Source organism: Martes martes (assembly GCF_963455335.1).
Source record: "Martes martes genome assembly, chromosome: 1".
Lineage (NCBI taxonomy): Eukaryota > Metazoa > Chordata > Mammalia > Carnivora > Mustelidae > Martes > Martes martes.
The window spans coordinates 205,869,632-206,013,810 of NC_137888.1; the positions used below are offsets into that span (position 1 = coordinate 205,869,632).

General features: G+C 39.3%; 5 protein-coding genes across 5 annotated transcripts; 3 read left to right on the forward strand and 2 right to left on the reverse strand.

Annotated features, from left to right (window-relative positions):
* Positions 1–10,351: 10,351 nt before the first annotated feature.
* Positions 10,352–71,667, forward strand: LOC308339995 (olfactory receptor-like protein OLF4; the record flags this gene model as incomplete). Its single annotated transcript, XM_080799125.1, has 2 exons — positions 10,352–11,257; positions 71,596–71,667. 2 exons carry the CDS (start codon positions 10,352–10,354, stop codon positions 71,665–71,667), a joined length of 978 nt encoding a protein of 325 aa, XP_080655251.1.
* LOC308339974 (olfactory receptor-like protein OLF4) lies at positions 20,903–21,871 on the reverse strand (the record flags this gene model as incomplete). The annotated part of the gene is made up of 1 exon (XM_080799088.1): positions 20,903–21,871. The coding sequence occupies one exon, from the start codon at positions 21,869–21,871 to the stop codon at positions 20,903–20,905; it is 969 nt and encodes a 322-aa protein (XP_080655214.1).
* LOC308340078 (olfactory receptor 7A5-like) lies at positions 48,423–49,355 on the forward strand (the record flags this gene model as incomplete). The annotated part of the gene is made up of 1 exon (XM_080799240.1): positions 48,423–49,355. The coding sequence occupies one exon, from the start codon at positions 48,423–48,425 to the stop codon at positions 49,353–49,355; it is 933 nt and encodes a 310-aa protein (XP_080655366.1).
* An 8,150-nt stretch (positions 71,668–79,817) lies between the features above and the next one.
* On the reverse strand, positions 79,818–80,831 carry LOC308351497 (olfactory receptor-like protein OLF4; the record flags this gene model as incomplete). Its single annotated transcript, XM_080817186.1, is given in 2 exon segments — positions 79,818–80,513; positions 80,517–80,831. Coding segments are annotated over 2 exon segments (975 nt in total). The 5' UTR covers positions 80,796–80,831.
* A 37,520-nt stretch (positions 80,832–118,351) lies between these two features.
* On the forward strand, positions 118,352–119,284 carry LOC308340043 (olfactory receptor 7A17-like; the record flags this gene model as incomplete). Its single annotated transcript, XM_080799196.1, has 1 exon — positions 118,352–119,284. The coding sequence occupies one exon, from the start codon at positions 118,352–118,354 to the stop codon at positions 119,282–119,284; it is 933 nt and encodes a 310-aa protein (XP_080655322.1).
* Positions 119,285–144,179: the final 24,895 nt, after the last annotated feature.

Here is a 144,179-nt window from a genome sequence, read left to right on the forward strand (position 1 = left end):
GGAGCCTTTTGGGTTTTCCACATATAGTATCATATCATCTGCAAAGAGTGATAGTTTGACTTCTTCTTTGCCGATTTGGATGCCTTTAATTTCTTTTTGTTGTCTGATTGCTGAGGCTAGGACTTCTAGTACTATGTTGAACAGCAGTGGTGATAACGGACATCCCTGCCGTGTTCCTGACCTTAGCGGAAAAGCTTTCAGTTTTTCTCCATTGAGAATGATATTCGCGGTGGGTTTTTCATAGATGGCTTTGATAATATTGAGGTATGTGCCTTCTATCCCTACACTTTGAAGAGTTTTAATCAGGAAGGGATGCTGCACTTTGTCAAACGCTTTTTCAGCATCTATTGAGAGTATCATATGGTTCTTACTCTTTCTTTTATTAATGTATTGTATCACATTGATGGATTTGCGGATGTTGAACCAACCTTGCAGCCCTGGAATAAATCCCACTTGGTCATGGTGAATAATCCTTTTAATGTACTGTTGGATCCTATTGGCCAGTATTTTGGTGAGAATTTTCGCATCTGTGTTCATCAAGGATATTGGTCTGTAATTCTCTTTTTTGGTGGGATCCTTGTCTGGTTTTGGGATCAAGGTGATGCTGGCCTCATAGAATGAGTTTGGAAGTTTTCCTTCCATTTCTATTTTTTGGAACAGTTTCAGGAGAATAGGAATTAATTCTTCTTTAAATGTTTGGTAGAATTCCCCTGGGAAGCCGTCTGGTCCTGGACTTTTGTTTGTTTGGAGATTTTTGATGACTGTTTCAATCTCTTTACTGGTTATGGGTCTGTTCAGGTTATCTATTTCTTCCTGGTTCAGTTGTGGTAGTTTATACATCTCTAGAAATGTATCCATTTCTTCCAGGTTGTCAAATTTGTTGCCATAGAGTTGCTCGTAGTATGTTCTTATAATTGTTTGTATTTCTTTGGTGTTGGTTGTGATCTCTCCTCTTTCATTCATGATTTTATTTATTTGCGTCCTTTCTCTTTTCTTTTTGATAAGTCTGGCCAGGGGCTTATCAATCTTATTAATTCTTTCAAAGAACCAGCTCCTAGTTTTGTTGATTTGTTCTATTGTTTTTTTAGTTTCTATTTCATTGATTTCTGCTCTGATCTTTATGATTTCTCTTCTCCTGCTGGGTTTAGGCTTTCTTTGTTGTTCTCTCTCCAGCTCCTTTAGGTGTAGGGTTAGGTTGTGTATTTGAGACCTTTCTTGTTTCTTGAGAAAGGCTTGCACTGCTATATATTTTCCTCTCAGGACTGCCTTTGTTGTGTCCCACAGATTTTGAACTGTTGTGTTTTCATTATCATTTGTTTCCATGAATTTTTTCAATTCTTCTTTAATTTCCTGGTTGACCCATTCATTTTTTAGAAGGATGCTGTTTAGTCTCCATGTATTTGCGTTCTTTCCAAATTTCCTCTTGTGATTGAGTTCGAGCTTCAGAGCATTGTGGTCTGAAAATATGCAGGGAATGATCTCAATCTTTTGGTACCGATTGAGACCTGATTTATGACCCAGGATGTGGTCTATTCTGGAGAATGTTCCATGTGCACTAGAGAAGAATGTATATTCTGTTGCTTTGGGGTGGAATGTTCTGAATATATCTGTGATGTCCATCTGGTCCAGTGTGTCATTTAAGGCCTTTATTTCCTTGTTGATCTTTTGCTTAGATGATCTGTCCATTTCAGTGAGGGGAGTGTTAAAGTCCCCTGCTATTATTGTATTACTGTCGATGTATTTCTTTGATTTTGTTACTAATTGGTTTATATAGTTGGCTGCTCCCATGTTAGGGGCATAGATATTTAAGATTGTTAGGTCTTCTTGTTGGACAGACCCTTTGAGTATGATATAGTGTCCTTCCTCATCTCTTATTATAGTCTTTGGCTTAAAATCTAATTGATCTGATATAAGGATTGCCACCCCAGCTTTCTTCTGATGTCCATTAGCATGGTACATTGTTTTCCACCCCCTCACTTTAAATCTGGAGGTGTCTTCGGGTCTAAAATGAGTTTCTTGTAGGCAGCATATTGATGGGTTTTGTTTTTTTATCCATTCTGATACCCTGTGTCTTTTGATTGGGGCATTTAGCCCATTAACATTCAGGGTAACTATTGAGAGATATGAATTTAGTGCCATTGTATTGCCTGTAAGGTGATTGTTACTGTATATTGTTTCTGTTTCTTTCTGATCTACTACTTTTAGGGTCTCTCTTTGCTTAGAGGACCCCTTTCAATATTTCCTGTAGAGCTGGTTTGGTGTTTGCAAATTCTTTCAGCTTTTGTTTGTCCTGGAAGCTTTTTATCTCTCCTTCTATTTTCAATGATAGCCTAGCCGGATATAGTATTCTTGGCTGCATGTTTTTCTCGTTTAGTGCTCTGAATATATCATGCCAGTTCTTTCTGGCCTGCCAGGTCTCTGTGGATAGGTCCGCTGCCAATCTAATGTTTTTACCCTTGTATGTTACAGACTTCTTTTCCCGGGCTGCTTTCAGGATTTTCTCTTTGTCGCTAAGACTTGTAAATTTTACTATCAGGTGACGAGGTGTGGACCTATTTTTATTGATTTTGAGGGGCGTTCTTAGCATCTCCTGGATTTTGATGTTTGTTCCCTTTGCCATATTAGGGAAATTCTCTCCAATAATTGTCTCCAATATACCTTCTGCTCCCCTCTCTCTTTCTTCTTCTTCTGGAATCCCAATTATTCTAATGTTGTGTCGTCTTATGGTGTCACTTATCTCTCGAATCCTCTCCTCGTGTTCCAGTAGTTGTTTGTCTCTCTTTTGCTCAGCTTCTTTATTCTCTGTCATTTGGTCTTCTATGTCACTAATTCTTTCTTCTGCCTCATTTATCCTGGCAGTGAGAGCTTCCATTTTTGATTGCACCTCATGAATAGCTTTTTTGATTTCAACTTGGTTAGATTTTAGTTCTTTTATTTCTCCAGAAAGGGCTTTTATCTCTCCGGAGAGGGTTTCTCTAATATCTTCTATGCCTTTTTCGAGCCCGGCTAGAACCTTGAGAATTGTCATTCTGAACTCTAGATCTGTCATGCTACCTATGTCTGTATTGATTAGGTCTCCAGCCTTCGGTACGGCCTCTTGTTCTTTTTTTTGAGGTGAGTTTTTCCGCCTTGTCATTTTGTCCAGGTAGGATTTGCTTTCTCCTGCTGTGGAATTCCGCTGTTCTTGGTGACTGAAGTTGGTTTTGGATGGGTTTCTTGTTGATCTTCTGGGGGAGGGGCCTGTTGTAGTGATTCTCAAGTGTCCTTGCCGCAGGTGGAATTGCACCGCCCTTGCCAGGGGCCGGGCTAAGGAATCCGCTCGGGTTTGCTTTCGGGAGCTTTTGTTCCCTGAGCGCTTTCCGTAGAGTTCCGGTGGACGGGAATGAAGATGGCGGCCTCCCAATCTCTCGGCCCGGAGGAGCTGAGAGCTTGGGGTTCCGCTCCTCAGTGCGCTCTCAGAGCAAAGCGCCCAATAGCCCCTCCTCCCTGGCTTGTGGTCGCGCCTCGAGGAAAGCAGTCAATTGTTGGAGCTGGAGAAAAGCGCCGGGTCGCTTTTGTCTCCGTGGCCTCCGGCCGCGCTCCGAGCCCACCCAGCCTGCGACCGGCACAAGGTAACCCTGGGCTTAGAGCTCACTCCTCGGCTTTGTCGCTATAGCCGGCTTCCCCGCTCTAATACCTGCGAGCTCTGCGGCACTCAGACACCCCCAGTCCTTCTGTGACCCCGCGGGTCCTGGGGTTATGCTGACCCCGCCTGGGTTTCCCCCCAGTTTAGCCTCTGGAGCGATGTCTCCCAGTGGAGCCGACTTTTAAAAGTCCCGATTTTGTGCTCCGTCGCTCCGCTGCTTGCCGGGTGCCGGCCCCTCCCCCCGGGGTCTATCTTCCTGTCGCTTTGGATTCACTTCTCCGCAGGTCCTACCTTTCAGAAAGTGATCAATTTTCTGTTTCTGGGATGGTTGCTCTTCTTCTCTTCGATTTCCCGTTGGATTTGTAGGTGTTCACAATGCTTAGATAAGCTATCTAGCTGATCTCCTGCTACCTGATGTCGTCTCAGCCTGCTACTTCTCCGCCATCTTGACTCCTCCCCAAGATCTTGGTCGGGTCCTGTCCTTTTATCCAATCTGCAACCCTGTGTCATTTTATGGGTGCATTTAGGCCATTCACATTGAGAGTGATTATTGAGAGATACGTTTTTATTGACATCGTGTTACCTTTGAAGTCTTTCTTTCTGTAGATTGTCTCTATATTTCTGTTCAATGCTATTCTTAGGATATTTCCTCTTTCATAGAACCCTCCTTAATATTTCCTACAGTGTCAGCTTGGTGGTCGCATACTCTTTTAAGCCTTGTCTGTCTTGGAAACTCTTTATCTCTCCATCCATTTTGAATGTCAGTCTTGCTGGATAAAGTATTCTTGGCTGCATGTTCTTCTCATTGAGTGCCCTGAATATATCTTGCCATCCCTTTCTGGCTTGCCAGGTCTCTGTGGACAGGTCTGATGTTATTCTGATGGGTTTTCCTCTGTACGTAATGAGGTTCTTCATCCTAGCTGCCTTCAAGAGGGCCTGCCTACAATTATAATTCTTCATTCTTATTATTATGTGTCTCAAGGAATTTCAAGAATCTATCATCTTGGGGGTGACCATTCTGCCTCTAGTCCATGAACGCTGGTTCCATTCACGAGATTGGGAAAATTTTCATGGGGAAGTTGTTCCACTGTATCTTCTAGACTTCTTTCTTTCTCCTCCCCTTCAGGGATTCCAATAATTCTGACGTTGGAACGTTTCATGGCATCATTTATTTCCCTGATTCTGTTTTTGTCGCTTCTAAGCTATTTGTTCCAGGCTTCCTCCTGATCCTTTCTCTCTATCTGTTTGTCCTCCAGATCACTAATTCTATCTTCTGTCTCAGTTACCCTAGCTTTTAGAGAATTTAGATGAGATTGGAACTCATTGAGAGCATTGTGAACATCATCCCTGGTGGCTTTCAGTTCTGCCCTCACCAATTCCGTTTGGTCATCCATGGCTTTCTCCAACCTAGTTATTGCCTGGATAATTGTTAGCCTGAATTCCCTTTCCGACATATTGTGTATGTCAATAGCCATTAGCTCTGTTGCAGAAGACCCATCCTCTGTATTTTTCTTGTGTTGGGCATTCCTCCTCCTAGTCATTTTGGTGAGAGATGGCTGAATGAATGTAGCTGGATGTATCGACCGTGGTGTAGTCAAGGTGCACCCTGGAACACTTCTGAGCCATCAGGAGTCCCCCCCCCCCAAAACGAGAGAACAAAGAAAAGAAAACGAAAAAAGAGAGAGAGAGAGAGAGAGAGAGACAGTAAAAAAAGGAAAGATAAAAGAGAAGGCTCTGCCCAAATGGTCCCCAAGGTAAGATTTATGAAGTATACAAACAAAAACAGACAGACAAAAAGACTGATAAAAGTATATGACAAGAGAAAAAAAAATATATATGAAAGCAAAAAAAAAAAAAAAACCCAACAACCAAGAACCTCGTCAGAAAGAACCCCAAGTATAAGATTTATATTGTATCAGGACAAACACAAATGCACAGAAACACTGGCGGAAGAAAAAGTTGGGAGAGTGGTTATAGATTCTCAGTGTGAGTGAGGAAGGTTATTTTGATTCTTCCTGGATGTATCTTGATATCTTTGTTAAAGGACTCAACTTTCCTAAGATAAAGGGGAATTAAAAATTGGTTTACCTATAGGGGTAGCATTGATTGGGGGAAGGGGATTACCTTTAATTTTAACTGTATATGAATATTAAAAAATAAAAATGAAAAAAAAGAATAAACTAAACTAAACTAAATTAAAATTTAAAAAAATTATGAAATAGAAAAGCAAATGTAAAACACGGGTATATGTATCAAAAAGTTCAGGTGAACCATGAGAGACTACAGACTCTGAAAAACAACCTGAGGGTTTTGAAGGGGCGGGGTGGGAGGGTGGGGGAACCAAGTGGTGGGTATTAGGGAGGGCCCGGATTGCATGGAGCACTGGGTGTGGTGAAAAAACAATGAATACTGTTATGCTGAAAAAAAAAAGTTCAGGTTAAAAGGTTATTATGGCATTTGATGTACTGGACATCTCATTGTGATGGTAAATAGGTTAAAAAATTATCTATATAAAATAAAAAAAATGAACCAGAATAGTGGGAATAAATTAAAAATAAAAGTTGTATCTATGAAGTAGTGGTGATTGTTCTCCTATGGTGTTTTTTTTTTTTCTTTTCTTTCCTGGTTGGTTTTCTGGGGGAGGGGCCTGCCATGTGGGTTTTTAGGCAGTGTTCCCCAAGTTAAGTCCTCCCACCTCCCTCAAGGGGGTGGGCTCTGAGGAAACCAGTTTTTCAGGCTTTTGTTCTCTGGAGGTTTTTATGTTTGTTCGTTTGTTTTCTCTCACCTTGACAGCTTTTGATGGTTTTTGGAGGTTTAGAGGAAAGGAAACTGCACCCCGACCTCCCTCCCTCTCAGAGAGAAGCCTCATTCTGTTCCCCTCTGGGTGCTGCAGAGCACATAAGTTCCCCCTTGGCTGCTGGCAGAGCACATTCCCAGTCACAGTCCCTGGGGACACAGGAACCCCTGCTTGTACCCAAAGCCACAACAGCGGCAGCTGTCTGGACAGTCCAGACCTCCAGAGAGTTTCCAAGCAGTGATCGGACACTGAGATTTTTCTGCTGGCTTGGGCTGGGAGTGCCTGGTTTTTCTGGGTCTGAGAGCACAGGGCTGGCGCCTGTGCGCACCTCTCTCAGGGGAGGGTGTGGGGCGTGCGCGTCTCAGGCTCTGATAGCACAGCAGGGCGCGTGCATTGAGAGTGCAAGAAGGCTGTGCTTCTGCTGGCTGGCAAGACTCCCAGCCCCTCATGGGAGCCGGACCCCTTGTGTTCTCAGGCATGCTGGCAGCTCAGGGACCAAGACCTGGTTTCTCCACCACATTCTCTCTATGCCTAATCTATTCTTACTCTTACTGTTATTCTTTGTTCCATAAACTTTTAATTTCTTTTAAAACTTACATTTCTAGGGGTGTCGGGTGGCTCAGTTGATTGCACATGTGACCTCTTATTTTAGCTCAGGGCATGATGTTAGTGTCATGAGACGGAGACCTGAGTTTGGCTCTGGGCTGATTGTGGAGTCTGCTTGAGTTTGTCTCTCTGCCTGTCCTTCTATCCTGCTTCCACTTAGCTTCTGTGCTCTCTCCTTCTCTCCCCAAAATGTTATGTTTCTATATTATGCACACACAAATTTTCATATTCTTTTTTTTTTTTTTAAAGATTTTATTTATTTATTTGACAGAGATCACAAGTAGGCAAAGAGGCAGGCAGAGAGAGAGAGAGAGGAGGAAGCAGGCTCCCTGCTGAGCAGAGAGCCCGATGCGGGACTCGATCCCAGGACCCTGGAATCATGACCTGAGCCGAAGGCAGAGGCTTTAACCCACTGAGCCACCCAGGTGCCCCAAATTTTCATATTCTTAAGAAAAGATTTTATGTGTTTATTTGAGAGAGAGAGAAAGAGAATGTGTGAGAAGGCACAAGCAGAGTGGAGGGACAGAGGGAGAGGGAGATGCAGGCTCCTCACTGAGCAGGGAGCCAGACAGGGGGCTGGATCTCAGCACCCCAGGATCCTGATCTGAGCCCAAGATACACGCTTACCTGATCAAACTACCCATATGCTCCTATTCATACACTTTTATACAAATTAATGAGTAGAACTTATGCACATTATAAATTGTCTTTAGGCTTTAGTACAGTTTTTTTTTTTAACAGCTTGTCTCCCTCAATTGTACCTTACAGACATGCCTCCACCATCTTGTATAGTGATAATTCATTATTTTAGTGATTGCATAGTATTTCAAGGTGTGGCTTGGTCATTAACACTTTTGAAGATTTTTCATATTTTTTCTCATTAAATTGCTATTTTATCAATCATACAAAAATATTTTGAGACCGATTTAAAATGCTGGTTCTCCACTGGGGGCAATTTTGTCCTCCTGGGGACATTGAACAATGTTCAGTGACATTTTAGGCTGTCAGGTAGGGGTGGTATCACTAGACGTGGTAGTCTTCTAGACATCCTACATTGCCCAGGACAAACCCCCGCACAGAGACTAATCTGGGCCCGAATAACAATAGTGGTGAGATTGAGAAACCCTGAGGTAAATAATGCTTGTCTATATTTTTAATACTTACAGCTGTTTTCAGATTATTCCCCAAATGTTATAGGACTTCATATTTCTGTGATGAAAAATAAAGAACACCACTTTGCTACCTGTTTAAAAGTTCCAATTCCAGGGGCACCTGGGTGGCTCAGTGGGTTAAAGCCTCTGCCTTCGGCCCGGGTCATGATCCCAGGGTCCTGGGGTCGAGCCCCACATCAGGCCATCAGGCTCTCTGCTCAGCAGGGAGCCTGCTTCCTCCTCTATCTCTGCCTGTCTCTCTGCCTACCTGTGATCTCTGTCAAATGAATAAATAAAATCTTTTAAAAAAAAGTTCCAATTCCAATTGATGTGATAGCTTTTTAAGTTTTTTGATAGGCTGTTGGGTATGGAAGGAATTTCTTATTGTTTTCATGAGCAATTAGTGAGTTTGAGCAAAGTCATATATTTGAGCACCATTTTGATTTACCCATTATTATTATATGCCCATTTTCTACAGTTGCCAGCATTTCAAATGATTTTTACAGATTGTTTCTTTATTGAATTCTATAGAGATATTTGGGCCATAAAAATGTTTTAAATTTTTTGAGTTAATGTATAACTTTTTCTTTTTCAATTTCTCGCCTTAATTAAGATTGCCTGTAGATTTTAGTTGTTTCATTTTTCTTTTTTTTATTTTGGGGAATTTTTTTTAAAGGACTTTGGGTGGTTTTTTGTATTTTTTTAAATTTATTTTTAATTTCCATATAATTGACATGCAGTGTTATATTTGTTTTAGGTGTACAGTATAGTGATTCAACAATTGTATACATTACTCAGTGATCATCATGGTAAGTCTACTTTTCATCCCCTTCACCTATTTCACCCATTATCCCATCCACCTCCCATCTGGCAACCACCAATTTGTTCTCCACATTGAAAAGTCTGTTTTTTGTTTGGTCTTCTTTTTGTTGTTGCTATTCATTTGTTTTGTTTTTTAAATTCCATAAGAATAAAATCATATGGTGTTTGTCTTTCTATGACCGAGTTATTTCACTTATCACTATAACCTCTAGAGCCACCAATGTTGTTGCAATTGGCAAAACATCATTCTTTTTTATGGCTGCATAATATTCCATTGCATATATATCAATCATCTGTATCCATTCATCTATCAATGGACACTTGAGGTGCTTCCATACCTTTGTTATTGTAAATAATGTTGCAAAACATAGGGTTCATGTATATTTTTGTATTAGTGTTTTTGTCTTCTTTCGGTAAATACCCAATAGTAGGATTAGTTGATCTTGTGGTATTTCTATTTTTAAATTTTTAAGGAACCTCCATTCTGTTTCCACAGTAGCTGAACCAGTTGAATTCCCACCAACAGTGCATGAGTGTTCTCTCTTCACCACCTCTGCACTAACACTTGTTATTTCTTGTCTTTTTATATGAACCATTCGACTGGTGTAAGGTGATACTCTTTTGGATGTCACACAAATGGAATTATTTCATTCCCTTCTCAGACTCTTCACTGTTTGTATGTAGAAATACAATGATTTGTTGAAGGGTTGCTTTATATCCAGTACTTGGCTGAATTAATTTATTAGTTCTGTTAGTGTTCTGTGGGATCTTTATGATTTTCTATATATAAGATCAAACCACCTGCATACATAAATATATTTCTTCCTTTCCAGGTTGGATGTCTTTTATTTCTTTTTCTTTCTTTAATTTTTCTGGCTAGAACTTCCAGTGTTATGTTGAGCAGACATCAGGAAAGTGGGCATCCTTTCCTTGTTTCTGATCATAAAAAAAAAATGTTGACTGTATTCCCATTGAGTATCATCCTTGCTGTGGGTTTCCTTTAAATGGTTTTATGTTGAGATAGTTTTCTTCTATTCCTATTCCTAGTTCTTTTTTTAAAATTTCTTTTCAGTGTTCCAGAATTCATTGTTTATGCATCACACCCAGTGCTCCATGTAATACATACCCTCCATAATACCCACCACCAGGCTTAGCCAATCTCCCAACTCCCGCCCCTCCAAAACCCAGAGATTGTTTTTCACAGTTCTTAGTGTTTTTATCATGTTCTATACACACATATAAACATCAATTTCCCGAGTGCAGAATATAAACAATAATATATTTTCCAGGCTAGTAATGCATGATTGCATTGTGCTCTTTCTTTCTTATTTTTGTAGTCGCATCAATGACATGGAACTGGAGAACGATACACAAATTTTGGGATTTCTTCTTCTGGGATTTTCAGAGCGACCAGAATTGCAACCCTTCCTCTTTGGGCTCTTCCTGTCAATGTACCTGGTTACCATACTTGGGAATCTGCTCATCATCTTGGCTGTCAGCTCATATTCCCACCTCCATATGCCCATGTACTTCTTCCTTGCCAACCTGTCCTTTGTTGACATCTGTTTCACCTCCACAACCATTCCTAAGATGTTGGTGAATATAGAAACACAGAGAAAAGTCATACCTTATGGCAGCTGCATCACACAGATGTACTTTTTCATACTTTTTGCAACTTTGGACAACTTCCTCTTGACTGTGATGGCTTATGACCGCTTTGTGGCCATCTGCCACCCCCTACACTACATGGCAAAAATGAGCCCTCGGCACTGTGGACTGCTGGTTCTGGTATCCTGGATCATGAGTGTCCTGCATTCTTTGTTACAAACCTTAATGGTGTTGCGGCTATCCTTCTGTACAGAGGTGGAAATCCCCCACTTTTTCTGTGAACTCAATCAGATGATCCAACTTGCATGTTCTGATACCTTTCTCAATAACATGGTGATGTATTCTGCAGCTGTCCTGCTGGCTGGTGTTCCCCTAGCTGGTGTCCTTTACTCTTATTCTAAGATAGTTTCCTCCATATGCGGGATTTCATCATCTCAGGGCAAGCATAAAGCATTTTCCACATGTGCGTCACATCTCTCGGTTGTCTCCTTATTTTATTGTACTAGCCTAGGAGTGTACCTTAGCTCTGCTGCTACCCAGAGTTCCCACTCAAGTGCAGTAGCCTCAGTAATGTACACGATGGTCACACCTATGCTGAATCCTTTCATCTATAGTTTGAGGAACAAAGATATAAAGGAGGCTCTAAATGTATTTTTCAGAGCAGCCATAAAGGGGCCATTTTTCAACAAGTACCTGTGCTTGCAGGCTTAATGCCTAATAGCCAGAAATTGTGATTCTTTAATCAGATCATGAAAGAGGAACTTAATCTCTCTTTTATATCCTGGAGTTTCAATTTTTCTAAAGATCAACTGCTTTATGGGATTTAAATAAGTGTCTTTGTTAAACTTTCTACTGCTTCTGAGAACTAACAATTTTGTTTTGTTTCCTTAATTTCCAAAGTTCGTTCCAACCTTGAATCAGAAACTATTTGGAGATTCCCATTTGCCTCATATAGTGATGAATGGTCATAGTTTTATGAACTAAATGACATTGGCAACTGAGGCCATTTTTATAATTTTTTTGTAGAGGAAATTCTGAGATCACAATTTTTCACTCTGTCTGTCATTCCTTTTTAAGTTAATACCTTAAATGCCCTTCTTGGTAATACAAGCTTTAACCTACTATTTTGTTTCACAGGTAGTCATGGGACTTTATGATCCTCCTCAGGATCTTGTTCCTGATCCTATCAGCTCAGCATCCACAGTATCTCTGCCAGAGAATTGTAAGGCAGAAATTACTTATGAAAAACGCCCCCCAAGTGTAATCTACAGAAAGACAAATTTACACAAACCAATTTACTTAATATGGTCTTGGTGTCAGAGAATACCTGAAATACAATGTTAAATTTTCTACCACACCACATTTTTTTTTGTGGATAATGTGTTTTTGATCATGAACATCTATTCATTGAGGTGTAGGATATGCGGTGTCCATGTTTAAAGGGTTTTATTAATTGTACTGAAGAATTTAGTGGCAGAATATGGGCTATTTAATTGGATGATTTCCTGTTTCTACTTGAAAAATTCAAGCCCTGCCTACAAATATTACTCCTTCCATTGCCCTAAACTCTCCCCCTTTAAAAATGTTGTAATCAATATCATAGTGTGAGTGAGTGAACAATTGGTGCATTCATTCTGTCATTAATTTCTTTACCATTTTTTTGTTCTAAACTCTCTTTCATCCTATGATCAAAGGATCATAGTTCAATTCCAGACAAGAGCTGGAATTAGTGCCCAGTAATGCCCTGAGAATGGGAACTTGACTGAGGGTCCCACAAGTTATTCCTGTAAAAAGATAGAGGTATTTCCAAACTTTCCCAGTTACCTGAATGGGAGTCTCAATGGTGGTCAAATTTTAGTACAGTTATTTGAAATAAATGTGAATAACCAGGCCATTATGAATAGTGCTTTCATATATCAGAAAAATATCGAAACTAAGAAGCAGTAGATTATTCTTAATATTCTCAGTTCTGTTTACATTGGTTATTGAATCAGTCAGCAATTGCTGCATGACAAGCCATGCTAAATGTAAAAGATATAAGATAATGTTTCTTTTAAAATAGCATGGGGACCTATGATGGGGAAGTCTTTTGGTCTCCACTGGTCTCCTCTTGAGGCTGTGGTCAGCTGTGGCTCAGCTGGAAATGCTCCATTCGTCCTAGCTGTGTTCTCACATTTGGGGTCTCTTGCTGGTGGTAGGCTGGTCTAGGTTGACCATGGTTACAGTTGCTGAGCTCTGTTTTACGTGTTTTTACCTCTCACAGCAAGGTAGTCTGGACTTGTGTACATGGCAGAGGCAGGGTTACAAGGGAGCAGCAAAAACACACAATGACCCCGTGTGGCACATTGTCATTTTCAGCATATACTATTAGTCAAGGCAAAAATACCCCAATTAAGTTCAGTACAGATTCAAAGTTGGAGAAATAGACTCCACCTCTCAATGGAAGGAGCTTCACAGTCACATTGCCAAGTTCATGGATACAGAGATAAGTGTTAAATTGTGGGCATCTCAGCAAAAAGGTCTACCACAGGTACAATTTTCAATTTAATAAACTTTTATTGGTGTAGAACATAAAGCCAACATAGAGAACAATCTAGTAAGTATAATACAGTGATTTAATAATTCTACACATGACTTGGGCTCATGATTTTGAGTATTCTCTACATCAAAAACTAAAGATGAACTATACAGTGGCTAACTGAACATATTAAAAAATTAAAAAAATTAAAATGGGAATGGAATAAAAAATAAATTTTCTTTTTAAAAAAATGAACAAAATAAAAATAAAAAATGGTTGAGTCTACAGGATTTTATATACTTAGTTCCTATTATCCATAAATAAATAGGCAATTTTAATTCTTTCTTTTTTCTGATTTTGATGCTTTTTATTTCTTTGTCTCACCTGATTGCTAGCTAGGATTTTGTTGAATAAGAGTGGTGAGAGTGCTTTAATATTTATTTTGTTTGTTAATAATATAGCTATTCTTGCTTTCTTGTGATAAGTATTGTAGTTTTTTGTTAAGAGTTCAGACAGAAGTTAATGGTGACTTCAGGGTCTCAGCAATTTTCTCATAGTCATCCTAAACCATAAGAAAAGCAAAAAAAAATTTAAGAAGGCTTTTATTTATTTATTTGACACAGAGTGAGAGACAGTGAGAAAGAGAACACAAGCAATGGGTGTGGGAAAGGGAGAAGCAGGCTTTCCACTGAGCAGGGAACCTGAGGTGAGGTTCAGTTTTAGGACTCTGTGATCATGGTGTGATCCAAAGGCAGACACTTAAGGACTGAGCCACCTAGATGCCCTGAAAAGCAAAATAAATTCTTTGTTAATTGCTTGTGTCCAAACAACTTAGCACCTGTTGGGAACTGCATAACTTTTGTGGGAGCATAAATTTGCAATAAGTTTGGGCAAATACCTAGAAGCATGATTGTCCGATCATACAGTAAGGCTATACTTAACTTTGCAAGAAACTGCCAAACCATCATCATGTGACTGTAGTGTTTTGCCTTCCCACCAACAGTGAATCAGTTTCCATTGACTTACATCCTTGGCATCATTTATTTTTTCAGTGTTTTGGCTTTTAGCTATTCTCATAGTTGTGTAATGGTGTCTCATTGTTTATTTATTTATTTAGTACATCATTAGTTTTTGATGTAGTGATCAGTGATTTGTTAGTTGTGTATAACACCCAGTGCCCATCATAACACATGCCCTCCCTTAGTACCCATCACCCTGTAAAGCCCTCCCCTCACCCCCTCCCCTTTGAAACCCTCAGTCTGTTTCCCAGGGTCCATAGTGTCTCATGGTTCATCTTCAACTCTGATTTCTCCCCCTTCAGATTTCCCTCCCTTCCCCGATGATCCTCTGTGCTATTACTTATGTTCCACGTATGATTGAAACCACATGATAAATGTCTTTCTCTGCTTGACTTATTTCACTTAGCATAATCCCCTCCAGTTCCATCCTAGAGAGAAAGAGTACATTTTTACAGAGCCAAAGTTTCTGTTTATCATATATAAATAATAAGCACAAATTTGTATACATTTAATAACACAGTTTATAAATATAAAAACTAATCTGGCAAAACTCCCAGGAAAGACAGAGGAATCTCTAACCACAGTGGGAGAATTTAATAAACATCTCTTAACAGAATGGACAGAACTTCAATTAAAGAATTGAACAACACATTCAATCTAATAGATGTATACAAAAGAGATGATTGATTAAACACTCATAAATCTAAGGACAAAGTTTTGATGCTTGCTCTAATTAAAAATAAATCAACTATATTGAAAATTATCATACTTAAAAAAAGGGTGAAAATAGACACCCTTGTCTTGCTCCTGATCCCAAAGAAAATTGTTTCCTAACCTTTCAACATTGAGTATAATGTTATTGTGGGATCGTCATATATGGTCTTCTTTTGTGTTGAGGTATGTTCCTCCTATACCCAGTTTGTTGAAGGTTTTGTTTGTTGGTTTGTTTTCTTTTTTTCTGTTTTGTTTTAATCATGAAAGGATTTTGTATTTTGACAAAAACTTTTTTCTGCATGTATTGAGATGATCATAGGATTGTGATATTTCATTCTATTAATGGGGTGTACGACATTTATTGATTGGTGGGAGTGATTTAATTCCCACATATTTGTCAACATATTAGATATCTGTGCCCCTACATCCATTGTAACATTATTCACAATAGCTAAGACATGGAAACAGCCCAGTATCCATCAACAGAGGAATTAATAATGATGGCATATCAGTACAAGGGAATTCAACAAATAAAAAAAAAAAAAGGAAGACAGCCTTTCCTTAGCTAAAACATGGAAGGACCCAAGGGCATTACACTAAGTGAAATAATCAGTCAGAGAAAGACAATTACTGTGTGATCTTTCTTATAAATAAAATTCAAAAATCTTAACTCATAGGAACAGAGAGTAGGGGATGCCTGAGTGGGTCAGTTGGTTAAGTGTCTGCCTTGGGCTCAGGTCATGATTCTGGGGCCTGGGATTGAGTTTCCCATCAGGCTCCTTGTTCAGCAGAGAGCCTGTTTCTTCCTCTGCCTGATACTCCCCTGTTTGTGCTCACTCTCTATCTCTATAAATAAATAAGATCTTTAAAAAACAAAGAAATGAAGAGTAGGTTGATGTTTGCCTGGGGTTTGGAAAAATGAGAAGATGCTGGTGAAAGCCTACAAACATTCAGTTAGTTATAAGATGAATGAGTTCAGGGAACTTATGTACAACATGGTCAATATAGTTAATTCTATTATGTTGTATACTTGAATGTTGATAACAGCGTACATAGTAAATGTTCCTATAACAAAAATAAATGATAACTTTGTGAAGTGATGGATGTATTTACTAACTATATGTAGTGATCACCGAGTTGTATGCTTAAACTTTCACAATTTTTGTATGCTAATTGTATTTCAATAAAACTGGGTAAATGAGGAAAAATATTCTTATGTCTCTGTCTTCTATTTGCATTTCAAATGTCACCTCCTTCCAGTGGAGCACTCCCCATAAAAAATAAATAAAACACAGTACCAGGATGAAAACCATTACGAATAGGTCAATTGGAAGGTCAATCAATAGGAAAAAAGTATCCACATAAGGATGCCACGAAGATAGCATCAGTGATGCAACAGTTCTTAGCTCCATTAATCAGTGAGTTACATACAAGATCCCTGCTCTATGAGAAATCTGGAATGAAAAACTTTTATTTCTTTGACATTTTCTTAGAGTAGAAGTGGTGATCATTAGGCAAAGGGTAAATATTTCCCTTTGGAGGAAAGCATGACCCTGTGAAGGAAAATATCCATAACTGCCAAGTATACACATAATTCAGTCTCAGCGTCTTCTCTGAGATCATTCCACTGCTGAAAGTGAAAGTGGAAATGAAAACTTTCAGATTGAAATTCACACCAGGGGTAAACTGTTTGCAGAGATGGCCCTAGATCCTTGTCTTTCTCTATAGCCATGTCTTTGGCAATGTGACCAACATTTTCCCTCAGGTGGTGAAGACTTTTCCTCCACCTTATATTTGGGCCGGGTTAGAATTTTTTATTTGCTGTGGCTAGCAGAATATGGTAGGAGCGATAGTGGACCTTCGAGCCTTGGTGCATTTCTGCTGCTCTTTCTTGGAACTCTGTCTTGAAAAAGTGAATTAAGCTAGGTGGGCTGCCAGAGGAAGTGAGGACAGGTGGAGCAGAGCTAAGCTGTAAAGCCAAGGCCACCTTAGCTCAGCCACAACAAGCTAGCCAAACCCCAAGTATATTAGGATGCCCAGAAGAGATCGGCAGATCTCCCCCAGCTGACACACAGCTGGTTCAAGACTCTTGAGGAAAGCGATAGAGATTAGAACAATCCATCACCATACAATTCCACTTGATAGTATAGACATTATAGCAAGCCATTTGTTTTCAGGATGTTTTGCTATGTAGCAACATTTGTAATCATTCAGTTATTTAAGTTTATTTTGGATAATTGTTAAAAGGTGATTCTAAGGGCATCTGGGTGGCTCATTCAGTTGTGCTTTCAACTCTTGGTTTCAACTTAGATCATGATTTCCAGCTCCAGGTGTGAACCCCAACTTTGGGCTCCATGCTCAGCTAGGAGTCTGCTCGAGATTCTCTCTCAATCTCCTTTTGCCCCATTCTTTTTCTTGCTCTCTCTCTATCAGATAAATAAGTAAATCTTAAATGGTGTGTGTTGTGATGAACACTGGGTGTTATATGCAAGTAATGAATCATTGGACACTACATCAAAAACTAATGATGTTCTACACGCTGGCTAACTGAGCACACCCACAAAAGGGTGAACCTAATGAAGATCTTTTTCATGTACCATAAAGTGTTTGGAAGGATATTCATTTTTGTGGAGAATACATAGTGCCTCAGAATCACATAATGAGGAAGAAATTCCTGCTCTCTGTCCTGCTGAGACATCTTTATTTTAGCCCAAAGAGATTCATTTTTGGCATTGACCTCCAAGACTAGAAGAGTGTAAATTTGTTTCTATTAAACCCTCAGTGTGGTAATTGGTGATAGCAGCAATAAAAAGGGACAAAGACATTTCTCTAATAAAATTTTTTTGAAGAAGCTGAATTTAAGCCTCTCAAATGATTCACTTAGCTTCTTTGGGTAAGGGCATTTTGTGCTGAAACCCTACCTTAAGGACAAGAAAAATCTTTTTTTTTTCATTGCAGAGTTTACTGCAGTCAGATTAACAAAAAACTTATTTTGTTGGTCATCTGCCAGGATGTAGACATGGCTTTTTGATAGAGAATGAGTCCTTATAGTGAAATGTTATAATTATGAGATTTAAATCTAAAGTCACTTTGGAGATATTCAGCCCAATTAGCTGGTAAAGAGGAGTTCTTCTTGCATAATGTCAGTGTGGTTCTGTCTTTGAGGCCTCTGGGCACTTATGTAAGAAAAGAGATCCATTGTGAAAATTCAGGCCACCTGCTCTCTAAATTTTGGTATATAAATTTATATATTCCTAACAGTCCACGTGAAAGCAAGTGCTCATTCTTTTCATTTATTTACCATCCAAGTTTCTCTCAAGCTTTCTTTCAACACAATAGACAGGTATAATGAGTTATAATGAGGGTTATGAGCCTTGTGCATATACATCCATGCATGTGAGTGTGTTTTCTTGAAATAAATATGTACATGAAAATACATACATTTACATACACACAACCCTTAATCTTAAACTTCTTTGGACCAAACAAAGTATTTCACATTTCTTCTTGCCTTACAACATCTCTTGAAGTTATGTTTATGATTCAATACTGCCTTCAGAAGAAAGCGAAGGTGGAGGGATTACACCCTAACAGTTGCATAATGAAGTAGTTAGAACTTACTGTGCACCTTCTTGGGGTCTTTGGAAATGGAATGAGGCAGTATGTACCCATGATTTTTCAGTGAATCTTTCAATTCCCAAAGTTGTATACTTTAAATATGTAGTTTATCACATATAATAATGCTCCAGTAAATTAATGAGAATTTTAAAAATTCTAGTAGTGCTTATGACTCAGGGCAGAGCTGGAGCACCTGTCCAGGTGGGAGAGGTCTCTTCCAACTGTGGAAAAACAAAGGTTCACACCTGCATGTTAAAATAGTGGAATTAAATTAAGGCCATTCACATTTCATAAACTCATTTATTTTGTATCTAGAAGATTACCTACATATTTGAAAGGAGTAAAATGTCATAAATTGGTTCAAGATGGAAGAGCACTATAGCCACACGCCTCTAGATGACCATTAGAAACACAATGTAGAGAGTCAAAACTGACTTCAGACTCATGAGAAGCCCTGCACAGATCAGAACAACTGCCTACCCTATAGCCCCTTTGATGATAAAGACACTATATTAGCCATTTTTTTTAGATTTTATTTATTTACATGAGCGAGAAAGAGAGGGAGAGAAAGAGCACAACCTAGAGAGAGAGCATGGTGGCAGGGGGTAGGGACAGAAGGAGAGGGAGAAACAGACTCCCTGCTGAGAAAGAGCTCAATCCCAGGACCCCTGGATCATGATCTCAGCCAAAGGCATATGCTTAACCAACTGAGTTATCCAGGCACCCCATACTAAGCCATTTTGTTTTAGGGTGTTTTGTATGTAGCAATAGCTAAGTGATATAATAATCAAATCAGGGAGAACACATAGCATTTGTAATGATTTGATTCTTTTTATTCTAAGCATTTTTTCTGATACTTGAAATTAGCTTTCAAGAACTCTGTTCTTCAAGTTTATCTCATGTATTGTAAAAATGACTCCAGGATGCCTGTGTGGCTCAGTACCTTAAGTGGCTGCCTTTGGCTGAGGTCAGGATCCCGGAACCCTGGGATCCAGTCCTGCATCAGGCTCCCTACTCATCAGGGAGTCTGCTTCTCCCTCTCCCTGCCTCCCACTCCCCTTGCTTGTGCTCCATCTCTCTCTCTTTCTTGCTCTCAGATTAAAAAAAAAATCTTTAAAAAATAAATAAAAAATAAAAATGACTCCATTGAGGCCCCTTTGAGGTAACATGGAAAAGTTGGAAGGACATGTCTGTGTACACAAAACTTGTGACTCTGGGTCACATCATGGACAGGAATCCAAGCTTGCTGGTAAGTCATCCTGTGGTTATAAGGATTATATATAATGTATGATAATGATACTGTTTATTCACTGACACTTTAGAGGTTATGGCAAAATTTTGAATAGTGGGAAAAACTTCATTTAGAGAAATGGAAGGACCAGATTCCAGAAAATAATTTAATAAAACCCCAAACATGCCTACCGGTTTTTCATCTTAATGAACATTCTTTTAGAATGGATTCTGATATTCCATAATTCAATGAATAGATGAAGTGCCTATAACGAATGTATGCTTTAATATTTTGCTTTATCACACTTAAAGTCAAGGTTGATTCTAAGGCCCTATATTATCATTATATTTTATCCATATCTGTTTTCTGTATAGATTCCACTTGAAGAATGTATTTATTATTATTATTATTATTATTATTATTATTATTATTTTTGCTAAAGACTATGGTAGGCATGATGAACATAAGCTGTGTAACAACAGGATCCTAATGTGTAGAAAAATCTCCATGAACAGCTACAATCACCAGTATATCTAAGTATCTGTTCTCAGGCAGAACAGTAAAGATAACAATATACAAAGGAATGATGTTCATGAGAGGGAAGCACAGTGGTCTTAGATTTTCCTTTATTATAAATTTACATAAATAGCCCAGGTGGCCAAGAGTAGATTTTCCATGGGAGTAGTATTTAGTCAAACTAAAGAAACTATACTTACTGTGATGTAATTTATTTGAGAAGAATTTTTTTTCAAAGATTGTATTTATTTACTTGACAGAGATCACAAGTAAGCAGAGAGGCGTTGGGCGGAGTAGGCTCCCCACTGAGCAGAGAGTCCAATGTGAGGCTCAATCCCAGAACCCTGGGACTATGACCTGAGCTGAACCCCCTGAGCCACCCAGGTGGCCCGAGAAGAAATAATTCTTAACAGATTCATTGAGTCCTTTGAATAAGTGAGAATGTCCAAATATTTCACATTTGAGATTAGGAATGACATTGAGAGAGCAGGATAATGCAAGGGAAAATCTCTTGGATATCAGAGTTATCACAAAGCTTAATAAAATGAGTTATGTAAATTATGCAGAGAGGTTAAAAAAATAGAAATTCCCAGAAAAAAAAAATAGAAGAAGCATGTTGCACTTCCACAATTTGATCAATGTGTCTCAACATTTGGATCAGGCTTTGGACCCTGCAATCATGGGCACTTCTTCAGTGCCAGGACAATTATCCCTTTTAGAGCTGTCATCCTAGAGAATCTCATCAGAGCCTCCTTTATGTCTTTATTCCTCAGGCTGTAGATGAATGGGTTCAGCATGGGTGTAATCACCGTGTACATAACTGAAGGTACTGTATTTGAGTGGGAGCTCTTGGTAGCAGCAGAGCTAAGGTACACTCCTAGGCTCGTACAATAAAATAAGGAGACAACTGAGAGGTGAGATGTACAGGTGGAAAATGCTTTATACTTGCCCTGAGCTGATGAGATCCCACATATGGAGGAAACAATCTTAGAGTAAGAGTAAAGGATGCCAATGAAGGGACCAACAGCCAGCAACATGGCTGCAAAATACATCACCATATTATTGAGAAAGGTGTCAGAACATGCAAGTTGGATCATCTGGTTGAGTTCACAGAAAAAGTGGGGGATTTCCACCTCTGTGCAGAAGGACAACCGCAACACCATGGAAGTGTGTAGTAAAGAATGAAAGACACTCAGGATCCAACAAACCAGAACCAGCAGTCCACAAAGCCAGGGGTTCATGATGACTGTGTAGTGCAGCGGGTGACAGATGGCCACAAAGCGGTCATAAGCCATCACAGTCAGGAGGAACATGTCTACTCCTGTTAATAGTATGAAAAAATACATCTGTGTGATGCAGCCTGCATAGGTTATGACTTTGCTCTGAGTCTGGATGTTCCACAGCATCTTGGGGACAGTGGTGGAGGTGAAACAGATGTCTACAAAAGACAGGTTTGCGAGGAAGAAGTACATGGGGGTGTGGAGGTGGGAGTCAAAGCTGACAGCCAGGATGATGAGCAGGTTTCCAAACACAGTGATCAGATACATGGAGAGGAAAAGCCCAAATATGAGGGGCTGCAGTTCTTGTTTCTCTGAAAATCCCAGAAGCTGGAACTCTGAAATTCCTGTATTGTTTCCTGGGTCCATGTGTTGGAGGTGACTACCAGCACAGAGGGAAGTAACAGAATTAATTTTTACACAAATAGTTCTTGCTCACATTGTGGAAATGCAACAATTTATATTTTCCAGTCAATAAAGTAATCACAGTATTTTGTGAATGGATTTCGGCCCCTTGAGAGGATCCCTAGTTCTCTCTGATTAGGAATTTTCATAACAACTTCCAATGTTTCCCCCAAAGGTCAGGTATTTTACAGTTTCAGTAAGAAAATATATCATACATTTGAAAAATACATACAATGTTGACCATGTTTTGGAAATTCTAGTCATAAAGTAGTGGGTGTTGAAAAACAAAAGTCCCTACAATTCAATGATGGTGATAGGGTAGATGGATATGTAAAGATTAAATAATCATGAGGTGGGGAGAGATGATATGAACAGAACAAAAGCAGGTTAAGGGAGATAATGTGTCAGGTGTTATGTTGGGTGTTCAGTCAAGGTTGGCTAAGAAGGTGACCTTTGAAATGAGACCTCATGGAAGAGTGGGTGGAAGAGAGAGGTCTTCCTGATAGAGGAAACAGCTGGCACAAAGGCCCCGAGGAAGTGCTTCTGTCAGAAAATCAAGGCTCAAAAGGAAGCCTGTGTGTTGAGGAGAATGGACAATAGTGATGAGAGGTGGTGGCACTGAATTTTGTAGAATCATGTGGTCTCATAACTGCTTAACATTCAAGACACAGGGACTTCCTTGTCCACACTCTGTACCTCTTCCTTTTTATGATCTGGTTGCATCGGCCTCCTTAGTATCTTCTGTTATTGAATTTGGCCTAAGTATTATAATTGGCATCTTGCAATGGAGGAGCCTGTGTAACCCTGCTCTGAGGACTGCTCTCACTCATCAAGATGTCCACATGCACGTGCACACACACACACACACACACACACACACACACACACACACACATGGTGTCACTTACATACAACAGAGCACACCAGGTCCTCCTTGTGTGTGTTACTTCTAAGGACTTCTTATCTTTCCCCACCCACTCCAACACAGTGTTTAGGATATGAATGCATATGCATCAAATTACCTTTCCCATAAAGAATGTAGAAATAATACCCAGAAATTCCTATTCAGAGCTTCCCAGGGACAAATCATCTTGGGGCTCCATTTTGTAATGGCCACTTTCTGACCTGTGTGTAAAGAAACATAAAAAATTATTTTCAATATTTAATAAGGGTGTTTTCTGGTTCCATACACAGTTTAGATAATTTGTTCCAGCTCTGTGAAAAATATTGGTGGTATTTTGATAAGGATTAATCAGTGTGTATATTGCTTTGGGTAGCATAGACATTTTAATAATATTTGTTCTTCCAATCCATGAGTATGGAATGTTTTCCAATTCTTTGTGCCTTCCTCAATTTCTTTCACAAGTATTCTACAATTTTCAGACTACAGATATTTTACCTCTTTGGTTAGGTTTCTTCCTAGATAACTTATGGTTTTTGGTACAACTGTAAACAGCTAAGAGACACATGAAAAAATGTTTATATCACTCATCATCAGGCAAATACAAATCAAAACCACAGTGAGATACCACTTAACACTGTTCACAAAGGCTAAAATTAACAACTTGGTAGACAGCAGATATTAGCCCAGATGCAGAGAAAAAGGAGCCCCCTCACACTGTTTGTGGGAGTGCAGACTGGTGCAGACATTCTGGAAGGCAGTATGGAGGATTCTCAAAAAATTCAAAATAGAGCCACCATACCATGCAGCAAGTTCACTGCTTGGTATTTCTGCAATGGACACAAACATAGTGTTTTGAAAGGGCACATATGCCTAAATGTTTATAGAAGTCATGTCCGCAATAGGCAAAATATAGAAAGAGCCAAGAAGTACATCCACAGATGAGTGGATAAAGATGTAGTAGGGGCGCCTGGGTGGGCTCAGTGGGATAAAGGTATAGTATATATACACAATGTAATATTACTTGGCCATTAAAGAATCAAATCTTGCCATTTGCAAAGACCTTGAGGGACGTAGCATGTGTTATGCTAAACAAAATAAATCAGAGAAAGACAAATCCTATATGATTTCATTCATAAGTGGAATTTAAGAAACAAAATGGATAAACATAGGGGAAGGGAAGGAAAAAAAAGATAAAAACAGAGATAGAAGGAAATCATAAGAGCCTTTATAATAGGACAGAAACTGACGGTGGCGGGAGGGGAGGTCAGTGGGGGGCGATGGGGTAATTGGGTGATGGTCATTGAGGACACTTGATGGAATGAATACTGGGCATTATATGCAACTGACGAATCACTAAATTCTACCTCTGAAACTAATAATAAACTATATGTTAATTACACTGAATTTAAATAATTTTTTTAAAAAAGCAGCAGCAAAAAAATTGTGTACAATAAATAGAGAGATAGGGAGAGACAGACAGATGGAGGGAGAAATGAGATGGACATAAAGAGTAAAATGATATAATAAGCTCAGTTTTTCTGATAGACTACAAGGAAGGAAAGCTTCCTTGGTGCTAGCAGCATCCAGTCCTGCTTACATACCATTTTTAAAAATATATATATTTTTTTATTTTAAATAAAATTTTTATTATTATTAAATTAATTATTTATTATTATTTATATTATTTATATTATATATTAATTATACAATATATAATAAATATATAATATATTATATTATTTATATTATTATTAAATTATTATTTATTATTATTAAAATTATTTTTTAAATAAAAAATATTTATTTATGTGACACAGAGAGAGAGATCACAAGTAGGCAGAGAGGCAGGCAGAGAGAGGGAGGGGGAATCAGACACCCCACTGAGCAAAGAGCCCAATGTGGGGCTCGATCCCAGGACTCTGAGGTCATGACCTGAGCTGAAGGCAGAGGTTTAACCCACTGAGCCACCTAGGTGCCCCTACATACCATTTTTAATCAGCAAAAATAATAAGAGCAAAATAAGTTTTGTTCACAACACAAAGTAGTGACATATTTATGGTGTGAATCACATTATTGATTAAACATAACAAGAGAAAAATAAACCAACATTTCACAAATTTTTTTTTACCAGAGAGCAGGCTGAAGAAGACTTTTTCATTTTCTTCCATATTTATTTGACCCATGCTTTTTTGTTTTGTTCCATAGAGGATGAGATGAACCTTTTATCACTTTTCTTTTGTGATATCTTTTTGTTTTTATTTGTTATTCTTAGCCTTTGGGTACATTCGCTTTCTTGACAAGTCTGATGAATACAATGGCTCAATGTTCTTGTCCAGCATACAGGACTGTGAAATCCTACACACCCGGAGGCAATCTATCCTCTTACTCTGAATACTCTTTGTGTGACTTATCTGAGGACATTAAATCAGACTCACATTTATCTCACTGTGCTCTTGTCTGTCACTGTGAGGTAAGAACCAAAGGAGCAGGGACATCACCTGTGTTGTTCATGTTTTTCTTTATGGGTGTGGATGTATATGCACTTATATAGAAACAAATTGAAGAAAATGGGACATAATGAAATCCAGAGAATGACAGAGGAGGTAAAACCAGGTTAAAGAGAGCAGGAGAGCAGATCTATACAACTGTATTCAACAGCGTTGAAGGAATTTTTGAGAACTAACTGAAACAGGATCTACAGGAGCAGTAATTCTACAAAATCAACATGGATGAATATTAAAACTCCCCATGACATTGAAATAATTGTGTGTTACATGTAAGCTCTTAGAAATTTTTGGAACATAGCGTACGTTCTTTTAGTATATGTTGAATAAGCCAGGAATTAGTTCTCATTACATATGGACACTTAATACATGACAAAGTTGCATTTAGATTTAGTTGGAAAAGATTGGATTGTTGAATGGAAGTTGGCACAAACAGCTTTCTCCGTGGAAGGAATTTCAGTAGTTCCTTATCTCACACATCTTACAAAAACCAGAAAGAGTAAACCCTTGGTATAAGAATAACCATTCCATTTTTGATACACATCTAGAATGAAATGAAATCCACAGGTGGACAAATCATAATTTAGGCAAAAATTTCAGAGGTAAAAAGATAGTATATTTAACTAAATAAAATTTCAAACTATCTTATGGCCAACTATATCTAACTAAAAGTCAATAGAGAAACAGATTTACAATAATTATTTGAAATGCTGATAACTGTGAATAAGCATACAGTATGTGAACATATAATAATAGATAAATGAACATGGTGATCAAATATATGAATCTTTACTGGGGCTCAGTAATAGTTTAAAAAATCAACAGAAATCTCTTTCACATTCATCACCCTGAGAAAACACTGAAGGAGCTGTCACATTGATTGGGTTGGTATTTTTAATCAAGTAGCAAACGGGTATTCTCTAACTTTGCTGTCACAATTGTGAGTGTTAAAATGTTTTGGAGAAGCTCTGAAGACAGTTAGAAATATTAAAAACACAGACATTCTTTGGGGTGGCTGACTGGCTCATTCAGTAGAGCATGAAACTCTTGAACTTGGGGTTGTAAGTTTAAGCCCCATGTTGAGTGTAGAGATTACTTAAAAACTCATTGGAAGGGGAGATGAGCCATGAGAGACTATGGACTCTGAAAAACAATGTGAGCAATGGGAGGTTGGGGGAGCCAGGTGGTGGGTATTATGGAGGGCACATATGGCATGGAGCACTGGGTGTGGTGCATAAACAATGAATTCTGTTATGCCGAAAAGAAATTAATAAAAAAACTCAATTTTTTAAATTATTTTTTATTATGTTATGTTAGTCACCATACAGTACAGCATTAGTTTTTGATGTAGTGCTCCATGATTTATTGTTTGTGTATAACACCCAGTGCTCCATGCAATACATGCCCTCCTTAACACCCATCACTGGGCTAACCCATTCCCCCACCCTCCTCCCCTCTAAAACCTTCAATTTGTTTCCTGAGTCCATAGTCTCTCATGGTTCATCTCTCCCTCTGATTCCCCCACCCCTTCATTTTTCCCTTCCTTCTCCTAATGTCCTCCATGCTATTCCTTATGTTCCACAAATAAGGGAAATGAAATGATAATTGGCTTTCTCTGCTTGACTTATTTCACTTAGCATAATCTCTTCCAGTTCCAACAACATTGATGCAAAAGTTGGATATTCACCCTTTCTGATGGCTGAGTAATATTATTTTTTAAAAATATGGATATGATTTAACTCAGGATTTCTCAGTCTCTGCACTATGTGTATTCAGGGCTAGATCCTTCTCTGTGGTGTGCTGTGTCCTATGTATTACAAGGTGTTTAGGGGTACCCTGACCACTAAACACCCTTTCCCAGTGTGACAGTCTTTGAATGACTTTGAATATTGCTCAATGCCCCCAGGGCACAAAATCAACTTTGGTTAAGAAAGATAATTTTAACTACTTAAAAAGTATTTTGTGGCATACATATTCAATAATATTTCTTATTAAATAATAATTTAATGAAGAAAAATTAAAAAAAGATCATCAAAAGTGTAAATAACACAGTCACACCATGAAATGTCATGTGGGCATTGAAATAATGAGTCAGGTTTACACTGGTTGACTAGAGGGTTTTATATAAGATAGTCTTGAGTATGAAGGCCAGCGGAAAAAAGCTAGAAAAAAAGATTGTGCTACCAATGTTTATAGCAGCAATGGCCACAGTTGCCAAACTGTGGAAAGAACCAAGATGCCCTTCAACGGACAAATGGATAAGGAAGATGTGGTCCATCTACACTATGGAGTATTATGCCTCCATCAGAAAGGACGAATACCCAACTTTTGTAGCAACATGGACAGGACTGGAAGAGATTATGCTGAGTGAAATAAGTCAAGCAGAGAGAGTCAAGTATCATATGGTTTCACTTATTTGTGGAGCATAACAAATAATATAGAGGACAAGGGTAGATGGAGAGGAGAAGGGAGTTGAGGGAAATTGGAAGGGGAGGTGAACCATGAGAGACTATGGACTCTGAAAAACAACCTGAGGGCTTTGAAGGGGTGGGGGGGTGGGAGTTTGGGGGAACCAGGTGGCGGGTATTAAGGAGGGCACAGATTGCATAGAGCACTGGGTGTGGTGAAAAAAACAATGAGTACTTTTACACTGAAAAAAAAAAAAGATTGTGATAGAACATTAAGAGTACTTAAAATATATTAGATGTCTTTTCATACATTCAAATTGAAAGTGTGAATGTATGTGTGTCCATAACATAGAATAATTTTAAAAGAAATGAATACTTTTGAAAGAAAGAAGAATTTGTGAAAAATTCTTCTTTTTCATAAGTGAAACTGCACTTATGTTAAGAAGAGTGTCTAAAAACAACCGTCTGAAATGAAATTGAAGGAAGACACAAAACCAACTTCTGAGCAAAAAGATTTAAAAGAGTAGTAATGTAATGAAATTGACATGGGTCCAAATTTACATTAGATTGCCAAGGACATAAAAGAATTTGAAAAAGTCTTTTAATGTGGAGAGAAGCAGTATCTAAAGTTTTAGTTTCATCTCATATAAAGAGATATGGGACAAGCATGCTTATGGAAGGTAAAGGTTCTTCTTGGTTAAACATAAAAAAGAATCCCTTTCAAGTGATGGAATTTCTATTTTAGAAATAAAACCAATGATATAAGGCCAAAAGGAACAATAAGGTATACAGAGACGTGAACACTATTTGGAATATAGATATAAAGGGTGATTTGTGAGCAATAAGTATGCAGAAAGACATTCACTTTCAGTGTTTGGAAACACAGGTATCAACAAGCAAAGAATATTAAGATGACAGATCAATTATTCCAACAAAACAAACAAACAATTAGAAATCAGTGGAGGGAATATATTATGAGTACCTTACAGACTTTATCACATGAAATTCATACACTCTCACACATTCTGCACAAATACATCTACTCATACATAAATATGAAATGGAAAGTAGCTAAATTGGTGATATAAAGCAATACTGTGCTTAAAAGAATGCAAAAAAACAGGAATAAAACCACTCTGACTCCATTATGCAAACATCAAGGACTCCCACAATTTTCAATGGAGAAAGTGTGTGGCTAGCTAAGTTAGGATATATTCAGACTCACAGGTAATGAGGTAATTGTAAAAGAAGCTCATTAGCATACCTTTTTCACATAATACATGTAAAAATTTCATTTGAACACTCGAGAGAGGAGGTACTGGGATATGTATGTTTCATGTACTGCTCTTGCATATATGAACCAGGGAGATTCCTTTGTCTGGATTTTCTCTTCAGTATGGAAGTGTAGTTTAGTATGTTCTATATTACACATGAAAAGACATGTCCTCACTTCACTGTCTATCCCTCCACAACTAACACTTGACTTTTCTACTCTGGTTAATTACAAAGATCCTTGGTTTCATATTATACTTTTATGCTTCCCATCCCCCACACGATTGGATTTCCCTTATTATGATTTACTTGTTAAGGTTGAACTTTGCATTTCTGAGTTCCATGTTCACTTCTATTTTTAGCATTACAAGTACATAAGTGCATCAACCAGTAATTTTCTTAATCAAGCCAGCAGACAGCCATAGCAAACTCTCAGCTCTGGGCTAGGCTGGATTGGCCCTCAGATGGCCTCAGCTATATGCTGTTGACTTTCATTCTCAGACCAAATTCAGTCCCTACTGGGCAGCAAAACTCATCTAGATTGAGTCTCTGTGAGGAAGGTCTCCATGTGGAAATCAAAATACCTGTCTGGTTAGTAGATGATGGAGTATGAAGCTCTGTCCCCAGACGAGAGAGCAGGAATGAGTCAGATTCCTGTGCCCCATCCAGACTTAGGACTGCACAAGAAAAGACCAGGTCTTTTCCAGTCCGAGGTTGTCCATGCTGTGGGACTGCAGCCAAGGAGGTATTTACAGCTGCTTTGGTCTGTTCATTAGGTACAGTTCCTTCTTGTTCCTCCTACCTTTAGGCACATGATTTCCCTGTGGGACACTAGTCTGGACAGAAATGAAATTTTTCCTGTTGAATTTCTGTTCCTAGGAAACAAGGTAATAAGCCAGATGAAGTCAGTTTTTCTTACTCTTTTTCTATATCTTCTGCCTTTCAGGGATCTAAACTCCCAGCACATTATCCCACTCCTGAATGAATATTTTCTCCTGTTTACAATTGAGGAATCAACCCTGACTAGGTCCATTGGGCCATTAAAAGCATTGAGTTGTGGAGACACAATCCCTGATATCTCTAGAATGTTACTTTTGCCTTTTTAAACAAAGATGAAAAGTTTAATCCTTTAATATAAAACTCTGGCCACTAATCTCACAATTCTATCTCAAGTTCAGAGCTATGGCTTAAAATGTCACTATAAAAAATTTGTTACTTATAAGAGATATATTTAAATCTTTTTTGTACACATAATATGTTTTTTTTAAAGATTTTATTTATTTATTTGACAGAGAGAGATCACAAGTAGACAGAGAGGCAGGCAGAGAGAGGGGGGGGGGGGAAGCAGACTCCCTGCTGAGCAGAGAGCCCGATACGGGACTCGATCCCAGGACCCCGAGATCATGACCTGAGCCAAAGGCAGCAGCTCAACCCACTGAACCACCCAGGTGCCCCACATAATATGAGTTTAGCACCTTAAAGGAGTTGTCTAATTTAATATTGATACAAGTCCCTTCTGCGAAGAAGCACTAGTGTGAACTTCATTCCCTGTGGAGAAATGGGGCTTGAAGAATTTAGTATTCATCTCAAACTTATTGCAAAAAGGGATGGGTGTTGATTGCATTCTGTCAGGATACTCCCAGGTTTCAAACTCTGTCACAGTGGTCCCAACCAGAGGTATTTCTTTTCCCCTGGCATTGCTAGCAATGTCTGAAGGATTCTCGTAAATACCTCCAAGGAACAGGACAGCTCCCAACACAAAAAATGAGATTGCCTCAAAGGTCAAATTGAGAATGTGAGAAAATGTACTCTAGATCAGCACTTTTCCAACTTCAAATTGCTAGGAATCATCTAGGATTCTAGCTTAAATGCAGATTCTGCTTTAGTGGGTGCTGTTGAGCCCAGGAATTCAACATTTCTAAAAGCTCCTGAGTAATGTTGCTGCTGCAGGCCGTGGTCTGTGGACCACTCTTTGAGTAGCAAGGCTGTTGTCCTGTGATAGTGGAAGGCACGCAGATGGTTGTAGCAGTTCTTCACAGAAAAAAAATGTGTTTGCATAGAATTTTGAACAACAAGTGTATCCAGTCATTTTAGGGACTGTGATGAAATCTGTGTTTATTTCACTTATATATGGACCCTTGAATGGAACCAAATAAAATACTTTTTGAAAAGACTTTGGTGTAGCAGAATAAGATCCTCTTTCACTGGTCCACATTCTGATTAATGGAAACTTTGAATATGTTATTTTGTTTAGTATGTGAAAGCTTAAGGTAACAAATGAAATAAGGCTGCTAATCAGCTGTACTTAAACTAAGTTTGGCCAAGATTATGCAAGTGGAACTACCATAATCACCATTGTCCTCTGAATGTGGGACAGAAAGGCAGAATAATTGGATCAGAGAGAAATGTGAAGATGCCTCATTGCTGCATTTGAAGATAGAGAAAGGGCAATGAGCCAAAGAATGCCTGTCTTCACTAGAAACTGGAGTAGGAAAGAAAAGAGTCTTTTCCTAGAGCATTTTCAGGAACCAGGCTCTGAAGTCATGTTGATTTTAGCCCACTGAGTCTTAGCTCAGGCTTCTTACCTCCAAGATTGTAAGATCATAAATTTGCTTCTTTGAAGCCTCTATTGTGGTTATTTGTTACAGCAGATAGGAGTGTAATATAGAAATTTATCCAATAAAATTGTTTTGGGGAAACCTGGGTGGCTCAGTGGGTTAAATCCTCTGCCTTCAGCTCAGGTCATGATCCCAGAGTTCTGGGATCGCCCCGCATCAGGCTCTCTGCTCAGTGGGGAGCCTGCTTCCCCCCCTTCTCTCTCTGCCTGCTTCTCTGCCTACTTGTGATCTCTCTCTCTGTCAAATAAATAGATAAAATCCTTAGAAAAAAATCGTTTTGGGGAAGGTGAATTTTAGTCTCTCAATCAATTAATTACTCTTCTGTTGGGTTAAGGCATTGTGTGTTGAAATACCATATTACATGTAATAAAAATATTAAAGTCAATCTGGAGCTTCTGTTCTATTGTTGAAATGGAAAATGAAAAGTGAATTCTCTATTTCTAAAATACAAATGTGAGTTCTTCCTTTCTTTCTTTTTAATAGAGATGGCATTGAATATGTAGATTGCTATGGGTAGCATATACTTTTTAAAAATTTTTTTTATTTTTTTATGTTTTATTTCTTTTCAGTGTAACAGTATTCATTGTTCTATCACCAAACCCAGTGCTCCATGCAATCCGGGCCCTCCCTAGTACCCACCAACTGGTTCCCCCAACCTCCCACCCCCCGCCCCTTCAAAACCCTCAGGTTGTTTTTCAGAGTCCATAGTCTCTCATGGTTCACCTCCCCTTCCAATTTCTCTCAAATCCCTTCTCCTCTCCATCTAGCCTTGTCCTCCATATTGTTTGTTATGCTCCACCAATAAGTGAAACCATATGATACTTGACTCTCTCTGCTTGACTTATTTCACTCAGCATAATCTCTTCCAGTCCCATCCATGTTGCTACAAAAGTTGGGTATTCGTCCTTTCTGATGGAGGCATAATATTCCATAGTGTATATGGACCACATCTTCCTTATCCATTCATCCGTTGAAGGGCGTCTTGGTTCTTTCCACAGTTTGGAGACCGTGGCCATTGCTGCTATAAACATTGGGGTACAGATGGCCCTTCTTTTCACTACATCTGTATCTTTGGGGTAAATATCCAGTAGTGCAATTGCAGGGTCATAAGGAAGCTCTATTTTTAATTTCTTGAGGAATCTCCACACTGTTCTCCAAAGTGGCTGCACCAGTTTGCATTCCCACCAACAGTGGAAGAGGGTTCCCCTTTCTCCACATCTTCTCCAACACACGTTGTTTCCTGTCTTGCTAATTTTGGCCATTCTAACTGGTGTAAGGTGGTATCTCGATGTGGTTTTGATTTGAATCTCCCTGATGGCTAGTGATGATGAACATTTTTTCATATGTCAGTTAGCCATTTGTATGTCTTCATTGGAGAAGTGTCTGTTCATATCTTCTGCCCATTTTTCAATATGATTGTCTGTTTTGTGTATGTTGAGTTTGAGAAATTCTTTATAGATCCTGGATATCAACCTTTTATCTGTACTGTCATTTGCAAATATCTTCTCCCATTCCGTGGGTTGCCTCTTTGTTTTGTTGACTGTTTCTTTTGCTGTGCAGAAGCTTTTGATCTTGATGAAGTCCCAAAAGTTCATTTTTGCTTTTGTTTCCTTTGCCTTTGGAGACATATCTTGAAAGAAGTTGCTGTGGCTGATATCAAAGAGGTTACTGCCTATGTTCTCCTGGAGGATTCTGATGGATTCCTGTCTCACGTTGAGGTGTTTTAACCATTTTGAGTTTATCTTTGAGTACGGTGTAAGAGAATGGTCGAGTTTCATTCTTCTACATATAGCTGTACAGTTTTCACAGCACCATTTATTGAAGAGACTGTCCTTTTTCCACTGGATATTTTTTCCCATTTTGTTGAAGATTATTTGACCATAGAATTGAGGGTCCATATCTGGGCTCTCTACTCTGTTCCACTGGTCGATGTGTCTGTTTTTATGCCACCACCATGCTGTCTTGGTGATCACAGCTTTGTAGTAAAGCTTGAAATCAGGTAACATGATGCCGCCAGTTTTGTTTTTGTTTTTCAACATTTCCTTAGCAATTCAGGGTCTCTTCTGATTCCATACAAATTTGAGGATTATTTGCACCAGTATTATTATACTGGTGGAATTTTGATCGGAATGGCATTAAAAGTATAGATTGCTCTAGGCAGTATAGACATTTTAACAATGCTTATTCTTCCGATCCAAGAGCATGGAATGGTCTTCCATCTTTTTGTGTCTTCTTCAATTTCTTTCATGAGTGTTCTGTAGTTCCTCGAGTACAGATCCATAACCTCTTTGGTTAGGTTTATTCCCAGGTATCTTATGGTTCTTGGTGCTATAGTAAATGGAATTGATTCTCTAATTTCCCTTTCTGTATTTTCACTGTTAGTGTATAAGAAAGCCACTGATTTCTGGACATTGACTTTTTATCCTGGCACTTTACTGAATTGCTGTACAAATTCTACTAGTTTGGGAGTGGAGTCTTTCAGGTTTTCCATATAAAGAATCATGTCATCTGCGAAGAGAGAGAGTTTGACTTCTTCCTTGCCAATTTGAATACCTTTTATTTCTCTTTGTTGTCTGATGGCTGCTGCTAGGACTTCCAACACTATGTTGAACAAGAGTGGTGAGAGTGGGCATCCTTGTCGTGTTCCTGATATCAACGGGAAGGCTGCAAGCTTTTTCCCATTGAGGATGATATTTGCTGTGGGTTTTTCATAGATAGATTTGATGAAGTTCAGGAATGTTCCCTCTATCCGTATACTTTGAAGCATTTTACTCAGGAATGAATGCTGGATTTTGTCAAATGCATTTTCTGCATCAATTAAGAGGACCATGTGGTTCTTCTCTCTTCTCTTATTGATTTGTTCTATCACCTTGATTGATTTGCGAATGTTGAACCATCCTTGTAACCCAGGGATGTATCCCACCTGGTCAGGGTGGATAATCTTTTTAATGTGCTGTTGGATCCTGTTTGCTAGGATCTTGTTGAGAATCTTAGCATCCATATTCATCAGGGATATCGGTCTGAAATTCTCCTTTTTGGTAGGGTCTTTGCCTGGTTTGGGGATCAGGGTAATGCTGGCTTCATAAAAAGAGTCTGGAAGTTTTCCTTCTGCTTCAATTTTTTGAAACAGCTTCAGGAAAATAGGTATTATTTCTTCTTTGAAAGTTTGATAGAATTCCCCAGGGAATCCGTCAGGTCCTGGGCTCTTGTTTTTTGGGAGGTTTTTGATCACTGCTTCAATCTCGTTACTAGATATCGGTCTATTCAGGTTGTCCATTTCTTCCTGGTTCAATTTTGGGAGTTTATAGTTTTCGAGGAATGCATCCATTTCATCTAGGTTGCTTAGCTTATTGGCATATAACTGTTGATAATAACCTCTGATGATTGTTTCTACTTCCTTGGTGTTAGTTGTGATCTCTCCCTTTTCATTCATAATTTTATTAATTTGGGCTTTCTCTCTTTTCTTTTGGATTAGTGTGGCCAATGATTTATCGATCTTATTGATTCTTTCAAAAAAACAGCTTCTAGTTTCATTGATACGTTCTACTGTATCTCTGTCATCAAAACTAAGAGGCAACCCACGGAATGGGAGAAGATATTTGCAAATGACAGTACAGATAAAAGGTTGATATCCAGGATCTATAAAGAACTCCTCAAACTCAACACACACAAAACAGATAATCATATTTAAAAATGGGGAGAAGATATGAACAGACCCTTCTCCAATGAAGACATACAAATGGCTACCAGACACATGAAAAAATGTTCATCATCACTAGCCCTCAGGGAGATTCAAATCAAAACCACATTGAGATACCTCCTTACACCAGTTAGAATGGCCAAAATTAGCAAGACAGGAAACAACGTGTGTTGGAGAGGATGTGGAGAAAGGGGAACCCTCTTCCACTGTTGGTGGGAATGCAAACTGGTGCAGCCACTTTGGAGAACAGTGTGGAGATTCCTCAGGAAATTAAAAATAGAGCTTCCCTATGATCCTGCAATTGCACTGCTGGGTATTTACCCCAAAGATACAGATGTAGTGAAAAGAAGGGCCATCTGTACCCGAATGTTTATAGCAGCAATGGCCACAGTCGCCAATCTGTGGAAAGAACCAAGATGTCCTTCAACGGATGAATGGATAAGGAAGATGTGGTCCATATACACTATGGAGTGTTATGCCTTCATCAGAAAGGACGAATATCCAACTTTTGTAGCAACATGGACAGGACTGGAAGAGATTATGCTGAGTGAAATAAGTCAAACAGAGAAAGTCAAGTATTATATTGTTTCACTTATTGGTAGAGCATAACAAGTCATATAGAGGACAAGGGTAGATGGAGAGGAGAAGGTAGTTGAGGGAAATTGGAAGGGGAGGTGAACCATGAGAGACTATGGACTCTGAAAAACAACCTGAAGGTTTTGAAGGGGCGGGGTTGGGATGGTGGGGGAACAAGGTGGTGGGTATTGGGGAGGGCACGGATTGCATGGAGCACTGGGTGTGGTGAAAAAACAATGAATACTGTTACGCTGAAAATATATAAAAAATTTAATTAAAAAAAATGGGCAGAAGACACGAACAAACACTTTTCCAATGAAGGCATACCAATGGCTATCAGACACATGAAAAAATGTTCATCATCACTAGCCATCAGGGAGATTCAAATTAAAACCACATTGAGATACCACCTTACACCAGTTAGAATGGCCAAAATTAGGAAGACAGGAAACAGCATGTGTTGCAGAGGATGTGGAGAAAGGGGAACCCTCTTACACTGTTGGTGGGAATGCAAACTGGTGCAGCCACTTTGGAGAGCAGTGTGGTGATTCCTCAACAAATTAAAAATAGAGCTTCCCTATGACCCTGCCATTGCACTACTGGGTCTTTACCCCAAAGATACAGATGGAGTGAAAAGAACGGCCATCTGTACCCCAATGTTTATAGCAGCAATGGCCACGGTCGCCAAACCATGGAAAGAACCAAGATGCCCTTCAACGGATGAATGGATAAGGAAGATGTGGTCCATATACACTATGGAGTATTATGCCTCCATCACAAAGGATGAATACCCAACTTTTGTAGCAACATGGACGGGACTGGAAGAGATTATATTGAGTGAAATAAGTGAAGCAGAGAGAGTCAAGTATCATATGGTTTCACTTATTTGTGGAGCATAACAAATAATGTGGAGGACAAGGGTAGATGGAGAGGAGAAGGTTGTTTAGGGAAATTGGAAGGGGAAATGAACTATGAGAGTCCATGGACTCTGAAAAACAATCTGAGGGTTTTGACGGGGTGGGGCGTGGGAGGTTGGGGGACCCAGTTGGAGGGTATTAAGGAGGGCACATATTGCATGGAGCACTGGGTGTGGTGCAATAACAATGAATTCTGTTATGCTGAAGAGAAATAAAAAAATAAAATTAAAATAAAAACCTTAAAAAAAAGAAAATGTATATGAAAATCCCACAGAAAGTGTAAGATGCTCTTATTAAAAATGTTATTATCATAAAAAAATGCACCAAATATCTTTTCTAGTGCAAAAATTTGCACTTAATCAGTGAATTTTTTTCCAGGTCCTGACTGTATTCAACCATCCACCCATCTATTTTTCACTCAAAAATACTCACCAAGCATAAATTCATTTTGAGAACTATACTAGGCCCTGCAGTTTTAAAGATAGTTAAGAGACAGTTTTGAAACTCAAGGATTATATATTGTGGACTAGTAGAAAAATTTAGTAAAGTTGATGTGACTGGATGTAAAGTGAATCAGATCAGGAAAAAAAAAAAGGGGGTTGGGTGCAAATCTTTGATTTGATTTTGTTTACGTGGTGCAAGAAAACATTTCTGTAAATGAATTTTCAGGACATTTCCAAAATTGTTACACCTCCTATCACTATGAGGATCAATACATCTGATTTCACTTACGTTTTTTTAAGAAATCAAAACAAGTACCAAAGATTTCAGAGAAAATACCACGTTGTATTCATACCAAGTGAAAATGGCTGGTTATAAAGTGAAAGGGGAAACCTAGGTTATAACCTGAGGAAAAATGGAGAAGACAAGGAAACCCCAAAGGAAAGAACTTCTTTAAAATGTGTACAGTGAAGAAGAAAATGAAAACACTGTTTGAAGAAAGCCAGTATCTCTGAGCCTCCATATCGTGTGATAAGCTACTCATGACAGTCCTGTAATGGTCCCAACACTGTGAGGCACCACCCTGCTGAGGAGCTGCGATGAAAGGGTTCATCATGGGGGTGACAATGGTGTACATCACTGAGGCCACCAGACTCATCCTAGTGAATGAAATTGCTGCAGAACTTAGGTCAACCCCAAGCCAGTGCCATAGAACAATTAGACCACTGAGAGGTGAGACCCACATATGGAAAAGGCTTTGTACTTCCCCACAGTTGAGGAAATGCTGAGTATGGGGGAAACAGTTTGATAGTAAGACAACAGTATTGCATGGAAAGGAATCATGGCCAGAAGGCCAGTTGCAGAATACACCATTTCATGAAGGTGTCAGAACAGGTGAGCTTCAGGACTTGAGGAAGATCACAAAAAAAATATATCTAGACCATTATTGTCAGGACCAAATTGTCCAGGATTCCAAACACAATGAAAATATATATATATATATCTGGCTGAAGCATCCTTCATATGTCATGGCTTTGTCATGAGTAAGACTCATTCCCTTACTACATGAGTCTGAATGTTCAGCAGAATTTTGGGGATGGTGGTGGAGGTGAAACAAATGTCAGTAAAGGACAGGTTGGAGAGGAAGAAGTAGAGGGACCTGTGGAGGTGCGTGTCTGAGCAGATGGCCCGGATGATGAGCAGATTCCCAGTGAAGGTGACTAAGTATATGGACAGGAACAGCCCAAAGAGCATGAATTGAGCCTCCAACTTTGATGAAAATTCTAGGAGGAGAAATTCTGAAGCACATGTTTGATTTCCTGATTCCATGTGGATGAAATAACTAGACGGAAAGAAAAAAAAATCAGTATTCAATGATCATCACATTGACAGCACAGAAATGTGATTACCTTTCACTTCCAGTGAATCAATAAATAAAACTATCCTGTTTTGGGGTGCCTGGGTGGCTCAGTGGGTTAAGCCTCTGCCTTCAGCTCAGATCATGATCTCAGGGTCCTGGGATTGAGCCCTGCATCAGGCTGTCTGCTTGGCAGGGAGCCTGCTTTCTCCTCTCTCTCTGCTTGCCTCTCTGCCTACTTGTGATCTCTGTCTGTCAAATAAATAAAAAATCTTAAGAAAAAAAAAACTACCCTGTTTTGCCATAGTTGGTGTATTTGAAATGCTTCCATCCTTCTTCACTTGCTACCACTGCCATATGGAAATGTAGTCCTAGTTCCAAAGCAGTCATGCCCTTTATAGTCCAGGTACTAAGAGTGCAGTCCATGGACCAGCAGGAGCAGCATTGTCCAGAGCTTCTTTGCTGAGACTCAGGTCACATTCAGACCTGCTGAATCAGAATCCACATTGTGACAAGATCATGGGGGATTCCCCTGGTTTTTCATGACTGAGTAGCATTGTTCTAGAACATCTGTGGCTTTCAGTCCTTCAACTTTTATCTCCTCATATTTATTTTCCCGTACTCCTTCCCTCAAACCTCCTTACTTCATATGTGGGCAAGTAAAGGAGAACATTATATGTGGGTAAGTAAAGGAGGACAATAATGAGTTCTTTTTTATGCCATCTGTATGGAGTCAATAATTTTCAACCAACAGTCAAACTATTCCAAACACTGTGTATGAATCTTACATTCAGTTTTTCAGTGCAAATATCTTTAATTTTCACAGTGATTTGCATTGATTATGTGGCCAGATTATATTATTTTGCATAGTCATTTTGTGAAACTCTTTTCTATGTCATTGGAAAGCTCACATTATGTCTTCTTTCATCGGGCTCCCTGCTCCATAGGAAGCCGGCTTCTCCCTCTCCCACTCCCCCTGCTTGTGTTCCCTTTATCATGATGTCTCTCTCTGTCAAATAAAAAAAATAGTTAAAAAAAAGGATTGGTATGCATACATATTCATACACCCACATTTCAAAAAGACCTGTCTGGGTACCTGGTAAGCTCAAGTCAGTTAATTGTCTGAGTGTTGGTTTTGGCTCAGGTGGTGGTTTAAGGGTCATGAGATAGAACCCAGTGTCAGGTTGGGCTATCAGTGAGGATCTTAAGACTATCTCTTCCTTTCTGTCTGCCTCTGCCCACACTCTCTCAGTTAAATAAATCAATAAACCTTTAAAAATTTTAAAAAAGAAAAACTGCCCACAAAACTGTTACATATTTAATTTCAGAAAATATTGATGGAGTAGGGAAGTCCAACTCACAAAAGCGTTGAAAATACTGGGGACAACTGTCGGTATCAACATTATCAGGAATCTAAAATATAGTTGATGGTTTCAAACAAGGAAGTGAACCTTTGGTTCCTCATTAAATTCCCTTACTACATGTGTCAATCCACAAACAGAGGAGTTCTTTTGTAGAGGGGGCAACCTTCCTCAGCTTCGGCCTCTCCTCTGAAGAATGCCCAAAGAAACAATCCCAGAGTCCCTGAGATGGGGTTTCTCCACACTCAGAGTGAATGAAATACACAGTTCGATGCCCATTGAAATCCTGGTACCTTGGTTCAGAGTTATGTTGATGCCCCTTGAATGCACCCAACCTCACCTAAGACAGTCCCAAGAGCATTCCCATGTCTCTCACGTTGATCCAGTAAGGGAGGACCCAAAAAGGGAAATTGTTTCAAGGTTGAGAGACAAAGAAAAATGACACCCATCCAGAATCTGATAATGTTTTCAGGTTACAAACTGCAGGGCTCCAAGATCTGTCTTGTCAAATTCATGTAAGATCAGTATATAAAAATTACAACAGCTCCAGGAAATATTAATTTGAATATCAAAGTAGGGTCAGATGGTGACTTGTTCTTTGGAGCCACCAAAATTAAAATTCATACAGCTAACCAAGATGGTGCCATTAGTTGTTACTACTTAGGAATCTGAATATTCTTGTAGCTCAGATGGGATAGGTACTTTTAACTGGTCAAGGTTTGTTGCCAATTTTTTATCAGCACACTTTAATAACTGAGACATGATAATAGTATCCTGACTCATCCCTCCCACAGTGTGGCCATTACCCATTATGTGATGCTGTTAGTCTACATTAAGAAACATTACATGTAACTTAAAATAGATTTTTGATTCCTTGAAGGGAATTTGTTGCACACATTGCAGTCACACAATGTGACTTTCATGAGAATTGGGAGATCACTGTCTTTTTGCCTTCATGTCAGGAAAGGTCATGCTTCTAACAAGCGATTGTTTCTTTTCATGTTATGGATACCGTGACTCTTGTAATTGATCATTGAGCAGGAGGTTGCTTACATAACATATCCATTCTCCTCTTCCCTGTTATTGGAACCTGATCATGTTTGGAGGTGGTCATACACCAGCTAAGATACTATATTTCCCACCTTCTCTTTCAATCATGTATAGTTGGTAGAGAGTATAAGAAGCTATTGAGTGGGGATACTGGAATGTTCTTTAGAAGACTTTCCCTTTTCAAGCTCCTCCTTGCCTAGAATTCACACATGACACTGGGACTCCCACAGCTGGCATATCTTGGAAAACCACACACTGTGGATGTGGAAGCAGAGATGGAATGAACCCTTGTCCCTCATGTTAGCATAGAGACACCATGTACCTTCTTTGATTATGGGGACAAATTAACCTCTAATTGAGTATGGACACTATTTGGTCTTAGTTTTTCCATCTACATAGCCAAATTTCCTAACAGCACAGAGTCCTTTGTCTTCATTGAAACTCTCAGAGTCATACCAGAGGCCCAATTTTGGCAACAATGTAACATTTCATCATAGATATTTGGTTTACTCATGTAGTTATTCACCTGGTCTTGTGTCTGCTTTCCTTTGGCCACAATCTTTCTCTGGTCATGTACATTTATTTATTTTATTTTATTATGCTATGTTAGTCACCATACAGTACATCGCTAGTTTTTGATGTAGTGTTCCATGATCCATTGTTTGTGTATAACAGTACATTTAGGGGCACCCAGGTGGCCCAGTCAGTCTGCCTGCCTTCAGCTTGGGTCATGATCCCAGGGTCCTGGGATCAAGTTTCTTGTTGGGTTCACTGCTCAGTGAGGAGTCTTCATCTCTCTCTATCCCTCTCTCCTGCTCATGATCTGTCTTTCAATAATAAGTAATTTCAATAATAAGTAATTAAAAAAAAAACAATACATTTAAAGTGTATTGTTTTGTCCTAAGTATTGTGTAGGTTCCTTAAAATTACCTTAGAATGTGTCGTGGGGATGAGTGAACGAATAAATAAATGGTGTTTTTTAGATGGAGCTGTGTCCTGGACAGTCAATCCATCACATCTACTTTCCCATAAGTGTTCTCTGACATCACTTATACTCATTCTTGTGCTGATGGGGAGAAGATCCACAGAACAGAAAAAACATTACCATTGTACCTCAGGCACTGAATGGAAAGGGGTAATTCAAACTCACATCTACCTACCTGCAAGTCAGAATGTCTCATGGAGATTTTCTGTACCAGCTATTGGGGCTGAACAACTCCAAAGTGATTTCAGATAACTTTTTCTACATAAAGTGGGACTTCAAAAGAGAATATCCTGGGACGCCTGGGTGGCTCATTTGGTTAAGCAGCTGCCTTCGGCTCGGGTAGTGATCCCAAGGTCCTGGGATCAAGTTCCACATCAGGCTCCTTGCTCAGCGGGGAGCCTGCTTCTCCCTCTGCCTCTGCCTGCCTCTCTGTCTGCCTGTGCTCAGTCTGACAAATAAATAAATAAAATCTTAAAAAAAAGAATATCCTTATCCAAGGGAATATAAATGAATAAGATTCAAGGCTGAATCCATTTCCTTTGAATAAAGTGTTATTGGATAAATGTCTAGATTAGATTTTACTATGGTTGCAACAATGACCACGTTGTTGCCTTAAAACAAATCAATTTTTTTTCTGATACTTCTGGAGGTCAGAAGTCTGAAATAAGTCTCCCTGGGCTAAAATAACTCTGTCTGCAGAGAAGAGTTCATTCTAGAGGACTGGGGAGAAGAGGTTTTCTTGCCTATTCCAGCTGTAGAGCCACCTGAGCTCCCTGGCTCATGTGCCCTCCCTTTATTTTCAAAGCCATCAAAATAGCATTTCAAAATCTCTCTCTGACTCCAGGACTGCTGCCTCCCTCTTCCGTAACTGGAGGACCCTTGTGATCTATTGAGTCCACCTGGATAATCAGAATAAATTAATTCTAGTGTCAGCTGACTACCAATGTTAATACCATTTGCAACCTTGATTCTCCCTTGCTGTGACACAAGACATATCCAAAGATTCTGTAGATTAAGATGTGGAAATGTCTTGAGGACATTATTCTGTCTCATAAAAGTCTTTGTGAGAGGTGTATTTGCTGTCAGCTCAGGGGCCCTCAGTTTGAAAATCAAACACAGAATTCATTTCAAATTCTAGAGTGAGTACTGATACTTTTCTTTTAAAACAACACATGAATAGGATCACGTGGTTTCTTTTTTAACATCATCGCAAAGCTACCAATGACAATGTAAACCTTCAATTAAATAAATTCAATATCAAGGTTGAGGTAAAGAGCAAGAAGGTTGGAACTCTGGAAGGCAAGCAAGTTCATGAGAATGAGGAATATAAACTGCAGTCACCTGACTTCTAATCTGGTCTCCCAGGAACATAGTCTCAGCAGGAAAATTTTCCTTTCTTTCCAGATCAGTGGCCCATGGGGAAGGGAGCACTCTGAGGTGGGAGTAACAATGGAAACAGTCCCTAATGAGTAGATATGAAGAGCTGTAATATCTCCTCTGTTGCAGAATTTCAGCAAGTGAAACCCTGGACTGGCCAGGACATGGTTGTTAATTTTGTGTTCCTAAGTCTGGCTGAGGGACCCATGCTTCACTGCTTCTTGCTGTCCTGTCTAGAAACAGAGCTTCAGTCTCTATCACCAACCATCCAGGGAGGAATTCAGACCTCCACATGGAGATATTCTTCTTAGAGACCCCAACCAGGTGAGTCTGAGAGCCCAGGAGATATTTCAAAAGAGGGTCAGAGAGATTGGAACCTGAGAACTTTTGCCTGAGGTCACCTGAGACTAGGTCAACTCATTTATAATTATTTATGAAATGTGTTCAAAAAAGAAGTGTACACTGGGAAAAAAAAAGTAGTGTCCACTGGACTCTGCAACACAAACATCATTACTGATGATATATGGTGGGAATGGAAGACAAACTGGATGAAAAAAGAGGAAGGGACTGGGAAGCCTAATGTGTTTCCATGGAAATTAGAACATATCCAAGGAGTTTTGCAGCTAAAGGGAGCAGGAAAATGGTATATTAGGCTTGGAGCATGTGTGGTGTGCTCTTTAAGATGTGGTGGTCTTGAATTTGTTCTGCATTTATAGAAAGCCCCAGATCCATGCAGATAGCTATTTACTTGCAACAGCAGTGCTTGAGACATACATTTCTCAGAACGTTCTCACATGGAGTATTCACATAAAACATTGTGTTCAAGGGTTCCTTGGTGTCTCAGTTGGTTAAACATCTGCCTTTGTCTCAGGTCATGATCTCAGTGTCCTGGGATGGAGCCCCACATGGGCTCCCTGCTCAGTGGGGATGCTGCTTCTCCCTCTCCTCCCTGCTCATGCTCTCTCTTACCAGCTCTGTCTCTCTCTCTAAAATAAATAAATAAAATCTTTTTAAAAACTGTGTTCAGGGGATGCCTGGGTGGCTCAGTCGGTTGAGCGGCTGCCTTCGGCTCAGGTCATGATCCCAGCGTCCTGGGATCGAGTCCCGCATTGGGCTCCTTGCTCCGCGGGGAGGCTACATCTCCTGCCTCTGCCTGCCACTCTGCCTGCCTGTATTCTCTTTGTCTCTCTGTCAAATAAATAAAATCTTAAAAAAAAAAAACCTGTGTTCAGTATGCAAAGATGGGTATGCTAACTAGCTTTACTTTGTAATACTTCATTACTGAAAGGTGTGCAAACTATGGAGACATTTATGAGGTAGAAGAAAAACTCAACCAAATCTCTTCCCTGGTGATAATCTCTCATTAACCCACAGGAAAGAATTATATTGTAAGCTTTTTATATATACTGATGACCACTGTCTGCTACCATAGCAGGATGGACATTGCTAACATGCTCTTTGAGTAAGGATATTCACATTTAGAAGAACTGGTTGTCTCTCATAAGTTCAAACAGCTTATATGTGGTAGATCTGACATTCTTTTAAAAGTCCCTTCTATTGCCATACATTGTATATTTTCTGTTGTAAATTGCAAGTTTATTCCCTTTGCACATTTTTCTAGAGGGATGGTCAATCAGTAAAATGTCTTGACATCACAAAAATACTACTCCTTTCTTGTTTAGATACACTGTTATTTTCCAGATTTGTTAATTATCCTGGGCATCAGGGCATGGGGACTGGGGCTGGAATGCTGCCAGAACCAGGGAAGCTTTGAGTTCATCACACTCTCTCATAATCTCTTTTACCCCCTGCGTCCATTTCATTCCTCTGTGTTTTTGCATCCTCTTTTTTATGTTTCTTTAGGAACAGCACACAAGATTATCATATTATTATGGAGCTCTGTGTTTCCATGTCCAGTAGAGGTTTACTAACTAGAATCTAAGTACTATTTATACAGTCTTTGGGGTAAAGATAATCTCTTATTGTCAGCTTGCCTTGTATGAAGTCTTTCAAAATTATTGTGGCTGTGGGCAAGAAAAGCATGATAGTAACACAGTGCCAGGAGGCCATAGTACACAGTGTGTGTGTGTGTGTGTGTGTGTGTGTGTGTGTGTGTGTGGTGTGCATATGTTTTACTGTGTGCGTGTGTGTTATGGGGCATGAAAAGTCCTCTGGGCAATGGTACCTGAGTTCATATATCCCAATATGTGACCCTTAAATGCCAGAATGTTCACCAACAGATGGAAATAAGGAAGGTATCCATCTCTATTCACAGAATACCTTGGAACACAACTAATAAGATGCAAAGAAAGCCACCTCCTTTCTCAACATTCTCTGCAGCATCCATCATCACTCTCCCTCTTGCTCATTCCCACTTGCTCATCACACTGACTTCATATTGATATCTGCATATTTGAAGTAAGTGCCTTCTGCAGAGTCTTTGCTCTCATTTCCCTCTGGTCACCCACCTGCCCCAGATATCCTCCTGTCTCCTGCTCAGTCTTTCTGGAAACCTCTGTTAAAATGTCACTATCTTGGTAGGACTTCTTGAACTCCTATTAAAATTTCACACCCCCCTTCAGTTTTCCTTCCCTTCCTAGTATATATTGGCTAAGTGAGCATTAAAAAAAAAAAGATAAAATACAAGGAAGTGACTTTAAAAAAAAAAGGTTTAGCAGCCTCCCCATCCACTCCTTTTTATACTGACATTTTTTTCTTCCTTACCCCTCTCACCATCTGACATGGTATATGATTTTTTATTTTTACATATATTCTTTCTCCACCATGGGATTAAGTGGACTTTTCTTATTTTTTTTCTCCAAGTTTTTATTTAAATTTCAGTTGGCTAACATACAGTGCGATATTAGTTTCAGGTGTAGAATTTAGTGATTTAGCGTATCCTTACAACACTGGATTCTTATCATCACAAGTGCTCTCTTTCATCCTTATCATCTATTTCAACCATCTCTCACCCACCTCCCTCCAGCGACCTTCAGTTTGTTCTCTACAGATAAGAGTCTGTTCCTGGTTTGCCTTTCTTTTCTTCCCCCACTATGTTCATTTGTTTGGTTTCTTAAATTCCACACGTGAGTGAAATCATATGGTAATTGTCTTTCTCTGACTGACTTATTTTGCTTAGCTCCATCCCGGTAATTGCAAATGGCAAGCTATCATTCCTTTTGATGGCTGAGTTATATATATATATACACACACAAACATACACACACATACATATTTATACACACACACACATACATACATACATACCACATCTTCTTTAACCGTTCATCATTCAGTGGACATTTGAGCTCTCTTCATAGTTTGGCCATTACTGATAAAACTTCCATAAACATCGGGTTGAATGTACTCCTTTGAATTAGTATTTTTGTTTCCTTTGGTAAATACCTAGTAGTGCAACCTACAGAAAGGGAGAAGATATTTGCAAATGACATATCTGTAAAGGGTTAGTATTCAAAATCTATAAAGAACTTATCAAACTCAATGCTCAAATAACAAATAATCCAGTTAAGAAATGGGCAGAAGACATGAATAGATACTTCTCCAAAGAAGACATACAGATGGCTAACATACACATGAAAGATGCTCACATCACACATAAACAGGAAAATACAAATCAAAAGTACAGATAGATACCACCTCATACCAACCAGGATGGCTAAAATTAACAACACAGGAAACAACAGGTGTTGTCAGGGATATGGAGAAAGGGCAATCCTTTTGTATTGTTGGGAATGCAAACCGATGCAGCCACATTGGAAAACAATACAGAAGTCCCCCAAAAGTTAAAAATAGAGCTACTCTATGGCCTAGCAATTGAACTCCTAGATATTTACCTGAAAGCTGTATTGAGCTTTCTATCTCAGTACCCTATGCTCTTTGTCTAGAAGATGTCAATACTCAACATAAATTTCTCAAATGAAGGGGAGCATTTCCCATTAAAACTGTAATACAGGATCTCTTAGGGAAAAAGCTGAATGGACAGAAATTCTTACTCAGGGATGCCAGGCAACTTCCCTTAAGTGGGATTGGACCTATGCAAATATGCATATTTCTTTCTTGATTGCAAAATATAAATTTAAGCACGTCACTTTTTAAATAATGCCCATTTGCTACAAATCAAACCTACAATGTGGGTATCATCTTGACCTGTCAGAATGGCTAAAATCAACAACATAAGAAACAACCATTGTTGGTATGAGGTGGAGAAGGGGAACCTTCTTGCCCTGTTCATAGGAATGAAAACTAGGGTAGTCACTCTGGAAAACAGTATGGAGGTTCCTCAAAGAGTTAAAAATAGAACTACCCTATGATCCTGTAATTGCACTGCTGGGGTATTTACACAAAGGTACAAAAATACAAAATCAAAGAGATAACATTTACAGGATTATTTACGATAGCCAAATGGTGGAAACCACCCAAGTGTTCATTGACTGAAGAGTGAATAAAAAAGAAATAATACATGTATACAGTGGAATAATACTCAGGTATAAAAAATGAAATATTGCCATTTGCAATGAGGTGGATAGAACTAGAGTGTATTATGCTAAGTGAAATAAGTCACTCAGAGAAAGATGATTACCCTATGATTTCAGTCATATGTAGAAAATAAGAAACAAAACAAATGATCATAGGGAAAACAAAAGAGAAAGAGAGGCAAACCAAGATCCAGACTCTTTCTTTTTCTTTTAAATCTTTTTTTTCTTTCTTTCTTTTTTATTGTGTCATGTTAGTCACCACATTCTTAATCTAGAGAACAAACTGCTGCTTATCGGAAGGTGGCAGGTGGGGGGAGGGGTTGAAATCGGTGATGGGGATAAAGGGGGGCACTTGTCAGGATGAGCACTGGATGTTGTATGGAAGTATGGAATCATTATACTGTCCATCTGAAACTCATACTACTCTGTATGCTAGCTAATTGGAATTCGAATAAAACTTTAAAAACTTAAAAAATAAAGGGTAATAAATGAAGCTCTTTTGCCTGAAAATTAACCATTTTTTCCCTTCCTCACAGTCATCTCCACCATATGAAACCAGGCAATGGTACACAAATTTCAGACTTTCTTCTTCTGGGATTTTCAGAGGGACCAGAACTGCAGCCCCTCATATTTGGGCTTTTCCTCTCCATGTACCTGATCACTGTGTTTGGAAACCTACTTCTCATCTTGGCTGTCACCTCTGACTCCCACCTCCACACCCCCATGTACTTCTTCCTGGCCAACCTGTCCTTTGTAGACATCTGTTTCACCTCCACCACCATCCCCAAGATGCTGTGGAACATCCAGACTCAGGACAATGTCATTACCTATGCAGGCTGCCTCAGCCAGATGTATTTTTTCCTACTCTATGCACAGTTGGATGTCTTTCTCCTGACTGTGATGGCCTATGATCGCTTCATGGCCATCTGTCAACCCCTGCACTACATGGTCATCATGAATCCCCAGCTCTGTGGACTCCTGGTTCTGGTGTCCTGGGTCATCAGTGTTCTCAATTCTTTGTTGCAGAGCTTAATGGTTTTGCGGCTGACTTTTTGTACTGTCTTGGAAATCCCCCATTTTTTCTGCGAACTCAACCAGGTAGTTGGCCGTGCCTGTTCTGACACCTTTCTTAATGATCTGGTGATATACTTTAATACTGTGCTGCTGGCTGGTGCTCCCCTGGCTGGGATCGTTTACTCTTACTCTAAGATAGTTTCCACGATATGTGGAATATCATCAGCTCAGGGCAAATATAAAGCATTTTCCACTTGTGCATCTCACATCTCAGTTGTCTCCTTATTTTATTCTACCGGCTTAGGAGTGTACCTTAGCTCTGCTGCTCCCCAGAGCTCCCACTCAAGTGCAGTAGCCTCAGTGATGTATACAGTGGTCACACCCATGCTGAACCCCTTCATCTACAGCCTGAGGAACAAAGACATAAAGTTGGCTCTGAAAAGAATCATTGGGGTTCCAGTGATGTAAGAGCCAATACCCCCATGGATGAAGAAGTGTCCATGTTTGCAGGGCTCACAGCTTCAGAGCAAAGAACTGCTAGTCTTGATTTGGATTTGGAAGTAGAATCTGCTCCATTTATTTCCTGGAATTTCCATTTGTTTGAATTCAACTTCTCCATGCATTAAATTAACTCACTTTATTAAGCTTCTACTCAGTCTGATACACACAGTTTCCTCCTTTTCAATTAAATACATTTCTAATGTTTCCCCCAACCCTGGATCAAAAATGCCTGGAAAATTCTGTATCTTTCGTGGGCAGTTTGGATTCTTTACAAACTAATTTCATTTCAAATGACTTATGACATTCCATGTACATTTTACTTAGATTTCCCAAGAGGATAATCATGATCTGTATTCTTCATATGGAAGTAAATATACTTAGCCACTAATCCCTTCACACAACTTTATTGTAGAGGAGAATACAAAACCCCAGTTTTCACCTAGAGTCTGTCAATCTTGTTACATCACTACCTTCATTTCTCTTCCTGAAAATGTGGACATGGACATTGTTCCCTTTATGTCTCAGGCTATGGACAGGGATGCTCAGGCAGGAAATCCCAGGCACTCCCCTGCATCCCTGTGCTTGTGGAGATTCCAAAAGACACTTCTCTGACTAGAGCCTGTGCTGTGGCTGCACCAACCCTTGGGTTCTTATTTTGAGTAAAAGACATACCTCAGCAACACCCATCAGAGAACTCTAATAGAACCAGTTTTATTACTCACAGGTTCTGAAGGGCATATGGGATAGCAAAGGTCATTTGGGAAAGACTCAGAAGGGGAAAGAGGCATTGACATAGAGAGAGAGAAAGTAGTCCTGAGAGATCAGCCCTCATCAGGGTCCATGGCCAGAATGGTTAGAGGACTGTGGGTTCAGGGTCTATTAGAAAATTTTATATGAGTAGAATTCAGCAGCTGAAGGAGAAAGCAGGGTCACTCATGTGTCATGTTGAGGTTACCCAGGACTTTCTGAAGAGGTATTTCATGGCTGGGGATAGCTTGATTGCTTCTCTGGCAATAGTGTCCCACACCTTAAAAAGTGTTTACTCCATTTTTTACTGGGTTATTTGTTTTTTGAGGGTTGAGCTTGAGAAGTTCTTTCTAGATCTTGGATATCAGCCCTTTATCTGTAAAGTCATTTGCAAATATCTTCTCCCATTCTGTGGGTTGCCTCTTTGTTTTGTTGATGGTTTCCTTTGCTGTGCAGAAACTTTTTATCTTGATGAAGTCCCAAAAGTTCATTTCTGCTTTTGTTTCCCTTGCCTTTGGAGATGTGTCTTAAAGAAGTTGCTGTAGACAATGTCAAAGAAGTTACTGCTTGTGTTCTCCTCTAGGATTTTGATGGATTCTTGTCTCACATGGAGGTTTTTCTTTCATTTTGAGTTTATCTTGCTGTATGGTGTAAGGGAATGGTCCAGCTTCATTCTCCTATATGTAGCTGTCCAGTTTTCCAGCATCACATATTGAAGAGACTGTCTTTTTTCCATTGGATATTTTTTCCTGATTTGTCAAAGATTACTTGTCCATAGAGTTGAAGGTCCATTTTTGGAGTCTCTCTTCTGTTCCATTGATCTATGTGTCTGTTTTTGTGCCAATACCATGCTGTCTTGGTGATCACAGCTTTGTAATATAGCTTGAAGTCAGGCAACATGATGTCCCCAGCTTTGTGTTTTCTTTTTCATCATTCCCCTGGCAATTCAGGGTGTTTTCTGGTTCTACAAAAATTTTAGGATTATTCATTCCAGCTTTTTGAAAAATGCCAAAGGTATTTTAATAGGGATGGTGTTGAAAGTGTAAATCGCTCTGGGTAGGACAGACATTTTAACAATGTTTATTCTTCCAAACCATGAGCAAGGAATGTTTTTCCATCTTTTTGTTTCTTCCTCAATTTCTTTCATAAGTGTTCTGTAGTTTCTAGAGTAGAGATCCTTTCCCCCTTTGTTTAGGCTTATTCCTAGATATCTTATAGTTTTTGTTGCTCTTGTAAATGGAATCTATTCTCTAATCTGTCTTTCTATAGTTACATTGTTGGTGTATAGAAATTTTTCTATACACTATACTGATTTCTTTTCACTATATTTACTTTATTTCACTATACTTATGTTTTTATACACTGTACTGATTTCTGTGCATTGATTTTGTATCCTGCAATATTGCTGAATTGCTGTATGAGTTTTAGCAATTTGGGGGGTGGATTATTTTGGGTTTTCCATATAAAGTGTCATGTGATCTGTGAAGAGAGAGAGTTTGACTTCTTCTTTGTCAATTTGAATGCCTTCTACTTCTTTTTGTAGTATGACTGCTGATGCTAGGACTTCTAGCACAATGTTGAACAAAAGTGGTGAGAGTGGGAATCTCTGTTGTGTTCCTGACCTTAAGGAAAATGCTCTCAGCTTTTCCCCATCAGGAATAGTATTTGCTGTGCGCTTTTTTAAAAATTTTTTATTTATTTTCAGCGTAACAGTATTCATTGTTTTTTCACCACACCCAGTGCTCCATGCAGCCTGTGCCCTCCATAATACCCACTACCTGGTTCCCCCAACCTCCCACCCCCCGCCCCTTCAAAACCCTCAGGTTGTTTTTCAGACTCCATAGTCTCTGGCTTTTTTATAGATGGCTTTTGTGATGCCAAGGAACGTTCCCTCTATCCATATACTCTGATGAGTTTTAATCAGGAATGGATGTTGTATTTTGTCAAATGCTTTTTTGCATCAGTTGAGAGGATCATATGGTTCTTGTCTTTTCTCTTATTGATCTATTCAGATCATCAGATAACCCAGTCAAAAAATCGGCAGAATAAATAAAATTAAGATAAATTTAAGTAAATAAGTGAGCTTTAATATCAAACTATGTGCATGCAAACTTAAAATTCTGTTTTAGCTTGGTAAAAAAGTCAATATTTTTCTTGAATTATTGATCTGCTCTTACAAAATAAAATGGTAAACCAATATTTTTATTCACTTTAAAATTACCTGTCTAGACAACATGCATTCTGTGTTTTGCCAAAGTATTTGCTATGTTTATCTGGATTTTGAGGCATTAATATTTTTTAATATTTAAAAAATTTAAAAAAATGGCAGAAGACATGAACAGACACTTCTCCAAAGAAGTCATACAAATGGATAACAGACACATGAAAAAAAATATTCAACATCATTAGCCATCAGGGGAATACCAATCAAAACCAGAATGAGGAGAGACAAGATGGCGGGGAAGTAGGAGGACACACCATTTCAACCTGTACCCTAAAGTGAACTGATTACCTACTAAAGAACTCCAATCACCCATGAAATCAGCCTGAGATCAGAATTATACACGTCTGGATCTCTACAGGGGCAGAAGACGCCAGTGGGCAGGTAAAGCAGAGTGGTAACGTCGGTCTGATATCAGAAGATAAACAAAAGGGGGAGCGAGCCACCAGAGGCGACCGATTGGAAAGGAATACCCCAATACAAGAGTGTCCTGCATCTGGGGACCAGCATTAACTTGGAGTCTGGTTGAAAGCACACACAAAGAGCAAAGGATCACGGGGGGAAATTGTGGGAATCAGGGCGGCTAGGGACAGGGGCTTAAGTCCCCAGACCCAGGACAGCCTCCCCTGGCGCTGAGCCAGAAAGAGTGTGGTGGAGAAACCAGGTCTTGGTCCCTGAGTCGCCAGCACGCCCCAGAACGCGTGGGGTCCAGCTCCTGTGAAAGGGGCTGGGAGCCCCACCAGAGGGCAGAATGCCGCGCCATGCTATCAGAGCCTGAGACCGTGCATCCCACACCCTCCCCTGAGAGAGGTGTGTGAAGGCCTAGCCTGGTGCTCTCCGACCGAGCCATACTATCAGAGCCTGAGATGCTCGCGCCTCACACCCTCCCTTGAGAGAGGTGCGCACAAGCCCAGTGCTCTTAGACCTGGAAAGACCAGGCACTCCCAGCCTGGGCCAGTGGCCAGTGTGCAATCGCTGCTTGGAACCTCCCTGGTGGTCTGGAGCTGCCCAGACAGGCACTGCTGCCATGGTTTTGGGTACAAGCAGGAGACCCTGCGTCCCCAGGGACCCCGACTTGGAACCTGCTCTGCCAGCGGCCAAGAGGGAATTTATATGGGCTCTGCAGCACCCACAGGGGAGCAGACTGAGGCTTCTCTCTGAGAGGAAGGTCAGGGTGCAGTTTGCTTTCCTCTAAACCTCCAAAAATCATCAAAAGCTGTCAAGGCGAGGGGCACCTGGGTGGCTCAGTGGGTTAAGCCTCTGCCTTCGGCTAAGGTCATGATCCCAGGGTCCTGGGATCAAGCCTCACATTGGGCTCTCTACTCAGTGGGGAACCTACTTCCTCCTCTCTCTCTGCCTGCCTCTCTGCCTACTTGTGATCTCTCTCTGTCAAATAGGTGAAATCTTAAAAAAAAAAAAAAAAGCTGTCAAGGCGAGAGAAAAGAAGTGAACAAACATAAAAACCTCCAGAGAACAAAAGCCTGATAAAACCGGTTTCCTCAGAGCCCACCCCCTTGAGGAGTTAACTCAGGGAACATCATTGACTGAAAACCCACGTGGCAGGCCCCTGCCCCAGAAAACCAACCAGGAAAGAAAAAAAAAAAGACTACAAGAGAACAACCACCACTACTTCATAGATACAACTTTTATTTTTAACACATTCCCACTATTGTGGTTCATTTTTTAAAAAAATATAGATAATTTTTTAACCTATTTACCATCACAGTGAGATGGCCAGTACATCAAATTCCATAATAACCTTCTAACCTGAACTTTATGATAAATATACCTGGGTTTTTCTTTTGCTTTTCTATTTTTTAAATTTTCTTTAAATTTTAGTTTAGTTTAGTCTAGTTTATTCCTTTTTTATTTTTATTTTTTAATATTCATATAGAGCTAAACTTCAAAGTAACCCCCTTTCTCCAATCAATGCTACCCCTATAGGTAAACAAATTTTTAATCCCCCTTTATCTTAGGAAAGTTGAGTCCTTTAACAAATATCAAGATACATCCAGGAAGAATCAAAATAACCTTCCTCACACACACTGAGAATTTTTAACGACTCTCCCATCTTTTTCTTCCACCAGTGTTTCTGTGTATTTGTGTTTGTCCTGATAGTATATAATTCTTATACTTGGGGTTATTTTTGACGAGGATCTTCCTTTTTTTACTTATATATATATATTTTTTTCTCTTGTCATATACTTTTATCAGTCTTTTTGTTTGTATACTTTATAAATCTTACCTTGGGGACCATTTGGGCAGAGCCTTTTCTTTTATCTTCCCTTTTTTTCCTCTTTCTCTCTCTCTCTTTTTTCTTTTTCTTTTCTTTTTTCTATCATTTGGGGGGGGAATCCTGATGGCTCAGAAGTGTTCCAGGGTGCACCTTGACTGCACCACGGTCCATACATCCAGCTACATCCGTTCAGCCATCTCTCACCAAAATGACTAGGAGGAGGAATGTCCAACAGAAGAAAAATACAGAGAATGGGCCTTCTGCAACAGAGCTAATGGCTATCGACATACACAATATGTTGGAAAGGGAATTCAGGCTAATAATTATCCAGGCAATAGCTAGGTTGCAGAAAGCCATGAATGACCAAACAGAATTGATTAGGGCAGAACTGAAAGCCACCAGGGATGATGTTCACAATGTTAGGACAGAACTGAAAGCCACCAGGGATGATGTTCACAATGCTCTCAATGAATTCCAATCTAATCTAAATTCTCTAAAAACTAGGGTAAATGAGACAGAAGATAGAATTAGTGATGTGGAGGACAAACAGATAGAGAGAAAGGATCAGGAGGAAGCCTGGAACAAACAGCTTGGAAGCCATGAAAACAGGATCAGGGAAATAAATGATGATGTGAAACGTTCCAACATCAGAATTATTGGAATCCCTGAAGGTGAGGAGAAAGAAAAAAGTCCAGAAGATGTAGTGGAACAACGTCTCAATGAAACTTTTCCCATTCTCGCGAATGAAACCAGCGTTCATGTACTAGTGGCAGAATGGTTTCCCCCCAAGATTATAGATTCTTGAAATTCCTTGAGACACCTAATAGTAAGAATGAAGAATTATAATTGTAGGCAGGCCCTCTTGAAGGCAGCTGGGACGAAGAAGCTCCTTACATACTGAGGAAAGCCCATCAGAATAACAACAGACCTGTCCACAATGACCTGGCAAGGCAGAAAGGGCTGGCAAGATATATTTAGGGCACTAAATGAGAAGGACATGCAGCCAAGAATACTTTACCCGGCAAGACTGACATTCAGAATGGATGGAGAGATAAAGAGTTTCCAAGACTGGCAAGGCTTAAAAGAGTATGTGACCACCAAGCCGACACTGCAGGAAATATTAAGGGGGGTTCTATGAAAGATGAAATATCCTAAGAATATCATTGAACAGAAGTATAGAGACAATCTACAGAAAGAAAGACTTCAAAGGTAACACGATGTCAATAAAAACGTATCTCTCAATAATCACTCCCAATGTGAATGGCCTAAATGCGCCCATAAAACGACACAGGGTTGCAGATTGGATAAAACGACAGGACCCAACCATATGTTGTCTACAAGAGACCCATTTTGAACCTAAAGATACACCCAGACTGCAAGTGAAGGGATGGAGAAGCATCTTTCATGCCAATGGGCCTCAAAAAAAGGCCAGGATAGCGATTCTCATATCAGATAAATTAGATTTTAAACAAAAGACAGTAGTCAGAGATACAAAAAGAAACTACATAATTCTTAAAGGGACTATCCACCAAGATGATCAAACAAGTGTAAATGTCCACACCCCCAATATGGGAGTAGCCAATTATATAAGAAAACTATTAGTTAAGATAAAGAGTCACATTGATATGAATACATTAATAGTAGAAGATCTTAACACACCTCTCTCAGAAATAGACAGATCATCGAAGCAGAAAATCAATAAAGAAATAAGAGCATTGAATGACACATTGGACCAGATGGACCTCATAGATATATACAGAACATTCCACCCTAAAACATCAGAATACTCATTCTTCTCAAGTGCACATGGAACCTTCTCCAGAATAGACCACATACTGGGTCAGAAATCAGGACTCAACTGATACCAAAGACTGAGAGTATTCCCTGCATATTCTCAGATCACAATGCTTTGAAACTGAAGCTCAATCACAAGGAAAAGTTTGGAAGTAACTCAAACACCTGGAAGCTAAAGACCACCTTGCTTAAGAATGCTTGGATCAACCAGGAGATCAAAGAAGAACTTCAACAATTCATGGAAACCAATGAGAATGAAGACACTTCACTCCAAAACCTATGGGATACAGCCACGGCGGTCCTAAGGGGGAAATACATAGCCATCCAAGCCTCCCTCAAAAAAATGGAAAAATCCAGAATACACCAGCTGTCTCTACACCTTAAAGAACTGGAGAATCAACAACAAATCAACCCAACTCCATACGTAAGAAGGGAAATAATCAAGATGAGAGCAGAGATCAATGAGGGAGAAACCAGAGATACAGTAGAACGTATCAATGAAACTAGAAGCTGGATTTTTGAAAGAATCAATAAGATCGATAAACCATTGGCCACACTAATCCAAAAGAAAAGAGAGAAAGGCCAAGTTCATAAAATTATGAATGAAAAGGGAGAGATCACAACTAGCACCAAGGAAGTAGAAACAATCATCAGAAGCTATTATCAACAGTTATATGCCAATAAGCTAAGCAACCTAGATGAAATGGATGCATTCCTGGAAAACTATAAACTCCCAAAATTGAACCAGGAAGAAATTGACAACCTGAATAGACTGATATCTCGTAACAAGATTGAAGCAGTGATTAGAAACCTCCCAAAAAAGAAGAGCCCAGGGCCTGATGGATTCCCTGGGGAATTCTACCAGACTTTCAAAGAAGAAATAACACCTATTCTCCTGAAGCTGTTTCAAAAAATTGAAGCAGAAGGAAATCTTCCAGATTCTTTTTATGAAGCCAACATTGTCCTGATGCCCAAACCAGGTAAAGACCCTACCAAAAAGGAGAATTTCCAACTAATATCCCTGATGAATATGGATGCTAAGATTCTCAACAAGATCCTAGCAAACAGGATCCAACAGCACATTAAAAAGATTATCTACCATGACCAGGGGGATTCATCTCTGGGTTACAAGGATGGTTCAACATTCGCAAATCAATCAATGTGATAGAACAAATCAATAAGAGAAGAGAGAAGAACCACATGGTCCTCTCAATTGATGCAGAAAAAGCATTTGACAAAATCCAGCATCCGTTCCTGATTAAAACGCTTCAAAGTATAGGGATAGAGGGAACATTCCTGAACTTCATCAAATCTATCTATGAAAGACCCACAGCAAATATCATCCTCAATGGGAAAAAGCTCGCAGCCTTCCCACTGAGATCAGGAACATGACAAGGATGCCCACTCTCACCACTCTTGTTCAACATAGTATTAGAAGTCCTAGCAACAGCAATCAGACAACAAAGAGAAATAAAAGGTATCCAAATTGGCAAGGAAGAAGTCAAAATCTTTCTCTTCACAGATGACATGATTCTTTTTTTGGAAAACCCAAAAGACTGCACCCCCAAACTACTGGAACTCATACAGCAATTCAATAACGTGCCAGGATACAAAGTCAATGTCCAGAAATCAGTGGCTTTCTTATACACTAACAATGAAAATACAGAAAAGCAAATTAGAGAATTGATTCCATTTACTATACCACCAAGAATCATAAGATAACTGGGAATAAACCTAACCAACGAGGTAAAGGATACGTGCTCAAGGAACTACAGAACACTCATGAAAGAAATTTAAGAAGACACAAAAAGATGGAAGACCATTCCATGCTCTTGGATTGGATGAATAAACATTGTTAAAATGTCTCTACTGCCTAGAGCAATCTATACTTTTAATGCCATTCCGATCAAAATTCCACCGGTATTTTTCAAAGACCTGGAGCAAATAATCCTAAAATTTGTATGGAATCAGAATCTATCTATGAAAAACCCACAGCAAATATCATCCTCAATGGGAAAAAGCTTGCAGCCTTCCCGTTGAGATCAGGAACACGACAAGGATGCCCACTCTCACCACTCTTGTTCAACATAGTATTAGAAGTCCTAGCAACAGCAATCAGACAACAAAGAGAAATAAAAGGTATCCAAATTGGCAAGGAAGAAGTCAAACTCTCTCTCTTCGCAGATGACATGATTCTTTATATGGAAAGCCCGAAAGACTCCACCCCCAAACTACTAGAACTCATACAGCAATTCAGAAATCTAGCAGGATACAAAGTCAATGTCCAGAAATCAGTGGCTTTCTTATACACTAACAATGAAAATACAGAAAGGCAAATTAGAGAATCAATTCCATTTACTATAGCACCAAAAACCATAAGATACCTCGGAATAAACCTAACCAAAGAGGTTAAAGATCTGTACTCGAGGAACTACAGAACACTCCTAAAAGAAATTGAAGAAGACACAAAAAGATGGAAGACCATTCCATGCTCTTGGATGGGAAGAATAAACATCGTTAAAATGTCTATACTGCCCAGAGCAATCTATACTTTTAATGCCATTCCAATCAAAATTCCACCAGTATTTTTCAAAGAGCTGGAGCAAATAATACTAAAATTTGTATGGAATCAGAAGAGACCCCGAATTGCTAAGGAAATGTTGAAAAACAGAAATAAAACTGGTGGCATCACGTTACCTGATTTCAAGCTTTACTACAAAGCTGTGATCACCAAGACAGCATGGTACTGGCATAAAAACAGACACATGGACCAGTGGAACAGAGTAGAGAGCCCAGATATGGACCCTCAACTCTATGGTCAAATAATCTTTGACAAAACAGGAAAAAATACCCAGTGGAAAAAAGACAGTCTCTTCAATAAATGGTGCTGGGAAAACTGGACAGCTATATGTAGAAGAATGAAACTTGACCATTCTCTTACACCGTACACAAAGATAAACTCGAAATGGATAAAAGACCTCAACGTGAGACAGGAATCCATCAGAATCCTCGAGGAGAACATAGGGAGTAACCTCTTTGATATCAGCCACAGCAACTTCTTTCAAGATATGTCTCCAAAGGCGAAGGAAACAAAGGCAAAGATGAACTTCTGGGACTTCATCAAGATAAAAAGCTTCTGCACAGCAAAAGAAACAGTCATCAAAACAAAGAGGCAACCCATGGAATGGGAGAAGATATTTGCAAATGACAGTACAGATAAAAGGTTGATATCCAAGATCTATAAAGAACTCCTCAAACTCAACACACACAAAACAGATAATCATATTAAAAAATGGGCAGAAGATATGAACAGACACTTCTCCAAGGAAGACATACAAATGGCTACCAGACACATGAAAAAATGTTCATCATCACTAGCCATCAGGGAGATTCAAATCAAAACCACATTGAGATACCACCTTACACCAGTTAGAATGGCCAAAATTAGCAAGACAGGAAACAACGTGTGTTGGAGAGGATGTGGAGAAAGGGGAACCCTCTTCCACTGTTGGTGGGAATGCAAACTGGTGCAGCCACTTTGGAGAACAGTGTGGAGATTCCTCAGGAAATTAAAAATAGATCTTCCCTATGACCCTGCAATTGCACTGCTGGGTCTTTACCCCAAAGATACAGATGGAGTGAAAAGAAGGGCCATCTGTACCCCAATGTTTCTAGCAGCAATGGCCACGGTCGCCAAACTGTGGAAAGAACCAAGATGCCCTTCGACGGATGAATGGATAAGGAAGATGTGGTCCATATACACTATGGAGTATTATGCCTCCATCAGAAAGGACGAATACCCAATTTTTGTAGCAACATGGACAGGACTGGAAGATATTATGCTGAGTGAAATAAGTCAAACAGCGAAAGTCAAGTATCATATGGTTTCACTTATTGGTGGAGCATAACAAATAATATAGAGGACAAGGGTAGATGGGGAGGAGAAGGGAGTTGAGGGAAATTGGAAGGGGAGGTGAACCATGAGAGACTATGGACTCTGAAAAACAACCTGAGGGTTTTGAAGGGGCGGGGTGGGAGGGTGGGGGAACCAGGTGGTGGGTATTAGGGAGGGCACAGATTGCATGGCGCACTGGGTGTGGTGAAAAAACAATGAATACTGTTACGCTGAAAATAAATAAAAAATTTAATTAAAAAAACAAAAAGAAGAGACCCCGAATTGCTAAGGAAATGTTGAGAAACAAATAGAAAACTGGCAGCATCACGTTACCTGGTTTCAAGCTTTACTACAAAGCTGTGATCACCAAGACAGCATGGTACTGGCATAAAAACAGACACATAGAGCAGTGGAACAGAGTAGAGAGCCCAGATATGGACTCTCAACTCTATGGTCAAATAATCTTTGACAAAACAGGAAAAAATATCCAGTGGAAAAAAGACAGTCTCTTCAATAAATGGTGCTGGGAAAACTGGACAGCTATGTGTAGAAGAATGAAACTTGACCATTCTCTTACACCATACACAAAGATAAACTCGAAATCGGTAAAAGACCTCAACGTGAGACAGGAATCCATTAGAATCCTCGAGGAGAACATAGGCAGTAACCTCTTCGATATGACCCACAGCAACTTCTTTCATTATATGTCTCCAAAGGCAAAGGTAAAAAAAAAAGGTGAAAATGAACTTTTGGGACTTCATCAAGATCAAAAGCTTCTGCACAGCAAAAGAAACAGTCAACAAAGCAAAGAGGCAACCCACGGAATGGGAGAAGATATTTGCAAATGACAGTACAGACAAAAGTTGATATCCATGATCTATAAAGAACTCCTCAAACTCAACAAAGACAAAACAGATAATAATATTTAAAAATGGTCAGAAGATATGAACAAACACTTCTCCAATGAAGACATACAAATGGCTAACTGACAGATGAAAAAATGTTCATCATCACTAGCCATCAGGGAGATTCAAATCAAAACCACATTGAGATACCACCTTACACCGGTTAGAATGGCCAAAATTAGCAAGACAGGAAACAACGTGTGTTGGAGAAGATGTGGAGAAAGGGAAACTCTCTTCCAATGTTGGTGGGAATGCAAGTTGGTGCAGCCACTTTGTAGAACAGTGTGGAGAATCCTCAAGAAATTAAAAATAGAGCTTCCTTATGACCTTGCAATTGCACTGCTGGGTATTTACCCCAAAGATACAGATGTAGTGAAAAGAAGGGCCATCTGTACCCCAATGTTTATAGCAGTAATAGCCCCGGTCGCCAAACTGTGGAAAGAACCAAGATGCCCTTCAACAGACGAATGGATAAGGAAGATGTGGTCCATATACACTCTGGAGTATTATGCCACCATCACAAAGGATGAATACCCAACTTTTCTAGGAAAATGGATGGAACTGGAAGAGATTATGCTGAGTGAACTAAGTCAAGCAGAGAGAGCCAAGTATCATATGGTTTCACCTATTTGTGGAGCATAACAAATAACATGGAGGACAAGGGTAGATAGAGAGGAGAAGGGAGTTGAGGGAAATTGGAAGGGGATGTGAACCATGAGAGACTATGGACTCTGAAAAACAACCTGAGGGTTTTGAAGGGGCAGGGTGGGAGGGTGGGGGAACCAGGTGGTGGGTATTAGGGAGGGCACAGATTGCATGGAACACTGGGTGTGGTGAAAAAACAATGAATACTGTTACGCTGAAAATAAATTAAAAAAAAAAAAAAAAACAACCTGAGGGTTTTGAAGGGATGGGCGGTTGGAGGTGGTGGGTATTAGGGAGAGCACATATTGCATGGAGCACTCCGTGTAATGCAAAAACAATGAATACTGTTACACTGAAAAGAAATAAAAAATAAAAATAAACCACCAGAATGAGACTCCACCTTACACCAGTAAGAATGGCTAATTAACAAGACAGGAAACAACAGATGTTGGCAAGGATGTGGAGAAAAGGGAACCCTCTTACATTGTTAGTAAGAAAGGAAGTTGGTACAGCCACTCTGTAAAACAGTATGAAGTTTCCCTAAGATGTTAAAAATAGGGCTCCCCTATGACCCAGAAATTGCACTACTAGGTATTTACTCCAAAGATACAGATGTAGTGAAAAGAAGGGGCACTGGCACCCCAACGTCCATAGCAGCAATGTTGACAATAGCCAAACTTTGGAAGGAGCCAAGTTGTCCTTCAGAAGATGAATGGATAAAGATATTATTTGTATATACAATGGAATATTACTCAGCCATCAGAGAGGATGAATACCTATCATTTATATCAACATTGATGGAACTAGAGGCCTTTATACTAAGTGAAATAAGTCAAGCAGAGAAAGACAATTATCATATGGTTTCACTCATATGTGGAGCATAAGGAATAGTGCAGAGGATCATAAGGGAATGGAGGGAAAATTGAATGGGAAGAAATCAGAGAGGGAGACAAAATATGGGACTCTTGGCTCCAAGAAACAGACTGAGGGTTCTGGAATGGAGGTGGGTGGAGGAGGTGGTAACTGAGGGATGTGCTTTAAGGAGAGCATGTGATGTGATGAACACTGTGTTATATGCTCATGATGAATTATTGAGCATTACATCTGAGGCTAATGATGTAGTATATGTTGGCTAATTGAATTTACTAAAAAACTTAAAAAGCATTAACAAATAAATAAAGTACATCACATGTATATTTTAGCAATGGGGATTCACTTTTTCTATTCCATTTCAACAATGGAGTAGAAGCCTCAAACTGGTGTTTTTTTTGTTTTGTTTTGTTTTGTTTTTGTTTTTGTTTGTTTGGTTGATTGGTTGGCTGGATTTTTTTTCTTTTTTCTTTTTTTTAACTAATGACATATTGTATGGTGACGAATATAACATAATAAAATATAATAATAAAAAATAAAAATAAAGAAACCTCAATCTCACTCTTATTTTTTTTCTTCCTTTTAAGGTTTAATTTCAACATAAAATGCCCCTACTCAAAAGAAGAGAAATGAATTAATTGAGAAAATAAAATTCATTTGCCTCAAAAACAATTTTATTGCATAAATGTCTGTATTACATTCCTATTTCTGTTGTAACCAGTTGTAACACTAGATGCTTAAAGAAACAAATCCATGCTTTTACTGTTTTGGAGGGCAGAAGCCTGAAATAAGTGTCAGTGGGCTAAAACCAACATGTCTGAGGGCCTGGTTCCTGCTAGATGATCCAAGAGAGACTCATTTCTTTCCTATTGCAGGTTCTAGTGACAACAACCATTCTTTGGCTTATTGTCCTTTCTCTATCTTCAAAACCTGTGATGTATCATCTTCACATCTCTCTCTGATCCAACTATTCTGCCTTCCTTTCCCACATTCAGAGGATCCTGGTGATTACCTTAGTTACACCTGCGTAATCTTGGCCAATCTTAGTTTAAGGTCAGCTGACTAGCAGTCTTATTCCATTTACTACCTCAATCTCCCTCTTCCTATAAAAAATAACAGTCAAAGTTTGTAGGTATTAGATTATGGACAGCTTCAGGAAGCTCTTATTCTGCACATTAGAAAGTATTTTCCAAATTATTTTATTGGATGCTACTCAAAGATCCTTATAAGAAACAAACACAGTATTTCTCACAGTCCACAGAATGACTAGACATACTAGTCATTGAAAATTTTATGCAAACAAAATATCTTTTGTGAAGAAAACCTACAAGAACCTTCACCTTTGACTATCCAAGAGTGGTCCACAGACCACAACTGTAGCATCAACATCACTCAGGAGGTTGTTAGAAAGGTCAAACTCTTAGGTCACCAGCACCTGATAAAGCAGAATCTGTATTTAAGCTAGAATATTAGGTGATTCCCATGTACTTCGAAGTTGGAGAAGTGCTGGTCTAGAGTATGTTTTTCTAACATTCCCAATTTGACCCTTGAGGCAAGGTCATTATTTGTGTTGGGAGATGTTCTACTCAGTGGAGGTGTTTAGCAGCATCCCTCAGACTTTGCCAGATATACCCAGGGGTAAAGAACCACGTCTGGTTGGGACCACTGGCACAGAATTTGAAAACTGGGAGAACCCTGACAGAGTGAAGTCAACACCCATCCCTTTCTGCAATGATAGCTTTGAGAAGATCACTAAATTTTACAAGCCTCCTGTCTCTGTGGGGAATGGAGCTCACACTAGTGCTTCCTTATAGAATGGACATCTATAAAAATTAGATCAGGCAATTCTTATAAGGTGCTACACTCAGATCTAAAGATCTAAATATATCTCTTACAATTAACAAACATTTTATAGTGACATTTGAAGCCATAGCTCTGAACTTGAGATAGAATTGTGAAATTCCTAATTGTTTTGGCAAAATGTCCATGAATCCAAGGAGTGTAGGGCCAAAGGTTCTATATAAAGGAAGAAACTTTTAATCTTTGTTGAAAAAGAGGAAAGTAAATTTCTAGAGGTAGCAGGGATTTCCTCTCCACCACTAGTCAATTCATTGAAGAACCCGAGGGACCTAGTCAAAACCAATTTCTCAGTCTCAAACAGGAGAAAAATTTCACTCAGGATTGGGATAAGGTGCTGGGAGTTTAGATCTCTGAAAAGCAAAAGTCATAGCATTGGGTTCCCTATTCAGCAGGAATCCTGCTTCTCCCTCTCCCACTCCCTCTACTTGTGTTCCCTCTCTCACTTTCTCTATCAAATAAATAAAATCTTTAAAAAGAAGAGTAAGAAAAAAATTGACTCCACTTTGCTTATTACCCAATCTCTTAGGAACAGGAAATCAACAGGAAAAATTTCCTTTTTGTCCACACCAGTATCCCATAGGGAAATCATGTGCCTAAAGGTGGGAGGAACAAGAGGAAAATGTGCCTAATGAGCAGATGAGCAGACCAAAGCAGCTGTAAATACGTCCTCTGCTGCAGTCCCACAGGGTGGACAACCTTGGAATGGACACGACCTGGTCTTTTTTTGTGCAGTCCTAAGTCTGGATGGGGCACTGGAGTCTGACCCATCCCTGCTCTCTTGTCTGGGGACAGAGCTTCATCTTCCAATGTCTATCAATCAGACAGGTATTTTGATTTCCATGTAGAGACCTTCCTCTCAGAGACCCTATCAAGATGAGTTCTGCTGCTCAGGAGGGACAGGGCAGGAGAAGGTTAAGAGAATGAAAGTCAAGAGCATTTTCCTGAGGTCAGCTGAGGACCAATCCAGCCTAGCCCAGAGCTGAGAGTTTGCTGTGGCTGTTTGCTCAATTGATCAAGACATTTATTAATTATTCATTTATGTGTTTATAATGCTAAATATAGAAGTGAATATTGAACTCAGAAATACAAGGTTCAACTTTAACAAGTAAATCATACTAATGGAAGCCCAAATAGACAGGGGGTGGGAAGCATAAACATAGAACATAAGACCAAGGATCTTTGCAATTAACCAGAGTAGAAAAGTCAAGTATTAGCTGTAGGGGGATATAGAGTGAAGTGAGGACATGTCATTTTTAAGATGGGACATAGTAAACTACATTTCTCTAGCGATGAGTAAAATCCTGAGAACAGAATTCACAGAGTTACATTCTTTCAAGAGCAGTACATGAAACATACATATCACAGTGCTTCCTTTGAGTATTCAAACGAAAATTTTTAAGTGGATTATGTGCAAAAGTATATGCTAATGAGCTTCTTTTACAATTACCTCATTACCTGTGACCCTAAGTTCTGGGTTAGCTAGCCAAATCACTTTCTCTGTTGACATTTTGTCTGGGAGTCCTTGGTTTTTGCATAGTGGGGTCAGAGTGGTTTGATTCCTGTTTTTTATTACATTATCTCAAGCAAAGCATTGCTGTTTATTTAACCAATTAGCTACTTGCCATTTCACTGTTTTATGTATGTGTGATGTATTTGTGCAGAATGTGTGAGAGTATTGTGTGGTGAAGTCTGTGAGCTAATCACAATATATTCCCTTCACTGCTTTTTGTAGTTTGTTTGTTTCTGGGGGGGGATTGTGGGGTTTTTTTTTTGTGTGTGAAAGAATTAATCTGTTACCTTAATATGCTTCATTTGTGATTACTTGCTTTCCAAAAAATGAAAGTGCATGCATACTTATTCCTCACAAATCACCCTTTATATGTATTTCCAACTAGTATTCAAGTCTCTGTATTCCTTATTTTTCCTTTTGCCCTTTTATTATTGGACCTATATTTCTAAAATAGAAATGCTATCACGTGGAAGGCATTCTTCTTTATGTTTAACATGAATCACATTTACCTTCCCTAAGCCATCTTGTCCCATATATCTTTATAAGCCACTCTGCTTAACCTAAGTGCATTTTCATTGTTCTTCCAAAATTCTTCATTTCTTTTAAAAGTGTCCTGTAATTTCCTCCTCTCTCTCTGCCTGCCTCTCTGCCTACTTGTGATCTCTGTCTGTCAAATAAATAAATAAAATCTTTAAAAAAAAATAAAAGTGTCCTGTATTATGCACACTTACATATTCACACACTTTCAATTCAAAGGTATAAAAACACACCATGCGTAACATAAGTACTCTTTATGTTCTGGCACTATCTTTTTTTCTAGCTTTTCTTCCCTAGTCCTTGTGACTCAGGATTACATTATACATGACCCTCTAGTCAACCAAGTGGAATGATGATTCATTACTTCAATGCTTGCACGACATTTCATGATGTGGCTCTGCCTTTTACACTTTTCTTTCTTTCTTTGGTTAGAAATTATTATTTTTTTATGTTAGATGTTCCACTTTATTTTTGTATTTTATTTTTTCAGTGTCTCTTACACTTGTGATATTCTTTCATATTTTTTTCCCTTAAATTACACTTGTATAAATGTTACAAAATCTTTTTTAAGTAGTTTCACAACCAAAGCTGATTCCATCCTTCAAAGAATACTGAGCAATGTTCAGAGACATTTTGGGGTTGTCATGCTGGGTAATGGTGTGTGGAGGCCAGGGATACTTTAAATACCCCCAAAATGCGTAGGACACAGCCCACCACAGAGTAGGATCTGACCCAGAAAGTCCATAGTGCAGAGACCAAGAACCTTAAGTTAAAGTATATCTGAATTTTTCTTTTTAATTTTAAGTAATCTCTACACCCAACATGGGGCTTGAACTCATAACCCCAAGCTCAAGTGTCCCATGCACTAACAACTGAGCCAGCCAGCCTCCTCAACACATTGTAACACTTCACAATTCTGACAACAAAATTGGAAAGCACTCCTTTGTTACTTGTTTAAGGATTCCAACCTAACCAATGTGACATCCCCAGAGTGTTTTCTCAGGGTGAGGGGTGTGAAAGAGATTTCTTTCTTGAGTTTTCAAACTATTAGTGTTCTCAAGCAAAGATTCCTATATTTGATCACCAGGTTTATTTGTCTATTATTATTATGTGTCCACATATTATATGCTTATTTATCTATAATTATCAGCATTTCAAATAATTGTTGTAAATTACAGTTTCTTTATTGACTTTTAGTTATATATTTTTCGCAATAAAATCTTTTCACATTTTATTTAGTTAAACATTCCAGTCTTCTATTTCTGAGTTTTTTTGCCTCAATTATGATGGTTTGCCCAGTTGTGGATTTTATATGTATTTTCTAGATATGCATCTAAAATGGAATGGTTACTACTGAACTGAGGGTTTACTCCTTCTGATTTTTGTGCGATGTGTGAAATAAGGAACGACTGCACTTCCTTCCATGTAGAAAGCCATCTGTGCCAACTTCCATCAACAATCCAATCTTTTCCAACTAAATCCAAATGCACCTTTATCACATATTAAAAGTTCATATATATACTGAGATCTAAAAAAAAAAAAGTTCATATATATACTGAGATCTAGTTCCTGATTCATTCAGCATAAACTAAAAGAGAATCTGCTATGTTCCAAAAATTTCTAAAAACTTTTATGTGTAGTATGCTTTTATTTCAAGGTCATGGGGAATTTTATTGTTTGCCCATGTAAATTTTATAAAATTACTGCTCCTGTAGATCATGTTTCAGTTAGTTCTCTTAACTCCCTTCAACGTTGTTGAATAGAGTTGTACTGAAACTGCTCCCTTTAACCTGGTTTGATTTTGTGTCATTCTTTGTATTTCACAATGTCTCAGTTTCTTGAATTTGTTTCTTTTTAAGTGCATATACATCTACACCCATAAAGGAAAATGTGAACAGCACAGGTGAAATCCCTGCTCCTTTGGTCCTTACATCAGAGTGACAGACAAGAGTGCAGTGAGATAAATGTGAGTATGAAATAATGTCCTTGGATAACTCACATGAAGAGTATTCAGAGTAAGATGATAGATGGCATGGGGTGTGTAGGATTTTAGAGAGCCTGGGGAGGCCTTTCCATGTTGGACAAGAAACAGAACTGTTAGTAGTGGTGCTCAACAGACTTGTCAAGAAAATGACTAAAACCCAAAGGCTAAGAAAGCAAATAAAGAATAAACATATCACATAAGAAAAGTGATAAAGTGTTCACCTCATCCTCTATTAGACCAAATAAAAAACAATTGGTCAAATGAATATGGAAAAGGTGCAGAGAAAAAAAAATCTAAGGTATCTGAAATCTAGTAATAAAGATGCCCAAATTTTTGATGTGTTGGTTTATTCTCTTATTCGTTTTTATTTTGTGATGTTCAATTTGTAAGGTATTTCGCACCATAAAGACATCACTACTTTGTATTGTGGACAAATTCATTTTTGGTTTTATTATTTTTGCTGGATATAAATGGGATAAAACTAGGATTGGATGCCACCAACTCCAGGGAAAATTTCCTTCCTCACATTCTTTTAGGATGACTGAGCTAATTATATCATTTTATTTTTTAATATAATTTACATTAATCTATTTGTATTTAAATTCATTTTAATTAACACATATTATATAATTAGTTTCCGAGGTAGAATTTAGTGATATTATCAATTGCATGTAACACGCAGTGATCATTATATCAAGGACCTTCCTTAAGACCCATCACCCTGTTATCCCACCCCACCATCCACCAGCCCTCCTGCAACCCTCAGTTTGTGTTCTAAAATTAACAGTCTCTTATGGTTTGCTCCCCCCTCATTTCCATCTCTTATAGTTTTACTCCCTCCCCATTTTTGTCTTACTTTATTTTTCATTCCCTTTACATCAATTTATTTACGTCCCTTTCTTCCTGTCCCTCTCTCTGTCTGGTTTATTGAACACAAGTTTTTTGTTCCTTTATAAACAGGTCAGAAAGTGACCATTCAAAATTTGTGCCCCAAGATGAGTTGTTCCTGGGAAGCTATGAATAGGAATTTCTGAGTACTATTTCTACATTCCTTATGGGAAAGGTAATTTGACGCGTATGCTGGGGGGGAGGAGAGAAGGACATAGAAGTAATATCTTTTGGGAGGATATGGTGTGCAGTTGTGTGTATGTGATAGCGTGTGTGTGACAGTGTGTGTGTATGTGTGTGTACGTGCACATATATGTCAGGGCACCCTGATGAGTGAGAACGGTCCTCAGAATGGGGATACATGGGTTCCACTACTTCAAGGTGACCCTTTAAATACACATGCAAAATTTGATCAACAGATGGTACTAAGGAGGGGTGTGTTCAATTGACAGGACGCTACTGCAACCAGATTCATGAAGTCCAAGAGGTACATAGTGTGAATGAGGAAGTCCCTGTGTCTTGAAATTTAAGCAGCTATGAGGCCACATGATTCTTTGAAATTCACTGCCACCACTTCTCATCACTCTGCCTTTTGTCCTTTCTCCCCATACACTGGCTCCCGTCTGATCCTTGATTTTTTGACAGAAGCACTTCCTCAGGGACTTTGCACCAGATGTTTCCTCTGCCAGGAAGACCTCCAATCATCCACCCTCTCTTCTATGAGGTCTCTGTTCAAATGTCACCTTCTTAGCCAGTCTTGACTGAACACCCAACCTAACACCCATCCACTCTCTCCTTAAACTGCTTCTGTGTTCTTCATAGCACCTGGCCCCCTCTCAGGATTATTTAATCTTTATATCTGCCTCTATCCTATCAGCATCACTGAATTATAGGGACTTTTGTTTTTCAGCACCCTCTACTTTATGACTAGGAAATACTGGAAACACAACTGACACTATTTATTCCCCAAATGCTTGAAATAATTTCTTATTCAAACCATACAATACCTGATCTTTGGGGAACATCTGATGTCAGGATAGAAACTTGTAATCAGAGAGGAAACAGTTATCCCTTCAAGAGGTCCAGATCCATTCACAAAATATTGAAATTAGTTTCTGACTAGAAAATACATGTTGTAACATTTCCACAATGAGCAACACCCATTTGTGTCAAAATTATTCATGTTCTGTTCCCCTGTGCTAGAGTCACCTCCACCATATGGAGCCAGTTAATGATACACAAATTTCAGCATTTCTGCTCCTGGGATTTTCAAGAGAGCCAGAACTGCAGTGCCCCATATTTGGGCTTTTCTTCTCCATGTACCTGATCACTGTGTTTGGAAACCTGCTCCTCATCCTGGCTGTTGGTTATGACTCTCACCTCCACACACCCATGTACTTCCTCCTGGTCAACTTGTCCTTTGTAGACATCTGTTTCACCTCCACCACCATCCCCAAGATGCTATGGAACATTCAGACTCAGAGCAAAGCAATCACCTATGCAGGTTGCATTACTCAGATGTACTTTTTCTCACTCTTTGCTGTGTTGGATGTCCTCCTCTTGAGTGTGATGGCCTATGACCGCTTTGTGGCCATTTGTCACCCCCTGCACTACATGGTCATCATGAACCCCTTGCTCTGTGGACTGCTGTTATTCGTGTCCTGGATCATCAGTGTCTTGCATTCCTTGTTACACACTTCCATGGTGTTGCAGCTGTCCTTCTGTACAGAGGTGGAAATCCCCCACTTTTTCTGTGAACTCAATCAAATGATACAACTTGCTTGTTCTGACACCTTTCTCAATAACATGGTGATGTACTTTGCAGCTATGTTACTGGCTGGTGGTCCCTTTCTTGGGATCCTTTACTCTTACTCTAAGATTGTTTCCTCCATATGTGCAATATCATCAGCTCATGGCAAGTATAAAGCATTTTCCACCTGTGCATCTCACATCTCAGTTGTCTCCTTATTTTATGGTACAAGCCTAGGAGTGTACCTTAGCTCTGCTGCTACCCAGAGCTCCCACGCAAGTACAGTAGCCTCAGTGATGTATGCTGTGGTCACACCCATGCTGAACCCCTTCATCTACAGCCTGAGGAACAAAGACATAAAGGAGGCTCTGATGAGATTCTCTGGGATGGCAGCTCTAAAAGGGACAATTGTCCTGGGGCTGAAGAAGTGCCCATGATTGCAAGGCCCAATGCCTTAGCCAAATGTCGAGATATTTTGATCTGGTTATTTAAGTAGAACATGTCTTTTATTTTTCCCTGGATTTTCTATTTTTTTTATTTTGAGCTCTGTGTACTTATATACTTCACTTTATTAAGCTTTATGATATCTCTGATATCCAAGAGATTTTCCCTTTTTCTCATTTTCCTATTTTCTCAATATTTTTCCTAACCATGGATGCAAAATTTTTGGAGATTCTCAATTATTTCAAATGACTACATGGATCTGTTAAGAATAATTTCTTCGCAAATAAAATATATCATAGTGAATATTTTTTTCTTGTGATTTACTGAATGCTACTCCTATGGAAAATGTACTCTTGACCACAATAGCTATTTATAGAAGTTTATAACAGAGAAAAATCTGAGACAGTGCTTCCGTTTTGTGACCATTATTCTTTTGTATATCACTACCTTAACTGCTGTTCCTGAGAATGCAGACTTTTGACATACTGGATATCACAGCTGATCATGGGGATTTTTCTATACACTAAGATCATGTTGTTACAGAGCTTGTTGCCACCATGCCTTCCATAGCCACTAGCAAAATAAATGATAATAAAAAAAGTGTCTCCTAGTGGAATCTACATGGCAAGACAAATATAGAAAAAATAGATTGGTCTAGAGTCTAGAGTCTAGACTTGACTTTATTTTATGGTCTATAGTCAAACTTGACTTTAAGGATGATGAAGCAAAATATTAAAGTATACATTTATTGTTATGCAAAATATTTCTTTCTCAGGCACTTCCTCTACCTATTGAATTATTGAATATCAGAGTCCATTTGTAAAGTGTATTCATTATGATGAAAGACAGGTGGCATGTTTCTGGTTGTATTAAACTATTTTCTGGTTTCTGGTTGAAAGTTTCCAGTGTGAAATATAAATATGATTCCTTCCATTTCTCTAAACAAAATATCTCCCACTATTTGAAATTTTGCTGTGTAATCTTGAAAGGGGCAGTGAACCAACAGTATCAGTATCATCTACTATATATGATCCTCATAACCACAGGATGATTTACCAGCAAGTTTGGAATCCTGTCCAGGTGTGATTCAGAGTCACAAGTTTTGTGCAAACATACATGTCCTTTCAGCCTTTCCATGTTACCTCAAAGGGTTCTCAATGGACTCGTTTTTTAATACAGTGACATGTAATAAACTTGAAGAACAGAATAATCATCAAGGCTACTTTTGAGTATCAGAACTTTGCTGTGTACAAAGCATAAAATAAAATGATATCATATAATGTCTATTATTGAAAAGAATGGAAGGGTAGGGCTTTGTTATCTCTACAGAGCTGCTCATGAGTCCTTAGTCAGGTGAGAATCTCTACTTTGTGTTTCTAAGACTTATCCATGAGGCGTGAGGCTGTAGTGCTCTTCAGTTTTGAACATTATAGGTAATTTTACTCTTTTTATATGTATAAACTAATGTTCTAGGTATGGAAAAAAAACAACAAGCTTATCAAATGTGAGTTGTCTTAATTTAATTATATGAATTATATTGAATATATATAATATGAATATATATAATCATATATTATATATGAATATGTATAATATATATATAATATGAATATAATTATATGAATTATATTATATGAACCTTTGCTTTTTCAGGGTTGGAAGAGAACTCTCCCACCCTGATATGTGTGACTCAGCTAACTATACTCCAGATCTGACCCTGAGTAATGCACCCTAGGATTTGAAATTTTAATTAATACATTGGAGCATTATTGCATGTGATAAACAGTACATATTTAACTTGTAAAACTTTAGGAATTAAAAGAATCATTGAAAAATCACCAGTACACATGCAATGATTCCTATTCCATAGAAATCAAGAAGGTGCACAATAAGTTCTAACTGTTCTGCTATACAATTGTTAGGGTGTAATCCCTCAAGCCCTCATTTTCTTGGGAACACAATGTGGAATCACAATCATAAATATGACTTTAAGGGGTATTGTGAGAAAAGATGAAATGTGTGGAAGTACTTTTTTCACCAAAGTATGTTCAAGAATAAGGGTTGTGGGGGGGAGACAAGATGGCGGGGAAGTAGGAGGAGGCGGCTTTTCAACCTGTACCCTAAAGTGAGCTGAGTACCTACCAAAGAACTCCGATCACCCATGAAATCAGCTTGAGATCAGAATTATACACGTCTGGATCTCTACGGGGGCCAGAAGACGCCAGTGGGCAGGTAAAGTGGAGTGGGAACGTCGGACTGATAACGGAAGATAAACAAAAGGGGGAGGGAGCCACCAGAGGCGACCGACTGGAAAATAATACCCCAATACGAGAGTGCCCGGCATCTGGGGACCAGCATTAACTTGGAGTCTTGTTGAAAGCACTCAAAAGAGCAAAGACTCGAGTGGGGAAATTGTGGGAATCGGGGCGGATAGGGATAGGGGCTTAAGTCCCCAGACCCAGGGCACTCTCCCCTGGCGCTGAGCCAGAGAGTGCGGCGGAGAAACCTGGTCTTTGTCCCGGAGCCGCCAGTGCGCCCGAGAACGGGTGGAGTCCGGCTCCCGTGAGGGGCTGGGAGCCACACCAGACGGCAGAACGCGCACCTTACTGGAGATGCGCGCGTGCCTCAACCTCCCCTGAGAGAGGTGCATGAACGCCCAGCCTGGTGTTCTGGGACCCACGCGGCGATAGACCCACGTGGCAATAGAGCCGATAGAGCTGGAGGCGCCGCGCCCCAAACCATCCCCTGGGAGAGGTGCGCGCAAGCCCTGAGCTCTCAGCCCCAGCCAGCGGGAAAATCTCAGTGTGCGATTGCTGCTGGGAACCTCTCTGGTGGTCTGGAGCTGCCCAGACAGCCACAGCTGCCTTGGTTTTGCGTACAAGCAGGAGATCCTGCGTCCCCAGGGACCGTGACTCAGAACCTGCTCTGCCAGCGGCCCAGCGGCTGCAGCACCTGCAGGGGAGCAGACTGAGGCTTCTCTCTGAGAGGGAGGTTGGGGTGCAGTTTTCTTTCCTCTAAACCTCCAAAAACCATCAAAAGCTGTCAAGGCGAGAGAAAAGAAGTGAACAAACATAAAAACCTCCAGAGAACAAAAACCTGAAAAAAAACGTTTTTCTCAGAGCCCACCCCCTTGAGGGGGTCGGGAGGACTTAACTCAGGGAACATCATTGACTGAAAACCCACGTGGCAGCCCCCTCCCCCAGAAAACAAATCAGGAAAAAAAAAAAAAGACTACAAGAGAACAACCACCACTACTTCATAGATACAACTTTTATTTTTAATTCTTTCCCACTATTCTGGTTCATTTTTTTTCTTTCTTTATATAGATAATTTTTTTAATTATTTTTTTTTAATTTTTTATTTATTTTCAGCGTAACAGTATTCATTGTTTTTTCACCACACCCAGTGCTCCATGCAATCTGTGCCCTCCCTAATACCCACCACCTGGTTCCCCCACCCTCCCACCCCGCCCCTTCAAAACCCTCAGGTTGTTTTTCAGAGTCCATAGTCTCTCATGGTTCACCTCCCCTTCCAATTTCCCTCAACTCCCTTCTCCTCTCCATTTACCCTTGTCCTCTATATTATTTGTTATGCTCCACCAATAAGGGAAACCATATGATACTTGACTTTCTCTGTTTGACTTATTTCACTCAGCATAATCTCTTCCAGTCCTGTCCATGTTGCTACAAAAGTTGGGTATTCGTCCTTTCTGATGGAGGCATAATACTCCATAGTGTATATGGACCACATCTTCCTTATCCATTCATCCGTTGAAGGGCATCTTGGTTCTTTCCACAGTTTGGCGACCGTGGCCATTGCTGCTATAAACACTGGGGTACAGATGGCCCTTCTTTTCACTACATCTGTATCTTTGGGGTAAATACCCAGCAGTGCAATTGCAGGGTCATAGGGAAGATCTATTTTTAATTCCCTGAGGAATCTCCACACTGTTCTCCAAAGTGGCTGCACCAGTTTGCATTCCCACCAACAGTGTAAGAGGGTTCCCCTTTCTCCACATCCTCTCCAACACACGTTGTTTCCTGTCTTGCTAATTTTGGCCATTCTAACTGGTGTCAGGTGGTATCTCAATGTGGTTTTGATTTGAATCTCCCTGATGGCTAGTGATGATGAACATTTTTTCATGTGTCTGGTAGCCATTTGTATGTCTTCCTTGGAGAAGTGTCTGTTCATATCTTCTGCCCATTTTTTAATATGATTATCTGTTTTGTGTGTGTTGAGTTTGAGGAGTTCTTTATAGATCCTGGATATCAACCTTTTATCTGTACTGTCATTTGCAAATATCTTCTCCCATTCCGTGGGTTGCCTCTTTGTTTTGATGACTGTTTCTTTTGCTGTGCAGAAGCTTTTTATCTTGATGAAGTCCCAGAAGTTCATCTTTGCCTTTGTTTCCTTCGCCTTTGGAGACATATCTTGAAAGAAGTTGCTGTGGCTGATATCAAAGAGGTTACTGCCTATGTTCTCCTCTAGGATTCTGATGGATTCCTGTCTCACGTTGTGGTCTTTTATCCATTTCGAGTTTATCTTTGTGTACGGTGTAAGAGAATGGTCAAGTTTCATTCTTCTACATATAGCTGGATGGATAAGGAAGATGTGGTCCATATACACTATGGAGTATTATGCCTCCATCAGAAAGGACGAATACCCAACTTTTGTAGCAACATGGACAGGACTGGAAGAGATTATGCTGAGTGAAATAAGTCAAACAGAGAAAGTCAAGTATCATATGGTTTCCCTTATTGGTGGAGCATAACAAATAATATAGAGGACAAGGGTAGATGGAGAGGAGAAGGGAGTTGAGGGAAATTGGAAGGGGAGGTGAACCATGAGAGACTATGGACTCTGAAAAACAACCTGAGGGTTTTGAAGGGCGGGGTGGGAGGGTGGGGGAACCAGGTGGTGGGTATTAGGGAGGGCACAGATTGCATGGAGCACTGGGTGTGGTGAAAAAACAATGAATACTGTTACGCTGAAAATAAAAAATTAAAAAAAAAAGAAAAAAACAAAACAAAAAAAAAACAAAACAAAAAAAATAAGCATCAAAAGTTTATATCTTACAACCAATACCACAGAAGTAAAAGAATCATAGAGACAACTATGAACAATTTACTCTGAAAAAAAAATGGACAACCAAGAATACATAGATATATCCCTAGAAACATATAACCTACAAAGAATAAATCAGGTAGAAATAGGAAATATGAACAAACTGATAATGAGTAAGGTGATTAAATCAGCAATCATGTATTCCAAGCAAAGAAAATAAATTCAGGACCAGAGAGCTTTGCAGGTGAATTCCACTAATCATTTAAAGAAGAATTAGTGAAAAAAATTCTCAAAACTTTCCAGAAACTTAGAGAGGAGAACACATTCTCAAACTCATTTTACAAGACCAGCATTACCCTGATACCAAAGCCAGAAAATATCTATACAAAAAATAATGAACTATAGACCAATATCCCTGATGAACATAGACAAGATATTTTAAAAAAAATTAGCAAACTGAATTAAACAGCACATTGAAAAGATTATATGTCACAATCAACTGGTACTTATCTCTGGGACACAAGGATGGTTCAACACAAGCAAATGAGAAAATGTAATACACCCCATTAATAGAATGAAATATAACAATCATATGATCATCTCAATACATGCAGAAAAGATTTTGACAAATACAACATCCTCTCATGAGTTAAAAAAGTCTTCAACAAACTGGGTATAGGAGGAACATACTTCAACATAAAAGAAGACCATATATGACAAACCTAAAATAACATTGTACTCAAATGGTTAATGTTTAGAAAATTTTACTCTGAGATCAGTAACAAGACAAAGTGTTCACTCTCACTGTTCCTATCCAACGTAATACTGCAGGTCCTAGCTAGAGCGATCAGGGTAGATAAAGAAATATAAGCCATCCAAATCAGAAGGAAAGAAGGAGAGAGAGAGAAAGAAAGACAGACAAAGAAAGAAAGAGACAAAGGAAGGAAAGAAGGAAGGAAGGAAAGGAGAGTAAAGGAAGAAAGAGAGAAAGGAAAGAAGGAAGAGGTAAAATTGTTTTCATTTACAGTTGATAGTAACTAAATATTAAAATCCTGCAGACTCAACCCTTAAGAACACACTCACCATAATAAGCTCAGCATACCACAAGCAAGCACCCCAAATGTGAGAACATGGCCAGGATTAGCAGAGTATTCCCAGCAGGCCCACAGCTGACAGCACACTCATGAAGAGACAGGCAGAGACAAGAAGACTTTTCTATCATAGACTCCCATACGATTAAAATATGTATGTATATATATAGTTTCATTTTGGCATGGCTTATTATGAGCAATAGCTGACTGAATCAATAATCAATGTAAACAGAACTGAGAATATTAAGAATAATCTACTGCTTCTTATTTTTGACATTTGTTCTGATATTTGACGAGAATATGCATAATGGCCTGGTTATTCATATTTATTTCAGATAACTGTACTAAAAAATGATTACCATTGAGATTCTGTTCTAGGTAACTGGTAGAAGTTGGAAAGACCTGTATGTCTTTGCAGGAATAACTCATGGGAACTTCAGTCACAAGTTTTCATTCCTAGACATTTCTGAGCAGAAATTCCAGCTCTTTTCTGAGTCATCTTAGATCATATGGACAGGACTGGAAGAGATTATGCTGAGTGAAATAAGTCAAACAGAGAGAGTCAAGTATCATATGGTTTCACTTATTTGTGGAGCATAACAAATAATATAGAGGACAAGGGTAGATGGAGAGGAGAAGGGAGTTGAGGGAAATTGGAAGGGGAGGTGAACCATGAGAGACTATGGACTCTGAAAAACAACCTGAGGGTTTTGAAGGGGCGGGGGATGGGAGGTTGGGGGAACCAGGTGGTGGGTATTAAGGAGGGCACAGATTGCATGGAGCACTGGGTGTGGTGAAAAAACAATGAATACTGTTACGCTGAAAATAAATAAAAAATTTAATTAAAAAAAGAAAAGAGTTTATAACATGACAAAGAAATTAATGACAGAGTAAATACACTTATTGTTCACTCACAATATAACATTTATGACAACATTTCTAAAAGGAAAGAATTTAAGTTTAGGCAATTGAGGGAGTAATATTTGTAGGTAGCACTGGAAATATTTAAATGGAAAAGTAAATCATCCAATTAAATAATATAAAATCTTCCACCAAATTCTTCACTCCAGTTAAAAAAAAAAAGGAAACAAAAAACCTCTAAACATGGACATCAAATATCCCACACTTGAGTATATGAGTAGATGAACATCACTGAAGACAGGTTTACTGCAATAAAATATGGTGTGATAGAAAATTTTACTGCGTCATATTTCAGGACTTCTCTGATACTGAGCCCACATTTAGTCACTTCGTTTATGCAAATTTGCCTTTCTGTAGATTACCCTTGAAGGGTTTTTGTTTTGTTCTGTTTAAGATTTTATTTATATATTTGACACAGAAAGAGAGAGCACAAGATGGGGTGTAGCAGGCAGAAGGAGAGGGAGAAACAGGTTCCCCACAGAGCAGGGGGAACCTGATGTGGGACTCCATCCCAGGACCCTGGAATCATGACTGAGCCACCCAGGAGCCCCTTGAAGGGTGTTTTTCATAAGCAATTTTTGCCTTACTATTCTGCGCCTGAGATACTGTGTATGCTGAGCTGATAAGAGAACAAGATCCTCTTGAGAATCATGAAGCCCCATGACTAGCTACAAAACAAACTAGTAGATTAAAGTCTATATTATCAAGAAGAACATTTAAGGTAAAAAAGTAGAAAGGAATGGCAGACACAGAGTGAAAAACTTTGATCTCAGAATTTCCTCTACAATAATATTATAAAAATGGCTTCAGTTGCCAAATGTAGTTTATTTCATCAAACTATGACAGTTCATCACCCTATGAGGCAAATATGAATCCCTGAATTATTTCTGGTTCAAGGTTGGAACCAACTTTGGAAATTAAGAAAACAGGATAAATTTTTGGCTATCAGAAGGAGCAGAAAGTTTAATGAAACAACTGAACTTCAGAAAAATTGAAACTCTAGGATATAAATAGAGCAATTGAATTCTTCTATCATGATCTGATTAAAGAATCACAATTTCTGGCTGTTAAGCATTAAGGCTGCAATCACAGGTATTTCTTTTAAAATGGCCCTTTAATGACCTCACCCTGAAAAGTACATTTAAAGCCTCCTTTATGTCTTTGTTTCTTAGGCTGTAGATGAAGGGGTTCAGCATGGGAGTGACCACTGTGTACATCACTGAGGCTACTGCACTTGAATGGGAGTTCTGGGTAGCAGCAGAGCTAAGGTATACTCCTAGGCTCGAACAATAAAATAAAGAAACAACTGAGAAGTGAGATGCACAGGTGGAAAAGGCTTTGTACTTCCCTTTAGCTGATGAGATCTGATATATGGAGGAAACGATCTTAAAGTAAGAGTAAAGAATCCCAGCAAGAGGACCACCACCCAGCAGGATAGCTGCAAAATACATCACCAAGTTATTCAGAAAGGTGTCAGAACAGGCAAGTTGGATCACCTGATTGAGTTCACAGAAAAAATGGGGAATTTCCAAGACTGTACAGAAGGACAGCCGCAACACCATTAAGCTTTCTAACAAGGAATGAAGGATGCTTATGATCCAGGACACCAGAACCAGCAGTCTACAGAGCTGGGGGTTCATGATGACCGTGTAGTGCAGGGGGTGACAGATGGCCACAAAACGGTCATAGGCCATCACAGTCAGGAGGAAGTTGTCCAAACCTACAAAAAGTATGAAAAAGTACATCTGCATGATGCAACCTTCCTAAGTTATGACTTGGCTCTGAGTCTGGATGTTCCACAGCATCTTGATGATGGAGGTGGAGGTGAGACAGATGTCTACAAAGGACAAGTTGGCGAGGAAGAAGTACATGGGGGTGTGGAGGTGGGAGTCAGAGCTGATGGCCAGGATGATAAGCTGGTTCCCAAGTACGGTGATCAGGTACATGGAAAGGAAAAGCACAAAGAGGAAGGGCTGTAAATCTGCTTCCTCTGAAAGTCCCAGAAGAAGAAATTCTGAAATTCGTGTATCATTCTCTAGTTCCATGTCATTGATGTGACTAGCAAAATAAGAGACAAAGAACATGACACAATCATGCACTATTAACCTGGCAGGTGTATTATTGTTTATATTCTGCACTCAAGAAATTAATATTTATATTTATGTATGGAACATGATAAAAACACTAAAAATTAGGAACAGAAGGAAACTATCTCAACATAAAGCCATTTATGAAAACCCACAACAAACATGATACTCGATGGGAATACAGTGAACATTTTTCCTCTTTGATTAGGAACAAGACAAGGATGCTCAGTTTCACAAGTTCAAATCAACATAATACTGAAAGTTCTACCCAGAGCAATTAAGGAAAAAGAAATAAAAGGCATCCAGAATGGAAAGGAAGAAATAAACTTATGTGTGCAGACAGTATGATCTTGTATGTAGAGAATCCTAAAGTTGCCACAGAAACACTAATAGAACTAATACATTAATTTAGCCAAGTCACTGGATACAAAGCCAACCCTCAAAAAATCAGTTGCTTTTCTACATATGAACAGTGAACATCTGAAAAAGAAATAAAATAATTGCATTTACATGAGATCCAAAAAATTAAGACTATCACCTCACACCAGTCAGAATGGCTAGTACAAAATACAAGAAATAACAAGTGTTGATGAAGATGTGGAGAAGAGGGATCACTCCTGCCCTGCTGGTGGGAATGCAAACTGGTTCAGCTACTATGGAAATCAGTACGGAGTTTCCTTAAAAAATTAAAAGTCAAGACACCTCATGGACAAATAATTCTGCTTCCCAAAGAGGACAAAAACACTAATTTGATAATATATATGCACCCAATGTTTATTGCAGCATTGTTTACAACAGCCAAGATATGGAAGCAGCCAAAGGTCCAGTGACAGATGAATGGATAAAGACGATTGGTTTGTATACATATACAGCAGAATGCAGCCATATAAAAGAATGAGATCTTGCTTTTAGAAACAACATGGATGGATCCAGAGGTATATTAAGTGAAATAAAATAAGACAAAGACAAATACCACATGAGCTCACTTATATGAGTAATCTAAAAAAAAACAAAAAACAAAAAAACAAAAAAAAAAAAACCCAGACCAAATGAATAGACAAATACAAAGAAAAAACTGGTACTTGCCAGAGGATAGGCATTGAGGGAGTAGATAAAGGGCATTAAGAGGTACAAATGAGATCTTGCCATTTGCAACAACATGGATGAATCTAGAGGATATAATCTTAAGTATTGTAGGGTGTTTAGATTTGGAGCATGCATGGTCTCTAGTGACACCTCCCCTATCTGACAGTCTAAAGTTTCTCTAGACATTGCTCAATGTCCCTGGGAGGAGAAAATTGCCCCCAGTGGAGAGTCAGCATTTTAACTCAATCTCAAAATATTTTTTTTAATTTTTTTATTTTAATAAACATATAATGTATTTTTATCCCCAGGAGTACAGGTCTGTGAATCGTCAGGTTTACACATTTCACAGCACTCCTCATAGCCCATACCCTCCCCAATGTCCATTTCCCCACCACCCTCTCCCGTCCCTCCTCCCCCCCGCAACCCTCAGTCTGTTTCTTGAGATTGAGTCTTTTATGGTTTGTCTCCCTCCCAATCCCATCTTTTCATTTTTTCTTTTCCTACCTCCCCCTAACCCCCCCGCCTTGCATCTCCACTTCCTCATATCAAAGAGATCATATGATAGTTGTCTTTCTCCGATTGACTTATTTCGCTAAGCATGATACCCTCTAGTTCCATCCATGTCGTCACAAATGGCAAGATTTCATGTCTTTTGATGGCTGCATAGTATTCCATTGTGTATATATACCACATCTTCTTTATCCATTCATCTGTTGATGGACATCTAGGCTCTTTCCACAGTTTGGCTATTGTGGACATTGCTGCTATAAACATTCGGGTGCACGTGCCCCTTCAGAGCACCACGTTTGTATCTTTAGGATATATACCCAGGAGTGCAATTACTGGGTCGTAGGGTAGCTCTATTTTCAGTTTTTTGAGGAACCTCCAAACTGTTTTCCAGAGTGGTTGCACGAGCTTGCATTCCCACCAGCAGTATAGGAGGGTCAAAATATTTTTATATAATTGATAAAATAGTAATTTAATGAGAAAGAATGTGAAAAATCCTCAAAGTGTGAGTGACTCATCCATGCCCTGAAATATTATGCAATCACTGAAATAATGAATTAGCTTTATATTGGTTGATGCAGACAAAACTGTAAAGCACTACTGAGGGAGAAAAATTACCAAAACAAACAAACAAAAAGATAGTACCAGAGTTAAAGACTATTTACAATGAGTATAAGATTCTCTGCAAGAACTTGTATAAAAGTGTATGAATATTTGTGTGTGCATAATATAAAATGTAAGTTTTAAAAGAAACTAAGAGCTTATGGAACAAAGGAGGGCAGTAGGAATGAGAATAGGTTAGGCATGGAGCTATCTCAAACAAGAGTCTGAAACACAAAGAATCTAAAATTAACTTTATAAGGAGGCATCAAATAGTGTTAATATAATGACATCAACATGGATCACTAATTCAACAATTAAAGTGCTAAAGACTTGGAAACAGGGTGGCCTGGCTGCCTCAATGGTTGAGCATGTGGCTTTTTATTTTGAGATATGAGTTTCAGTCCCATGTAGGGGTGGAGAGTATTTTTAAAACACTTAAAAACTTCGAAAAAAAAGAATATAACAAAAAGTCTTTTAAAAAGTGGGGAGGATATGGTCCATATATACAATGGAATATTACACAGCTATCAGAAAGTATGAATGCCTAACATTTGTATCAACATGGATGGGACTGGAGGAGATTATGCTGAGTGAATTAAGTCAAGCAGAGAAAGTCAATTATCATATGGTTTCACTTACTTGTGGAGCATAAGAAATAACATGGAGGACATTAGGAGAAGGAAAGGGAAAGTGAATTGGGGGAAGTTGGAGGGGGAGATGAAGCATGAGAGACTGTGGATTCTGAGAAACAAACTGAAGGTTTTAGAGGGGAGGAGGTTGGGGGAGTAGGTGAGCCTGGTGGTGGTTATTAAAGAGGACAGGTATTGCATGGAGCACTGTGTGTGGTGCATAAACAATGAATATTGGAATACTGGAAAAATAAAATAAAATAAAATAAAAATTTAAAAAAAGTGGGGAGGAGGCATTATCTAACATTATAATTTCATCTTATATAAAGATGTATTAATTCATATTTGTTTAGGAAGAATAGGTGAACATTAGTGAAATGATAAAGAATACCTTCCAAATGAGGGCTGCAAATGACGTGACTTTAAGAAATAGATCTAATCACAAAAGGATGAAAGGTAGAATAGGAAATAAAAATGTGAACACAGGTTGGAAATATGTATAAAAGGTGATTTCATACTTCAAATGATGCAGAAGAACTTTCTACACTTAAGCAAGAAGTGAGAGGAAAATATGATCAAATGATATGTTTGAGCCCACAAAGTATATTAACTTTCCTGCTACCCTCTAATACATCCACACATACATAAAAGAACTAAAGGTCAAATGGCAAAGTTGGTGGGAAAACTCCAATTCTTATGTTTGAAAAAATGCAATAAAAAACAAGAATATAAATGCTTCAAACCCACCAAAGAAAAACACAGAACTGTCACAGACAGTTTGCAATAGAGAAAGCAAACATCTAAGACACCCACAAATGTACTCATTCTCACCAGTAAGGAAATAATTGCAACTTCAAGCTTTTTTAGTATACCCCCTTTCACCTATTAAATTAAAAACATACTAATACCCAACTTTTGTATCAACATGGATGGGACTGGAAGAGATTATGCTGAGTGAAATAAGTCAAGCAGAGAGATTCAATTATCATATGGTTTCACTTATTTGTGGAGCATAAGGAAAAACACGGAGGACATGGGGAGCTGGGGAGGAGAAGGGAGTTGGGGGAAATTGGAGGGGGAGATGAACCATGAGAGAGTGTAGACTCTGAGAAACAATCTGAGGGTTTTGGAGGGGATGGGTGTGGGAGGTTGGGTGAGCCTGGTGGTGGGTATTATGGAGGGCAGGTATCACACGGAGCACTGGGTGTGGTGAATAAACAATGAATTCTGGAACACTGAAAAGAAATAAAAAAAAATTGATTGGAATGCCCAGCATGAAAAAGGACTGTGAAATGTATGTCTCATGATCCATTGGTCTGGATCTTTCATCAATATCTGGACACACTCAAATTATCCCTGGCTCAAAAAAAAAAATAAAAAAGAATGCTGTCCCTTGAGTGCATATCCCATTTGTAGCTAATACCCTACATCTCTATTCTCCTTAATGGCAAAGATTATTGGACTGGTTTCTACATTGACAAGACCACGCTCTGCCACCCATCGCCACTCTTCCATCAGCACTAGTTAATCCTCAACAATTTCCCCCACATGGCTGATTTCAATGTTCACTTTTCTTTTTAAAATCATAAAAGAATATTAATTATTTAGTCAAGCAAGCCTACAACAACAGTGATATCCCAGTGCTGGGCTAGGGTAGATTGCCTCAGGTGGCGTCAGGTAAATATTCTTACCCTATTATTATTTTTATTATTATTAACGTTATGCTGGCCCTTTCTTGCAGTACCTACTGGGTTTCCAGACTCACCTGTATGGGGGTGTCTATGTGGAAGTCCAAATTCCTCTCTCAATGGTTGATGATGGATATTAGGCTGTTTTCAAACAATGCAGCAGGAGTCTTCTACTCAGACTTAGGATTCCAGAAGAAACACCCATGTCCATCTCAGCCCAAGGTTGCACCTGCTGAGGGACAACAGCAGAAGAGATATTTACAGCTCCCTACCTTCTCCTTAGACATATTTCCCTCCTGTTTCTCCAGCCCCTGGGCACATCATCTCCCATAGGACATTGGTCCGCACAGAAAGGAATTTCTTTCCTAGTTTCCTGTTCCCAAGACACCAGCTTACCCTTCAGGAGAATCTATTTATTACTCTTCCCTGAACTCACTTGCCTCCCACAGAGCTAACCTCCGAGGACCTTATCCCAATCCAGAGTCCAAGATTTCTCCAAATCTAAGACTGAAGGGGATTCCTTTACTAGGCTCCTTGGATCTTGAAAATATTGACTCACTGTGTGGGCACAGCACTGATATCTCCAGACTATTGCTATTCTCCCCTTCAAGAGGTGAGGAACTGTATTCTTTTGGCATAAAACCATGAGGACTATAGTTTTGCCTTCCATGACACTTGTCAAAAAAAATTTTTTTTAAAGATTTTATTTATTTATTTGACAGAGAGAGATCACAAGTAGGTAGAGAGGCAGGCAGAGAGAGAGGGAGGAAGCAGGCTCCCCGCTGAGCAGAGAGCCCGATGCGGGACTCGATCCCAGGACCCTGGGATCACGACCTGAGCTGAAAGCAGAGGCTTTAACCCACTGGGCCACCCAGGCTCCCCCACTTGTCAAAAATTTAAGAGTTCAATGTTTTAAGATAAATTAAGTGTCATCTTAATATATAAAACATTTTGGTAATTAAAAGAAAAAATATATATATTTGGGTATAGAGCTTAAGGTTCACCATGTGCAAATGCAAAGTCTTCTGGAGATGGAAATAGTGCCAGCTCACAACGATTTCAATGTATTTCACCACACCAAGCTGTGTAGTTAAAAATGGTTAAGGGGCGCCTGGGTGGCTCAATTGGTCAAGCCTAAGACCCTTGATGTCAGCTCAGGTCTTGATCTCAGGGTAGTGAGTTCAAGCCACATGTTTGGTTCTGAACTGGTCATGGAGCCTATTTAAAAATAAAATAGGGGGGGAGACAAGATGGCGGGGAAGTAGGAGGAGGCGCCTTTTCAACCTGCACCCTAAAGTGAGCTGATTACCTACCAAAGAACTCCGATCACCCATGAAATCAGCCTGAGATCAGAATTATACACGTCTGGATCTCTACGGGGGCCAGAAGACGCCAGTGGGCAGGTAAAGTGGAGTGGGAACGTCGGACTGATATCGGAAGATAAACAAAAGGGGGAGGGAGCCACCAGAGGCGACCGACTGGAAAATAATACCCCAATACGAGAGTGCCCGGCATCTGGGGACCAGCATTAACTTGGAGTCTTGTTGAAAGCACTCAAAAGAGCAAAGACTCGCGCGGGGAAATTGTGGGAATCGGGGCGGATAGGGATAGGGGCTTAAGTCCCCAGACCCAGGGCAGCATCCCCTGGCGCTGAGCCGGAGAGTGCGGCGGAGAAACCTGGTCTTTGTCCCGGAGCCGCCAGTGCGCCCGAGAACGGGTGGAGTCCGGCTCCCGTGAGGGACTGGGAGCCACACCAGACGGCAGAACGCGCACCTTACTGGAGATGCGTGCGTGCCTCAACCTCCCCTGAGAGAGGTGCACGAACGCCCAGCCTGGTGTTCTGGGACCCACGCGGTGATAGACCCACGCGGCGATAGAGCCGATAGAGCTGGAGGCGCCGCGCCCCAAAAAATCCCCTGGGAGAGGTGCGCGCAAGCCCTGAGCTCTCAGCCCCAGCCAGCGGGAAAATCTCAGTGTGCGATTGCTGCTTGGAACCTCTCTGGCGGTCTGGAGCTGCCCAGACAGCCACAGCTGCCTTGGTTTTGCGTACAAGCAGGAGATCCTGCGTCCCCAGGGACCGCGACTCAGAACCTGCTCTGCCAGCGGCCCAGCGGCTGCAGCACCTGCAGCACCTGCAGGGGAGCAGACTGAGGCTTCTCTCTGAGAGGGAGGTTGGGGTGCAGTTTTCTTTCCTCTAAACCTCCCAAAACCATCAAAAGCTGTCAAGGCGAGAGAAAAGAAGTGAACAAACATAAAAACCTCCAGAGAACAAAAACCTGAAAAAAACGTTTTTCTCAGAGCCCACCCCCTTGAGGGGGTCGGGAGGACTTAACTCAGGGAACATCATTGACTGAAAACCCACGTGGCAGCCCCCTCCCCCAGAAAACAAATCAGGAAAAAAAAAAAAAAAAAGACTACAAGAGAACAACCACCACTACTTCATAGATACAACTTTTATTTTTAATTCTTTCCCACTATTCTGGTTCATTTTTTTTTCTTTTTTTATATAGATAATTTTTTAACCTATTTACCATCACAGTGAGATGTCCAGTACATCAAATTCCATGATAAACTTCTAACCTGAATTTTTTTGATACATACACATGTGTTTTTCTTTTGCTTTTCTATTTTCTTAATTTTTAAAAAATTTTTTAATTTAGTTTAGTCCAGTTTATTCCTTTTTTATTTTTATTTTCTAATAGTCATATAGAGTTAAACTTCAAGGTAACCCCCTTTCTCCAAGCAATGCTACCCCTATAGGTGAACCAATTTTTTAATCCCCCTTTTTCTTAGGAAAGTTGAGTCCTTTAACAAAGATATCAAGATACATCCAGGAAGAATCAAAATAACCTTCCTCGCCCACACCGAGAATCTATAACCATGCTCCCATCTTTTTCTTCAGCCAGTGTCTCTGTGTATTTATGTTTGTCTGGATAGTATATAAATCTTATACTTGGGGTTCTTCTTGACGAGGCTCCTCCTTTTTTTTGCTTATATATATATATATTTTCTCTCGTCATATACTTTTATCAGTCTTTTTGTTTGTCTGTTTTTGTTTGTATACGTCATAAACCTTACCCTGGGGCCCATTTGGGCTGAACCTTCACTTTTATCTTCCCTTTTTTTCCTGTCTCTCTCTCTCCCTCTTTTTTCTTTTTCTTTTCTTTTTTCTCTCATTTGGGTGGGGAATCCTGAGTGCTCAGAAGCGTTCCAGGGTGCACCTTGACTGCACCACGGTCAATACACCCAGCTACATCTGTCCAGTCATCTCTCACCAAAATGACTAGGAGGAGGAATCCCCAACAGAAGAAAAATACAGAGGATGGGCCTTCTGCAACAGAGCTAACGGCTATCAACATAGACAATATGTCAGAAAGAGAATTCAGGCTAACAATTATCCAGGCAATAGCTAGGTTGGAGAAAGCTATGGATGACCAAACAGAATTGATTAGGGCAGAATTGAAAGCGACCAGAGAGGAGGTTCATAATGTTAGGGCAGAGCTGAAGGCCACCAGGGATGAGGTTCACAACGCTCTCAATGAGTTCCAATCTAATCTAAATTCTCTAAAAGCTAGGGTAACTGAGACAGAAGATAGAATTAGTGATCTGGAGGACAAACAAATAGAGAGAAAGGATCAGGAGGAAGCCTGGAACAAACAGCTTAGAAGCCACGAAAACAGAATCAGGGAAATAAATGATGCCATGAAACGTTCCAACGTCAGAATTATTGGAATCCCTGAAGGGGAGGAGAAAGAAAGAAGTCTAGAAGATATAGTGGAACAAATTTTTCATGAAAATTTTCCCAACCTTGCGAATGGAACAAGTGTTCATGTACTAGAAGTAGAAAGGTCCCCCCCCAAGATTATAAATTCAAAAAAAACATCCAGGCACCTCATAGTAAAATTGAGGAATCATAATTGTAGATACAATCTCTTGAAAGCCGCTAGGACAAAGAACCTCCTTACATACAGAGGAAAGCCCATCAGAATAACGTCAGACCTGTCCACAGAGACCTGGCAAGCCAGAAAGGGCTGGCAAGATATATTCAGGGCACTAAATGAGAAGAACATGCAGCCAAGAATACTTTATCCAGCAAGACTGACATTCAAAATGGATGGAGAGATAAAGAGTTTCCAAGACCGGCAAGGCTTGAAAGACTATGCAACCACCAAGCCGACACTGCAGGAAATATTAAGGGGGGTTCTATAAAAGAGGAAAAATCCTAAGAATAGCATTGAACAGAAATATAGAGACAATCGACAGAAAGAAAGACTTCAAAGATAACACAATGTCAATAAAAACGTATCTCTCAATAATCACTCTCAATGTGAATGGCCTAAATGCACCCATAAAACGACACAGGGTTGCAGATTGGATAAAACGACAGGACCCATCCATATGTTGTCTACAAGAGACCCATTTTGAACCTAAAGATACACCTAGACTGAAAGTGAAGGGATGGAGAAGCATCTTTCACGCCAATGGGCCTCAAAAGAAGGCCGGGGTAGCGATTCTCATATCAGATAAATTAGATTTTAAACTAAAGACGGTAGTCAGGGATACAGAAGGACACTACATCATTCTTAAAGGGACTATCCACCAAGATGATCTAACAATTGTAAATATCTATGCCCCCAATATGGGAGCAGCCAATTACATAAGAAAACTATTAATCAAGATAAAGAGTCATATTGATATGAATACATTAATAGTAGGAGATCTTAACACGCCTCTCTCAGAAATAGACAGATCATCGAAGCAGAAAATCAATAAAGAAATAAGAGCATTGAATGACACATTGGACCAGATGGACCTCATAGATATATACAGAACATTCCACCCTAAAACAACAGAATACTCATTCTTCTCAAGTGCACATGGAACCTTCTCCAGAATAGACCACATACTGGGTCACAAATCAGGGCTCAACCGATACCAAAAGACTGAGATGATTCCCTGCATATTCTCAGATCACAATGCTTTGAAACTGGAGCTCAATCACAAGGAAAAGTTCAGAAGGAACTCAAATACCTGGAAGCTAAAGACCACCTTGCTTAAGAATGCTTGGATCAACCAGGAGATCAAAGAAGAACTTAAACAATTTATGGAAACCAATGAGAACGAAGACACTTCACTCCAAAACCTATGGGATACAGCAAAGGCGGTCCTAAGGGGGAAATTCATAGCCATCCAAGCCTCCCTCAAAAAAATTGAAAAATCCAGAATACACCAGCTGTCTCTACACCTTAAAGAACTGGAGAATCAACAACAAATCAAACCAACTCCACACGTAAGAAGGGAAATAATCAAGATTAGAGCAGAGATCAACGAGGTAGAAACCAGAGATACAGTAGAACGTATCAACGAAACTAGAAGCTGGTTTTTTGAAAGAATCAATAAGATCGATAAACCATTGGCCACACTAATCCAAAAGAAAAGAGAGAAAGCCCAAATTAATAAAATTATGAATGAAAAGGGAGAGATCACAACTAACACCAAGGAAGTAGAAACAATCATCAGAAGCTATTATCAACAGTTATATGCCAATAAGCTAAGCAACCTAGATGAAATGGATGCATTCCTGGAAAACTATAAACTCCCAAAATTGAACCAGGAAGAAATTGACAACCTGAATAGACCGATATCTAGTAACGAGATTGAAGCAGTGATCAAAAACCTCCCAAAAAACAAGAGCCCAGGACCTGACGGATTCCCTGGGGAATTCTATCAAACTTTCAAAGAAGAAATAATACCTATTCTCCTGAAGCTGTTTCAAAAAATTGAAGCAGAAGGAAAACTTCCAGACTCTTTTTATGAAGCCACCATCACCCTGATCCCCAAACCAGGCAAAGACCCTACCAAAAAGGAGAATTTCAGACCGATATCACTGATGAATATGGATGCTAAGATTCTCAACAAGATCCTAGCAAACAGGATCCAACAGCACATTAAAAAGATTATCCACCATGACCAGGTAGGATTCATCCCTGGGTTACAAGGATGGTTCAACATTCGCAAATCAATCAATGTGATAGAACAAATCAATAAGAGAAGAGAGAAGAACCACATGATCCTCTCCATTGATGCAGAAAAAGCTTTTGACAAAATCCAGCATCCGTTCCTGATTAAAACGCTTCAAAGTATAGGGATAGAGGGAACATTCCTGAACTTCATCAAATCTATCTATGAAAAACCCACAGCAAATATCATCCTCAATGGGAAAAAGCTTGCAGCCTTCCCATTGAGATCAGGAACACGACAAGGATGCCCACTCTCACCACTCTTGTTCAACATAGTATTAGAAGTCCTAGCAACAGCAATCAGACAACAAAGAGAAATAAAAGGTATCCAAATTGGCAAGGAAGAAGTCAAACTCTCTCTCTTCGCAGATGACATGATTCTTTATATGGAAAACCCAAAAGACTCCACCTCCAAACTACTAGAACTCATACAGCAATTCAGTAATGTAGCAGGATACAAAGTCAATGTCCAGAAATCAGTGGCTTTCTTATACACTAACAATGAAAATTCAGAAAGGCAAATTAGAGAATCGATTCCATTTACTATAGCACCAAAAACCATAAGATACCTCGGAATAAACCTAACCAAAGAGGTTAAAGATCTGTACTCGAGGAACTACAGAACACTCCTAAAAGAAATTGAAGAAGACACAAAAAGATGGAAGACCATTCCATGCTCTTGGATGGGAAGAATAAACATCGTTAAAATGTCTATACTGCCCAGAGCAATCTATACTTTTAATGCCATTCCAATCAAAATTCCACCAGTATTTTTCAAAGAGCTGGAGCAAATAATACTAAAATTTGTATGGAATCAGAAGAGACCCCGAATTGCTAAGGAAATGTTGAAAAACAAAAATAAAACTGGTGGCATCACGTTACCTGATTTCAAGCTTTACTACAAAGCTGTGATCACCAAGACAGCATGGTACTGGCATAAAAACAGACACATGGACCAGTGGAACAGAGTAGAGAGCCCAGATATGGACCCTCAACTCTATGGTCAAATAATCTTTGACAAAACAGGAAAAAATATCCAGTGGAAAAAAGACAGTCTCTTCAATAAATGGTGCTGGGAAAACTGGACAGCTATATGTAGAAGAATGAAACTTGACCATTCTCTTACACCGTACACAAAGATAAACTCGAAATGGATAAAAGACCTCAACGTGAGACAGGAATCCATCAGAATCCTCGAGGAGAACATAGGGAGTAACCTCTTTGATATCAGCCATAGCAACTTCTTTCAAGATATGTCTCCAAAGGTGAAGGAAATAAAGGCAAAGATGAACTTCTGGGACTTCATCAAGATAAAAAGCTTCTGCACAGCAAAAGAAACAGTCATCAAAACAAAGAGGCAACCCACGGAATGGGAGAAGATATTTGCAAATGACAGTACAGATAAAAGGTTGATATCCAGGATCTATAAAGAACTCCTCAAACTCAACACACACAAAACAGATAATCATATTAAAAAATGGGCAGAAGATATGAACAGACACTTCTCCAATGAAGACATACAAATGGCTACCAGACACATGAAAAAATGTTCATCATCACTAGCCATCAGGGAGATTCAAATCAAAACCACATTGAGATACCACCTTACACCAGTTAGAATGGCCAAAATTAGCAAGACAGGAAACAACGTGTGTTGGAGAGGATGTGGAGAAAGGGGAACCCTCTTACACTGTTGGTGGGAATGCAAACTGGTGCAGCCACTTTGGAGAACAGTGTGGAGATTCCTCAGGAAATTAAAAATAGAGCTTCCCTATGACCCTGCAATTGCACTGCTGGGTATTTACCCCAAAGATACAGATGTAGTGAAAAGAAGGGCCATCTGTACCCCAATGTTTATAGCAGCAATGGCCACGGTCGCCAAACTGTGGAAAGAACCAAGATGCCCTTCAACGGATGAATGGATAAGGAAGATGTGGTCCATATACACTATGGAGTATTATGCCTCCATCAGAAAGGACGAATACCCAACTTTTGTAGCAACATGGACAGGACTGGAAGAGATTATGCTGAGTGAAATAAGTCAAACAGAGAAAGTCAAGTATCATATGGTTTCACTTATTGGTGGAGCATATCAAATAATATAGAGGACAAGGGTAGATGGAGAGGAGAAGGGAGTTGAGGGAAATTGGAAGGGGAGGTGAACCATGAGAGACTATGGACTCTGAAAAACAACCTGAGGGTTTTGAAGGGGCGGGGTGGGAGGGTGGGGGAACCAGGTGGTGGGTATTAGGGAGGGCACAGATTGCATGGAGCACTGGGTGTGGTGAAAAAACAATGAATACTGTTACGCTGAACATAAATAAAAAATTTAAAAAAAAAAAAAAAAAAAAAAAAAAAAAAATAAAATAAAATAAGAGGTGGGTGAGAGAGGTCATTGGGGTTGAAAAGCACATCTGCTGTGATGACCACAGGGTAATGAAAGGAAGTATTGAATCTCTAAATTGTACATTTGAACCTAATATTTCACTGTATGTTAACTAACTTGAATGTTTTGTGTGTGGGTGTGGGGGAAACAGTTTATTTTAAAAATTGCAGGGACAAAGTGAAGCAGAATTAACTTGAACTTAAATAAAAACTTAAAAAATAAGAGTATACTGGGGCATGTGGCTGGCTCATTACCTTAAGAGTCTGCCTTCAGCTCAAATCATGATCCCAGGTCGTGGAAATGAGTCCTATGTCAGGGTCGGGGTCATGGTCCCTAATCAGTGGGGAGCCTACTTGTCCTTCTCCCTCTGCACTTCCCCCTGCCTGTGCCCTCTTGATCTCTGTCAAATATGTAAATAATATCTTTATAAAAATGAGTATACTTAATGAATACTGGGAAATTTATAGAATTGTTGAATCATTATATTATACCCCTGAAATTAATGAAACACTTTATGTTAATTACAGCTAAATTAAAAATGTTTTAAGACAAAATAAAAATAAAAAGACAAAAAAAAGATTAGGTATGATTGTCCATATGAGCCTAAGGTAATCACAATGGACTTCTAAATGTTGATGAAGGAGACAAAAGGGCTGGTGTTGGAGAGACTTTCAAAATGCTGCCCTGTTGGGTCTGAAGGTGGAGGAAGAGCCAGGAGCCCAGGAATGAAGGCAGCCAGAAAGGATACTGGAATTGGATAGGACACAGATTCTCCCTTGAGCCTCTGGAAGGAGCTCAACCCTGCAGACAACTTGCTATTAGCCCTATGAGACTCCTTCCAATGTTCTGCCTCCATAACTGTAAGAGCACATAAGGGTTTGTTTTAAGCAACTAGGGTGAGGCTATTTTACAGCAGCAGGAAGAATCTCATATGGATGTAGTCAATAAAATTATTTGAGGATATTAAGTTTAATATTTCCAATTCATTCATAGCTTCCCTTGGATGAGGGCAATTTACATTTAAAGAACCCACATTAATTAGAAAAAAATAAATCAATTTAGGGATGTTCTGCCCCATCAGCTGGTATAGTGAATTCCTTGTAGCATTACATTAATCCTCTGAGCATAAACCAGATGGAAGTAAAAGAACTGAGAACATATTTTAGAATGTTCCAGTGCTTTGAAAAATGTCATTGGTATTTTGATCAGGAGGGTGTTGAAAGTATAGATGACTCTGGACACCATAGACATTTTTTTTAATTAAATTTTTTATTTCTTTTCAGCGTAACAGTATTCATTGTTTTTTCACCACACCCAGTACTCCATGCAATCTGTGCCCTCCCAATACCCACCAGCTGGTTCCCCCACCCTCCTACCCCCCCGCCCCTTCAAAGCCCTCAGGTTGTTTTTCAGAGTCCATAGTCTCTCATGGTTCCAATTTCCCTCAACTCCCTTCCAATTTCCCTCAACTCCCTTCTCCTCTCCATCTACCCTTGTCCTCTATATTATTTGTTATGCTCCACGAATAAGTGAAACCATATGATACTTGACTCTCTCTGCTTGACTTATTTCACTCAGCATAATCTCTTCCAGTCCTGTCCATGTTTCCACAAAAGTTGGGTATTCGTCCTTTCTGATGGAGGCATAATACTCCATAGTGTATATGGACCACATCTTCCTTATCCATTCATCCGTCGGAGGGCATCTTGGTTCTTTCCACAGTTTGGCGACCGTGGCCATTGCTGCTATAAACATTGGGGTACAGATGGCCCTTCTTTTCACTCCATCTGTATCTTTGGGGTAAATACCCAGCAGTGCAATTGCAGGGTCATAGGGAAGCTCTATTTTTAATTTCCTGAGGAATCTCCACACTGTTCTCCAAAGTGGCTGCACCAACTTGCATTCCCGACAGTGTAAGAGGGTTCCCCTTTCTCCACATCCTCTCCAACACACGTTGTTTCCTGTCTTGCTGATTTTGGCCATTCTAACTGGTGTAAGGTGGTATCTCAATGTGGTTTTGATTTGAATCTCCCTGATGGCTAGTGATGATGGACATTTTTTCACGTGTCTGGTAGCCATTTGTATGTCTTCATTGGAGAAGTGTCTGTTCATATCTTCTGCCCATTTTTTAATATGATCATCTGTTTTTTGTGTGTTGAGTTTGAGGAGTTCTTTATAGATCCTGGATATCAACCATAGACATTTAACAATGTTTATTCTTCCAATCCATGAGCATGTAATCTTCTTCCATCTTTTTGTGTCTTTTTAAATTTCTTTCATGAGTGTTCTGTAGTTCCTAGAGTATAGACTCTTTCTGTCTTTGGTTAGGCTTATTCCAAGGTATCCTATGATTTTTGGTGCTATTGTAAATGGAATCAATTCTCTAATTTCTCTTTCTATAGTTACACTGTTAGTGCATGAGAAAGCAACTGATTTTTGTGCATTGATTTTGTATCCTGCCACATTACTAAATTGCTGTATGAATTCTAGTAATTTGGAGGTGGAGTCTTTTGGATTTTTCACATAAAGTATCATGTCATCTGCAAAGAGAGAGTTTGACTTCTTCTTTGCCAATTTGAATACATTTTATTTCTTTTTGTTGTCTGATTACTGTTGCTAGGATTTCTAGTACTATGTTGAATAATAGTGGTGAAAGCGGGCATCCTTGTCCTGTCCCTGATCTTAAGGGAAAGGTTGTCAGCCTTTCCCCACAGGTTTTTCATAGGTAGATTTTATGAAGTTGAGGAATATTCCCTCTACTCCTACACTCTGAAGAGTTTTAATTATGAAAGAATGTTGTATTTTGTCAAATGCTTTTTCTGCATCAATTGAGAGGACCATGTGGTTCTTGTCTCTTCTCTTATTTATGTGTTCTGTCACATTGATTTGTGAATGTTGAGACACCCTTGCAACCCAGGGATAAACTGACCTGGTCATGGTAGATAATCCTTTTAATGTACTGTTGAATCCTATTAGCTAGGATCTTGCTGAGAATTTTGGCATCCATATTCATCAGAGATATTGGTCTGTAATTCTCCTTTTTGATGGGGTCTTTGCCTGGTTTTAGGATCAAGGTCATGCTGGCCTCACAGAAAGAGCTTGGAAGTTTTACTTCTCTTTCTTTCTTTCTTTCTTCTTTCATTCTTTCTTTTTGAAACAACTTCAGGAGAATAGATATTATTTCTTCTTTGAAAGTTTGGTAGACTTCCCCTGGGAATCCATCAGCTGCTGGACTGTTGTTTTTAAGGAGGGTTTTGATCACTGCTTCCGTCTCGTTACTGGTAATGGGTCTATTAAGGTTGTCAGTTTCTTCTTATTTCAGTCTTGGTAGTTTATAGGTTTCCAGGAAGGCATCCATTTATTCCACATTGCTTAACTTACTGGTGTATAGCTGTTGATAATAATTTCTCATAATTGTATTTATTTCCTTGGTGTTAGTCATGATTTCTCCCCTTTCATTCATAATTTTATGAAATTGGGTCCGTTTTCTTTTCTTTTGGATAAGTCTGGCCAGTGGTTTAATCTTTCAACGAACCAGCTTCTAGTTTCATTGATGTATTCTACTGTATTTCTGGTTTCTAATTCATTGATCTTTGCTCTAATCTTAATTATTTCTCTTCTCATGTGTGGGTAGGCTTAATTTGTTGTTGATACTCCAGATCTTTAAGGTACTGTGACAGTTTGTGTATTCAGGATTTCTCTCTCTCTCTCTCTCTCTCTTTTTTTTTTTTTTGGAGTGAGGCTTGGATGGTTATATATTATCCATTAGGACCAACTTTGCCATATCCCATAGGTTTTGGACTGATATGTCTTTATTCTCATTTGTTTCCATGAATTCTTCAAGTTCTTCTTTGATTTCCTGGTTGACCCAAATAGCTTTGAACAAGATGGTATTTAGCTTCCAAGTGTTTGAATTTCTTCCAAACTTTTTCTTATGATTGAGTTCCAGTTTCAAAGCATTGTGGTCTGAGAATATGCAAGGAATCATCTCAATCTTTTAGTATCAGTTGAGTACTGATTTGTGACCCAGTATATGGTCTATTCTGGAGAAAGTTCCATGTGCACTCTAGAATTTGTATGGAAACAGAAAAGACCCTGAATCACCAAGGAATTGTTGAAAAAGAAAAACAAAGCTGGAGGGCATCACATTGCCTGATTTCAAGCTATATTACAAAGCTGTGATCACCGAGACAGCATGGTACTGGCACTACAATAGACACATAGACCAATGAAACAGAATAGAGAGCTCAGACACAGACCCTCAGCTTTATGGTCAATTTTCAACAAAGCAAGATAAAATACCTAATGGAAAAAAGACAGTCTCTTCAGTAAATGGTGCTTTGAAAATTGGACAGCTATATATAGAAGAATGAAATTAGACAATTCCCTTACACCATACACAAAAATAAACTCAAAATAGATGAAAGACCTCAATGTGAGACAGGAAGCCATCAAAAACCTAGAGGAGAACATAGGCAGTAACCTTTTTGACCTTGACAACAGCAACTTCTTTCAAGACCCATCTCCAAAGGCAAGGAAAACAAAAGCAAAAATGAACTTTTGGGACTTCATCAAGATAAAAGCTGCTGCACAGCAAAAGGAAAAGTCAAGAAAACGAAGAGGCAACTGATGGAGTGAGAGAATATATTTGCAAATGAATCTACAAAGGGCTGATAGCCAAGATCTAGGAAGAAGTTCTCAAACTCAACACCCAAAAAACAAATAAGTCAAAAAATGGGTAGAAGACATGAACAGACACTTTTCCAAAGAAGACATACAAATGGCTAGCAGACTCATGAAATAATATTCATTTCATTAGTCATCAGGGAAATTCAATTCCAAACCACACTGAGATACCACCTTACACCAGTTAGAATGGCAAAAATTAACAAGGCAAGAAACAAGTGTTGGAGAGGCTGCGGAGAAAGGGGAACCCTCTTACACTGTTGGTGGGAATGCAAGTTGGTGCAGCCACTTTGGAAAACAGCGTGGAAGTTTCTCAAAAAAATTAAAAATAGAGCTACCCTATGACCTGGCAATTGTACTACTGGGTATTTATCCCAAAGATGCAGATGTAGTGAAAAGAAGGGCCATATGCACCGCAATGTTCATCACAGAAATATCCATAATACCCAAACTGTGGAAAGAGCCAAGATGAACTTCAACAGATGAATGGATAAAGAAGATGTGGTCCATATATACAATGGAATATTACTCAGCCATCAGAAAAGATGAATACCCAGCTTTTGAATCAATATGGATGAGAGTGGAGGAGATTACATTGAGTGAAATAGTCAAGCAGAGAAAGTCAATATCATATGGTTTCACTTATTTATGGAACATAAGTAATAGCATGGAGGAAAGTAAAAGAAGGAAGAGGAAGATGAAGGGGGATAAATAAGAGGAGGCGATGCACCATGAGACATTATGGACTCTGGGAATCAAACTGACGGTTTTAGAAGGGAGGGGGTGGAGGTATGGGTGAGCTTGGTGAAGGATATTAAGGAGGGAACAAGGATTGCCTGGAGAACTGGGTGTTATACACAAACAATGAATCATGGAACACTACATCAACACCTAATGATGCTCTAGGCAGTAGAGACATTTTGACAATGTTTGTTCTTCTGATCCAAGAGCATGAAATGGTCTTCCATCTTTTTGTGTCTTCTCCAGTTTCTTTCATGAGTGTTCTGGAGTTCCTCAAGTACACATCCTTTACCTCTTTGGTTAGGTTTATTCCCAGGTATCTTATGGTTCTTGGTGCTATAGTAAATGGAATCGATTCTCTAATTTCTCTTTCTGTATTTTCATTGTTAGTGTTATAAGAAAGCCACTGACTTCTGTACATTGACTTTGTATCCTGCCACGTTACTGAATTGCTATATGAGATCTAGTAGTTTGGGGGTGGAGTCTTTTGGGTTTTCCATATAAAGAATCATGTCATCTGCAAAGAGAGAGAGTTTGACGTCTTCCTTGCCAATTTGGATTCCTTTTATTTCTCTTTGTTGTCTGACTGCTGTTGCTAGGACTTCTAATACTATGTTAAACAAGAGTGGTGAGAGTGGGCATCCTTGTCGTGTTCCTGATCTCAATGGGAAGGTTGCAAGATTTTTCTCATTGAGGATGATATTTGCTGTGGGTCTTTCATAGATAGATTTGATGAAGTTCAGGAATGTTCCCTCTATCCCTATACTTTGAAGCGTTTTAATCAGGAACGGATGCTAGATTTTGTCAAAAGCTTTTTCTGCATCAATTGAGAGGACCATGTGGTTCTTCTCTCTTCTCTTATTGATTTGTTCTATCACATTGATTGATTTGTGAATGTGGAACCATCCTTGTCACCCAGGGATGAATCCCACCTGGTCATGGTGGATAATCTTTTTAATGTGCTGTTGGATCCTATTTGCTAGGATCTTGTTGAGAATCTTAGCATCCATATTCATCAGGGATATCGGTCTGAAATTCTCCTTTTTGGTAGGGTCTTTGCCTGGTTTGGGGATCAGGGTAATGCTGGCTTCATAAAAAGAGTCTGGAAGTTTTCCTTCTTGAGATACCACCTTACACCAGTTAGAATGGCCAAAATTAGCAAGACAGGAAACAATATGTGTTGGAGAGGATGTGGAGAAAGGGGAACCCTCTTACACTGTCGGGAATGCAAGTTGGTGCAGCCACTTTGGAGAACAGTGTGGAGATTCCTCAAGAAATTAAAAATAGAGCTTCCCTTTGACCCTGCAATTGCACTGCTGGGTCTTTACCCCAAAGATACATATGTAGTGAAAAGAAGGGCCATCTGTACCCCAATGTTTATAGCAGCAATGGCCACGGTCGCCAAACTGTGGAAAGAACCAAGATGCCCTTCGACGGATGAATGGATAAGGAAGATGTGGTCTATATACACTATGGAGTATTATGCCTCCATCAGAAAGGATGAATGCCCAACTTTTGTAGCAACACGGACGGGACTGGAAGAGATTATGGTGAGTGAAATAAGTCAAGCAGAGAGAGTCAAGTATCATATGGTTTCACTTATTTGTGGAGCATAACAAATAACATGCAGGACATGGGGAGAGGGGGAGGAGAAGGGAGTTGAGGGAAATTGGAAGGGGAGTTGAACCATGAGAGACTATGGACTCTGAAAAACAACCTGAGGGTTTTGAAGGGGCAGGGGGTGGGAGCTTGGGGGAACCAGGTGGTGGGTATTAGGGAGGGCACACATTGCATGGAGCACTGGGTGTGATGCAAAAACAATGAATACTGTTATGCTGAAAAGAAATAAAAACAAACAAACAAACAAACAAAAACCTTAATGATGTACTGTATGATGAGTAATATAACATAATGGAATAAAAAAAAGAACTGAGAATGTAATTGATGGATTCTAGGGCATTATTTCCACATTTTCTAGTTTCTTGGGCTGGAATACCACTGATGTAAGTTCTAAGAAATTTTAAAAAGCAGTATAAAACTATAGAAAATACATAGAACACATTGGATATTACAGAAAATAAAATGTAGACATGAGAAAAGATACTTTAAAGCAATTAGAATAAAACTATCTAAGATGCAAAAAGGTCTAGGTATGGAAAACAAAAATATAGGAAGAATACATGCTAATGTGCTAAACTTTGTAACAATCTAATGAAATGAAATTATAGTATTAAGGAAACTTTAATCAATCTCACTGTAGGCTGTGATTTATTTCTAAGGATGCAGCCCCATGGAGACAGAACACTTCTTAACTGGAGTGTTGACTTCTAGAAGTGGGCATTTATATTTTAGGCAATAAACTATTACAATAATATTTGACCGGAGGCAACATAACCTGGTGCCTGAGAGAGCCTCGGAATCAGGCAGCCCTCCATAGAACTCAGAAGGTGTGAGCCTTTTCACCACAGCCTTGACCTTGAGAGAGTCAGCTACATACCATAAGCTATACCTCCCCCCTCCATAATAAACAGGGAATGATACTAATCACATGAGTATTTTTGGAAAACTTATATGAGATAATGTGTATAAACACTTTAAACAGTGCTGGGAGACTGCTATCATTATTTTCTGTTTTCAAGATCCATATCCATAACCAAATTTCTTGGGCATCTGAGTGGCTCAGTCAGTTAAGCCTCTGCATTCAGCTCAGGACATGTGGAGGTGTCTGCTTAGCCGGTAGTCTGCTCCTCCCTCTTCCTCTCCCCATGCCTTGTGCAGTCTCTCTCTCTCAAATAAACAAATAAAATCTTAAAGCAAAACAAAACATAACCCCAACAAATTTATCTTCCAGTTCAAAAGCTTTCATTAAATCCGTGCATTTTTTTTTCTAGTCCTGACTCTATTTAACCACCCACGCATCTATTTTTCACTCAACAAATACTCACTGAGCATAAACTCCATACTGAGAACTGTACTAGGCACTGCACTTTCAAAGACAGGTAAGAGACAATTCTGAAATGCAAGGAATCTATATTGTGGACAGCTGAGAAGTTTAGTAAAGTTGATGTCACTGGAAGGAAAGTGAATCAGATCAGGGAAAAATAAAAGGAGGGGGGGCAAATTTTTGAGTTGATTCACATGACTGGAGAAAACATCTCTTTAAATGAGTTTTTAGGACATTTCCAAAACAGGTACATATCCATCACTCTGAGCATATATATTAAATACATGAGATTTGACTTATTATTTTACAAAATCCAAGCCATTACCAAAGATTACTGAGAAAATACCAGCTTGTATTCACACCAGTGAAAATAACTGATTATAAAGTGAAAACAGGAACCCAGGTTACAACCTGAAGAAAAATAGAGAAGAGCCTTGTCTTCCCTGACAAGGAAAGAATGCTTTAAAATGTGTACACCTGGAGAAAAAATAAAAATATTGGATGAAGAAAGCCAGGATGTCTGGAGGCCCAGCTACTCAGGTGAGTCCCATAACAGTCCTGACACTGAGAGGAAACATCCTATCAAGGGGCCTATTCATGGCCCCCTTCATGTCCTTGTTCCTCAAGCTATAGATGAAAGGGTTCAGCATGGGGGTGTCAATGGTGCACATCACCGAGGCCACCAGATTCATCCTAGTGGATGAAATTGCTTTAGAACTGAAGTCTACCCTAAGGCCAGTGCCATAGAACAAGGAGACCACTGAGTGGTGAGACGCGCATGTAGAAATGGCTTTGTATTTGCCTACAACAGAGGAAGTGCTGGGTGTGGAAGAAAGAATTTGATTGTAAGAAAAGTATTTCTTGGAAAGGAATCACAGCCAGAAGACCAGTTGCAGAATACAACACTATGTTACTGATGAGGGTGTCAGAACAGGCAAGCTTCAGGATTTCAGGAAGATCACAAAAAAAAAGGGTCAGATTTCCATGATTGTGCAGAAGGACAGCCTCAAAAGGGTCAAGGTCTTAAGCAGCAAGCCTGCGACACCAGTACACCAAGGCCAGCAGCCCACAGAGCTGGGGGTTCATGATAACCTGGTAGTGCAGGGGGATGACAGATGGCCACATAGTGGTCATAGGCCATCATGAACAGTAGCAAATTAGCCAGGCATCCAAACACACACGCAAAATAATATCTGGCTGAGGCATCCTACATAAGTTATGGTTTTGCTGTGAGTCTGGGTGTTCAGCAGCATCTTAGGGACAGTGGTGGAGGTGAAACAGATGTAAGCAGAGGACAAGTTGGAGAGGAAGAAGTACATGGGTGTGTGGAGGTGGTAGTCTGAGCAGATGGCCAGGATGATGAGCAGGTTCCCAGTGAACATGACTAAGTATATGAACAGGAACAGCCCAAGAGCGTGAACTGAACCTCCAATGTCACTGAAAACTCCAGAAGAAGAAATACTGCAGCATGTGTTTGAATTCCTGATTCCTTGCAGAGGAAATAACTAGAAGGAACAAGGAAAAAAAATCAACATTCAATGAGCATCACATTGACAGGACAGAAATGTGATTGCCTTTAATTTTCAGCAAATGGATTAATAAAGTATTACCCTGTTATAATTGCCTCAGTTGGGGAATTTGAAATGCTTCCATCCCTGTGCTGCCACTACTATCTGGAAATGTAGTCCTGGTTCCAAAGCAGTCATGCCTGTTATAGCCTGGCTACTCAGTGTGGTCCAAGGACCAGCGGGAGCAGTATTGCCCAGCTTCTTTGAATGCAGAGTCCAGGCCACATTCAGACTTGCTGAATCTGAATCCACATTGTGACAAGATTCCGGGGGTTCTCATGCTCAATCATGACTCAATAGTGCTGGTCTGGGTCATCTGTGGGTTTCAGTCCTTCGCCTTTTATCTCCTCACTTTTATTTTCCTCTACACCTTCCCTCGAACAACCTTACTTTATATGTACGCAAAAATAGGACTTGATAATTAGGGCTGTTTTCTGCCATCTGTGTAGAGGCAACAATTTTCATACATTGGTCTTTATTATTCCAAACACCATGTATGAATCCTATCTTTAGTTTTTCAGAGCAACTATCTATGACTTTCACAATGATTTGTATTGCCTACATGACCAGATTACATTATTTTTCATGTTCATTTTGTGACACTCTGTCAGTGGAAAGCCTGCCATTATTCCTTCTTTTATCTTTGAGTAGAATTTGTTTAAGCATCATTTTTAAAAGTAAATAAATAAGCATGTTACACTGATCTTATATTAGGGCATGTTTTGTTTTTAAGGTTAGGGTTCCAAATTCTGCACATTTCATGACTCCAAGTCAAGACTCTTCTCACTGTGCGGGGCTGCCTCAGGAAGTGCCTCACAAATAAAAGGAAAGGGTAACATTGGACTAAAGCAGAACCAGAGAGGTGAGCAGACATAAGAGATGGTGGGTTTCTGCTGCAGGACAGTGTCCCTGCAAAGATGCTCTGAGAAGAGAAGCAAGAAAACTGACATGTAGTGAGGAGCAGGAATCCTCTTCAGACATGAAATTTGCAAAATTCTAAATCAATCCCATTTCAGTATCTCATCAACCTGACTGTTTTCTCAGAAGACATGGTTAATAAAAGCTTTCCATTTTCCCAGAGTACTTACTGGACTGCTCTGCCTTCCCCTGATTCCTCACTCAATTGATTTGGCTCTGTGGCCCTTCCTTTGAAGGACAATTGATGTAGAAAGGACAAGAAGTCGGGGTCAGGTGCTGGTTCTTTGGTGTGGATGGACATCTCAGAGAGTCATGGAGAGGATGCTGTTAGCCTGTGGCTGATGAGGAGCAGGTGAGCTCTACAGAGGGGGATTCACAGGCTGAATTGTCAGAGCTCCTTATTAAATAAATTCCCTTCATGTTACTCAATTCTCTAAGCAATCCAGCTCTCATGAAGCCAAGGGACCATAAATAAAGGAAAGTTTTCTGCCACTTTGGTCCCTGTGTCTCCACCTTGGGAGCCACCTGCATATTCCGTTTCTACCAATGAGTCCAACTCCCCTGGAATGGACATCTTTTCAATGTATCTAACCTCTCTTGTAGGCACATGAAAAAGACCACCCTGTGAGCCTCTGAGCTGCTGTGACATCGGGAGTGACATTCTCCAGTGTCTGACTCAGAGATATACCTATGTCTCCTGACCACATCCATCCCAACTAGGACCCTCCTAGGACCGTCACCCTGACTTCTATTTAGAACACTTCAGACAGATTCTGAAGAAAATGTATAAATCTTTACATTTGATGGATAGTAAATTTTTTGGCTACAGAGGTAGAGTTTTCTTCATATATGTTCCCCAGATCCAGTTATTCAGGTTTTTTTTAATCTGGGATAAAGGCATTCATGTCTTTAAACACACGTGGGGATTTTTTTTTCTGACTATATACCCAGGTAGGCTATTCAGAACATTCCTTTCTAATGGGAAAGAGTACTTCCTGTGTTTTCTTGTTCTTGTTGTGTCTATTTGAGTATAGCTGACACACATTGTGACATTAGCTTCAGATATACAAGGGAGCGATTTGACAAGTTTATACACTATGTTATGTTCACCAAAAGTGTAGCTACCATCTGTACGTAGCTGCTACAGTATCATTGACTGCATTCCTTATGCTGTGTCTTTTATTCTTATGAGTTATTCCTTCCATAAATGGAAGCCTGTACTTCTGTGTCCCCTTCACCCACTCTGCCCATCCGGTCACACTCCTCTCTCTAGAAACCATGAGTTTGTTCTCTGTATTTATATGTCTGATTCTCTTTTTTGCTCATTTTTTTTAAGATTCCACTTATGAGGGGAATCATAGGTATTTGCCTTTCTCAGCCTGACTTTTTTCACTTAGCATAATATCCTCTGGGTCCATCCATGTTGTCTCAAATGGCACGATTTCATTATTTGCTATGTCTGAGAAATATTCCTGTGTGTTGCAGGGAGGTGTACCACATTTTTCCTACCCATTCATCTATTGTTAGACATTTAGGTTTCTTTCATATCTTGGCTTGTAAATAATACAGCAGTAAACACAGGGCTACATATACTTTATTCTCAACTTACTCTTTTTGTTTTCTTTGGAAAGAGTCATGGAATTATTGGATCAAAATGTAATTCTATTTTTAAGTTTTTGAGGAACCCCCATAATGTTTTCTGAGTGACTGCACCAGTGTGCATTCACAAGAACAGTGCAGGAGGGCTCCCCTTTGTCCACACTCTTCACCAACACCTATTGTTTCTTGTATTGCCGATTTTAGCCATTTTGACAGGTGTGAAGTGAGCTCTCATTGTGGTTTTGATTTGCATTTCCCTCAGGATGAGTGATGTTGAACATCTTTTCAGGTGTCTATTGGCTATATGTGTGTCTTCTTTAGAGAAATGTGTTCTCAGATCTACTGCCCATTTTTTAATTGGATTGTTTATTTTTAAATGACATTTTCTTTTTGTTGGGTTTTGTGAGTTCTTTATATATTCTAGATATTAACCCTTTATCAGAGGTATCATTTGCAAATATCATCTGCCATTCAGTAGCTTATCTTTTTGCTTTATTGTTTCCTTTGCTATGTAAGGGCTTTTAATTTTGATGTTGTCCCCATAGTTTATTTTTGCTTTTGTTTCCATAACCTTAAGAGACTTATCTAGAAAAATGTTGCTATAGTCGATGTCAGAGAAATTACTCCCTGTCCTTTCTTCTAGGATTTTTATGTTTTCAGGTCTCACATTTAGGTCTTTAATCCATTTTGAGTTTATGTGTGTGTATGTAATTAGAGAGTGGTCCAATTCCATTTTTTAAATGTAGCTGTCCAATTGTCTCAACACCATTTAGTAAAAAGATGGTCTTATTCCCATATTCTTGTCTCTGTTGTCATAGATTAATTGACCATATAATCATAGGCTTCTATCTGTGGTCTCTAGTGTGTTCCATTGTTTCTATTTTTGTGCCCGTCCCATACTATTTTGATTACTACAACTTTGTAATAGATCTTGGAATCTGGTATTGTGATGGCTCTGTTCTTTCTCAGAACTTCTTTGGGTATTCAGGGTTTTCCTGAGGTTCCATCCAAATTTTAGGATTTGTTCTAGTTTTATGAAAACCGCTATTGGCATTCTGATAGAGATTGCATTAAATCTGTAGATTGCTTTGGGTGATATGGACATTTTCACAATATTAATTCTTTATTAATAATTATATTAATATTATATTAAATTAATTAAGAATTAGTATTAATTCTTTCAATTAGTGAGCATGGTATTCTTTTCCTTGTCATCTTGTTCATGTCATCTTCAGTTTCTTTCATTAGTATGCTATAGTTTTTGGAGTGCAGATCTTTTAACTTTTTGGTTAAATTTATTCCTAAATATTTTGTTTGGTGCAATTGTAAATGGTGTTTTTAAAATTATTTTTCTCTTTGCTACTTCATTGTTACTGTATAAAAATGTTACTGATTTCTGGGTATTGATTTTGGAACTTGTATTTTACTGAACTCGTTTATTACTTCTGGTAGTTTCTTGGTAGGGTCTCTAGGATTTTCAATGCATAATAATCATGTCATGTGCAAATAATGACAGTTTTACTTCTTTTTTCCAAGTATGAATACCCCTTATTCCTTTTTCTTGTCTGATTGCCATGGCTAGGACTTCTAATAACACGTGAATAAAAGTGGTGAGAGAGGACATCTTTGTCTCATCCTTGATATTAGGGGGAAAGGTATCAGTTTTTCACCATTGTGTGTGTTGTTAGCTGTGGGTTTTTCATGTAAGGCCCTTATTTTGTTGAGGTATGTTGTATCTATCTCTACTTTGTTGACAGTTTTTATCATGAATGAAGGTTAAGTCTTCTCCAATGCCTTTTCTAAATCTATTGAGATTATCATATGCTTTTCAGCCTTCATTGTGTTGATATGATAAATGACACTGATTGATTCACAAATATTGAAACATTCTTACATTCTTGAAACAAATCCCACCTGATCATGGTGAAGATTCCTGCTAATGTATTGTTGTATAGGTTTGCCAGAATTTTTTTCTTTTTTGGATTTTTTAAAAAAATTTTTATTTATTTTCAGCATAATAGTATTCATTGTTTTTTCACCACACCCAGTGATCCATGCAATCTGTGCCCTCCCTAATTTCTGTGGCATCAGTTGTTACTTCTCCTTTCTCATTTTTTGTTTTATTTGGGACATTTCTCTTTTCTTTTCTGAAAATTTTCATTTTTTTAAAATTAAATTTTTTATTTATTTTCAGCGTAACAGTATTCATTGTTTTTTCACCACACCCAGTGCTCCATGCAATCTGTGCCCTCCCCAATACCCACCACCTGGTTCCCCCAACCTCCCACCCCTCGCCCCCCCAAAACCCTCAGGTTGCTTTTCAGAGTCCGTAGTCTCTCATGGTTCACCTCCCCTTCCAATTTCCCTCAACTCCCTTCTCCTCTCCATCTACCCTTGTCCTCTATATTATTTTTTGGAGAGGATGTGGAGAAAGGGGAACCCTCTTACACTGTTGGTGGAAATGCAAACTGGTGCAGCCACTTTGGAGAACAGTGTGGAGATTCCTCAGGAAATTAAAAATAGAGCTTCCCTATGACCCTGCAATTGCACAACTGGGTATTTACTCCAAAGATACAGATGGAGTGAAAAGAAGGGCCATCTGTACCCCAATGTTTATAGCAGCAATGGCCACGGTCGCCAAACTGTAGAAAGAACCAAGATGCCCTTCAACGGATGAATGGATAAGGAAGATGTGGTCCATATACACTGTGGAGTATTATGCCTCCATCAGAAAGGACGAATACCCAACTTTTGTAGCAACATGGACAGGACTGAAAATTTTCATTTTAATGAAAATTCATTATTTTTCTTTAGAGAGTGGTCCAATTCATCTAAAGTTCATAACTTTTCAAGAACCAGGTCTTGGTTGCATTGAACGTTTTCCATTGCTTTTCTTAGTCTCTGTGTCATGTATTTCTGCTTTGATCTTTATTGTTTCCTTTCCTTTACTCATGTTAGGCTTTGTTTGTTCTTTGGATGTTCTTTTGAATACAAAATTGGTATTTGGAAATGATTTATATCAGGCATACTAAATGTGAACTGTATTAATTTAATTTCATTGGTCATATATCCATATAGACACTTTGCTTTCTTTCTAGTTAGACGAGATGTCTTCTACAGATACAGTGAAAAGAAGGGCCATATGCACCACAATGTTCATAGCAGCAATGTCCATAGTAGTCAAATTGTGGAAAGAGCCAAGATGCCCTTCAACAGACAAATGGATAAAGAAGATATGGTCCACATATACAATTGAGTATTACACCTCCATCAGAAAAGATGAATACCCAACTTTTCTATCAACATGGATGGGACTGGAAGGGATTACACTGAGTGAAATAAGTCAAGCAGAGAAAGTCAATTATCATATGGTTTCACTTAGTTGTGGAATATAAAGTATAACATGGAGGACATTAGGAGAAGGAAAGGAAAAGTGAGTTGAGGAAATGGGAGGGGGAGATGAACCACGAGAGACCATGGACTCTGAGAACCAAACTAAGGGTTTTGGAGGGGAGGGGAGCAGGGTGTTGAGTGAGCCTTGTGGTGGGTATTAAGGAGGGCATGTATTGCATGATGCACTGGGTATGGTGCATAAACAGTGAATCTTGGAACACTGAGAAAATTAAATTAAATTTTTAATTTAATCAATCTTGTTTGATGTGAATCATCTATACCAGTGCTCTAGGATCTACCCTCAGACATGTTCCACTAGACTTTCTTCTTTCAAATATATCATTGAAGAATGATCATATATAATAAACTGCACCTACTTAAAGTATAGAGTTTGGCACATGTGGCAAGCAGAGCATAACATAAGGAGGTATAGGTTGAATCATCATGTTGTACACCTGAAACTAATGTAACTTTGTATGTCGACTATCCTTTAATTTATAAAAATGAATAAAGTATAGCATTTGCTGGATTAAAGGAGTTGTACAAAACTTAGGAGCACATTCTAAATGATTCCAATTGTAGATAATTCCAGAAAGTATACAATAACCTTTAACTACTTGGTTATGTAACTTATTAAAACTTGAGTCCCCTGGCCCTCAGTATTCGTATATCTGAAGATAACACGGGATAATAAAACTAATTTCAGGAAGATATTGTGGGTAATAAAAATATCATCTCAAGGTTAAGGTAAAATACAAGGAGGTCAGACCTCTGGAAGTCAGGCAAGTTCATGAGAATGTGCATATATAACTGGATTCACCTGACTTCTACTTTGGTCTCCCAGGAACAGCATATCAGCGGGGAAAATTTCCTTTCTGTCCAGGCCAGTGTCCCACAGGGAATGAGGCACTCTGAGGTGGGAGTAACAATGGAAACAGTGCCTAATGAGCAGACACAGGGAACTGTAAATATATCTTCAGCTGCAAAACCTCAGCATGTGACACATTGGACTGGCAAGGACATGGTTATTTTGTCTTCCTTAGTCTGGCTGGGGGACCCAAGTTGCACTGCTCCCTGCTGACCTGTCTGGGAAAAGAGCTTTGATCTCCATCACCAACCATCCAGGGGGGAATTCAAATCTGCACAGAGACTTTCATCTTTGAGGCCCCACCAGGTAAATCTGAGATCTCAGCAGGTATTTCAAGAAAGGAGCAGGGAGAAAGGAATCTGAGAACCTTTACCTGAGGTCACCTGAGACTAGCTAGACTCATTTAAAATTATTTATATAATGTGTTCAAAAGAGAAATGTCCATTGGACTCAGAAATACAGGCATCATTGTTGGCAGTACATGGTGGGAAGAGAAGTCCATTTGGATGAGACAGAGGAAGGAATGGGTGTCCTAAAATGGTTCCAGTAAAATTAGAACATAACCCAAGAGTTTTGCAACAGAGGGGAGCAGGAAAACAGAGTATTAGGATTGGAGATGTTTGCAGTGAGCTTTTTAAGATGTGGTAGTTTTGAGCGTGTTCTGCATTTATAGAAAGCCCCAGACCCAGGCAGGTAGCTATTCCCTTGCAACAGCAGTTCCCGAGACATGCATTTCTCAGCATCTTCTCTCAAAGTGAGTATTCAAATAAAAAATTTGTGTTTCATAGCAAAAAAAGGATATGCTAACTAGCTTTACTCTGTAATACTTCCTTACCAAGAGGTGCATAAATGATGGAGACATAGATGAGATAGAAGAGAAAACTCAGATAAATCTGTTCACTGGTGAAAATAACTCATTTACTCACAGGGAGGAACTGTACTGTAAGCTTCTTACTTGTAGTGACTAATGCTGTCTGCCACCCTAGGAAGGTGGATACTGTTATCCCCACTATTTGAGTAAGGGTATTCACATTTGGAATGGATTAGTTGTGTCTTCCATGTTCGAACATCGTATTTTGGTAGATCTGATATTCAAAGCCTGGTTTTCTGATTCCAAACGTTTTGCACCTAAAATCATTCAGAAAAGTCTTTCATTATTTCATCTTTAAAAATCCTCTTGGGGTGTCTGGATGGCTCAGTAGGTTAAGCATCTACCTTCAGCCCAGGTCATGATCCCAAGGTCCTGGGATCTAGCCCCATGTCAGGTTCCCTGCTCAGCTGGGAACATGCTTCTCCCTCTCCCCCTCCCCACCCTGCTGCTGGTGCTCTCTGGAGCTTGCACTCTCTCTCACTCTCTCTCTCTCTCTCACTCACTCACACTCTCTCTGTCAAATAAATAAATAAATAAAATCTTTTTAAATATTGTAAAAAATAAAAATCCCCTTCTGTTGTCATACATTGTATATTTTCTATGTATTTGTCAAACACTGTAAATTTCAGGTTTATTCCCTTTGTTCATTTTTCTGGAGGGATATTCAAGCAGTAAAATGTCTTGACATCATAAAAATATCACTCTGTTTTTATTTGTTTTCTGTCTTTTTAATTATTCTGGGCATCAGGGGATATGAACTGGGGCTGGAATGCTGCCAGAACCAGGGAAGATTTCTGCTCATGACAGTCTCTCAGGGATGCCCGGGTTTATTTTTTTTTTATTTTTTTTTTATTAAATTTTTTATTTATTTTCAGCGTAACAGTATTCATTGTTTTTTCACCACACCCAGTGCTCCATGCAATCTGTGCCCTCCCTAATACCCACCACCTGGTTCCCCCACCCTCCCACCCCGCCCCTTCAAAACCCTCAGGTTGTTTTTCCGAGTCCATAGTCTCTCATGGTTCACCTCCCCTTCCAATTTCCCTCAACTCCCTTCTCCTCTCCATCTACCCTTGTCCTCTATATTATTTGTTATGCTCCACCAATAAGTGAAACCATATGATACTTGACTTTCGCTGTTTGACTTATTTCACTCAGCATAATATCTTCCAGTCCTGTCCATGTTGCTACAAAAATTGGGTATTCGTCCTTTCTGATGGAGGCATAATACTCCATAGTGTATATGGACCACATCTTCCTTATCCATTCATCCGTCGAAGGGCATCTTGGTTCTTTCCACAGTTTGGCGACCGTGGCCATTGCTGCTAGAAACATTGGGGTACAGATGGCCCTTCTTTTCACTCCATCTGTATCTTTGGGGTAAATACCCAGCAGTGCAATTGCAAGGTCATAGGGAAGATCTATTTTTAATTTCCTGAGTAATCTCCACACTGTTCTCCAAAGTGGCTGCACCAGTTTGCATTCCCACCAACAGTGGAAGAGGGTTCCCCTTTCTCCACATCCTCTCCAACACACGTTGTTTCCTGTCTTGCTAATTTTGGCCATTCTAACTGGTGTAAGGTGGTATCTCAATGTGGTTTTGATTTGAATCTCCCTGATGGCTAGTGATGATGAACATTTTTTCATGTGTCTGGTAGCCATTTGTATGTCTTCCTTGGAGAAGTGTCTGTTCATATCTTCTGCCCATTTTTTAATATGATTATCTGTTTTGTGTGTGTTGATGCCCGGGTTTATTAGATCTCCTTTACCCCTATGACCATTGCCTTCTTCTCTGTTTTTTTTGGAACTGTTTTTTTTAATACTCTTTTTTAAAAATTTCTTTTCAGCATAACAGAGTTCATTATTTTTGCACCACACCCAGTGCCCCATGCAATACATGCCCTCCTTAATACCCTCCACCTGGCTCCCCCAACCTCCCACCCCCCGCCCCTTCAAAACTCTCAGATTGTTTTTCAGAGTCCATAGTCTCCAATGGTTCTCCTCCCCTTCCAATTTCCCTCAAATCCCTTCTCCTCTCCATCTCCCCATGTCCTCCGTGTTATTTGTTATGCTCCACAAATCAGTGAAACCATATGATACTTGACTCTCTCTGCTTGACTTATTTCACTCAGCATAATCTCTTCCAGTCCCGTCCATGTTGCTACAAAAGTTGGGTATTCATCCTTTCTGATGGAGGCATAATACTCATAATACATAATACACATAATACACATAATACATAATAGTGTATATGGACCACATCTTCCTTATCCATTCGTCCATTGAAGGGCATCTTGGTTCTTTCCACAGTTTGGCGACCGTGGCCATTGCTGCTGTAAACATTGGGGTTCAGATGGCCCTTCTTTTCACTCCATCTGTATCTTTGGGGTAAATACCCAGCAGTGCAATTGCAGGGTCATAAGGAAGCTCTATTTTTAATTTCTTGAGGAATCTCCACACTGTTCTCCAAAGTGGCTGCACCAACTTGCATTCCCACCAACAATGTAAGTGGGTTCCCCTTTCTCCACATCCTCTGTTTTTTTGTCTTTCTTTAAATATGGGATACAATGTAATCATGTTAAAATGGAGGCCCATGTTTCCATGTCTATGGGAGGCTTACTAACCAGAATTTAAGTATTAGTTACACATTCCTCAGGGTGAAAGTAATCTGATGTTGACAGCTTGCCTTGTACCATTTCTTTCAACAATATTGTCACTAGTGGCTAGAAAAGCATAATAATAATGCAGTGCCAGGAGACCATAGTGTGTGTGTGTGTGTGTGTGTGTGTGTGTGTGTGGTTTGTGGGTGCATCTGTATATGCATGTGTGTTGTGGGGCATGAACAGTGCTCAGGACAATGGTACCAGAGTTTATATAGTATTGTAAGTGACCCTTAAATGCCAGAATGTTCACCAACAGATGGAAATAAGGAAGGGGTCTGCCTCTATTCACAGAATACCTTGGAACACAAGGTATTCTGTGAACAGAACACCATCTGAAGGAAGGACTCCCTGTGACTTGAAGTCCCATCAGTGGCAGGAAAGCCACTTCCTTCCTCAATATTCTCTGCTACCACCTGTCACCACTCTCCCTCTTGCTCATTCCCTCACCACACTGACTTCATTTTGAGATTTGCATAGCTGAAGTAAGTGCTTTCTGCAGGGTCTTTGCTCCATTATCCCTGGAGGGCACACACCTCCCCTGGATATCCTCATACCTCCTGCTTAGTTTCTCCGGAAGCCTCTGTTAAAATGTCAGCTTCTTGGCAGGTCTTCCTGAATGCCAATTAAAACTTAGCACCCTCTCAATCCAATCCATTTTATAAAGATTTTTTTCCTTCCTATCACCTGTCATTATCTGAAATGGTATATGATTTTACATATATATATATATATATATATATATACACACACACACACACACACACACACACACACATACATATGTTCTCTGTCATTGGATTGTATGGACTTATTTTTGTTTTTGTATTTATTTATTTTTACTTTTTAGCTTATTTTTTGCATTTTTTCATTTTTCTTAATTATGTTCAGTTAGCCAGCATATACAACATCATTACTTTTTGTTGTAGTGTTCAGTGATTCAATAGTTGCATATAACACCTACTGTTCATCACAACATGTGCCCTCCTTAATACCCATCTCCTGGCTACCACATCCCCCACACCTCTCACTTCTGAAACCCTCAGTTTGTTTCCCTGAGTCCAGAGTCTCTCATGGTTCATCTCCCTCTCTGATTTCTTCCTATTCAGTTTTCCCTCCCTTCCCCTGTGGTCCTCTGTGCTCTTCCTTATGTTCCACATGAGTGAAACCATATGATAATTGTCATTCTCTTCTTGACTTATTTCACCAAGCATAATCTCCTCCAGTTCCATCCATTTAGATGCAAGTTGTGCATATTCATCCTTTCTGATGGCTTAGTAATATTGCATTGTATATATGAACACATATATATCTTTCTTTATTTTATATCTATATCTATTTTATATCTATATCATATATCTTAATCCATTCATCTATATCTATATCATATATCTTTATCCATTCATCTGTTGAAGGACAGCTTGACTCCTTCCATAATTTTACTATCGTGGAGATTGCTGCTATGAACATTGGAGCGCATGTGCCCCTTCTTTTTTACTATGTCTGTATCTTTAGGGTAAATAACTAGTAGTGCAATCAATGTATCATAGGGTACCTTAATTTTTAGCTTGAGGAACATCCACACTGTTTTCCAAAGTGGCTATATCAGTTTGCATTCCCACCAACAGTGTAAGAGGGTTCCACTTTCTCCACAACCTTGCCGAAATTTGTAGTTTCCTGCCTTGTTAATTTTTGTCATTCTAACTGGTGTAGGGTGGTGTCTTGTTGTAGTTTTGATTTACATTCCCCTGATGGCTAGTGATGTTGAACATTTTCTCATGTGTCTGCTAGCCATTTGTATATCTTCTTTGGAGGAGCATCTCTTCATGTCTTATGCCCATTTCTCACCTGGATTATTTGTTTTTTGAGTGTTGAGTCTGAGAAGTTCTTTCTAGACCTTGGATACCAGCCCTTTATCCGAAATGTCATCTGCAAATATCTTTTCACATTCTGTGGGTTGCCTCTTAGCTTTGTTGACTGTTTCCTTTGCTGTGCAAAAGCTTTTTTATCTTGAGGAAATCCCAAAAGTTCATTTTTGCTTTTGTTTCCCTTGCCTTTAGAGACGTGTCTTGAAAGAAGTTGCTATGGCCAAGGTCAAAGAGGTTATTGCCTATGTTCTCCCCTAGGATTTTGACAGATTCCTATCTCACATTGAGGTCTTCCATCCATTTAGAGTTTATCTTTGTATACAGTGTAGGAGAATGGTTTAGTTTCATTATTCTGTATATAGCTGTCCAATTTTTCCAACACCGTTTATTGAAGAGACTATCTTTTTTCCATTGGATTTTTTTCCCTGCTTTGTTGAAGATTATTTGACCATAAAGTTGAGGGTCCATTTCTGGCTCCCTATTCTATTCCATTGGTTTATGTGTCTGTTTTTGTGCCAGTACCATGCTATCTTGGTGATCACAGCTTTGTAATGTAGCTTGAAAGCAGGCAACATGGGAGTCCCAGCTTTGTTTTTCTTCTTCATTATTCCCTTGGCAATTAGGGGTCTTTTCTGGTTTCATACAAATTTTAGGATTGTTTGTTCCAGCTCTTTGAAAAATGAAAATGGTATTTTAATAGGGTTGGCAATGAAAGTGTAATTGGTCTGGGAAGCATAGACATTTTCACATATTTATTCTTCCAACCCATGAGCCTGGATTATTTTTTCCATCTTTTTGTGTTTTCTTCAATTCCTTTCATAAGAGTTCTGAGTTTCTAGAGTGTAGATCCTTTACCTCTTTTGTTAGGTTTACTCCTGGGTATCTCATGGTTTTTGGAGCTGTTGTAAATGGAACTGATTCCTTAATTTCTCTTTCTTCGGTTATGTTGTTAGTGTATAGAAATGCAACTGATTCTTGTGCATTGATTTTTTTAATTTTTTTATTTCTTTTCAGCGTAACAGTATTCATTGTTTTTTAAAAAATTTTATTTATTTAAAAAATTTTTTTCAGTGTTTTAGAATTGTTTATGCACCACACCCAGGGCTCCATGCAATACATGCCCTCCTTAATACCCACCACCAAGCTCACCCAACCTCCCACCTCCTCCCTTCCAAAACCCTCAGTTTGTTTCTCAGAGTCCACAGACTCTCATGATTCATCTCCCCCTCCAATTTCCCCCAACTCACTTGTCTCCATCTCCCCATGTCCTCTGTGTTATTCCTCATGCTACACAAATAAGTGAAACCATAAGATAATTGACTCTCTCTCCGTAACTTATTTCACTCAGCATAATCTCTTCGAGTCCCATCCATGTTGATACAAAAGTTGGGTATTCATCCTTTCTGATGGAGGCATAATACTCCATAGTGTATATGGACCACATCTTCCTTATCCATTCGTCCTTCCTTATCCTTATTCGTCCATTGAAGGGCATCTTGGTTCTTTCCACTTTGGCGACTGTGGCCATTACTGCTATGAACCTTTTACGTCATCTGTATCTTTGGGGTAAATACCCAGTTTTTGCAATTGCAGGGTAATAAGGCAGCAGTATCACCTCACACCTGTCAGGATGGCTAAAATCAACAACACTAGAAATAAGAGTCATTGGTGAGGATGTGGAAAAAGGGAACACTCTTGCCTTTTTTTTTGGAAATGCAAAAAGGTGCAGCCGTTCTAGAAAACAGCATGGAATTACTTCAAAAAGTTAAAAATAGAACTGCCCTATGATCCAGCAATTTCAATGCCAGGTATTTATGCAAAGAATACAAAATACTAATTCAAAGGCATACATGCATGGAATGTTTTTAGCAGCACTATCCACAACAGCCAAATTATGGAAACAGCCCGGGTGTTAGGTGAATGATAAAGAAGATGTGGGAGATTATATATATATATATATATATATATATATATATATATATATCCATGGAATATTATTCATTAAAAAATGAAATCTTGCCATTTGCAATGACATGGATGAAGCTAGAGAGTATTATGCTAAGTGAAAGGAGCCAGTCAGAGAAAGACAAGTGTCACAAAGTTTTGGTCGTATGTGGAATTTAAGAAACAAAACAAATAAGAATAGGGGAAATAAAAGAAAGGAAAAAAAGCAAGAAAAAGACTCTTAACTACAGACAACACCCTTCTGGTTACCAGAAGGGAGGTGGTGGTGTATGGGTGACATGGGAGACGAGGATTAAAGAGGGGACTTGTGATGAGCACCTGGCATTGTATGGAGGTGTTGAATCACTGTATTGTACACTTGAAACAAATATTACACTGTTGGTTAACTAACTTACACTTAAGGAAAAACTTCAAAAATGAAAAATAAAGGTTAATAAATAAATAAAAGAAGGCCATTTACTTGAAAACTTTTATGTTCTTTTTTTTTTTCTTTCCTTGTAGTCACCACCACTACATGGAAGTAGACAATGATACAGGAATTTCAGAGTTTCTTCTTCTGGGATTTTCAGAGGAACCAGAACTACAGCCCCTCATATTTGGGCTTTTCCTCTCCATGTATCTGATCACTGTGTTTGGAAACCTGCTCATCATCCTGACTGTCAGCTCTGATTCCCACCTCCACACCCCCATGTACTTCTTCCTGGCCAACCTGTCCTTTGCAGACATCTGTTTTACCTCCACCACCATCCCAAAATTGCTGTGGAACATCCAGACTCAGAGCAAAGTCATAACTTATGCAGGCTGTGTCACACAGATGTATTTTTTCATACTCTTTGCAGACTGGGATGACTTTCTCCTGACTGTGATGGCCTATGACCGCTTCTTGGCCATCTGTCACCCCTTGCACTACACAGTCATCATGAAACCCCAGCTCTGTGGACTGCTGGTTCTGGTGTCCTGGGTCATCAGTGTTCTGAATTCCTCATTACAGAGCTTGATGTTGTTGCGGCTGTCCTTCTGTACAGAGGTGGAAATCCCCCATTTTTTCTGTGAACTCAACCAGGTAGTTGGGCATGCCTGTTCTGATACCTTTCTTAATGACATGGTGATGAATTTGGGAATTCTGCTGCTTGGTGGTGGTCCCCTTGCTGGGATCCTTTATTCATACTCTAAGATTGTTTCTTCCATACGTAGAATATCATCAGCTCAGGGCAAGTATAAAGCATTTTCCACCTGTACATCTCACCTCTCCGTTGTCTCCTTATTCTATTGTACAAGCCTGGGAGTGTACCTTAGCTCTGCAGCTACCCAGAGCTCCCACGCAAGTGCAGTAGCCTCAGTGATGTACACAGTGGTCACACCCATGCTGAACCCCTTCATCTATAGCCTGAGGAACAGAGACATAAAGAGGGCTCTTAAAAGAATCACTGGGGTTCCAGTGATGTAAAGGCCAATGGTTCTTGGGTTGAAGAAGTGCCCATGATTTCAGGGCTCACAGTCTCATAGCCAGGAACTACTATTATTTTATCTGACTAGGAAAGTGGAATCTGCACCTTCTATTTGTTTCCTGGAATTTCCAATTGTTTGAATTCAAGTTTTCCACACATTTAAGTAACTCACTTATTAACCTTCTGTTCTGTGTGATGTCAACAGTATTCTACTTGTCCACTTTTATACAATCCCAACATTTTCCTGAACCTTGGTCACAAATGCCTGGGAATTTCTGTATCTTACATGGTACAAGTTGGATTTCTTAAAAAAAAATTCATTTCAAATGACTTATATCATGCCAATTAAATTTTCCCTAGATTTCCCAAAAAAATAGTCATGAGTTGCATTCTTCATTTGAAAGTAACTACACTTGGCCATTAAGTCTTTCATGTAAAATATTTGTAGATGAAAAATACAAAACCATAGTTTTCACCTTGAGTATGTCAGGATTTTTACATCATATCCTCAATCCTCTTCCTGATAAGGTGGACTCTAATACTGTTCTGTTTAAGTGTGAGGCTCCTGGCAGGGATGCTCAGGCTAGGAAAGCCCAGGCACTCTCCCAGACCCCTGTGCTCGTGGACATTCCCACAGATGTTTCCCTGATCAGAGCCTCTGCTCTGGCTGGACCAGACCTTGGGTTCTTACTGTGACTGCAAGACACACCTCAGCAACACCCATCAGAGAACGCTAACAAAACCAGGTTTATTAATCACAGGTCCTAGAGGGCATGAGGGATCTCAAAGGCCATTCAGGGAGGTCCCAGAGGTGGACAGATGCTTTGAGAGGGAGAGGCAGAGCCCCTCTGAGGGATCAACCTTTATTAGGGTCCATGGCCAGAGTGGTTAGGAGTTTGTGGATTCACACTTTATTGGAGATTTTTATATGATTAGAATTTGGGTGCTAGATGTGGAAAGTCAGGGTCAATCATGTGTCAGTATGGAGGTTACCCAGGGCTTTTTGAAGAGGTCCTTCAGGACTGGGCAGTCTGAGGGCTTATCTGGTAATTGTGTCCCACACCTGATAGTGTGGTTACTCAACCTGACTGCCTTTGAAATGCATGCCTCATAAATCAAAAACTTCAGGTCAGGCACTTACATTACAACCAAAAAGGTTAAAGTCAGGCAGTTACTCAACAAAGAACTCTTGTGTTTTTGAACCTGTTTTTATTCTGTCAGTCAGCTCCCTGTCCAGAAAGCCTACCACAGCCACTGCAAACACTGATGAGCAAGTTTGTATCTCCTGATGGAGCCCAATGGAAAGACAAGTTCGAACATATAGATGGACCAGGTATATTCTTGGTGTCAGGATAACCATTAATACGATGATGCAAAATTTCAAAACCTTCTTCTTATTACAACACAAACAGTTCTTTTTTCATGATTTCCTTTCTTCTACTCACGTTGGGCGTTGTTCATTCTTTGGGAAAGAGTACTTTGAATATAAAATCAGCACCAGATACTGATTTAGAGCAGGCATGCCCAAGGTAAATTGCCTTAATTTAATTTCATTTTTCCCATATCCTTATAGAAACTTTGCTTTCTTTCTTATTAGGAGAGATATTGTCCATCCCTGTTCAGTGTGAATCAGTTATGCCAGTGCTCTAGATCCTACCCTCAATCATGCTCTGTTAGACTCCTACCTTTCAACTGTATCACTGAAGTCTAATAGTATATAACAAGCAGCACCTATTTAAAGTATAAGCTTGATATTTGTTGTGAACACAGTGTAACATAAAGAGTTGTCGGTTGGACCACTAAGTTGCACACCAGAAACAAATGTAACTTTTTGTCAGCTACACTTCAGTAAAAATTTTTTTTAAAGTATACCGTTTTATGCATAGAGGACAGACCAAATAACTCTGTGTCTATATAGCTCCAGAAAGTGCACAATAAGCTTTAACTACTTTGTTCCATAACTTATTAAAATTGAATGCCCCTGAGCCTCAGTTTTCTTATTTCTGAAGATAATATGGGGATAATAAAACTAATTTCGGAGAGATATTGTGACTAATAAACAATGGTGTGTTCATATTTTGTAGATCCCTACAAAAATCTTCAACGGGGAGGTGTATGTAATGTACGTTTTTATACATGTGAGCACTCACATGCACACACACAGACCCATTATTGGTTATCTTTTCTGTCACTGGTAAACGTGAGAGAAATTGGCAGAGGATAAGAACGAAAATAATGAATATTTAGATTAGTGTGAAAGTTAAAGTATGTAAAAAGATAGACACAAAGATTTAAGAGAGAACAAATCGCCTTAAGGATTCACTTTTTCTATGTTAATAGCTGCAAGTCAGCATGGCTCATGGCATGGGAAAATTTCTGTAGCAGCTCCTGAACAACTTAAAAGTGACCTCAGATTCCTTTTTCCACTCAAAGTAGGACATCAACACGGTATATCCTTATCCAAGAGAATATAAATAAATAAAACCAAAGCTGAATTATTTCCCTTGAACAAAGTGTTATTGGATTAATGTCTGGATTAGATTTTTATTGTGGTTGTAACAAATGACCACGCTGCTGATTGAAAACAAATCTGTTTATTTTCTGATAGTTCTGGAAGTCACAAGCCTGAAATAGGTCTCTCTGGGCCAAAATCACTCTGTCTGTAGAGAAGAGTTCATTCTGGAGGTCTGGGGAGAAGGGGTTTTCTCACCTGTTCCAGCTGTAGAGCCACCTTTAAACCCTGAGTCATGTGCCCTCCCTTTATCTTCAAAGTCAGCAACATAACATCTCAAAATCCGTCCATGACTCCAAATCTTCTTCCTTCCTCTTCCATAGTTGGAGGACCCTTTTGATCTCTCAGGACCACCTGGATAATCAGAATAATTTTATGCTAGGGTCAGCTGACTAGTAATGTTAATACCATTTGCAACCTCAATCCTCCCTTGCCGTGACACAAAACATATCCACAGATTCTGTAGATTAAGATGTAGAAATAGTTGGTGATTTTATTCTGTCTACTAAAAGTCCTTTTCAGAGGTATGTTTGATGCCAACTCAGGGGCCCACACTTTGGAGAATCAAATGCAAAATTTGTTTTAGTGTCTAGGGCGAGTACTTAGACTTTTATCTCCAAACCACACACGAAGAGGGTCACATGGCTCATTTATTAACACTCCAAAGCTATAAAAGGTAAAGCAAACCCTCAACTAAATAAATTCAATATCATCTCAAAGTTAAGGGAAAGTGCCAGGAGGTTAGAACTCTGGAAGGCAGGTAAAGTCATGAGAAAGAGGAATATTGAACTGGATTCACCTGACTTCTAATCTGGTCTCCCAGGGGCAGAATCAGCAGGAAAAGTTTCCTTTCTCTCCAGACCAGTGCCATAGGGGGAACAGAGTGCGCTGAGGTGGGAGTCACAATGGAAACAGTGCCTAATGAGCAGACATAGAGAGCTCCAAGTATCTCCTCTGCTGCGGAACCTCAGCAAGTGAAGCCTTAGACTGAACAGGACATGGTTTTTGCTTTTGTGTTCCTAAGTCTGGCTGGGGGACCCATGCTTCACTGCTTCCTGACATTCTGTCTGGGAACAGAGCTTTGGTCTCCATAATCAACTGTCCAGGGAAGAATTGGGACCTCCACACATAGACTTTCATTTCATAGATCCCATCCAGGTGAGTCTCAGAGCTCAGCAATTATTTAGGAGACGACCAGAGAGAATGAAACCTGAGAACATTTCCTGAGGTCACCTGAGACTTGGTAGATTCATTTATAATTAATTTATGTAGTATGCTCAAAAGAGAAGTGTCCATTGGACCCAGCAACACAGGCATCATTGTTGACAATATGCGGTGGGAATGGAAGACTCGTTGGTTGAGACAGGGGAAGGGACTGGGGGACCTAATGTTGTTCCAGTGCAATTAGAACATATCAAAGGAGTTTTCAGCAGAGGGGAGCAGGAAAACAGAGTGTTAAGATCTGAGGCATGTGCAGTGAATGTTTTAAGACGTGGTGTTTTTTAGCATGTTCTGCATTTATAGAAAGCCCCAGACTCATGCAGATAACTATTCCCTTGCAATAGAAGTTCCTGAGACATGCATTTCTCAGCATCTTCTGTCAAGGTGAGTATCCATAAAAAAATTGTGTTTCATATGCAAAAAGGGGTATGCTCACTAGCTTTACTTTGTAATGCTTCATTACCAAGAGGTGTGCAAATGATGGAGACATTTATGAAAAGAAGAGAAAACTCAGCCAAATCTGTTCATTGGTGAAAATAACTCATTTACTCACAGGGAGGAACTGTCCTGTAAGCTTCTTGCATGTAGTGACTAATGCTGTCACCCACCCTAGAGAGCAAGGTGGATGGATACTGCTATCTCCACTATTTGAGTGAGAACTTTCACATTTGGAAAGGATTGATTGTCTCTTCCAAGTTCAAACATCTTATATGTGGTAGAACTGATGTTCAAAACCTGCTTTTCTGATTTCAAGCCTTTTGCACTTAAAATCACTCGGAAGTCTTTTATTATTTCATCTTTAAAAATCCCCTTCTATTGTCCTACATTGTGTGCTACACTGTGTATTTTCTGTTGTAAATTGCAGGTTTATTCCCTTTGCCCATTTTTTTTTCTAGAGGGATAGTCAATTAGTAAAGTGTCTTGACATCATAAAAATACCACTCCTTTCTTGTTTAGATATATTGTTATTTTCCTGCTTTGTTAATTATTCTGGGTATCAGGGCATGTGGACTGGGATTGGAATGCTGCCAGAACCAGGGATGATTTCTGCTCATCACAGTCTCTCAGGGACCCCCCTGAGCTTATTAGGTCTCCTTTGACCCCTGTGTCCATTTCTTTCTTGTGTTTTTGAACCTCTTTTTAATGTTTATTTAAATACAGGACACGGTGTGATCATATTAAAATGGAACCATGTGTTTCCTTGTCTTTGGGAGACTTACTAACTAGAATTTAAATACCATACACATTCTTCAGGATGAAGAAAATCTGATGTTGACAGCTTGCTTTGTACCATTTCTTTCACCATTATTATGGCTGGGGGTGAGAAAGGCATGATAGTAACACAGTGCTAGAAGGCCAGAGTGCACCGTGTGTGTGTGTGTGTGTGTGTGTGTGTGTGTGTGTGTGTGTGTGTGAGTGATTTTTATGGGGCATGAGCAGTCCTGAGGGCAATGGTACCTGAGTTCGTATACTCCAACTGGTGACCCTTAAATGCCAGAATGTTAACCAACAGATGGAAATAATGAAGGGATCTCTGTCTATTCAAAGAATACTATTTAACAAAATTAATAAAATGCAAAGAACACCATCTGAAGGAAGGATTCCCTGTGTCTTGAAGTCCCATCAATGGCAGGAAAACCACCTCCTTCTTCAATATTCTCTGCCACCACCTCTCATCTGTCTCCCTCTTGCTCATTCCCTCACCACACTGACTGCATTTTGAGGTTTGCATAGCTGAAGTAAGTGCCTTCTGCAGGGTCTTTGCTCTGTTATCCCTGCTGGTTACCCACCTCCCCCAGATATCCTCCTGCCTCCTGCTTAGTCTTTCTGAAAGTCTCTGTTAAAATTTCACTATTTTGGCACGTTTTCCTGAATTTCTATTAAAACGTAGCATCCTCCCCACCCACTCTGTTTTGTACCTACCTATTTTTTCCTTCACAGAACCTGTTACTGTCTGACATTATATATTATTTTTTATTTTATTATGCATATTCTTTCTCCATTATTGGATTGTATGGACTTTTTTCCCTCTATGTTTTTATTTAAATTCCAATTAGTTAACATACAGTGCAATAGTAGTTTTAGGTGTAGAATTTAGTGTAACCCCACCATAAACACTGAGTGCTCGTTACCACAAATGCCTTCCTTAATACCCATCATCTATTTCACCCATCCCCCATCCACCTCCCTCCAAAACCCCTCAGTTTGTTCTGTGTAGATAAAGAATCTGTTTCCTATTTTACCACATTTTTTTCTCCCACTGTTAGTTTGTTAAGTTTCTTATATTCCACACATGAGTGAAATCATATGGTGATTGTTTCTCTGGCTCAGCAATATTCCATTATATATATATATTATATATATATAATGGAATATATATATATAATATATACATATATTATATATATATAAAAGAGTTGAGATATATCTATCTATCTATCTATCTATCTATCTCAACTCTTTTTTATCCATTCATCAGTTGGTGGATATTTGGGCTCTCTCCATAGTTAGGGTATTGTTGATAATGTTGCTATACACATTAGGATGCACGTACCCCTTCAAATTAGTATTTTTCTATCCTTTGGGTAAATATCTAGTAGTGCAACCTATAGCATGGGAGAAGATATTTGCAAGTGACATATCTCATAAAGAATTAGTGGCCAAAATCTATTAAGAACTTATTAAGCTCAACACCCCCCCAAAAAAATAAACAAGTTAAGAAATGGGTGAAGACAGGAATAGACATTTTTCCCACGACAACGTAACAGATAACTAACAGATACATGTAAAGATGCTCAACATCACTCATCATCAGGGGAATATACATCAAAACTATAATAAGATATAACTTTACACCAGTCAGAATAGCTAAAATTAAAACACAGGAAAAAAAAAACAGGTATTCTAAAAGAGAGGGGAAAGGGGAATCCTCTTGCATTTTTGGGGGAATATAAACTGGTCCAGCCACTCTGGAAAATCGTATGGAAGTTCCTTAAAATGTTAAAAATAGAGCTACCCTACAACCCAGCAACTGAACTACTATATATTTACCCAAAGGATGTATGGACTTTTGTATCATAGAACACTATGGTCTTTGTCTAGAGGTCAGTACTCAACATATATTCCCCAAATGCAGGAAAGCATTTCTCATTAAAACTGTAACACCTATGTTCTCCTCGAGGATTCTGATGGATTCCTGTCTCACGTTGAGGTCTTTTATCCATTTCGAGTTTATCTTTGTGTACGGTGTAAGAGAATGGTCAAGTTTCATTCTTCTACATATAGCTGTCCAGTTTTCCCAGCACCATTTATTGAAGAGACTGTCTTTTTTCCACTGGATATTTTTTCCTGTTTTGTCAAAGATTATTTGACCATAGAGTTGAGGGTCCATATCTGGGCTCTCTACTCTGTTCCACTGGTCCATGTGTCTGTTTTTATGCCAGTACCATGCTGTCTTGGTGATCACAGCTTTGTAGTAAAGCTTGAAATCAGGTAACGTGATGCCACCAGTTTTATTTCTGTTTTTCAACATTTCCTTAGCAATTCGGGGTCTCTTCTGATTCCATACAAATTTTAGTATTATTTGCTCCAGCTCTTTGAAAAATACTGGTGGAATTTTGATTGGAATGGCATTAAAAGTATAGATTGCTCTGGGCAGTATAGACATTTTAACGATGTTTATTCTTCCCATCCAAGAGCATGGAATGGTCTTCCATCTTTTTGTGTCTTCTTCAATTTCTTTTAGGAGTGTTCTGTAGTTCCTCGAGTACAGATCTTTAACCTCTTTGGTTAGGTTTATTCCGAGGTATCTTATGGTTTTTGGTGCTATAGTAAATGGAATCGATTCTCTAATTTGCCTTTCTGAATTTTCATTGTTAGTGTATAAGAAAGCCACTGATTTCTGGACATTGACTTTGTATCCTGCTACATTACTGAATTGCTGTATGAGTTCTAGTAGTTTGGAGGTGGAGTCTTTTGGGTTTTCCATATAAAGAATCATGTCATCTGCGAAGAGAGAGAGTTTGACTTCTTCCTTGCCAATTTGGATACCTTTTATTTCTCTTTGTTGTCTGATTGCTGTTGCTAGGACTTCTAATACTATGTTGAACAAGAGTGGTGAGAGTGGGCATCCTTGTCGTGTTCCTGATCTCAATGGGAAGGCTGCAAGCTTTTTCCCATTGAGGATGATATTTGCTGTGGGTTTTTCATAGATAGATTTGATGAAGTTCAGGAATGTTCCCTCTATCCCTATACTTTGAAGCGTTTTAATCAGGAACGGATGCTGGATTTTGTCAAAAGCTTTTTCTGCATCAATGGAGAGGATCATGTGGTTCTTCTCTCTTCTCTTATTGATTTGTTCTATCACATTGATTGATTTGCGAATGTTGAACCATCCTTGTAACCCAGGGATGAATCCTACCTGGTCATGGTGGATAATCTTTTTAATGTGCTGTTGGATCCTGTTTGCTAGGATCTTGTTGAGAATCTTAGCATCCATATTCATCAGTGATATCGGTCTGAAATTCTCCTTTTTGGTAGGGTCTTTGCCTGGTTTGGGGATCAGGGTGATGGTGGCTTCATAAAAAGAGTCTGGAAGTTTTCCTTCTGCTTCAATTTTTTGAAACAGCTTCAGGAGAATAGGTATTATTTCTTCTTTGAAAGTTTGATAGAATTCCCCAGGGAATCCGTCAGGTCCTGGGCTCTTGTTTTTTGGGAGGTTTTTGATCACTGCTTCAATCTCGTTACTAGATATCGGTCTATTCAGGTTGTCAATTTCTTCCTGGTTCAATTTTGGGAGTAACCTCTTTGATATCAGCCATAGCAACTTCTTTCAAGATATGTCTCCAAAGGTGAAGGAAATAAAGGCAAAGATGAACTTCTGGGACTTCATCAAGATAAAAAGCTTCTGCACAGCAAAAGAAACAGTCATCAAAACAAAGAGGCAACCCACGGAATGGGAGAAGATATTTGCAAATGAAAGTACAGATAAAAGGTTGATATCCAGGATCTATAAAGAACTCCTCAAACTCAACACACACAAAACAGATAATCATATTAAAAAATGGGCAGAAGATATGAACAGACACTTCTCCAATGAAGACATACAAATGGCTACCAGACACATGAAAAAATGTTCATCATCACTAGCCATCAGGGAGATTCAAATCAAAACCACATTGAGATACCACCTTACACCAGTTAGAATGGCCAAAATTAGCAAGACAGGAAACAACGTGTGTTGGAGAGGATGTGGAGAAAGGGGAACCCTCTTCCACTGTTGGTGGGAATGCAAACTGGTGCAGCCACTTTGGAGAACAGTGTGGAGATTCCTCAGGAAATTAAAAATAGAGCTTCCCTATGACCCTGCAATTGCACTGCTGGGTATTTACCCCAAAGATACAGATGTAGTGAAAAGAAGGGCCATCTGTACCCCAATGTTTATAGCAGCAATGGCCACGGTCGCCAAACTGTGGAAAGAACCAAGATGCCCTTCAATGGATGAATGGATAAGGAAGATGTGGTCCATATACACTATGGAGTATTATGCCTCCATCAGAAAGGACGAATACCCAACTTTTGTAGCAACATGGACAGGACTGGAAGAGATTATGCTGAGTGAAATAAGTCAAACAGAGAAAGTCAAGTATCATATGGTTTCACTTATTGGTGGAGCATATCAAATAATATAGAGGACAAGGGTAGATGGAGAGGAGAAGGGAATTGAGGGAAATTGGAAGGGGAGGTGAACCATGAGAGACTATGGACTCTGAAAAACAACCTGAGGGTTTTGAAGGGGCGGGGTGGGAGGGTGGGGGAACCAGGTGGTGGGTATTAGGGAGGGCACAGATTGCATGGAGCACTGGGTGTGGTGAAAAAACAATGAATACTGTTACGCTGAAAATAAATAAAAAATTAAAAAAAAAAAAAAAAAAAAAAAAACTAAAACCAAAAAAAAAAAAAAAAAAAAAAAAAAAAAAAAAAAAAAAACTGTAACACCTATCCTCTTAGAGATAGAACTGAATGGACAGGAATTCCTAATCCGAGATGTCGGTATCTTCCCTTAAATGGGATCAGATCTATACAAAAAATATATATTTATTTCTTGATTGCAAAATATAAATTGTAGCATGTCATTCTGTTAATAATGCCCATTTGTCCCTAATTAAAAGTATAATGCGGTATTGCCTCACGCCTGTCAGAATGGTTAAAATCAACAACACAGCAAACAGCAGTTGTTGGTGAGGATGTGTAAGAAAGGGAACACTCTTGCCCTGTTGGGAACGCAAACTGGTGCACCAATCTGGAAAACAGTATGTAGTTTCCTCAAAATGTAAACAAACAAAAAAACAAAACCAAAAAAATACCCCAAACTCTATGATCCAACAATTGCACTGCTGGGGTGTTTATGCAAAGAATACAAAAATACTATTTCAAAGGGATACATCCACTGGGATGATTTTAGCAGCATTATCTAATCTACAATAGCCAAACTATGAAAATAGCCCAGGTGTTAGTCAACAGATGAATGAAGAAGATGTGGTGTGTGTGCATGTGTGTGTATGTGTATATATATGTATATATATGTATGTGTATATATATGTATATATATGTATATATATGTATATATATACATATATATGTATGTATATATATGTATGTGTATATATGTATATACACACACACATATGTATATACACACACATATATGTATGTGTGTATGTGTATATGTATATATATACATATACGTGTATATGTATATATACATATATACACGTATATGTATATATATACACATATATACATGTATGTATGTATATATGTATATATACATATATACATATATGTATTATATGTGTACATATATACATATATGTATATATGTATATATATTATATATATGTACATATACATATACACATACACACATACATACACATTTGCAATGACATGGATGGAACTAGAGAGTAGTATGCTAAGTAATGCTAAGCTCTTGCTGTGTAACAGGTTTTTCTTGTCAATTGGAATATCATACTGATGCGGGCTGGCTGACCACAATGGTCAAGAAGGAAGTGGTGAAGTATTTTTGGTACAAAAGATGCTTTTATTATAGCATGGGGACAGGAACTGGGGGCAGAAAGAACTGCCCTGGGATTGTGAGGAGTAACTGATTCTGTTATTTTAAATTTTGGGGGGAGGGGGTAGAGGTAATGTAAGTTGATAAGGAATTTCTTTATACTGAATGTGAGGTTTACAGGTTCTTGGAGGTCAGACTTTTATTAAGCTAACATTGCTGCTAGTCTCTAATGGAACACTGACACTAAGGCAGCCATGAGTTTCTGGAGGAATGCCATCCTCTGCATGTCCCAGCGATACACCAGGGGCTGCAGATTACAAGGAGAGTGGCTTCTAGCTGCATTTCTCTTGTCTTTGCTCTCCTCATCACTAATCCCTTTATGATCAAATGAATATTCTGAGAAACATTTCTGGTCTCTGCTGGGCTCCTCATGGGTCTGGAGTCACGTGTGAATCTCTGCGTTGTATTTCTAAGGCTCATCCATGTTGTGTATATGGCTGTAGTGTTCTTCTGTCTTATTACTACATTTCTATAGGTGAAATATTCTTCCATTCAGAAATTAAATTAGTTTATGTGAATTATTTTGATTTCTTCCCACTTTTCCTACATCCATAATTAGCACTTGTTTTCCTTCACTGGTAGAAGAGCTGTCTCCCAAACCTCAATGGAAAGTCAGCTATCTGTGCTCTAGATCCTACTCTTGGCCTTACACTGTAGACATTTTCATACTTAATTCAATTACCAAAGTATGATGACACATAATAATCTCCATATTTAAAGTATATGTTTTGTTGAATTAAAGGAGCATCATGAAAATGAAGAGCACATAGTGTGAGTTTCATTTTGTGTCTAATTTAAGAATGTTACATAAGCTTTAATTGCTATGTTAGTTAATTATTAAAATTTTTCAGCTCCCCGAGTCTTTTTCCTTATTTGTGAAGGCAGTGTGGAATACAGAACATAATTTCTTGTGAATGCTGTAAGAAAAGAATGAAATACGTGGAAATTAATCTTATACTCCAAAGAAAATATTCTAGTGTAGTATTTGTATCTAGTGTGTGTTTGTACACATTTTTCTTTCAAATAAACACACTCCCCACATGTGTACACACACAGATGATCCCTGATGTCATCTTTTATGCAGAAAGGAAACATAAGGGAGATTTGAAGAGGATAGCCCTGAAAAGAATAAATGTTTGAATCAACATTAAATAAAAGGATGCAGAAATATAGACACAAAATTGTAAATTACAATGGATCACCTTAATTTTTACCATGAGTTCCTTTCCTATATCTCTGCTTCAAGGCCTCAGAGTCAGACCACAGGCACATTTATGCCTTGAGGAATTCATTGAACCACCTGATGGGGGAGAATATCTCCAAATGGATTTAAATATTTTCTAAGTAATGTGGTTTCTTTTTTAAAAATATTCATTTATTTATTTGAGAGAGAGTGTGTGAGCAGGAGGGAGGGGCAGAGGGAGAGAGAAAAGCAGACTCTCTGGTCATCAGGTTGCCCCAGGCGGGTCTCAATTCCAGGTCACCCAGAAATCATGACCTCAGCTGAAGACAGATGCTTAAACTACTGAGCCACCAAGGCAATCCTTAATGTGGGTTCTTTAAATGCAAATTGCCCTTATCCAAGGGAAGCTGATGAACAAATTGGAAGGCTTAAACTCAGTTACCTCAAATAATTTATTGACTATATCCATATGAGATTCTGCTTGCTACTGTAAAATATCCCCCACATTAGTTGCTTAAAACAAGTGCATATGTCCTCCTACAGTTCTGGAGTCAGAGGCTTGAAAGGAATCTCATCAGGCTAATAGCAACATTTCTGCAGGGTTAAGTTCCTGGAAGTTCAAGGGAGAATCTGTTTCCTTTCCAATTCCAGTCTTTCTTTCTGGCCACCTGTATTCCTGGGCTCCTGGCTCTTCTTCCACCTTCAGAGCCAATAGGGTAAGTATTTTCAGTCTGACACCAACGTTTTTGTCTCCCTTGACATTGGAGGATGGCTGTTATTATATTTGTTCCACCTGGTCAATCATGGCCAATCTTTTTATTTTAATGGCAGCTGATTAACAACCCTGTTCAACCTGCCATCTTATTCCTTCTTTGCTCTAGCAAATAACATGCTAAAGGTACTGGGGATTAGGATGTGACATATTTGGGAGGGCCTTATTCTGCCTTCTACAATGCCTTTTTCAGAACTGTCATATTTTGTGTTACTCATAAAAGAAATGAACGTTGAATTTACACAGCCTCATGAATGAATGAATACACTGATGAGGGAAACAAAGGCAAGAAACATACAGCTTGAATTAAATCCCCTCACAGCTTGCAGTTGACTGAGAGATACCCAAAGCATGCAGAGCATGACATTCCTCAAGGAACTTATGGCTGTCTTCATGCCTAATGTGTTGTTTTATTAAAGGCCAAAGTCAACTTAACAGCTACAAGTCCCTCAAGGTCCTGAAAGACTTGTTTCCAAATTCCTTAGAGACTTATGCTATCCTTAACACCCACTAACTAAAAAGTATATAATTAATCACTCCTCACAATCCCAGTGCAGCTCTCTGTCCACAGGTCCTGCCCCAATGCAGTAATAAAATCACCTTTTTGCACTGTAGAACCTTTCAAGATTCTCTCTTTACTGTTGGGCTTGACCATCCCCCATCATTTACTATTCCTTCAGAATTACATGTATTTGGTGCAGAAGACTTAAAACTGAGTAAAGGACATGTGGGGTTAGGTAGGGACAGACAGGTAGGGGACTATGTGACGAGTCTCACACAGGAGACTACATGACCAGGCTCACAGAAATCCCAGATGTGGAGAAATATTGTAGATGAGATAATACTGAGAGAGAAAGGAACATAAGGAATCCATCTTGTTTGCCCTAAGTATAAATGAGATATTTACGTGATAGTTATCAATACACCTTGTTTGTTCTAAATGCTATAGATGAGATATTTACCAAGTTCCCTGGTCACTTTTCTATGAAAGGCCAGTCATAAAAGCCCTTAGTGGCAACCCAGTTAGAGCCCCCCTTACTCTAGAGAGCTTTTTTCCCCCTTTTCTTTCTGTTTTCACCTTCACTTAATAAACTTTCCTTCACTTAACACTTTTGTGTCTACAAGATTCGTTCTTCAACTCCAGGAGACAAGAACCCTGCAACCCTGCAAAGAAAAACCCTACACCTATCTCTCACACAGGAGAACAGACCAAGACCCGCACATCAGCATTACCTGGGTGCTTGTCAGAAATGTAGAATCTCTGGGCCACCCAGGACCTGTGATCAGATCCTGTATTTGTACTGGGGTCTGGGTTGTTTCACAGACACATTGAAGATGGAGAGATGCTGGTTTAGAAAGATTTCAAGCTTTTGTGGTTGACGTTTGCATAATACTATGGGGATGCTTTCCTTTTAATTGTAGATGTTTAGCAGCATCCCTTCAGACATTGCCAAACCTTCCCCAGGCAAATTCATTTCTTCTTGAGAACCACTGTCCCAGAGCTTGAAAACTAGAAGCATCTAGACAGAATGGCACTCAAGGACAACCATATACTTGGATATTAAATGTGGACAGATCACTGCATACCACCAAGGATCATTTCTGAAATGTAGAATGAAGTTCAAAAATGAAAATTAGGTATTAGATGTTTATAAATGTTAAATAAAAATCCCTATGATATGATAAGCTCACATTATAGTACATAAAAATATCTAAATATATCTATTATAATAAACGTTTTTTATAACAGAGGTCAGGAGATAGCTTTTAACTTGTGATAAAGTAAGAAATTCCTAAACATGTCTTGAAGCCAATGTGTATGATGATCAAGATTTATTATCAGAAGAACCCACTTCTCCACCTTATTGAATAGAATAGACCAGTCAGGAGATAGCAGGGCTGGTTCCACACCACATGTCAGTGGTTTGAAAATAAAGAGACCTAACACAGGCATATTCCTTGGTCTACTGTAGACTTGGGAGAAGAGTATAATTCAGAGCTCAGGTAAGTGCTAGGAGATTTATACATCAGGAAGGGGGCAAGGTCAAGGAAACAGAGTAAAACAAACAAAAGAACTGGATTGATTTAATCTCTAACCTAGTCTTTTGGAAACAGATTCCTTAGGAAAACATCTTTTCTGTCCATGCTGCAGATTAGAGGTTCCTCAGAAAGAGATCTTAACTGAAAGTACAAGAATATCAATCCAAAGATGCCACATTAGAAAAGGAAAAAGGTACTAATTTCATCCCCTATCAGACCATGTAGAAAGGAATCAGTCAAATAATGATGCAGAAGGTACAGGAAAAATAAGTGTTTTCTATACCTGATATAAAAATGCCCACCTTTTATTGTATTTGGTATATTTCCTTTTGTGAAGTATTGGTGTATCTCTTTGATCAAGGGTCTAGGATATGTATGTATGTATATGTACATATGTATATATTATATATATGTGTGTGTGTGTGTGTATGTGTATATATATATATATATACACACATTTTTACTGATACAGTTTGTGTAAATATCCCATAAGATATCCCTGTCTTTTAAATAACTTTATTCTGTTCTCTTACCATTTCGCTGGGCAAAATGGGATGTAATCAGGGGCTGGAAGCTGCCAGAACCAAGGGAGATGATACTTCCACACAGTCTCTCAGCTTATTAGACCATTCTTCTCACTCATTCATTTCCCCCTCCCTCTCACTCTCTGTCTCAGTTTATTGCCCAGACTTTAAAAATTAATATTATTACATGATGTTAGTCACCATACAATACATCATTAGTTTTTTACATAGTCTTCAACAGTTCATTTTTTGCATATAATACCCAGTGCTCATTACAACACATGTGCTCCTTAATACCCATCACCAGGCTACCCCATCTCCCCACCCACTACCCTCTAAAACTCTCAGATTGTTTCCAGGAGTCGATGATCTCTCATGGTTTCTCTCTCTCACTGATTCCCCCCTCTTCAGTTTTCCCTTCTTTCCCCTAATGTCATCTCTGCTATTCCTTATGTTTCACATATGAGTGAAACCATATGATAATTGTCTTTCTTTGCTTGACGTATTTCACTTACCATAATCCCTTCCAGTTCCATGCATGTTGATGCAAATAGTGCGTGTTCATCCTTTCTCACCAGACTTTTTTATGTTTGTGTAAATCAAAACAAACATTGCCATTCCAATATAGATGCAAAATTTCCTTTGTTCATTTATGTTTTTCTACTTTCTTTTTTTTAAATTAAGGTCAATTAGCCTACAGAAAGTACATCATTCATTATTAATGTAGTGTTCAATGATTCATTACTTGCATGTAATTCGCAGTGCTCACCACAACTGGTGCCCTCCTTAATACCCATCATCTGATTATGCCATCCCCACACACCCCACCTTTCTTTAAACCTCAGTTTGTTTCCTGGAGTCCACAATCTCTCATGGTTTGTCTCCCTCTCTGAATTCTCATTCAGTTTTCCCTCCCTTCCACTATGGTCCTCAACACTATTCCTTATATTCCATATATGAGTAAAACCATGATAATTGTCTTTCTCTGCTTGACTTATTTCATTCAGCATAATACCCTTTAGTTACATTCATGTCAGTGCAAATGCCAGGTATTTATCCTTTCTGAAGGTTCAGTAATATTCCATTGTATATATGCACCACATCTTCTTTATCCATTTGTCTGTTGAAGGACATCTTGGCTCCTTCCACAGTTTGGCTATTGTGGACATTGCTGTATGAACATTGAGGTGTATGTGTCCCTTCTTTTCACTACATCTGTATCTTTGGAGTAAATACCCAGTAGTGCAATTGCTGGGTCAGATGGTAGCTCCATATTTAATGTCTTGAGAAACCTCCATATTGTTTTCCAGAGTGGCTGTCTCAGCTTGCACTGCACCAACAGTTTAAAAAGTGTTCCCCTTACCCCACCTCCTCACCAACATTTGTTGTTCCCTGTCTTGTTAATTTTTGCCATTCTAACTGGTATAACGTGGTATCTCAATGTGGTTTTGATTTGTATCTCCCTGATGGCAAGAGATGTTGAGCATGTCTTCATGTGTTTGTTTGGCCATTTGTATGTCTTCTTTGGAAAAGTGTCTGTTCACGTCTTCTGCCCATTCTTTGACTCAATTATTTGTTTTATGAGTGTCGAGTTTGAGAAGTTCTTTATAGATCTTGGATACCAACCTTTTATCTATAGTGTCATTTGTAAATATCTTCTCCCATTCAATAGGTTGTCTTTTAGTATTGTTGACTACTTCCTTTGCTGTGCAGAAGCTTTTATCTTGATGAAGTCCCAAAAGTTCATTTTTGCTTTTGTTTCCCTTCTCTTTGGAGATGTGTCTTGAAAGAAGTCACTGTGGTCACTGTCGACTGGCCAATATACTGAATATATTCTACTGTAGGATTTTGGTAGATTCCTGTCTCACATTGAGGTGTTTCATCCATTTTGATTTTATCTTTATGTATGGTATAAGAAAATAGTCTAGTTTCATTCTTTTGCATGTGGCTGTCCAACTTTCCCAGCACTGTTTATTGAAGAAACTGTCTTTTTTCCATCAGATTTTCTTTCTTCCTTATCAAAGACTAGTTGACCATAGAGTTGAGGGTCCATATCTGCTGCATTTCTGTACACTAAAATGACACAAAAGGAAGAGAAATTAAGGCATCAATTTCACTTACGATAGCACCAAAACCCATAAGATACCTTGGAATAAACCTAACTATAGAAGTAAAGAATCTATACTCTAGAAACTACAGAACAACTATGAAAGAAATGACTATACAAAAGGATGGAAAAATAGTCCATGCCCAGGGATTCAAAGAATAAACATTGTGAAAATGTCTGTGATGCCCAGAACAACCTATACATTCAGTGCACTCCCTATCAAAATATCAACAACATTTTTCACAGAGCTTGAACAAACAATTCTAAAATTTGTAGGAAACCAGATAAGACTCTGAATCACCAGAGGAAAGTTGATTTAAAACAAAGGGGGCACCTGGGTGGCTCAGTGGGTTAAAACCTCTGCCTTTGACTCAGGTCATGATCCCAGGGTCCTGAGATCGAGCCCCACATGGAGCTCTCTGCTCAGCAGGGAGCCTACTTCCTCCTATCTCTCTGCCTGCCTCTCTGCCTAATGGTGATCTTTGTCTGTCAAATAAATAAACAAAATCTTAAAAAAAAAACAGTGGGCTTCACAATGCCTGACTTCAAGGTATATTACAAAGCTGTGATCATCAAAAGCATTGTACTGGCACAAAACAGACATATAGATCAGTGGAACAGAATAGAGACCCCAGAAATGGACCCTCAACTCTATGGTCAATTGCACATAGTAAAAAAAAAATCCTAGAGGAGAACATAGGCAGTAATCTCTTAAGCCTTGACCACAGTGATTTTGCAAGACACAAGCCAAGGTAAAGAGAAACAAAAATGAACTTTTGGGACTTGATCAAGATAAAAAGCTTCTGCACAGCAAAGGAAATAGTCAACAAAACTAAAGGCAACCCATGAAGTGGAAGAAGATATTTGCAAATGACATTACGGATAAAGGGCTGGTATCTAAGATCTATAAAGAGCTTATCATACTCAATACCCCCCAGAAAACAATAAATCCCATAATGTAATGGTCAGAAGACATGAACAGACATTATCCAAGGAAGACATACAAATTGCCAAACAAACACATGAAGACATGCTCAACATTTCTTGCCATCAGGGAAATACAAATCAAAACTACAATGAGGTATCACCTTACACCAGTTAGAATGTCAAAAATCAACAAGAGAGGGAACAACAAATGTTGGTGTAGATGTGGAGAAAGAGGAACCCTCTAACACTGTTGGTGGGAATGCAAGTTGTACAGGCACCTGGAAAATGGTATGAAGTTTCCTCAAGATGTTAAAAATAGAGCTTCCCTATGACCCAGCAGTTGCACTAGTGGGTGTTTACCCCAAAGACACAGATGTAGTGAAAAGAAGGGGCATATGCACCCCAATGTTCATAGAAGCAATGTCCACAATTGCCACAGTGTGGAAAGAGATGAGATATCCTTCAACTGATGAATGAATAAAGATATGGTGGATATATACAATGGAATATTACACAGCCATCAGAAAGGATGGATATCATTTGCTTTGGCATGAATGTAAGTAGAGGGTATTATGCTGAGTGTATTAAGTCAAGCAGAGAAATACGAGCACCATAAGATTTTACTTATGTATGAAATGTAAGGAATACAGCAGAGGATCATAAAGGATAGGAGGGAAAACTGAATGGAAAGAATCAGAGAGGGAGATAAACCATGTGACACTATTGCCTCCAGGAAACCAACTGAGGGGTGTGGAAAGGGATATGGGTAGGCCAATGGTGTAACTGGGTGATGGGCATTAAGTATAGCATGAAATGCCATGATCACTGGGTGATTCATAATGATGAATCATTGAGCACTGCATCAAAAACTAGTGGTGTGATATATGTTGGCAAATTAAATTTAAATAAAATAAATAAACAAATATTAATAAATAATAAAATAATAAAGAATTCACATTAAAAATAATAATAATAAAAGAATTCATATTTAAATGTAAAGACACAGAGCACCTGGCTGTCTCAGGCATTGGAGCAAGCAACTCCTTTATTTTTTCTTTAAAGTTTTTATTTTTAAGTGATCTCTACCAACAACATGGGGCTCAAACCCACAAATCTGAGTTTAAGAGTCACCTGCTCCACCAACTGAGCAAGCCAGGCGACCATAACATGCAATGCTTGATCTTAGCATTGTGAGTTCTAGCACTACATTGGGCATAAAGATTACTTTAAAAACAAATAAAAAGGTTACTTCAGTGGCTCAGTCAGTTAAGGATCCAAATCTTGATTTTGCTCAAGGTATTATCTCAGGGCATGGATTCAAGTGCCATGTCAGGCTCCATGCTCAGTGGGGAGTCTCCTTAAGGATTCTCTCCCTCTATACCTGCCCTTTCCCAGGCTGGTGCATGTATACACTTTCTCTTTCCAAAATAAATAAATAAATCTTTAATAAACAAATACATAAAGTAAGTAAGTCACATTTATATTTTAGCAATGCTGAATTCACTTTTTCCATTCAGTTTCAGCAATGCAGTAGAAACTTCATAATGACTTTATTATTATTTTTTTCTTCCAAGTAATGTTGGATTTCAATGCAAAATACCTCCACCCGGGGAGACAAGATGGCGGGGAAGTAGGAGGAGGCGCCTTTTCAACCTGTACCCTAAAGTGAGCTGAGTACCTACCAAAGAACTCCGATCACCCATGAAATCAGCCTGAGATCAGAATTATACACGTCTGGATCTCTACGGGGGCCAGAAGACGCCAGTGGGCAGGTAAAGTGGAGTGGGAACGTTGGACTGATATCGGAAGATAAACAAAAGGGGGAGGGAGCCACCAGAGGCGACCGATTGGAAAATAATACCCCAATACGAGAGTGCCCTGCATCTGGGGACCAGCATTAACTTGGAGTCTTGTTGAAAGCACTCAAAAGAGCAAAGGATCGCGCGGGGAAATTGTGGGAATCGGGGCGGCTAGGGACAGGGGCTTAAGTCCCCAGACCCAGGGCAGCCTCCCCTGGCGCTGAGCCAGAGAGTGCGGCGGAGAAACCTGGTCTTTGTCCCGGAGCCGCCAGTGCGCCCGAGAACGGGTGGAGTCCGGCCCCCGTGAGGGGCTGGGAGCCACACCAGACGGCAGAACGTGCACCTTACTGGAGATCCGCGCGTGCCTCACTCTCCCCTGAGAGAGGTGCACGAATGCCCAGCCTGGTGTTCTGGGACCCACGCGGCGATAGACCCACGCGGCGATAGAGCCGATAGAGCTGGAGGCGCCGCGCCCCAAACCATCCCCTGGGAGAGGTGCGCGCAAGACCTGAGCTCTTAGCCCCAGCCAGCGGGAAAATCTCAGTGTGCTTGGAACCTCTCTGGCGGTCTGGAGCTGCCCAGACAGCCACAGCTGCCTTGGTTTTGCGTACAAGCAGGAGATCCTGCGTCCCCAGGGACCGCGACTCAGAACCTGCTCTGCCAGCGGCCCAGCGGCTGCAGCACCTGCAGGGGAGCAGACTGAGGCTTCTCTCTGAGAGGGAGGTTGGGGTGCAGTTTTCTTTCCTCTAAACCTCCAAAAACCATCAAAAGCTGTCAAGGCGAGAGAAAAGAAGTGAACAAACATAAAAACCTCCAGAGAACAAAAACCTGAAAAAACTGTTTTTCTCAGAGCCCACCCCCTTGAGGGGGTCGGGAGGACTTAACTCAGGGAACATCATTGACTGAAAACCCACGTGGAAGCCCCCTCCCCCAGAAAACAAATCAGGAAAGAAAAAAAAAAAAAGACTACAAGAGAACAACCACCACTACTTCATAGATACAACTTTTATTTTTAATTCTTTCCCACTATTCTGGTTCATTTTTTTTTCTCTTTTTTTATATAGATAATTTTTTAACCTATTTACCATCACAGTGAGATGTCCAGTACATCAAATTCCATGATAAACTTCTAACCTGAATTTTTTGATACATACACATGTGTTTTTCTTTTGCTTTTCTATTTTCTTAATTTTTAAAAAAATTTTTAATTTAGTTTAGTCCAGTTTATGCCTTTTTTATTTTTATTTTCTAATATTCATATAGAGTTAAACTTCAAGGTAACCCCCTTTCTCCAAGCAATGCTACCCCTATAGGTGAACCAATTTTTAATCCCCGTTTTTCGTAGGAAAGTTGAGTCCTTTAACAAAGATATCAAGATACATCCAGGAAGAATCAAAATAACCTTCCTCGCCCACACCGAGAATCTATAACCATGCTCCCATCTTTTTCTTCTGCCAGTGTCTCTGTGTATTTATGTTTGTCCTGATAGTATATAAATCTTATACTTGGGGTTCTTCTTGACAAGGCTCCTCCTTTTTTTTTTTGCTTATATATATATATATATATATATATATTCTCTCGTCATATACTTTTATCAGTCTTTTTGTTTGTCTGTTTTTGTTTGTATACGTTATAAATCTTACCCTGGGGCCCATTTGGGCTGAACCTTCTCTTTTATCTTCCCTTTTTTTCCTGTCTCTCTCTCTCCCTCTTTTTTCTTTTTCTTTTCTTTTTTCTCTCATTTGGGTGGGGAATCCTGAGTGCTCAGAAGCGTTCCAGGGTGCACCTTGACTGCACCACGGTCGATACATCCAGCTACATCTGTCCAGTCATCTCTCACCAAAATGACTAGGAGGAGGAATCCCCAACAGAAGAAAAATACAGAGGATGGGCCTTCTGCAACAGAGCTAACGGCTATCAACATAGACAATATGTCAGAAAGAGAATTCAGGCTAACAATTATCCAGGCAATAGCTAGGTTGGAGAAAGCCATGGATGACCAAACGGAATTGATTAGGGCAGAATTGAAAGCGACCAGAGAGGAGGTTCATAATGTTAGGGCAGAACTGAAGGCCACCAGGGATGAGGTTCACAACGCTCTCAATGAGTTCCAATGTAATCTAAATTCTCTAAAAGCTAGGGTAACTGAGACAGAAGATAGAATTAGTGATCTGGAGGACAAACAAATAGAGAGAAAGGATCAGGAGGAAGCCTGGAACAAACAGCTTAGAAGCCACGAAAACAGAATCAGGGAAATAAATGATGCCATGAAATGTTCCAACGTCAGAATTATTGGAATCCCTGAAGGGGAGGAGAAAGAAAGAAGTCTAGAAGATATAGTGGAACAAGTTTTTCATGAAAATTTTCCCAATCTTGCGAATGGAACAAGTGTTCATGTACTAGAAGTAGAAAGGTCCCCCCCCCCAAGATTATAAATTCAAAAAAAACATCCAGGCACCTCATAGTAAAATTGAGGAATCATAATTGTAGATACAATCTCTTGAAAGCTGCTAGGACAAAGAAGCTCCTTACATACAGAGGAAAGCCCATCAGAATAACGTCAGACCTGTCCACAGAGACCTGGCAAGCCAGAAAGGGCTGGCAAGATATATTCAGGGCAGTAAATGAGAAGAACATGCAGCCAAGAATACTTTATCCAGCAAGACTGACATTCAAAATGGATGGAGAGATAAAGAGTTTCCAAGACCGGCAAGGCTTGAAAGACTATGCAACCACCAAGCCAACACTGCAGGAAATATTAAGGGGGGTTCTATAAAAGAGGAAAAATCCTAAGAATAGCATTGAACAGAAATATAGAGACAATCGACAGAAAGAAAGACTTCAAAGATAACACAATGTCAATAAAAACGTATCTCTCAATAATCACTCTCAATGTGAATGGCCTAAATGCACCCATAAAACGACACAGGGTTGCAGATTGGATAAAACGACAGGACCCATCCATATGTTGTCTACAAGAGACCCATTTTGAACCTAAAGATACACCCAGACTGAAAGTGAAGGGATGGAGAAGCATCTTTCACGCCAATGGGCCTCAAAAGAAGGCCGGGGTAGCGATTCTCATATCAGATAAATTAGATTTTAAACTAGAGATGGTAGTCAGAGATACAGAAGGACACTACATCATTCTTAAAGGGACTATCCACCAAGATGATCTAACAATTGTAAATATCTATGCCCCCAATATGGGAGCAGCCAATTACATAAGAAAACTATTAATCAAGATAAAGAGTCATATTGATATGAATACATTAATAGTAGGAGATCTTAACACGCCTCTCTCAGAAATAGACAGATCATCGAAGCAGAAAATCAATAAAGAAATAAGAGCATTGAATGACACATTGGACCAGATGGACCTCATAGATATATACAGAACATTCCACCCTAAAACAACAGAATACTCATTCTCCTCAAGTGCACATGGAACCTTCTCCAGAATAGACCACATACCTGGTCACAAATCAGGGATCAACTGATACCAAAAGACTGAGATTATCCCCTGCATATTCTCAGATCACAATGCTTTGAAACTGGAGCTCAATCACAAGGAAAAGTTCAGAAGGAACTCAAATACCTGGAAGCTAAAGACCACCTTGCTTAAGAATGCTTGGATCAACCAGGAGATCAAAGAAGAACTTAAACAATTTATGCAAACCAATGAGAACGAAGACACTTCACTCCAAAACCTATGGGATACAGCAAAGGCGGTCCTAAGGGGGAAATTCAAAGCCATCCAAGCCTCCCTCAAAAAAATGGAAAAATCCAGAATACACCAGCTGTCTCTACACCTTAAAGAACTAGAGAATCAACAACAAATCAAACCAACTCCACACGTAAGAAGGGAAATAATCAAGATTAGAGCAGAGATCAACGAGGTAGAAACCAGAGATACAGTAGAACGTATCAACGAAACTAGAAGCTGGTTTTTTGAAAGAATCAATAAGATCGATAAACCATTGGCCACACTAATCCAAAAGAAAAGAGAGAAAGCCCAAATTAATAAAATTATGAATGAAAAGGGAGAGATCACAACTAACACCAAGGAAGTAGAAACAATCATCAGAAGCTATTATCAACAGTTATATGCCAATAAGCTAAGCAACCTAGATGAAATGGATGCATTCCTGGAAAACTATAAACTCCCAAAATTGAACCAGGAAGAAATGGACAACTTGAATAGACCGATATCTAGTAACGAGATTGAAGCAGTGATCAAAAACCTCCCAAAAAACAAGAGCCCAGGACCTGACGGATTCCCTGGGGAATTCTATCAAACTTTCAAAGAAGAAATAATACCTATTCTCCTGAAGCTGTTTCAAAAAATTGAAGCAGAAGGAAAACTTCCAGACTCTTTATGAAGCCAGCATTACCCTGATCCCCAAACCAGGCAAAGACCCTACCAAAAAGGAGAATTTCAGACCGATATCACTGATGAATATGGGTGCTAAGATTCTCAACAAGATCCTAGCAAACAGGATCCAACAGCACATTAAAAAGATTATCCACCCTGACCAGGTGGGATTCATCCCTGGGTTACAAGGATGGTTCAACATTCGCAAATCAATCAATGTGATAGAACAAATCAATAAGAGAAGAGAGAAGAACCACATGATCCTCTCCATTGATGCAGAAAAAGCTTTTGACAAAATC